Source organism: Microcebus murinus, chromosome X (genome assembly GCF_040939455.1).
Source record: "Microcebus murinus isolate Inina chromosome X, M.murinus_Inina_mat1.0, whole genome shotgun sequence".
NCBI classification, from domain to species: Eukaryota; Metazoa; Chordata; class Mammalia; order Primates; family Cheirogaleidae; genus Microcebus; species Microcebus murinus.
The window spans coordinates 14,525,114-14,669,292 of record NC_134136.1 but is presented as its reverse complement, the minus strand read 5'-3'; the positions used below and the strand labels follow the sequence as shown (position 1 = coordinate 14,669,292).

Genomic DNA, 144,179 nt, shown 5'->3' with positions numbered 1-144,179 from the left:
GCACAGAGTGTTGTTCTTTAGTTTTCTTTTCTTGGGCAAGTGGAAGGGGCAGAAAAACAGGCCTCCAAAAACCTAGAAACATATCGAATAGACTAAATTATTTTCCAACTCCTAATAAAATAAGATTGTAGAAATGAATATTTAATTATATGATTCTGCAGCAAAAATATTTATTATATCATTTTTCTAATATATTTACTAATAATGGTGATCCTGTTCCCAATTTTCATGAAATTTATGAAATCAATGTCGAAAACTAAGTTTAAAGTATTCTACCATATATTGTTAATGTATTTGTCCCATACAAAAATTAAGCAGATGCTCAGTTAATTTCTAAAATATATTTTAGCAGGTTATTGCTCTAATAAATAAGACATTAGGGTATAAAATTGGCTAACAAGTACGCAATATGATGGCTACTATCAATAAAACAAAAAAATATTAATAACAAGTATTAGCAAGGACCTGGAGAAATTGAAACCCTCATGGGCTATTAGTGGGAATGTAAAATGGTACAGCTACTATAGAAAAAAGTATAGAGGTTCCTCAAAAAATTAAAACTAGAATTACCATATGATCTAGCAATTCTACTTCTGGGTATATACTCAAAAAAATTGAAAGCAGGGTCTCTAAGAGATATTTGTACATCCATTGTCATTACATCATTATTTACAATAGCCAAAGGCGGAAGCAAACCAAGTGTCCATCAATGGATGAATGGATAAACAAAATGTGATATATACTTACAATGTATTAATAATATTATTCAGCCCCACAAAGGAAGAAAATTCTGACACATGCTACAACATAAATAAACTTCAAGGATGTTATGCTAAGTGAAATAAATCAAGCCAGTTACAAATAGACAAATATTATGTGATTCTACTTACATGAAGTACCTAGAATAGTTGCATTTATAGACACAGGAAACATAATGATGGTTGTCATGGGCTTGAAGGAGGGGGGATGAAGAATTGTTTAATGGGCATAAAGTTTTGGTTTTTCAAGATGAAAAGAGTTCTGGAGGATGATTGCACAACAATGTGAATGTACTTAACACTATTGAACTGTATACTTAAAAGTGGTTAAGATGTCATATTTTATGTGTATATATTTTACCAAAATTTAAAAAATTGGCTAACAACAGGCTATGGTGTAGTGCAGAAATAAGGGGTTTTGGATATATGTTGTCAGAATGGAGACTGCAATTCAAAGATCTCAAAATGATAATACTTGGTGTAAAATGTTAAGGTGCAATGTAAATTTTAAACATCATTATGATGGATAAGTATGAGTATAGAAGTTGAACATTTAGAGAATGATATGATATAGAACATATAGAAGAATGATTTAATATTATCAATAAGCTCTGGATTATTCTCAGGAAAGGTATTTTGTAAAAATGATAAAATCAAAATTAAGGTGTTTTGAAACCAACTGTTCATTTATTAAATAAAAATAAACTATTATCATTAAGGGTCCATAGTCATAGGAGCAAAAAATCTTAATTATGGGTCTTCAAGATGCATCAAGGTTGTTTTCCTCACATCTCTTTACTGTTAGACAGCATAGAGAAGGGACAGACATGATTCAAGGTGACTTTAAGAAGCATGTATTGCTTATTTGGAAGTGAACATGAAGTGAGTAATACAAAGAGCACTTTTTTGTCTTTGTTACACATATGTTTTTTATGTATTAATGAAAAGGAAAATATCAGTGAGATATATAAAAAGATTAATGTTCATTTTGTCAAAGAAGAGACATAGGTGGTAAACAAAAAGCACTTTTCTTACACCCACAACCTTTAATTTTAATTCTAAGATTTTAAAAATCATATTTAGCCTATTGGTTTATATTTTAAATATACAACAGCTAAAGATGAGTGAGGGCATCTAGCAAAATTTTGGTTCTATGTTTGGAAGTGCTCCCACCTGTGGATTGATCATATACTAATGCATGCTTTCTATTAATAATAATACACAAATTATATAATTCCAATCCAATTGTAAGTAATTAAAATATAAGTAGATTCAGAGAAAGTATAGTTAATTGACTAGTTTCATGTGACATAATATTATTTTCTCAATTAGACTATAAACTTCATGAAATCACATATGTAGTTGAAATAACACTGAGACTAGGAGTATCTATGATCTAGCTTGGTCACTAATTACCTATGTGACATTGAGTGAAGTGTTTGCTTGAGCCTCAGTTTCCTCATATTTGAAGCAGGCACATTAATACTATAGTATCATTGATCTTTCTAATTTAGAAGATGATGAAGTTAAGAAATGTTGAATTATACATAACTCATAACTATTCTTGATTAAGAAGTCAGGCTCTGGAATCAGATAAACCTAAGTACAAAGTATAGGACAAGTCATTTGAACTTTTTTAGCCCCATTGTCCTCATGGTAAAATAGGCAGAGTATATATCTCTTACAGTTAAAAGATAGTACATCTTCATGGTATTCAGCACAGACTTTAGAGCATGAAGTCACATCCTTAATCTATAATTTATTGTGTTACCTTGTTAATTACATAACTTCTTCGGGCCTCAATTTCTTCATTGGTAAAATAAAAATGGTTATAGAGGGGCTGTGAGGTTTTAATGTATTTGTACGTTTAAAACTAGTGAATTGGTATTAGTAATCTAATACTTATCAATTAGTACTAATGAATTAGTATAAGTAAAATGGTTGCAATGGTTCCTGGAAGTGACATATAAAGCTTAGCTATTATCTGTAAAAGGGGAATAACAAATTAGATGTAATAACACATTTGATTTTTGAAGCATAGTGCTTAACACAGTATAAAAACTCAATCAATATCAGCTGTTATTGTTATTTTTATATATTTTATTTTGAAAGGTGCTATAACATTTAAGGTATTATACATTTATGTATTTATTATTATATACACTGAGCACATAGTAGGCATTCAAATGACAAAATTTTACACAGAATATAAATAACAATTCTGTTGGGTCCCATGAGTTTTTCTAGCTTTAAGCATTAGTTATTCCATCTCACTGAATATTTATCAGATGGTGTTTGAAAATATTAAAAACTGAAGCTGGATACCCATTTGATCCAGCCATAGCACTATTGGGCATCTACCCCAAAGAGCAAAAGACATTCTATAATAAAGGCATCTTCACCCGATGTTTATGGCAGCATAATTCACTATTGCAAGGATGTGGAAGCAACCCAAGTGCCCATCAATTCATGAATGGATTATTAAAATTTGGTATATGTATACAATGGAATACTACTCAATTATAAGAAATGACAGTGAACTAGCACCTCTTATATTTTCCTGGATAGAGCTTGAGCCCATTATTCAAAATGAAGTATCACAAGATCGGAAGAATTGGCTCCACATGTACTCGCCACCAAATTAGCACTGACTGATCAACACTATTATGCTCACATGGTAGTAGTATTCTCCAGGGATTAGGGGGTTGGGGGGTAAACTCACAACTAATGGACATGGTGAGCATTGTAGACAGGAAGGGCAACCTCTAATCCTTGCTTGGGTGAAGCAAAGACATAAAATGTAACCAAAATATTTGTAACCTCATAATATCCTAAAATAAAAGAAAAAAAGGGAGAACTATGAAACACTGAGGAAGGAAATAGCAGAGGATGTAAACAGATGGAAATCCATACCATGCTCGTGGATCGGCAGACTCAATATCATCAAAATGTCTATACTACCCAAACTGATCTAGAGATTCAATGCAATACCTATTAAAATCCCATCAGCATTCTTCACAGATATAGAAAAAATAATTTTACGCTTCGTATGGAACCAAAGAAGACCCCGAATATCAAGAGCAATTCTAGGCAACAAAAACAAAATGGGAGGCATTAATATGCCAGATATCAAACTATACTACAAAGCTGTAGTAATTAAAACAATCTGGTATTGGCACAAAAATAGGAATATTGACCAGTGGAACAGATGTGAGAATCCTGATATAAAACCATCGTCATATAGCCATCTAATCTTTGACAAAGCAGACAAAAACATACGCTGGGGAAAAGAATCCCTCTTCAATAAATGGTGCTGAGAAAACTGGATAGCCACTTGTAGAAGGCTAAAACAGGACCCACACCTTTCACCTCTCACAAAAACCAACTCACGCTGGATAACAGACTTAAACCTAAGGTATGAAACCATTAGAACTCTAGAGGAAAAAGTTGGAAACACTCTCCTAGACATTGGCCTGGGCAAAGAGTTTATGAAGAAGTCCCCAAGGCAATCACAGCAGCAACAAGAATAAATAAATGGGACATGATCAAACTACAAAGCTTCTGCGAAGCCAAAGAAATAGTCATGAAAGTAAACAGACAACCTACAGAATGGGAGATAATTTTTGCATCCTATGCATCCGATAAGGGACTGATAACTAGAATATACTTAGAACTCACAAAAATTAGGAAGAAAAAATCAAATAACCCCAGTAAAAAGTGGGCAAAGGACTTGAACAGAAACTTTCCTAAAGAAGACAGAAGCATGGCCAACAAACATATGAAAAAATGCTCAACATCTCTAATCATCAGGGAAATGCAAATCAAAACCACAATGAGATATCACTTAACCCCAGTGAGAATGGCCTTTATAAAAAAATCTCCAAACAATAAATGCTGGCGTGGTTGCGGAGAGAGAGGGACACTCCTACACTGCTGGTGGGACTGCAAACTAGTTCAACCTCTGTGGAAAGCAATATGGAGATACCTTAAAGCGATACAAGTGAATCTACCATTTGATCCAGCAATCCCATTGCTGGGCATCTACCCAAATGATCCAATGACACTCTACAAAAAAGACACCTGCACTCGAATGTTTATAGCAGCACAATTCATAATTGCAAGGCTGTGGAAACAGCCCAAGTGCCCATCAATCCAAGAATGGATTAATAAAATGTGGTATATGTATACCATGGAGTACTATTCAGCTCTAAGAAACAACGGTGATATAGCACATCTTATATTTTCCTGGTTAGAGCTGGAACCCATACTACTGAGTGAAGTATCCCAAGAATGGAAAAACAAGCACCAGATATATTCTCCAGCAAACTGGTATTAACTGAGTAGCACCTAAGTGGACACATAGGTACTACAGTAATAGGGTATTGGGCAGGTGGGAGGCGGGAGGGGGACGGGTATATACATACTTAATGAGTGAGATGTGCACCATCTGGGGGATGGTCATGATGGAGACTCAGACTTTTGGGGGGAGGGGTGAAATGGGCATTTATTCAAACCTTAAAATCTGTACCCCCATAATATGCTGAAATAAAAAAAAAAGAAAAAAATTGAAGCTGGATGAAAAATTTAAATGATAATATCCTCTTGGTTGATTAGTGCAACTCTTAAGGGATTGCTAATATTACCTAGTTAGAACAGAATGATATTCGATTAAGGAAGAATTAATGTAGTGTTACTAAATTAAAATCCAATAAAAACATTGTTTTAAGATTCTTTTCCTTCCCCTTATAAAGGTAATGAAACTATATCACTATACCACCATGAAAGTGCTTCATGAGAGGAGCTTAGAAACTTAATTCTCACATTGCTTAATCCTTCCCAATAGAATAGAGTTTCTAACTAGAGGTTAGAGAGTTTTTCTCAGGTAATATACAAAATAGTATCATTATTTTCCGTTGACTGTTCAAGTAAAATATCTCAAAGTTATTCCAGATGAATTAATAGCTTAAGAAGAAATGTATCACTATGAGAACCAGTGCAACCTCTGGATAACACTTTGTATCAGTAAATGTCCCTAAATATATACTATACTTTGTATTGGCTTCAATAGTCCACCATACTTAAGATATATGGCTTCATGGATAAGTCAGTATTATTTAGAAAAAAATTCAATGATAATTATGTGGAAATAGCATATTAAAATAGGGAACATGGATCCTTATGTATTATTTTAATTACTCTATTTTTAAAGGACTTATGGGAGTTTACTGAGGCATAGAATTTATTGTTATAATTTCTTAGGAATGTCTAAGGGAAAAATGCCCATTACTGGGCATCTCCCCAAGGAACAAAAGACATTCTATAAAAAAGTCATCTACACTGGAATGTTTATAGCAGCACAATTCACAATTGCAAAGATGTGGAAACAACTCTAGTGTCCATTGATACATTAGTGGATTAATAAAATGTGGCATATGTGTACCATGGAGTTCTACTCAGTGACAAAAAACAATAGTGATCTAGCACCTCTGTATTATCCTGGATAGAGCTGGAATCCATTCTACTAAGTAAGTATCACAAAAACTGAAAAAGAAGCACCATATGTACTCACCATCAAATTGGTATTAACTGACTTACCTGACCAAAACTTAAGTGCATGTATAGTAGTAATATTCATAAGGTGTCGGGCAGGTGGGATGGGGGAGGGGATGGGTATATTCATACCTAATGGGTGCGGTGCACACCGTCTGGGGGATGGACATGCTTGAAGCTCTGACTTGGGTGGGGAACAGGCAATATATATAACCTAAACATTTGTACCCCTCTAATATGCTGAAATAAAAAAAAATTAAAAGATGACTAATATAAAGAAAAATACTATCTATGAGATTATAATAATTGCTTTATCATAATAATTGTTTTATGATAATAAGCATTCCTAAATAAAATGCCTTAGGAATTGGAGAATTATAATGATTGAGTGTGATAAAATAAACATGAGCAACAAGGTAAATGCCAGCTATTTATTGAAAATTATGGAGCTTGGATAGTAACTTTTTGAGAGAAGCAAGATAATTGGAATCTTTATATCATTAGACTTGGATATTTACCTCTTTCCATAGTAACTAATAATAAGAAAGGCTATTTACCCATTCCAGAATGGTGGGAGCTAAATTCAACATGGTGCTTCTTAGTGCAGAATAATCATTTTTTCTAAGAATGCTTTAATTTTATTCCTTTTAAGATAAGGAGATAAAAGTTACCTAAAGCAAGATGATATCTAATTTTTAAAAGTGAATTGGAAATTTGGGATTAAGATGCTTATTTTCTGAATTTCTGATAAGGGGACCTTGGGCCCAAATCTGTCAAAGCTACTACTATTTTGGAAGTATCATTATGTTATTAATTAAATTTGTAAAACAATCTGCTTTCAAAGGCCACACACATTTAAGCTTACCTTGAGGACGATTATCCTTTCTGCGAGCACCAAGCCGTAGTGCTTCATTTTCTGAGTCAAGGTTATGTCTTTCACTGTCAAATGCAATCCTGTGCTCTTTTTCAACGTCAGACTCCATGAGATGTCTTTTCTTCCCTTCATCCTTCTGAAGTCTCTCATTTTCAAGTTGTATCAGACACTGTCCCCTCTCTGTCCTCATCAGGTGTCTTTCACTTTCAAACTCATTTTGATGTCTTTCATTTCCAGAATTTGTTTGATGTTTTTTAGAATTAGTGTCCACTTGATGTCTTTCAAAGTTATCCCAATGTTTTTGAAGGTCATCCTGATATTTTCCAGACCTATTCTGAAGTCTTGCAGACCTATGCTGATATTTTTGAGAACTATCCCAGCATCTATTATGGTCAAAGTCCAACTGTTCTCTTTCAGAGACTACCCAGGATCTTTCAGATTCAGATCTGAGGCCTGTCCAGAATTTCTGCAAGTCAGAGGTCTTTTGGCAATACTCAGCCTTCATCATGTGTTTCACAGAATCAGAGTCTAAGTCCACTTTACGTCTTTCAGACCAAGAATCAATCCAGAGCCCTTCAGTGTCAGTGCTCAACTGGAATGTTTTACCATCCATGAGACATTTTACAGCTGTTGAGGTTAGTCCACATCTTTCAGAGTCTGAGTCCATCCCACATGGTTCAGAGTCAGAGTCGATCATATATCTTTCAGATTTAATCTTCTCCTGGTGTTTTTCTCCCACCATCAGATGTGCCCCAGATGCAGAAGCTGAGTCCATTACACCCCTTTCTGCGTCTGAGTCCATTATGTACCTCTCAGTAGCAGAGACCATCCAGAGTTTTTCGGTCTCCATAAAACTTTTTTCAGATTCCATCAGGCGTTTTACAGACTCTGAGGCCATTTGGTATTTTTCTGCTTTCAGCAAGTATTTCATGGATGCAGAGACCATGGGACACCTTTCTGAATCTGAGTCTATCTCCAGTCTTTCATTATCAGAGTCCATCAGACATTTTTCAGAGTCAGAATCTACCAAGCATTTTTCTGAACCTGAGTCCATCCAATATTTCAGAGAATCAGAGTCAACCTGGCAACGTTCGACTACCATAAGATCTTCCACAGAGCCTGTAGCCATCTGGTAGTTTTCTGCTTCTAGCAGGTGTTTTGTAGAGTCTGAGTCCCTGGGACATTTTTCTGAGTCTGAATTCATTCCCCATATTACTGAGTCAGAGTCTTTTGAGCGTTCTTCTAAGTCAGAGTCCAAACCAATGCCTCTATCAGAGTCAGAATCAATCATACATCTTTCAGAGCCAGAGTCCATAAGGGGGCTGTCATTTTCAATTATTCTTAGGAATTGGAGACTTTTATAGTTGAAATAACCAGCTACAGTTTCTGAAACCTTTTTATCAGAAACTTCTGTTTCAGATTTGTTTCCTTCATCATGTCGCATCATAACTGCTCCTTCATTACTTAAAGACAAACATGGATACTCATTTAAATATTTATAAAATGTTAGAAAACCAGTTATTTCCCTGTTGAAAACCCCCATTGAGGAAAATATTACAGAGTACGTATTTTTATTTGTTTGGCTGTTGAAAGCAAGAGAGAACACTAAGCTTCTTGCAAGCAAATAGAAGAATACTGGTGTAGGCAGATTTTATATTCTCTTGCATCCTCCCTTACATTAACCATTTTCTAACACACCTGAAAGTAATTGACTGGCTAGGCTACTTCCTTGAAATATACCATTTTCTTGTCCATATACAATCAATATATAATTTATATTGGGGATTAAATATCATGTTAAAATGTAGTGTAAAATAAAAGTAAACTACTTCTATATTTTACTCCAAATTAAGATTATCTTTATGTAGACTCAATTATCAGTGAGGCTTACCTTGGCGTGTTGAGCCTTTCTGGATAAGAATATTCAAATCTGTCAGGAACTCTTTCATTTGGAAGAGACACAGCTTGTAGGGGAAATATAGGTTCATTTGATGAACTAGTTGTAGTTATTGTCTGCAAAACAAAATAAACCATGAAGTTGCAATTTCTCAGTTGCATTTGACATTAAACACAGCACATGTGGCCATTAGACTGAGGATAGGGTGTCAATTTATTTGTTGCACCTGTGTTAATAGAATGTTATAGTGAAAATCTTTCCCAAAGTAAAACTTCATAATTAATATTTAAATATAAGATCAGTTATGGTAGACACATTGCGTGGTGTCTTCCCAGCCTATACTTCTCTATAAACAAATGACCACTCCTTCTCTATAAACGAATGACCACTCCCAAATGCCACATTGATGCTGTTACACATTCCATTAGTTGTAGGAAATTGGCATTCAATCCAAATGGGGGCAATCAATTTTTTTCCTTGGATATTTAGAGTTAGAATTCAGAAAAGTTGTTTTTTTTCTTTTTCTTTTCTTTTTTTTTTTTGTGCTCATTGTTTGAAATAAGGACAGGCAATCTCAGGCACTATGGAGATGCCTTTTCTGCCATATACCCAGAGAAGAAGAAGAAGAAAAAAAAAATCAATGTGTAGAGTTTGAGGAAAAACAGCCACATATATAGCAAGTAGAAACAAGAGATCATATGCCTCTAGAGAAACATTTTCTACCTGGGCTCCTGATGTCTTTCACATTCATGTTTCCAGCCTCTCGTAAGTATTAACTCTATTTTCTGCCTTTGAGTTCTCTAAGGTAATCACAAATCCCTGAAATAAGTTCCCACCATCTTCTCATTTTTTGCCTGAATAAGTATGAATGGGGTTCTGTTCCTTTCAATCAAAATGATCTTCATAAGAAAGCAGAATTACTGTCAATATTTTATTGTTAACTGTTAACTTCAAAGTGGAACATACATAACAAATGTTCCCTTTAGACACAAGGATGAATCCAAGCACAGGAGAAGAGAAAGTTGAAGAATGACTACAATTAATTTTATTTATATGAAGAGATTTCTTCCATCTTCAATGAAACCTGAGCAAGAAATAATAGACTTATTCTACAGTGTGTCATTTAAGTACAATATAAGGAAAAAACTCTATGACTTTTAACATACATTAGAACTGATTGCAATAAAAAGCTCTGAATCTCCTACCTCAGCAGATAACTGTGAGGCTCACATGAGATAATATTTAGAAGTAAACACTCATTTTGAAAACTGTTAAAGAATTATAAAATATAAATGATTAACAGATAATAAAGAGAAAGATAATATTGATTTATATGGAAAATAAACATGAGATATATTGAAATTTTCATATTCTAGCAGAGGTAGATAACAAATAACTTTCATTTGCTTCTAAACATTGATCAAAATAGTGTAAAGAACTTCTTTGACTCTTACTTTCAAATCATCAAAATGGCTGTTCAATCTTGCTCTGTCACTAGTTTTCATTATTTTAGAAGTCAAGACAAAAAATAAAGGATGAGAGAAAATACAAGAAAATATTATTCAGCTAGACATAACCTACATCTGCCTTCATAAATTACTCATTAATGTTCTTTTGCATGTTTTATTTGTCAGGATACTCAGCTTTGTAAGGAACCAAACAGATAATGTTTCTACTCTTTCCAGAAGAATCTACAGTAGCTATGCATTCTACTACTACATGGGGAGAAAATCTAACAGAAAATACAGTATATATGGAATTCACATTGGTTATTTAGGTTATCATACTGTCTGACACATTGAGGACTCTGACTATATCAAATCTTTATGCCTACCTTTGGAACACTAAACCAAATTATCTTCCTTAGAAGGAATACTTTCAAAGAAGATATAAAGTACTAGAAGATATATAAATACCAGAACATTCCTAGCAATACCACCACCACAGGTGGTATTGAAATAAACATAAACCTGTTTTTAGCTAAATATCCAACTTCAGTTAATATCAAAAGAGGAAAAGGGATATTTATAAATTCATTAATTAGAAGTCAATCTCTCTTTAGCTCTAGACCCCTTTCCTGAGAAATGTAATTGTATACAGTACTAACTTCTTATTTATTGAGGAAAAAAAACTGCTGTGAAAACCAAATTCAAATAGATTTTTAAATGAATATGCCTCTAACTAATGAATTTGTGTTAATGTTTGCCCTTTTTTATTTCAGCATATTATGGGAGTACAAATGCTAAGGTTATGTGTATTGCCCTTGCCACCCTCCCCTCTCAAGTCAGAGCTTCAAGCGTGACCATCCCCAAGATGGTGCACATCACACTTATTATGTATACATAAACCCATCCCCTCCTATCCCCTCTCATCTGCCTGACACCTGATAAATGTTATTCCTATATGTCCACTTAGGTGTTGATCCGTTAATACCAATTTTCTGGTGAGTACATGTGGTGCTTGGTTTTCCATTCTTGTGATACTTCACTTAGTAGAATGGGTTCCAGCTCTATCCAGGAAAATACAAGAGGTGCTATATCATCATTGTCTCTTATAGCTGAATAGTACTCCATGGTATGCATATACCACATTTTTCAATCCACTCATGTATTGATGGGCACTTGGACAGATGCTCGATTTTTTTCTGAATACTGATTTACAATTTTGCACATAACATTAGACTGATTTGCAGTTAAGCCTTCAAACCCTTGTCAAATGTTATTATCTTGATCTCTCATTTGTATCTGCTATTTTTGCTGCATATTATATAGAACTCTTAAATTGTCATCTTGGGGTGTGTGTGTGTGTGTGTGTGTGTGTGTGTGTATGTATGCATGAGCTTCATTCCATAATGTTAAAAAAATACTGTAGCTATCAAGATGAAATTCTTTACACAGAACACTTACTGATCTGATGATATCAGTGCCATACCCACATGCTTACAATATATAACTGCATCTTAACTGTTCATTGTTCTGAAAGAAATGGGAGCATGGTGCATCTAGGCCTCAAAATCTGACATAGTACAGGTGTATTCCAAATTTCATGGGGGACATGAAGACAAAAAAGGCTTTCAATAATGACCTCTATTATACTTTATTTTAAAGAAAATTTTTTCTCTCCGTAATTGTTTTTATTTTTTATTTTTTAGCAAAAATGTTGTTCTGTAACTAGTATTAATTTTTAGGTGACCACAGGGCTGGTGTAGGAGAAAAGACCCCCATCATCCCTAATCAAAGAGAGGCAAGAAACAACAACAACAAAAAAGATAGACAGGGAATCTTCCACCATACATAGCTCACCATACATAGCTCACCACTGCTGTAGCCTACAAACAACTAACAACTGAGAATACCACTAAGGATATTTATAACCAAGGCATCCATCCAAAACCTGGACCCCCAAAAGCACCCACAAGCAAAGCCATAGGTTCTTACCCAACATATGCTACAGACACTCCCTTATGAGTAAGGAGGGAAGAAAACAAAAGCCCCAATCTAAACAAAAGAAAATCCAAAAATAAGAAGGGACAGCTACCTCAAATGAGAAGGAATCAATGAAGAAACTCCAGAAGTATGAAAAATCAGAGCAAAAGGACACGCCCAAAAGGAAATATCAGCTCTGTAGCAATGAATACCAATGAAAATGAAAATATTATAATAATAGATAAAGAATTCCAAATATGGATTGTAAGGAAGCTCAATGAAACCCAAGAGAAAATGGAAAACCAACTCAAAGAAAGCAGGAAAACAACTCAAGAAATGAATGAAAAATTTACTAAAGAGATAGACATATTAAAAATAGAGCTTTTATAAATGAAAAACTCATTTAAGAAAATACAAAACACAGTGTGTAAAGTTTTGAGAATACACTAGACTAGACAGAAGAAAGAATATCGGAGCTTGATGACAACTGTCTCACATTAGTCAGACAAAAATAAAGAACAGAGAATTGAGAGGAAGGAACAAAGCCTACAAGAAATATGAGATTACGTAAAATGGCCAAATATAAGAATCATAGGCATCTATAGGGTGAAGAAGAAAATTAACAACAGCTGGAAAACCTTTGAGGGAATAATTGAGGAAAACTTCCCTGGTCTTGCTAGAGATTTAGATATGCAGGTACAAACTCAATGAACACCTGGGAAATGTCATTGCAAAGAGGCAACCACCAGGACACATAGTTATCAGACTGGTCAAAATCAATACAAAGAGGAACCCCTGCAAGCTATAAGGCCAAAACCTCAGGCAGCTTACAAAAGAAAACCCATGAGGCTAACAGCAGACTTCTTAACTGAGATCTTACAAGCCAGAAGGGATTGGGGCTCCATCTTCAATCTTCTTAAACTGAACAACTGTCAGCCTAGAATGTTGTATCCTACAAAACTAAGTTTCGTATGTGAAGGAAAAATAAAGACTTTTCCAGACAACAAAACAAAACAAAAAACAAAACAAAAAGAAATACACTGAGGGAATTTGTCAAGACCAGGCCTGTCATGCAGGAAATACAAAGAAACACATTATACATTGATCAGCACAATAGACACCCACCAGGATAAAACCACTCCAAAGCTAAAGCTCAAAGCTCATATAAAAAATAGTACAAGAGTTAAAAGAAAGCAAAAAGGTGCTACCTAACAGGATGAACAGAACAGCATCCCACATATCAATTCTATCAATCAATGTGAATGGTATGAATGCCCCACTCAAGTCATAGGCTGGCTGAATGGATTAAAAAATAAAACTCAAGTATCTGCTGTCCCTTGGAAACACATCTAACCCATAGACATAATAATCATAAATATTTATGCATCGAATACAGGAGTGCCCAGATTCATAAAGCAAACCCTACTAGATCTAAGCAAAGAGATAAACAGCAGCATCATAATTGCTGGTGCCCTCAACACCCCACCAACAGAACTGGGCAGATCATCCAAGCAGAAAATAAATAAGGAAACACTGGATTTGAATGGGACTCTAGAACAAATTGGCCTAACAGATGTTTACAGAACTTTAACACAACAACTACTGAATATGCATTATTCTCATCAGCACACAGAACATTATCCAAGATTGATCATATCTTAGGCCACAAAACATGACTCAACAAATTAAAAAAATATAAATCATACCATGTATCTTCTCAGACCGTACTCGAATAAAATGAGAAATGAACACTAAGAGAAACAATCAATTCTACATAAAGTCATGGTAATTAAACAACCTGCTTCTGAATTATTATTGGATTAATAATGAAATTAAGACGGGAATCAAAAGAATCCTCAAACTGAATGACAAAGGGGACATAAGCTACCAAAATGTATGGGACTAAGCATAAGCATCCCTAAGGGGAAAATTCATAGCCTTAAACGCCTACATCCAAAAGACAGATCAAAAATTAACAATCTAATGACATGTCTCATGAAACTAGAAAAGGAAGAGCAAAGCAAACTCAAAGCCAGCAGAAGAAAAGAAATAACTAAGGCCAAAGAAGAATTAAACACCCTAAGTGGACATACAGGAATAACATTTATCGGGTGTCAGGCAGGTGGGAGGGGGAAGGAGGGGATGAGTATATACAAACACAACGAGTAAGATGTGCAACGTTTGGGGGATGGACACGCTTGAAGCTCTTATTCTTGGGGGGAGAGGGGGCATGGGCAATATACGTAACTTTAACACTTGTACTCCCATAATATGCTAAAATAAAAAAGATTAAAAATAAAATAAAATAGCGTAAAAAAAAAGAAAAGAAAGTTTCAAATAAATAATCTAAGCTCTTACTTTAAAGACCTACCAAAAGAAGAGCAAATTATACACAAGGCAAGCAGAAGGAAATAAAGAATAAAGATACAAACAGAAATCAGTGAAATTGAAAAGATAAAAATAATAAAGAAAATCAGTGAAAAACAGTAGGTTCTTTGAAAAGATCAAAAAATTCACAAACCACTAGTAAAGCTGAAAAATAAAATGATGGAAATTACTAACATAAGTAATAAACAGGTGATATCATTACATAACCTACAGACATCAAAAGGATAATAATGGGATATTACAAACAACTATACTCACAAAAATTTGACATCTGAGATCCAATGGATGAATATCTCATAAATATACAAATGACCACAACTCACTCAAAATGAAATAGATAATTGAAATAGTACCATACATTTTTAAACAAAACTTATTTTATATTTTAAAGTTCCCAAAACTCCAGGTCTGAATGGTTTCACAGGGGAATTTTATCAAACTATTAAAGAAGAAATAATATTTTTTTTTTTTTTGAGACAGAGTCTCACTTTGTTGCCCAGGCTAGAGTGAGTGCCGTGGCGTCAGCCTGGCTCACAGCAACCTCAATCTCTGGGGCTCAGCGATCCTACTGCCTCAGCCTTCCAAGTAGCTGGGACTACAGGCATGCGCCACCATGCCCGGCTAATTTTTTGTATATATATGTCAATTAATTTATTTCTATTTTTGGTAGAGACGGGGTCTCGCTCAGGCTGGTTTCGAACTCCTGACCTTGAGCAATCCGCCTGCCTCGGCCTCCCAAAGTGCTAGGATTACAGGCGTGAGCCACCACGCCCGGCCTAGAAGAAATAATATTAATTCAATACATCTCTTTCAGAAAATAGAAGAGGAATAAATACTTTCCAATTCATTGCATGAAGCTAATATTACCCTGATAACGAAACCAGAAAAAGATAGCACAAGAATAATTTATAGAAAAAATATCTTTCATTAATATATACCCCCAAATTATTCAAAAATATTAACAAATAGGAGACGGATTTAAAATGGTGGACTGGGGTGACCTCCTGGCTCTCTGCTCCCAGAGTTTGAGGTGGAGAACATCGACAGCTATACTCAAGTGGATCATTATCCCACAGGATCAGCATTGAGAATCTTCAGAGAAGCAGCATGGGACAAGTAGCGCCAGAAAAAAAAAAAAGGTGAATTGGAGAATCAACCATAAAGTCTGGAGACTGCAAGATATACAATAGGAAATAGAGAATTGGACAGCTGTGCTTGTTAGCCAGCTGGGACAGTGTGATCAGACCCACAGGAGGACGACTCTTCCTCCACCTACCTCCACATACATGAAGGCAGGGAAGTGCCTGAAGTCAGTGTAAAGTTGTAGCATGGGCAGACAGGCTGTGTGGAGTAGAGACAAGAGCGGGAAACATTTTGAACTCTCCAGTGTGCTGTGCTGGGTCTACTTTGGGCGGGGGAGGGACTGGTCCTAGTGGACACTTCCTGGTTCCACGGGAGGGAGCTCAGAGGCAGTCTTCTCAATTCTGGAGGCAGCCAGGACCAGAGCAAGCGAGGTAAACACCAAAAAGGAGGCTCTGCTCTTGGAAACCACCAAAGATTCGGCTGGTGCAGGGTGGGACATAGTACAGATCCCTCCTACTGAACAGTCATGAGTTGGTGTGTTTGGGAACAGTGGGCTCAGTGGGCAACTCTTGGAGACAATGTGCCAGGCCCAGCATCCGCTGGCCAGCAAGTAGTCACCTCCAGCGCTGGCTCTCTGTGGGTGGGCAGCTGCCATTTGGGGTGTCCATAGCCTAAAAATGCTTTGGCGTGTTGTGTTGCCCAGACAATGGACTCAGGTATCGCCCCTGCCCCTGCCCTGGATAGCAGGTACAGCCCTTGGAGGAGAGAAGTAACAACAAAAGCCACTTTCTCTCCCAAACCAGCCAATTCCTCTCCCAAACCAGCCGCTGGCCTTTTCATGTCTGGAGGTCAAACCTCGCCTTTGAAGGGGTGGAATAACGAGAGAAAATGCTTTCCTGGCTGAGTCACCAGGCAGTCTCGGGCAGCCCCACACCCCCCTGTCCCATCCAGCCACCTGCAGTTTCACACCAAAGGGACAGACTAGCCCCTGGAGAATAGTGTAGGGAGCCACTTTTTGAGTGGTGAAAGAGGCCACTTTTTGAGCCAAGACCCGCAGCGAGATCAGCGCCACTTGGGAACTTTGCATCAAAAGGACAGACCGAGCCCCTGGAAGGACATAGTAGCGAAGGCTGCTTTTCAAAATGGTACCCATGGCAGGATCACTGCTGCCACCTCTTCGCTTTGTCTCGGCTGCTGGGCTGTTTTGCACCAAATGGACACACCCCACCCTTTGGTTGGGCATGGTGACGAGGTGGGCCGCTTTTTGAGCTGACACCTGTGGCCATCTCCTTGCTGCAACCCAGTTGCCAGTACCTCCCGCTAAAGGGTTTGACCCCACCCTTGGAAGGGTGGAGGAGTGGAGGAAGCCTCTTTATTAGCTGAGAGCCACCGCGGTGGCAGACGGCCCTTGGTTGCAACCAGGCCACTGGTATTTTGCATCAAAGGGACTGACCTCACCCCTGGAAGGGGTGGAGTAGCAAGGCAGGCCACTTTCTGTTCTGAAACCTTCAGTGGCTTGGGCAGGGATTCTTCAGCAGCCCTGAAGTGTGTACTTTGTACCAACTAGACAAATCCAGACCTTGGAGGGGCAGACTAATGAGTATAGCCACTTCCTGGGCTGAGATGCTTGGTGGCCCCAGAGTGGCCATCCCACAGTCTGGCGGCTTATCTTCCCTCTGCAACGAAGACCCCCACCCTTGGAAGAGAGGAAAAACAAAGAAGACATTTTCTGGGCTGGGACTGTGGCAGTCTCAGCAAACACCCCTCCTCCAGCCCATCAGGACAGACTCAGCCCTTGAAGGCAGGGAGAAAGGAGAAAAGTCACTTTCTCTGTGTGACTGGCTTGAATCTGTGGGTTGGAACTAAGCAAAAGGGGACAGAGTGCTGACTTGGTACAGTGGGTCAGTTTGGATCATCTGTTAAGATCATAACACAAGGACTTTCCCTTGGTGCCCAGGCTGTTGCCAGCTTAGGGACTTGTGGTCTGGAAAGGAAAATCTTGACTATAGTCATTAGCAATTTCACCAACTGACATGCCCCATCAAGAGCTGCTTCACAAGATTGGCAAAAAAGCCCTGACTAACATATTAGCAGCTCTCCCCTAGCTGAATATCAAGCAAACTCTGAGGTATACATTCTTAGGCTTGCTTGTACCTGCTGCTCGTCTAACCCCACCTAAAGTGGTAACAGGGCTCAAGTAACCCTCAGGAGTGGCGTGAAATTCCCCAAAGACTGAGGCATCTGTATATCCCATTTGGGGATTTAGAGCTCAATACAAAGGTATTGGAATACCTTGATAACCAACTTGTCTACTCAAACTACAAGCCACAAAAGAGAGGGTAACCTCATACTCCAACACAGTGTCTTCCACCTCAAACTAGTGGTCGGCAGAGGAGTCACATACACATGAGCAATCCAACTCCTGGGAGTCTAAGCAAGGGATCCAAATGCACTAATCTCCTTAAGCAAGAGGTGAAGACAACAGGTCAGAGATAACCCAACAGGCTAAAACACATCTAAGACAATACAGGACCAGAGTGCATCTCCCCAGCATTATCAAGGAACGTCCCTTCAGGGACCTAAAATTAAGTCAATAAACCAGTCCCAGGACCCCCAGTCCTTGACAAAGTATCTTGATGAGAAAGAATCAGAAAAGGAACACAGGAAACATGAAAGATCAGAAAGAAATTACCTCCAAAAGAAAACCTTCAATCTCCATCAGTAGATACCAACTTTCACGATGTGATTAAACTGACAGAGGAAGAATGCTGAATATGGATTGTAAGAAAATTCAATGGAATTAAAGAGAAAATAGAATCTAAACATGAAGGAATCACAAGATCAATTCAGGAAATGAATGAAAAATTCTCGAAAGAAATTGAAATACGGCCAGGTGCGGTGGCTCATGCCTGTACTCCTTGCACTCTGGGAGGCCAAGGCAGGTGGATCGTTTTAGCTCAGGAGTTAGATACCAGCCTGAGCAATAGTGAGACCCTGTCTCTATCAAAAATAGAAAAAAATTAGCCGGGCATGGTGGTGCATGCCTGTAGTCCCAGCTACTCAGGAGGCTGAAGCGGAAGCATCCCTTGAGCCCAGGAATTTGAGGTTGCTGTGAGCTAGGCTGATGCCACAGCACATCACTCTAGCTGGGGCAACAGAGTGAGACTCTGTCTCAACAACAACAAAAAAGAAATCGAAATACTATGGAAAAAAACCCAAAAATCTTGGCAATGAAGAAGGCATTCAAGGAACTTCAAAACACAGTGTAAAGCCTTAAAATAGAATGGGCCGCGCAGAGGAAAGAATCTCAGAGCTTGAAGACAATGACTATGTGCTAAAGAAATTGTATGAAGAAAATGAACACAGAAACAAGAGACAAGACAGAAACATACAAGAAATGTGGGTTTATGTAAAGAAGCCAAATATAAGAACCACTGGAATCTCAGAGGGAGAAAAAATACACAAGGGCAATAAAACTTATTTCATGGAATACTGGAGGAAAATTTGCCTGGTCTGGCCAGAAATATTCAGATACAAGAAGAACACAGAACTCCTGGGAGACTCAATGTGAAAAGGCAGTCACCATGTCATGTAATTATTAGGCTGACCAAAACAAACAGGAAAGAAGAAAGTCTCCAAGCAGTGAGGTGAAAGAAACAATAAACTACAAAGGAAAACTTATCAGACTGACTGCCGATTTCTCATCTGAAATTTACAAGACAGAAATGATTGGGTGCCTGTCCTTAATCTTCTAAAACAGACTAATACTTGAATACTTTTTATTTTATTTCAGCAAATTATAGGGGTACAAATGTTTAGTTTATGTATGTTGCCCTTGCCCCCACCTTGAGTCAGAGCTTCAATCATGTCCATCCCCCAGATGGTGTGCATCACACTCATTATGTACATATATATCCACCCCCTCCTCCCCCCTCTCATCTGCCTGATGACCGATAAATGTTATTCCTATATGTCCATTTACCAACCTAGAATTCTTTATCTGGAAAAAGTAAGCTTCATCTATGAAGGAGAAATAAAATCCTTCCCAGATAAGCAATCACTGATAGAATTTGCAAAGACTAGACCAGCCCTACAAGAAGTAATCACACCTGCATCACACACCAGACAGTACCATAGTTACTCTTCAAAGTAAAATCATTCAAGAGTTAAAAGCTAGACCTTGGACTTCATGATGGCTCAAGGAGTAAAACAAAACAACAGGATTTCACCCAAAAATATGAATGGAAATCTACCTCAAATTTCAATCCTCTCAATAAATGTGAATGGCTTGGTAAACGCAAAACTAATTGACGTGGTGATCATTGTAGAGGGGAAGGGCATACCTCTAATCCTTGCTTGGGTGAGGCAAAGACATAAAATGTAACCAAATTATTTTTATCCACATAATATCCTGAAATAGAAATAAAAATATTAACAAATAAAATTCAGCAACATATAATAAGAATTATTCCTCAAGAAAAAGTGAGGCTTATCCCAGGGATTCCAGACCAGTTCAGCATTTGAAAATCAATTAATGTAAACCATCCAATCAATAGGTTACAGAAGAAAAATCATATGGTCCTATCAATAGATACATTAAAAATTTGACAAAATCTAATACTCATTCATGATAAAAAGTCTAAGTATACTAGGAATATAAACTTCCTCAACTTGATAAAGAACATCTGCAGAAAAAAAAGAAACATACAGCTAATATCATAATTAATGTTAAATAACTAGATGCCTTCCTGCTAAGATCAGGAACAAGCAAAGTATGTCCCCTTTCACCACTCCTATTTGACATTGTTCTGGAAGTCCTAGCTAATTCAATAAGATAAGAATATCCTTTAATTTCTAATAAAAGTTATATAGATTGGGAAGAAAGAAATAAACTGTCTTTGTTCACAGATGGCATGATTTCCTAAGTAGATAATCCCAAAGAATCAACAAAAACAAAATGAAATGCTTCTGGAACTAATATAAGACTAATATAAGCAATCATAGTAAAGCTGAAGAATACAAACTCAATATAGAAAAGGTAATTGCTTTCTTATGTATGAGCATTATACGATAGGAATTTGAAATTGAAAACATAATACCATTTACATTAGCATCAAAATGAAATATTTAAATATAAATCTATTAAAATATGTGCAAGATATATCTTAGGAAAACTACAAAACTTGGATGAGAGAAATCAATGAAGATCTAGATAAATGGAGAGACATCCCATGTACATGGATAGGAAGAATCAATATTTTAAGATGTCATTTATTCCCAACTTGATCTATAGATTCAATCTAGTCTGAGTCAAAATTCCAGCAAGTTATTTTGTGGAAATCAACAAAACTGATTCTAAAGATAATATGGAGAGGTAAAACACCCCAGATAGCCAGTACAATATTTAAGGAAAAGAACGAAGTTGGAGGATTGGCACTACCTGACTTCAAAGACTTACTATAAAGCTACAGTAATCGAGATAGTGTGGTATTAATGAAAGAATAGACAATAAGGTCCATGAAACAAAATTGAAAACTTGTAATACACCCACACAAAATCAGTCAACTTCACTTTGATGATAAAGCAAATGTAATTCGATGGAGAAGTTATAGTCTTTTCAACAAACAATGCTGGAACTACTGGACATCCATATGCAAAAAGTAAAATAAATCTAGATAATAACCTTATATCTTTCATAAAAATTAACTTAGAATTGATTACACACTTAAATGTAAAATACAGAACTCTAAAACTACCAGTAGATAACAGGATAAAATTGAGATCACCTTGGGTTTGGCTCTGAATTCTTAGACACAACATCAAAAACAAGAACCACACGTACTCACCATCAAATTGGTATTAACTGATCAACACTTAAGTACATATATGGCAATAACACCCACTGGGTGTTGGGCAGATGGGAAGAGGGAGGAGGAGATGGGTATATACACACATAATTGGTGCAGTGTGCACCATCTGGGGAATGGACACACTTAAAGCTCTGACTCGAGTGGGGAAAAGGCAACATATATAATCTAAACATTTGTACCCCTGTAATATTCTTAAATTAAAAAAATAAGAAAAAAACATGATTTATGAAAGAAAACAATTGATAATTTGGACTACATTAAAATTACAAACTTCTGGTTATGAAAGACACTTTTAAGAGAATGGAATAACAAGTCACAGGCTGGGAGAAAGTCTTTGCAAAACATGAAAAGTATTGGTACCCTCAATATACAAAGAACTCTTAAAACTCAACAATAAGAAAATGAACAACTCAAACAAAAATGGGCAAAATATCAGGACACCTCACCAAAAGGGATATACCAGATGGCAAAAAGCATATGAAAAGGTGCTCAGCATCATATTTCATTAGATAATTACAAATTAAAACAGTAAGATACCACTACACACTTATTAGAATGACTAAAATCCAAAACACTGCTAACACCAAATGCTCACAAGGATGGGAGCAACAAAACCTCTCTTTCATTGCTGTTGAGAATGCAAAATGGTACAGCCATGTTAGAGGACAGTTTGTAGGTTTCTATATTAAGCATATTCATACTATATTATCCAGCAATCATACTCCTTTGCATTTACCTAAATGAGTTGAAAACTTAAGTCTACCAAAAACCTGTACATGAATGTTTATAGCAGCTTTATCACAATTGCCTAAACATGAGAGATTCCCTTTATGTAGACGTACTCATACAGAAGTAGTTTGGAGATTGCCATACATTCTTTATTAATCATCAGTCTACAAAGTATTTTATCATCACACTTGACATTTTAAAAATATCCTTCCTTAGAGAGTAAGATAAATCTGTATTAGATTTTTTATATGGTGTATACAGTGAAAGTGGGTAGCAAGGTTCTCATAAGATATTCCACTAAGGTTAACACTTCCCTATGTATTTCTTCTTTCAGAATACACAGTATATACCATGTTGTAGTTGGGTTCTAAAAAAAAAAAAAAGAATACAGACTTCAGTGATTTAAGTGTCAGCAAAACAACTACTATAAGTTGCTATCAAAATTTTTATTTCACTTGTTTATATTCTGACAAAACCTCTTGTTACTTGTAGTGATGTGTAAAATAACAATTAATTTTAGTCTGTTCAATACAAATAAGGTAATTGTTTATTAACTATAACATCTCTTAAAAGAGTGATGATGTTGATGCTAATTGTTGATAATAAAAAAGACTAATGAACTAAGAAATTAAAGAGTCTTAAATTAAAAAAGAGTAATTTGTCCTCTGTGTATGTTGAATTATCATTTTTAATAATCTTGATTCTAAATTAACTTAGCATTTTACTCAATGATGAAAGCTAAGAGTTGGAGAATAATTATAAAATACATTATAAGTGTTAGAGTAAGTATTGTTAATTTCTTTCTTGGAAATATATGGCAACTGTAAAGCAAGCTCTTCAAAGTCTTAATTAAAGATAAAATATTGTATGGATCACCACTAACTCATAGAGAGGAAAATAATTTTAGGAGTTATTATAAAACATAACTGGAATCATAGAAGACAACAGCACAAAGTCCCTAAAAGGGCTTTTTGGCTTATCTATTTGAATAGTGTCCTCAAATTTCTATAACAAGGGTTACTTAAAATTTAAATATTTCACCCTTTTCAAGCAATAATTTTAAGCAGGAAACCAAACTGTTTCTACAAAATGTTTAAAAATCACATATATCCATGTTCTTTAGATATTAACCTATATGAAAGAAAAAAATTATTCTTACAGAGAAAATTTTAGAATTCAGGCAGTTTTCTCATTTTACATAATGCTGTTAAAAGGAAATTACAAATAATTTAAAGGATGATGAATCATTCTAAAGTAGATATGTTAATGAAACTGCAAAATTGAAGACTATAATATTCAGAACAAACTGCAAAGTTGAATACTATGAAAGAAAAAAATTTTAAAATGTTCTTAGTGAGGAGGATATTTATTATGAATTATTGCACTAAAACATCTTTTGGAAAAAAGAATTATCATAATCTTAAAATCTTATCTGATTATTGGTCCATCATGCAGAAGCTAACGTATTAAACTTTAACAATTATATGTAGCTTATAACTACTGTAGATCATGCTTTTCAAGACTTTTATTCTGTTTGATTTTTCTAAAGTATACATTCAGTGATTAGGTTGCATAGTAAAGACTAAGGTACTTCTCCCTGTAATGAGAGTAACATTAAAATCACCCTAAATGAGAAAAGATTAGTATAGAAAACTTGAATGTCTGCCTATATAAATGAGCCTCAAGCAAAATAGAATCTCCATAGCATGCAAGTGTTAGAAAAAATAGAGTGCTAACTTCAAAATGTACAGAGATGTTTCTGATTCACCATTAGTATAATATGAGCTTTGAACTTTTTTCAAAAGTGGAGATTAGTTTACCCTGAGTTATTTGTATTCTTAACTGCTGCTTTCAGAAGCCAATTAAAAATACTTGGATGATGTTTGATGTATTGTCTTTTTTTTTTATTATTGAGACAGAGTCTCACTCTGTTGCCCGGGCTAGAGTGCCATGGCATCAGCCTAGCTCACAACAACCTCAAACTCCTGGTCTTAAGCAATCTTTCTGCCTTAGCCTCCTGAGGAGCTGGGACTACAGGCATGCGCCACCATGCCCAGCTATTTTTTTCTATATATTTTTAGTTGTCCAGCTAATTTCTTTCTATTTTTAGTAGAGACAGAGTCTCGCTCTTGTTGAGGCTGGTCTTGAACTCCTGAGCTCAAGAGATCCACCCACCTCGGCCTCCCAGAGTGTTAGGATTATAGACGTGAGCCGATCTATTGTCTTAATATACAGTAAAAGTAACTGGCCCAACAAAGAAAGGATGTGGAAATTTTCACTGTATCAGATTATTTTTCTTTGTTCAATTCCAAGTTGAAATAATTTGGGAAATACTAAAACCTCGCTCTCTGGCTAATTAGAATAGGCAGGCTTTCTCTTCTTGATGCAGCTGAGCATGCCAAGCTGAGACACAACAAATGAAAACTGAGACAGGAAGCACTGATTTCCAAACAATTTAAATGAAAGATCATTTAGAGTCACATTATCATTGAAATCATTAATGCTACAACAAATTATTACTATTTTACATTTTTGTTTGTTTGTTTGGGTGGGTATACAAGGTTGGGAAGGGAAGGTGGTGTGAATAGGCACATCTTTGAATGCATTTGTCAACTGAAATAGCTGCTTGCTAATCTTACGTAACCACAAGAGGTACCTAGCTCCAAACTTTAACACCTTTCTGTTCCTCATAAACTTATCACAGGATTAGACTTTTTCACTTCCTTCCAGTAGTACAGTCACTAAGGGTCCTTTAAGTCCTTTCCTTTCCTGGACACCCATCATCCCAAAGCCTCCCAAGATATGTGGTGTGGATTTCCATCAGTGGTATGATAATAAATGTTTAACAGCTAGCTCATTGGGTTCAAAAGGAGCACTGATATTTAATGGTTGCTGGTTTTAGTGGTGCATATGCTTCCACTGTGGAATATGAATACGAATATGAATTAGCTCCAGTCTTCCAGGGTGTTTATAGACCAGGTATTGAAAACTATAATACGTCCTAACCTAAAGGCACTTATTCTAATTACTTTCTAAGCTAAGCCAATAATTACTGTGTGCTACAAAGAACATATTTTTATTGAGATATAATTCAACTCCCACATGATTCACCCATTTAAAATGTATACTTCACTGATTTTACATAGTCATAAAGTTTTGCAACTATCATTACTATCTAATTCCAGAACATTTTCATATTCCCAAAAAGAAAACCAGAACCCATTAGTAGTCATTCCCCATTTGTCCCCTGGCCCTTGGCAACTATCTGTTCTGGACATTTTGTATAAATGGAATCATATAATATTTGGGCTTTTGTGACTAGCTTCTTTCTTAAAAGAGCACAGTGTTTTCAAGGTTCATCCATGTTTGTAGCACATATCAATACTTCATTCCTTTTTATGATCAAATAATATTCCATTGCATGAATATAGCACATTTTGTTTATTTATTCATTAGGTGATAGACATTTGATTTTTTCCCATTTTTGGTTATAAGTGATAATGCTGCTATAAACACAGGTGTACAAACTTTTGTGTAGACATATGCTTTTAATTCTCATGAATACATGAATGGAATTACTAAATCATCTGATAATTCATTGTTTTACTTTTTGAGGAGTTGCCAAACTGTTTTCCACAGAAGTTGCACCATTTTATATTATCTCCAGTAACGTATGAGGGTCCCAATTTCTCTACATCAGTGCCAAAACTTGTTATTTTGTGGGCTTTTTTTTTTTTTTTGGTTTTATTTTTGTAAAAAAATAATAGTCTTCCTGGTAGGTGTGAAGCATATTTCATTGTAGTAGCGATTTGCATTTCCCTAATGACTAATGATATTGAACATTTTGTCATGTACCTTTTGGACATTTGTATATCTTCGTTGGTGAAATGTCTATGTAAGTCTTTTATTTATTAATTGAACTATTTGTATTTTTGTGTCTGAAGTGTAAGAATTCTTTATATATTTTGCATACTACACACTCATCAGATATATGATTTGCTAACTACTTTCTCCCATTCTGTATTTTGTCTTTTCACTTTACTGACAGTGTCCTTTGAAACAAAAATGTTAATTTTACTGAAGTCCAATTTATCTATTTTACTTTTATTGCCTTTTGACATATAAAAAACAATTGACAAGTTTATAAAGATTTACATGTGTTTTCTTCTAAGAGCTTTATAGTTTTAGGTCTTTGAGTTATTTTAATGTATGGTGTAAGGTAGGGGTCTAACTTCATTCTTTTGTATATGGGTATTTAGTTTTCCTATCCAGGAAATTCATTTAAATGGCTATCTCCTTTAGTCTTTCTGTCCTTCAAAATCTAGATTGATTGAACTTAGTGTTGTAATATCTTTCTGATATTAGTGTAATTTGTCAATTAAATATTTTTTTCTATTTTCACTTTTAGTGTAAATATGTGATTCCCAGATTTAATATATATAACATATATATTAGTTATATATTTTACATACATTAAGTATATATAATATATGTAATATATTATACATATATATATATGTGTGTGTGTGTGTGTGTGTGTGTGTGTCCCCTAAGAATTAGTGAGTGATTTTGGGGAGATTCAACTTTAACAAGAAAAAATACAAAGAGAAATATTAACTTAGAAGAAAATAACTGAATATATTGTGCTAAGGTATTGCACCCTCTCCCCCTAAAAGATTTTATTTTATAATGTTTGTTTTGTCATCATTGGTATAAGTTAGTCATATGTTATTTTAAAAATTGATGTGAAATTTTAGCACTTGTTGGCATCACATTATTTATGTGGACTTTTGAGAGACTGACAAACAATGGGTTAATTAGATTTGCTATGATTTGTTATGATATAAATGTATTGAATACCAGTAATTGCTGAGTCATAACTATCAATTATGAAGTATAGCTTTAATATGTCAAATTATTTTAGTTTCATTAAAAGGAAATAACAAGAGGATCCTATCAAGGTAAAAAGCAAGATATGCATGGACAGAAAGGCAAAAGACACAATTCTGTTTCAGACCTAAGGAAAATAAATTAATAAAGGCTTATAAAAAAGTATATTATATTTAATCTCAGAGTTTCAATAAGAGTATACTAAGTATTGAAAAATATATTCTCAATTATTTAAAAAATATGATAAAATAATTCAGATAAACCAAAATGTATTAAATCTCATATCAGAAAAATTAATGTACTCACAATTCAATAAAATGTGCCAGGACAGATAAAGCACCCTGTATATTCCTTCCTTCCTGAGAACTTCCACTTCCCTTTCATTTCGGAGGTAAACCCCCTCTTTCCATGTAAAAAAGTATGCTTAAAAATGCACCACCATCCATAAACAACTAGTCTTTTCATTCATTTCAGATATTTCACAAAAAAATGCAGGTACAGGTATTCTATATATTAATATTATGATCACAGGGCAGTGCATCAATTGTTAGAGTAAAGATGAATAAAGATTTGGACATCACTGCATACTAAAAGACAGAGAAATAGATATAAATGGAAGATTGAGTAGTTTACAATCTGTCTATGCATAATACATACTTATGAATAATATTCTTATTTCATATATAATAAAGGCTTCTATTGGAATGCTATTCAGCTTTTGGTAGTTATCTATTATATATCTCTCATTATAAGCAACAACCTTCTAAATGTCCAGAAATGTGCTAGATTCTGTGGGCACACAAACAGACATACAGTGATTCACTATTAGTCTGGAGGTTGGACTGGCAAATTATCCACACACCAGTGGTTATTTTAGTCATTATAGTATCATATGTTTCTGTCTTATCTTGGTTCTGCAATCAACTAGCTCTGTAGTTCAATTTAGTTAACTAATATTTTTATTAAATAGTATCTTAGGTAATTTCCAGCTCTAGAGTTCTCTAAGTATGCAAAAACATATCTCTAAGCAGAGAAAACAAATCCTGTTATAAGACTTATTCTATTGGTATCGAGTCACCTTCAGGTCCTGCACTCAAATCCTACTGTATTATGTGTAAAATAGGGTTATTGATTTTAAAAACTTGTTATCTCTAGGTGTCACTGTATCACATGGAAGTACCATAACTGATGTTCAAAGTTGTGAATATGACTTCATCAAGAAAAGATTAAATTATGTTTGATAAACTGTTCAAGAGTTAGGGAGCTGTGAAAAATATATTTTAGATTGGTTTCCAATAGACATGATTAAAAGAAAAAATGTTTAGCTACTGAAGAGTGTAAATTGAAGTTCCCAGGAATATTTACATAAATGGAACACTTCATTTCTTGATAACATTGGAGAGATAAGACATTATTGATTAAGAAATAATATCTGGCTTTGAGGGACCAAAAATTTAGTTGCATAGATAAAATAATGTGGAAAAATTAGAAACCTATATATCTAGCACTTTATGTTTAAGAGTAATATACTTTAAATTTTTGTGTCTAAAAACTAAAAATTTTATAATAGAGAAGTGACCTCAGAAAAGGAGTGCTCTCTAGGTAAAAGCAGAAGTAACAGAATCATTGAGGCATGGTCTTGAGAGATGTGTAGAATTGGAGAGATGGAAAAGAACAAGAAGGTATGTATTATAGACTAGGAAAACAACAAAAATGACATTTTGGGGGAAGTGTAAGGAGTTATTTATTATACTCACTTTTTTCTTCTCTCATTCCTGAAATCCACTAACATAAGTATTAGATCTTTTGTTATAGTCTCATAGGTCCCTGCGGGTCTGTTCATTATGTTTTTCACTTTATGTTCCTTCTGTTGTTCAGATTGGATACATCCCTTTCATTCCACTATTGAGCCCAACCCATAGTTTTTTATTTCAGTTATTGCATTTTCCTATCTTAAAATTTCCATCGGTTTTTATTTATTTATTTACTGTGAAAATTTCTTTGCCTTCATTTGCTCCAGCAATTTTTTGAGTATCCCTAACCCTAAAATTTACAATCCAAAATGCTCCAAAATCTGAAACTTTTTGAGAACCAATATAACACTGAAAGAAAATACTCACTGAAGCACTTAGGATTTCATGTTTTTGAATTAGGAATTCTCAACCAGTAAGTATAATGCAAATATTCCAAAATCCAAAAAATTCTGAACTCTAAAACACTTCTGGACCCAAGCATTTAGGATAAGACATATTCAACCTGTAGCTTGCTGAAGTGTTTTTATAATGGCTCCTTTAAAATCTTTGTCAGATGATTTTAAAATCTGAGTCATCTTGGTATTAACGTATTTGATTGTTATTTATCATTTGAGTGAGATTTACCTGCTTCTTGGTATGAGTCATTTTTTTAATTTAAGCATATTATGGGGGTACAAATGTTTAGGTTATGTATGTTGCCCTTATCCCCCCTCGAGTCATAGCTTCAAGCGTGACCATCCCCCAGATGGTGTGCATCACACTCATTATGGAAGTATATACCCATTCCCTTCTCCCCCTTCAGTATGAGTGATTTTTTATTTAAACCTGGACATTTTGGGTATGATATTATGAGATTTTGTATCTTATTTAAACCTGTTTTAGCTGGCTTTTACTGTACTGCTCTGGCATAAGAAGGGGCAATGCTGCCTCCATACTACTATTTGTGGGTAGAAATTCAGGTTCCCCACTAAGACACCCACTGACACATGAGATAAGAGGAATTCTTTATTAGTGCTGGGCAGAGGTGGGAGTTCTGGGTCTCCACTAGACCTTCGCTGATAACTTCCTGGGTTATCAGTGCCTTATTACTGCTCCCAATATAGCCTCCACTGACAACATGGAGGAGAAGTGGTGGCCTCATCACTACTGAGCAGTGGCGAAAGACCTAACTCTCCACGAGATCTCCTCCAACGTCACCCCAGTGGGGAGGAATAGTGGTCCCTGGTTAATATTGGATGAGGCTGAAGTCCAGGCTCCCCATGTGGTCTCCACTAACACTGTGGAGAGGGAGGCCTCATTGATGAAATTCCAAGATCCCTATTTAGCTTCTTATACTATCCAGCTAGGTGGTTGTGGCATTTCACTACAGCCTGATGAAGGTGGAATTCTAGGTTTCCCACTTGGCTTCTCCTGCTCTGGGTGGTGATGGAGCTACAATTTTTTCTGTGGTGTTTGGTTGGAGTAGAGAGATTTTTGTCTACATTTTTCTGTCTTGGTAGGTTGCATTTTCCTTGTTCCTTTTGGTTAGAGAGCAGGGCTCTGTTGGGGATTTTGTGGTCTTCTTTTGCTGGCATTTCTGGGTTTCTGGCATTTTATGCTCTAAGTCTAGAATATATGAGTAAAAGAGGAAACCCAGAGAACTCACCAACTTGTCATTCCTTGGATGCTTTCTTCTCTCCATCCTTTAGAGTCTTCTTATGTGTTTTATATGTAATATTATAATGTTCAGTGTACATCTAGTTCCCAGAAATGAAAGACTCTCAACATATTTTTACATATTGTTAGGTGATATTAAAACAACATCCTTAAATATAATGTGTGTGTGTGTGAGGGGGAAGAGGCAGAGAGAGAAAGTCTGCTATATTATCTGGGTGCTTTCTGAGGTACTCCTAAATTTGAAGATCCTAAACTGGCAGTTTAGATTTCTTGATTTTTAAATTTGGAGCTTAATGCTCAAGGTATCTTTATATAGCAAACTTAAGTGAATGTCATTGATTGGGTCAAGAAGAAATGGCATAAAACTATATGCAGCTTGGAAAAATAAATGAAAATGAAAACTTGCAGCTTGATTTTGTAAAACTACAGAATGGCAATATTGTTTGTAGAGGGCTTGAAGGTAAGAATATTTTGTCTTACCAAATGTTGTGAGATAACATTTCCATTCCCATCATGAAAAAATTCAGCCAGGATCTTATACTAAAATGTTAGGTAAGATCTAGCTCCCACTTTATCATAAAATTTGGTACTAGAGTCAAGGCTTTGAGGTATGTCAAACAGTGTTTAGTCTACCAACAGTTTCAACCTATCTACCAACTTGTATTTCCAATTCGATCCTGGAAATCTGATCTTATTTATTTGTGCTCTTGACCTATGGTTTGCAGATCTTAGTTTTGGGTTATACCTTAATTATAAAGAATTCAGCCATATCAAGTCAGCAGGAAGACTTAGAGACTCCTTACAAGAAAATTAGGTTAGTGCTGGTGGTAGAGGAGCCATGGAGCACTCCCCCTTGTTTGCTTTCAACTCTCACATATCATATATCAGCTCAAGGGTTGGACAAAGAGAAGGTACATTTTCATACAAAAATGCAGCAGGGGATAGTTATATTCACACATAATGGGTACTAGGCATACTGTTTGGTTAATGGACACACTTGAAGCTCTGACCCGGGTGGGGCAAGGGCAATATACATAACCTAAACATTTGTATCCCCATAATATGCTGAAATAAAAAAAAAATTAAAAATCTTAAAAAATGCAGTATTCTATATTTCTGGTGTGGGAATCAAATTCTTTTTTTTTTTAATTCTGAAAAGCAAAATATATACTTCTAAGAGTAGGAAACATATCTAAATTTAACCCCCAATGAAAGTATACTGGCAAATGGAAGTACCTTTGTGTTTGGATCTAGAAAGAGGGGTTACCTGATCTTTTCCAGAAGAAAAATTCAGCTCTCACAGGAAGAAATTGTGCTAAGATTCTTCAATTCATAGAAACACTTACAATTAACTTAAAATCATATTTATAGGTAACATGAAATACTCATTCCCATATCATTAAATAAAATTTAATGAGTTGCTTTCCCCCAAATTTTTCAGGGATCCAGAATTCAGAAATACAACCTTAAGCAGAATTTTGGGATATTCTAAAATCTTGTATATGAAAATGAACTTTTATCCTTGGTTATCTTCAATTTTAGAATATGAACAAATACAGCTCAATATTATACTTTTTATTATCATTTTTGAAAATTTTCATATATTTACTTCCCTTTCTATTCATAGGATCCTATGTTATGCATGCATATTTATAAGTGTCCAATAGTTCCCTCAGGTCCCAAGGTAGCACATTGACATATTGACATCCAACATTTAAATACTCACGATTTTCACAGGAAACCTGTGTAAATAATTTATCAAATTATCAAAGGAGAAAATGCTTCAATATATTCGATCCTAATTTTAAAGACTGAACGGCTAAAAAATGGCTGAAGCAAATTTCGACTAAATTTAGGTAGCTAATAATTTGACACAAAATAGTTTATGTCACAATGGGATTAAGAATTTAGGGGTCACTAGCCCGGGGAACAGAGTGAGACTGTCCAAAAAAATAGTTTAGGGGGTCAAATATGCTTTCTCTGACACCAGTTTAGTTCTGTCTCTTATCGAGGCAAAGACCTCGAGGAAGTGATATTTAAGACATCTGAACGATAACTATGAGTTCTCCAGGCAAAGACTGCTTTGACATGGGTTTGGGTCAGGCAGAGGGGATGTGAGTGGAAAGAAGTGAGATTAAAGGAGTAGGTTGGAAAGAGCCAAATTATCAAAAGCCTCAGGTTTCATGTTCTAAGGGGTTTGATCTTTATATTAAAGGGAATGGGATGCCATCAAAAGATTCTAATCAGGAAACTGCCAGATTTGCACTTTAAAAACGTCATTTGGGTTACAATTGTTGTCTTATTTTAAGAAATTTCCACATCCGTCCCAACCTTCAGCGACCACCATCCTGATCAGTCAATAGCTATCAACATGGATGAAAGATTTTTCACCAGCAAAATTATTATTACTAATGGAAGGCTCAGATAATCATTAATATTCTTTAGCAATAAGAGACATTTAAATTAAGCTATGTACATTGTTTTATAAACATAACACTATTGTACACTTAATAGATGACAGTATAATGTAAACATAACTTTTATATGAACTGGGAAACCAAAATATTTATGTAACTTGCCTTATTGTGATATTCACTTTATCATAGTGGTCTGGAACTGAACCCACAATATCTCTGTGGTATGTTTAGTATACACAAGTTACTCTCTTAAGTTGGTGAAAAATAAACCAAGTTCTTTCAGAGATTAAATATGGTTAACAAAGCAGAATCTCCACATAAAAGAGACATAACAATTCAAAGTGGTATATAAAGACAGTTTATGACATTTTATAAGAAGTGGAATGGTCAGAGAAGACCTCGTGGAGAAAGTAGAGATCAGCTTTGGAGAGACAGCAGCATGTAGACAACCAGAAAGAAGATAGTTTGGCATTTTCAGGGAGATGGAATTGTTTGAGCAAAGGCAGACAGCTAGGAATACATAATAGTACATTCTGAGGAGAGTAGGAAACCCATACTGGCAGTAATGAAAAAATAAACAAGCAAAATTAAAAACACTATAAGGACATTGAGAAAAACAGTGACGCTATTTTAGTGCGTGGTTTTGATTTACAAACAAATATATTTGAAATAAATCTGTAGGTAATAAAGAGTCATAAAAGATTTGAGTAGATGAAATTGTATCAGAAATAAATGTTTATAGAGAATAATTTCTTTGCAATGTCTAGAATGGATCATCAATATGGAAGTTATACTTCCTGAAAATGAGTAATGATCAATATTGATCAAGAGAAAAATAGTATAAAAATCTTTGGGCAATGGCTTCAGGGCTTTACATTTATAAGGCACTCCATGGCCTTTTCAGAGTACCTATTTTTCCCAATAATCTACAAAAGTAATTGAGTAAGTTCAAGTTCAATGTGTAATAGATCAACAATAACAATAACAAAACTTGGTTTGCTAACAAAGGATGATTCACATTGAAAAGTACTCCCTTTGAAAACTCAAATAATCTGTAATTGATTATGCAATCCCTTCATATGGGCAGGAGAAACATATTAATATCAAAGTATGTGTGATGTTTTAAATAAGAAGAAAATACTTCAGAATGCACTGATTGAATCTGACAGACACCTTTTAACATCTTGCAGGCTGTTTCTCTTCACTGGTAATATGTTGTTGTTTGCCATTTTTCTATTTAATTGTATAGTTATGCATATTAAAAGGAAAAATCAGGTAACAGACTTTTCAGTTAACATTACAAGGACCAATAAGAATACAACCTAATGAAAAATGATGAAAATTCTGTTTTCATCAGGAAGGAGCACAAAATGTAAAAATAGAATTTTAAAGGTTTCCACAGGGCTTTTACTAATTTGCAGTCCCACTAGCAGTGTAAGGGTGTTTCAATGTCTTCCCATCAATGCCAACAAAAATCCCAAGTATTCAACCAAGAGACTCCTGGAATTTATGAATGAATTCAGTAAAGTCTCAGGATACAAAATTAATGCACACAAATCAGTGGCATTCATATATACCAATAACAGTCAAGCTGAGAATCAAATCAAAGATGTAACACCTTTCACAATAGCATCAAAGAAAATTAAATACCTAGGAATATAATTAATGAAGGAGGTGAGAGACATATATCAGGAGAAGTATGAAACACTGAGAAAAGAAATTGTAGAAGATGTAAACACATGGAAAAACCTACCGTGCTCATGGATTGGCAAAATCAATATTGTTACAATGTCCTTACTACCTAAAGTGATCTATAGGATTAATGCAATCCCTATCAAAATACCATCATCATTCTTTACATATCTAGAAGAAATAATCCTATGCTTCAAATGAAACCAGAAAAGACCCCATATAGCCAAAGCAATCTTAAGGAAAAAGAAAAATATTGGGAGTCATCAGTCTACCAGACTTCAAGCTTTCTTACAAAGCTACAGTAACTAAAACAGCATTTAACTGGCACAGGAGCATAGATACAGACCTATGGAACAGGACTGAGAACCCAGATATAAAACAATTCTCATATTGTCATCTAATCTTTGACAAAGCAGACAAAAATATACATTTGGAAAAAGAATCTATATTCAGTAAATGGTGCTGGGAAAACTGGATAACTCCATGCAGAAGATTGAAACCAGATCCACATCTCTCACCTTTCACAGAAATCAACTTACGGTGGATAACAGACTTAAACCTAAGACGTGAAACATTAAGAATTCTAGAAGAAAGTGTTGGGAAAAGTCTTACAGGCATTGGCCTAGGTAAAGAATTCATGAAGAAGACCCCTAAAGCAATCACAGCAGCAACAAAAATAAATAAGTGGGACCTGATCAAATTAAAAAGCTTCTGCACAGCCAAGGAAATTATGATGAGAGCAAATATACAACAGGTGGCTATTTTGCACTGTATATCCACCATTTAGGAAGAAGAGCTTAGATATTTTTTACCTTTTAAATATTTTATAACATTGACAAGATGTGGTTCCTATGTAAATTTAATCAACTGTATTTTTATCTTACAAATTAATATTATAAATTATAAGATGATAAAATTGCTAATATGTGTTTATATCGCTCTTAATTGAAGATTGAGCTGGTTAGATAGAATGATTTATTATTCCTTAATATGATATATTTCTGTTTATGTTAGCTTATGTGGGAATGGAAGTGAGAAGTTTCTGTATATAGTCTTTGAAGTTGCTTTTATTACAGTAGCTAAACAATTTCATTTTCCTGTACTTATGTATTATTTGGTAAACATGCTTCAAAAATTGTTAAATAAAAGTATGTTGGTAAGTGAATATGTATGTTAATGTAGGAAATTCACTTTGTGAATGTGGTATTGGAGGTAATTACTTTATGATCTGGTCAGAGGAATCAGGAACATTCTAAGATGTATTCTCTGAGCATTTGTATCCTAGAAAAGTAAATGATCCCATCTTGTTAGGACTAGATTCTGAGGTCTCCTTTCCTTATGCAAAAAGGATGGAGATAACTAAATATAAACACCAGAATGAACTGTGCCTGAAATTCTGTTGTCTTATTCTCTGAACATTATGAGCAAAATAGTATTTTTAGTTTACTCACACTGGTTCATGTTTTTCTGACCTGGCCTCCCTCTGGGACATTGGCTATCCATCGATCCATACATCCATTTATCCATCCATCCATCCATCCATCCATCCAACAAACATTAAATTCCTGTGTCCCCATGTTCAAGGTACTATGCTATTTGCTTGAATTACAAAAATCAGTAAGAAAAAATAGTTGTGAGTTCACCCACCCCCAGCCCCCTCACCTGACTGGTACCCAGTGAATATTACTACCATGTGAGCACCTTAGTCTTGATCAGTTAGTACCAATTTGATGGTGAGTACATGTGGTTATTCACCATTTAGGTAACTAGAATGAAGTGTGATGAGTTGACAGTATTATTTACCAAGTGCCTATGACCACAAAGAAGAAGAAACTGATTAATTCTACCTGAGGGTGTCCAGCAAGATTTCACAGGAGAGGTGACATTTGAGGTCAATGTTGAAGAATGAGTAAGAATTACCCAGGCTGAGAAAGAAGAGGGGTGAGAAAAATCTAAGCACAGAAGAGTATCAAAAGACACAAAGAGTGAGAGCATATAGAGAATTTGCAAGTCTAGGAGTAGTCATAATGTGGCTAGTAAACTCTAGGACAGAGAATTGCAAAGAGATGAGGTTGAAAATTTGGTTGAGATCAATTTTTTAAAGGCTGTGAATATTACTCGAAGGAATGAGAGCTAGTAAAAGCTACTAAGAAGCAGAGAAGTTGGAAAAATAAGATAGTCACAGAAAAATTAAGTGTTACAGAAAGTTTCAAGGATGGAATAGTCAACAGAATCAAATGTTGAAAACTGGCCAATGTTTACTTGGGAAGAATACAAAGAGTTCATGTAGTTACTGATAGCACTTAAACTACTCGATAAATTACTGACAGAATAAATTAACCTTGAATTGTTCTTCCAAGATTCCTGAAATGAAATATTAACTACAGTTTATGGTAGTATGATTCTATATTTATTTAAATGGTATTGTAAGGAAACAAATTCTATTTAGTTTCTCAAATTCAAAACCACATTTGGAACATTTCTGAAGTGGAAAAGCTTTATGTGTATTTTCCCCAATAGTGAACTTCTCAATGCTCACAATGGAGTAATTCAATTTACTCACCATTGACAAATGTTGATTTGGAGGCACAGAGTCAGGTCCAGGTTCCATTGAGGAACTTGTTACTTCAGGTTCAATGGTAATTGGCTAAAAGCAAAAGTGAAAATCTCATTACATATTGAGCCTAATGTGTTATAAAAAGGAAACCATGATGATATACAAAAGGCTCAGGCATCCCAATTAGCTTTTTAATATTTCATTAAAAATGACAGATCATAAATTGTATACATGCACAATAGAGATTATATAAACAGTTAAGATTTATTGAGTGTTTCCTGTTAGGCATTAATCTAATAGTTTTATATATGTAATATTCTTTAATGTTCACAACAACTTATGAGATAGGTACTATTATTATATACATGAGGAAACCAAGGCCCAGAGATGTAAATTAACTTGGCAAAGGTCATATGGCTAATAAGTAATGGAATTGGTATTTCAACTCAACAAGTCTAGTGCTGGAGCCTTTTAATCGCTAAACCAATCTAATAAATGCAGAAGCCTAAATTTAACTGAATTATGAAGATATGAATGGGTTTACTGAATAATCCTTACACAGTACATACTATATGCCAGATTTTATTTTAAGTGCTTAATAAATATTAACTCACTTAAAATGGCTTAGTGTCATATTAGTATTAACTCACATTATATGAACATTTAAAGAAATATGCTATGTAAAAATCCATTGGATCATCTTAAGTTCCTTTCTATTCCTGGGAAATGGCAAGATTAGTACACTTCAAAAAGTGGAAAGAAGATTTGTAAAACATGGGGCATTTGTATATGTGTGTGTGTACCTGTGTAAAATCAACTGGAGGGTATAGAGTTAGATTGGATTATTTCTATTATTACTTGAAAGCTGAATCTACGAAAAGCATTAACCTTAATACAGTCTGACTAAATCACTTCATATCAGAATTGCATTAGGATCAGTCAATGACAATATTATAAAGTAAATCATTTATGTCTCAGATGTGTTCTGAGTACTTTTTCTACTCACTTTCTCTAATATTAAGTTCATATTTCCCTTAGCTTTCTTTGATGCTGGTTCTACAATGGCTGTGATTTCTTTCATGTCACAAAATGTGATTGGATGCATTTATCATCGTGCTATGTTTTCTAAAACCATTTTTACATTTATTTATTTATTTTTAGTTAACATATACAAATCATATATATATTTGTTGGGTAAAACATATTTTTTGATATATGTATACATTGTAGAGTGATAAGCTAAAACTAATTAACATATCCTCACCTCATATACTTACTCTTTTATGGTGAGAATGTTTAAAGTCTATTCTATAAGCATGTTTCAAACATGCAATACATTATTTATAGCTAGTCACTATGCTGTATAATAAATCTCCAGGACATCTTAAAAGAAGGATTTTAATATGGAATAGGGTATTGATACCACGAATGAATACACCCTTAGTTGGGAAGATACATTAGTTGGGGAGCCTACTTCACTTATAAATGAAGTCAATCTTAGAGAGCAATAGTTGTTTTGTGTTGCATCATGATCCATTACTTTACTATCTTAGCAACAGTTATATATATGATTAACAGCATAGCAATTGAAGCCAATGGTTTTGCATCCTGGCTGTGACGTGTACAAGCTGTGTACCTTTAGATAAGTGAAACTCTTGGTAAGTCTCAGTTTCCAAATTTGTATAACAAAAATGCTATTAATACCTTCTTCTTGTGGCTATTGTGCAGACTGAATGAGATAATGAAAATAAAGTGTGTTGCATGTTGGCACCACAAACTAATAATTATCTGTACTTGTCTTCAGCATATGAAAAAATCATTAAATTAAGTAATTTACATATAAATTGTGAAAGATATTCATTCTTAAGAAAACGCCTTAAACATTGTGACAAATGCTAGGCCATAAAGAATGCTGTGTCCTTGCTGTGAACAATGAGGGGTAAAATTCAAACATGTTTCTGAGAATTCAAGTTCATTGTCCTTGATGGGTGAATATCCATGACATTTAATTATAGCATTTCAATTAAGACCAACATAGCCTTAACATATGCATAAAAATAATTTTCACAAATTTGTTGATTCTTTCCTATCATGGACATTAGTGTTGTGCTGTCTTTCAGCCCAGTTACTAAAACTATCATTAACCATGATGACGATTAAATTTGTTAATATTTGACTTTGATAGTTGAAGTGATCTGATACCACCTTTTACATTCTTAGTAGAACTTCTAAAGAGAAAGTCCAAGTGTTGGTAAGAGATATTGGGTTAAGTAAAACTATTCTGTAATCATCTGAAATTAAATTGATGGGTTACATAGCTGTGAAAAAGAAATCTCAAAAGGAGGTGGGTATTTCAACAATTATTTTGTCACTTTTTATAAAGGTGAAGCCATGTACTAATCATTTCACTAAAATGTTGTGGAAAAATTGAAAATAGCAATTCATCGTCTTTACTACCTTCAAGGTTAAGTACTAAAAACAGTATAGGTGAGACTAACCTTTGAGATGCAGATGGATGCAAGAAAGGAATGGTACATTTTAATGTCAGAGTGGGGTACATTTTATCTTTATCTCTGTACAACAGTCTTTCTGCCCATTCACTCTTTTTCTAACTTATCCCATGTTGAAATAAATAGTATGTTTTGAAGTTAAATGTAGGTCTTTGTATGATTTGAAAAAATCAAGAAAGATATATACTTAATAGTTAACAGTGATTACCTCTGGGGGAGAAGTGACTTTTACTATTTACTTAACATAATTAAAATTGTGGTAAAGCAAATCAATCAATAAATCATTTGAAAATTTCTTATTTTATTTCTTGACATTTTTGCATAATTTCAAGGATATAGATAATGCTTAAATAGTTATGGTTTTTATTTGGTTAGCTGACAAATTTTTGCTTTGTAAAATATATAAACTTTTTTAAAAGACGTTTTATTCTCTTTGGTTTAAATCTACAATGTTAAGTAATAAATATACTAGACAATCAAAACAGTGAACAGAATTCAGTGATTTTTTTTCTTAATAGCTTTTACAAGGTTAGTTTTTGAATATTTATAGACATGTGTAATTAGCTACAAAATACTTAAAAAGACATTTTGCAAGTTTATTTGTATCTGATGATCTGATATTTATCATAAATGGAGAAATACAGAAGACATTTTTAAAAGAACAAGTCTTTTTTTTAGACTAAGCTCTCTAACCAATGTTTCACAAATCAACCACTAATTAGATTGCCAGCACCTCAAGGGAAGAATCCATGTTGTATTTATCCTTGTTTCTTATTTGTAGAACATATAGTGGTTACACAAATGTTTTGAACTAAACTGAATAATGAAGCCAAAAATTGAAGAATTTTTATTTATATTTATATAAAATAAATGCATCATAAGATTAAAGAATAGTATATGAAATCTGTTAATAACAGAAATATAAAAAGAAATAATCTTGCAGTGAAATTTGGAACAGGACACTACTGCCATATGGGCCCACATGCTATATGCCCACAGAAAGTGCCAAGTGTTGATATATATGAATATGAGTATGAGATCCTAACCAAATTTAGGATTTGAAAGACACTGGATATGGCAACCTAAATATTTCTCTTTGCAGATCAAAGATCGTTTAGATATGGGGATAGTAAACAAATCGCTCAAGGTCACACACCAAAAGATATTACAGAGATCAAAACTTTGGTTACTACATTTTCTGAACCAAATATGACACATAGTTTGAAAAAAAATAAATGAATTCGACATAAAAGACAGGATGTTGTAAGTACTAAAGGAGGTACTGATATGGCATTAGTAGGAATAAACCAAAATCAAGATTAGTCCTTTTCAAAGAAGTAATATAGTGTAGTATCTAAGAAAAAGGACACTAAAACCATGCCACCCAGGCCCAAATCCCACTTAGCTACTTATTTGCTATGTAATCTTGAGCAAGTTATTCAGTGTCTGTGTATTGTTTTAAATTTATAAAATGGGGTTAATAATAACATATAATCATATGAATTAAATTAGTTAATATGAACACAGAATTTAAAACAGTTTTTGGTCTATGCTAAATATTATACCCTATTCTACTATTAGGCACATTTCTTGTTGGTTTTGCATATTTTTTTGTCTTTTTTTGTTTGTTTCTTGTTTCTAGGGATAGAGACAGGGTCTCACTGTGCTCAGGCTGGTGTCGAACCCCTGAGCTGTAGCTATCCTCCCGCCCTGGCCTCCCAGAAAGCTAAGATTACAGGCATGAGTCACTGCACCCATCTGGTACATTTCTTTACTACAAATTAGCTCATATGCATTTGGTAAGAGGAGAATGATGTCAGCATAAATTTTAAGTTGCATTAACACAATTTTCCCTAGTATGCTAATGTTTTCAAGTCATCAGGAGTAAGTTTATCATATTTTAAGAGAATGTTTAAAGCAGTATATGAAGACATTAAGAAGTACTAAAAATCCAACAGAAGTATCCTTGTTTAGTGCCAGTAACAGCTTCAAAGTCCAATACACTTTCATATATGTCTAGAGATCTGGGGAACTGGACGTGACACTTTCCCTTGTGTTAACAGCAACAACAAATCCTTTATAACAGGTTCTTCTTGAATGATACTTTTAATGTAGATGAAAGCAGTACCTATTAAAAGCAAACATCTTCCAGGATCAATATCTTGAAGTAGGAAATATAAGTACCAATACAATAAGATATGCATTTTTGGTGACCTCTGGTTTCAGAATTTAAACTTACTACTATTGTTTGAGTTTTTCTTTTAAACTAGAACACTCCAAGATTCTTTTCTTATACCTGTTGGTAGATAGTTAAAGGCTGTTAAAGATGGGCTGCCTGATTCTAGAATACATATGCTAATATAGAGTAATCTTTACTAATATTTTTAGTAGTACTTTTGCTGTTATTGTTGAGGTTAGATTACAAAGTTCTGAAGATTTGAATGGTCTTCCCTAACTTTATTTTTTTCTATAACTCCATTATTTCTTTGTGAACAAGAAGTGTTTCTTTAAAGTAACACATATATGGTAGTATAGTAAAATGCAGTTATAAAATAAATATTGATTATTTTTGATAAGATATGACTAATAAAGGCTTCATGAATGATAGTATCAACTAGGCTTATAGTATGATAAGAAATTAAAGAAGTAAAAATTGCTGAGAATGGTTTCAGGAGGAGGAAACAGCATGAACAATAGCATAGGATGGAAAAGGCAGTAGAGAGGGAGAAGCCAAGATGGCTGACTAGAGACAAAGTTTGTCTGACCATTGCTGCTTAAGACTTGAGGATTGGACTGAGGAGAGTGGAGAGCGATTGCTTATGAGAAGTGGACCTCAGGAACAGACACCAGTGAAGTCCAGGAACACCACCAGGAGGAATTGAGCAACTGAAAGAGAGGCGGAGAGAAGGGAGCAACCAGTGTGAACTAACTCCAGGGAGGTTCAGAGCCCAAGGAATGTGCAAGGGGTTTCTTCTTCCTTTCCTCACTTGGGTACCTCAGACCTGCAACAAGATGAAGGGCTCTCAATCCACGGGGGAGTGCCATGAGTACCAAAGAGTTAGCATCCCTGCATATGAATGTCCCCTTAACACAGCTCTTCCACTCCTGACATCCCAGGAAGTAATTTTGGCTCAAGTCATTCTAGGCATGTAGCTGTGCCCACCCTGCATAAATTACCAAAGTGCCTCATGCTGAGTAAAGTACTTCCTGCAAAGAGAGTGCATCCCAGCCAAGCCTGCCTCAGTCAGGAAAGTTGCTACAGCAGGAGCAGAGAGGAGAGTGGTCACTCTGTCACAACTAGGGCTTGGTGAGGAGGACAGATGGGTGCCACTCCAAAATCTAGCATGATGCAGGAAGTCTGCAGCCCCTCTCCCATGCTATAGCAGCCAGTAGAGTTTTCTGTGCCAAGTGACCTGCTTTCATTGCCGGGGATGGTCTCTATCCCCATCCTCCTGCCCACAGGCATTTGGAACATTTACCTCTGACAGCACAGATGGCAGTTAGGTGGCAAGTGAGAGCCTGTGATCATTGGAAGGGTGTGGAGGAGCTCAAGAGAGCAGGGCTCTGTTGGTGAGTGCCATTCCCCATCCCCTAGTTGGAGCATCCCTCTGGCGGAGACTTTTGAAGACAGAGAGGCCCACCCACCTCACCTTAGAGTCCAGTGGGGGGGAAAGGGTGCACAATTGGATATTCCCCTATCAGCCACTGACAGGTCAAGACACATGCCCGTGGGCCAGAGGGAGATATGGAAGCTTGAGAACCCATCGTAGATGGAGAGGAACCACAAGTGGAATGATTGGAGGGGAAAGTGCCTGGATTTGTGGAAACAGAAGGAAAAACCTGGCCAGAGACCTCACCAATTGTATAAGTTGATCCCTCTCATCAGGAGCATCCCTCCAAACTTGCAGAGATGGCCCTGAAATCTATATTAGTGGCTTCCCACTAATAGCAGCAGGATAAGCAACCATAAGCTCACACACCCAGGCTTTTTCACTCCAGCTGTGATCTATCTTGCTCTACACACACCTTAGGGGTGGAGTAGCGTCCAAGCAACCCCTGGAAGCCACACATCCCCAAATCTTGGGGCATTCATGTAACTCACCTTAGGGACCAGAGCCTACCATGGGGACAAAAGATTACTTCTTTAACTGGGTCCTCCACACAAACTACAATCAATGACAAAGGGTACTATCCCACAGCTAAACATATTTCCTTCCATCTCAAGCTATTAGGGAGCAGTGAATTCATACACACAAGTATAATCCACCAGCTTGGAGCTGAAGTTGGGAAACCAAACTCACTACACTCCACTGGGAAGAGGTGAAGACATAAGATCAGAGGTAACCCAAGAGGTTCATCAAACTTGCTAAAACACCCCTCAGGTAATATAGCACCAGCACTCCTCTCCCCAGAACTGTCAAGGAACTACCCTGGGGGACTTGAAGATAGGGCCATAAAACAATCATAGCACTGCCATTTCTCGACCAAGAAGCCAGTTGAGAAAGAATCAGCAAAAGAACTCTGGAAACATGAAAAATCAGAGCATAAAGTCACCCCCAAAAGAAATCATTAGTTCCTCAGCAATGGATACCAACTTAAATGAAATGATTAAAATGACAGAGGAAGAATTTTGAATATGGATTGTAAGAAAGCTCAATGGAATTCAAAAGAAAAGAGAAACCTAATACAAAGAAGCCACAAGAGAAATGCAGGAAATGGATAAAACAAATTATCTAAAGAAATTGAAGTATTATGAAAAAATCAAATAGAAATACTGGAAATGAAAGAGGCATTCAAGGGACTACAAAACACAGTGGAAAGCCTTAAGAATAGGCTGGATCCCACAAAGGAAAGAATCTCAGAGCTTGAAGATAACACCTATGTGCTAAACAAATCAGATGAAGAAAACAGAAGCAAGAGACATGAACAAAGCATACAAGAAATGTGGGATTATATAAAGAAACCAAACATAAAAATTATAGTCATCCATGAGTATGAAAAAGAAAAGACACAAGGGTTGGGAAATCTATCTCTAGGAATAATGGAAAAAAATGTTCCTAGCCTAGCCAGAAATGTAGATATCCAGGTACTAGAAGCACACAAGACTCCCGGGGGACTCAGTGTGAAAAAACAATCACCACATGAATAGTTATTAGGCTGGGCAAGGTAAATACAAAAGAGGCACTCCTTCTAGGAGTAAGGCAAAAACAGCAGGTAACTCAGAAATGGGTATATGTCATTCTAACAGCAGATTTCTCAACTGAAACTTTACAAGCCAGAAGGAACTGGGGACCCATTCTCAGTCTTGTAAAACAAAATAATGGTCAACCTAGAATTCTTTATCCTGCAAAACTAAGCTACTTATATGAGTGAGAAATAAAGACTTTCCCACAGAAGCAATCACTGATGGAATTTGTGAAGATCAGACCTTCCTTGCAGGAAGTACTTAGACGTGCATTATGCATAAACACTGACCAGCACAATAGATACCTACCAGTATAAAATCACCCAAAAGATAAAGACCAAAACCCTGATTCCACAATGGCTTGAGAGTTAAAACTAAATAATAAGAGTCTATCCAACAATATGAACAGAAATCTACCCCAGATATCAATTCTCTCTATAAATGTGAATGGCTTGAATTCCACCCTAAAGAGCCATAGGCTGGCTGAATGGGTTAGAAAACACAAGCCAAGCACCTGCTATCTCCAAGAAATTCATCTTACCCAAAAGTATGCATTCAGACTCAAGGTGAAGGGATGGAAAATAATTTACCAGGCAAATGGAAACCAAAAGAAAGCTGGGGTAGCCATTCTTAAATCAGATAACATCAACTGTAAAGCAACAAAAATAAAGAAGTCAAAGATGGTCACTATATAGTGGTGGAGGGAAAAATCCAACAAGAAGACTTAACAGTCCTAAATATTTATGCACCCAACACAAGAGAGCCCAGATACATAAAGCAATTGCTGATTGATCTAAACAACATAATAAACAGCAATACCATAATAGCTGGGGATCTCAACACCTCACAGACAGAACAGGACATATCCTCCAAGCAGAAAATAAGCAAAGAAACAATGGACTTAAACAGAACTCTAGAACAAATGGGCCTAATAGACAGCTACAGAACATTCTACCCAAACAACTCTGAATATACTTTTTTCCCCATCAGCTCATGGAACCTTCTCTAAAATTGATCACATCCTAAGCCACAAAATAGATCTCAAGGAATTAAAAAAAATAGAAATTATACTATGTATCTTCTCAGACCCCAGTGGAATAAAATTATATATCAATTCCAACAGAAACACTCACCTCTACACAAATATATGGAAATTAAACAATCTATTGCTGAATGACTACTGGGGCAAGAAGGAGATCCAGATGAAAATCAAAAGATTCTTTGAACTAAATAATGGGGACGCAAGTTATCAAAATCTGTGCAATACAGCAAAAGCATTCCTGAGAGGAAAACTAATAGCATTAAATAGCCATACCCAAAAGATAGAAAGATTACAAATCAACAAACTAATTAACTGTCTCAAGAAACTGGAAAAGGAAGATCAAACCAATCCTAAACCCAGCAGAAGAAAAAAGATAACCAAGATGAGAAAATAACTAAATGAAATCAATAACAAAATAACTATACAGAAGGTTAATAAAACAAAAAGTTGGTTCTATGAAAATATAAACAGTATTGACAGTCCTCTTGCTAGATGGACCAGAAGTAGAATGGAAAGGAGTCTAATAAGCCAAATTAGAAATGAAAAAGGGGAGGTCACAACAGATATCATGGAAATACAAAACATCATGAAAATCACTATGCCCCAAAACTTAAATACATGGAGGAAATGGATAGATTCTTGGAAACCCACAACCTTCCTAGTCTCAGTCAGGAAGAAATAGAGCTCATTAACAGTTCAATATCAAGTACCAAAATTGAAGCAGCAATAAAAAATCTTCCAATAAAAAAAGTCCTGGACCAGACAGGTTCACACCTGAATTTTACCAAATCAACAAAGATGAAATGGTATCTATAGTGCAGAAATTATTCCACAACATTGAGCAGGATGGAATCCTCCTCAATTTGTTTTACAAAGCCAATATCACCTTGATACTAAACCCAGCAAAGGACACAACAATAAAGAAAATTATAGACCAATATACCTTATGAATATACATGCAAAAATTCTTACTAAAATCTTAGCAAACTGAATTGAACTACATATAAGAAAATTATTCATTATAACCAGGTGGACTTCATCTCAGAGATGCAAGGATGGTTCAACATACACAAATCTATAATTCACCATATAAATAAAAGCAAGAACAAAGACTATATGATCTTCCTAATAGACACAGAAAAAAGCATTTGACACAATTAAGCACACCTTTATTATAAAAAACTCCTTAAAAATAGGCATAGATAAGTCACACATCAAAATTACCAAAGCCATATATACTAAACCAACAGCTAACATCATACTTAACAGGGGAAAATTGAAAGCATTCTTGCTTAGAACTGGAACCAGTCAGGTTGCTCTATCTCCACTTCTATTCAACATAGTGCTTGACGTCCTTGTGAGAGCAATCAAACAAGAGTATACAAATGGCGGAAGAATAGGTCAAACTTTCATTCTTTGCTGACACTATAATATTATATCTTGAAAATGACAAAGATTCAACCAAGAGACTCGTGGAATTGATAAATGAATTCAGCAAAGTCTCAGATGCAAAATCAATGCACGCAAATTAGTAGCTTTCATATATGCCAATCACAGTCAAGGCAAGAATCAAATAAAAGATGCAATACCTTTCACAATAGCATCAAAGAAAATTAAATATTTAGGAATATATTTAATGAAGGAGGTAACAGGCATATATAAGGAGAACTATGAAACACTGAGAAAAGAAATTGTAGACGATATAAACAGATGGAAAACCCTACCATGCTCATAGATAAGCAGAATCAATATTGTTAAAATGTCTATACTACCTCAATTGTTCTACAGAATCAATGCATTCCCTAACAAATTACCAACATAAATTTTCACAGATCTAGAAAAAATAATTCTACATTTTGTGTGGAACCAGACAAGACGCTGTATAGCCAAAGCAATCTTAAGCAAAAAGAACAAATTAAGAGGCATCAATCTACCAGACTTCAAGCTATACTACAAGGCCATAGTAACCAAAACAGTATGTATTGGCACAAGAACAGAGACATAGACCTTCAGAAAAGGACTGAGAACCCAGATATAAAACCATTCTCATATTGTCATCTCATCATTGACAAAGCAGAGAAAAATATAATACATTAGGGAAAAAATCCCTATTCAATAAATGGTGCTGGGAAAATTGGATAGCCACATGTAGAAGATTGAAACTAGATCTGCATCTCTCACCTCTCACAAAAATCAACACATGATGTATAATGGTCTTAAACTTATGACATGAAACCACAAGAATTCTAGAAGAAAATGTTGGGAAAACTCTTTTGGACATCGGCCTAGGTAAACAGTTTATGAAGAAGACTCCCAAAGCAATCACAGCAGCAACAAAAATAAATAAGTGGGACCTGATAAAATTTAAACGCTCTGCACAGCCAAGTAAACAACCATTAGAGCGAGTAGACAGCCTACACAATGGGAGAATATTTGCATGCTACACATATGATGAAGGGATGATAACTAGAATCTACATAGAGCCTAATAAAATCAACAAGAAAAAATCAAACAACCCGATTACAAAGTAGGTAAAGAACGCACACAAAAACTTTGCAAAAGAAGACAGAATAATGGCCAGCAAACATATAAAAAATTGCTCAACATCTCTAATCATCAGAGAAATGCAAAGCAAAACTACAGTGAGATATCTCTTAATCCCAGTGAGAATGGTTTTTATCAAAAATTCCCATAACAACAAATGCTGGCATAGATGCAGAGAGGTTGCAACACTTTTACACTGCTGTTGTGACTGCCAATTAGTATAACCTCTATGAAAAGTAATGTGGAGATACCTCAAAGGACTAAAAATAGAACTACCATTTGATTCACCAATGACATGGGTAGTAGGCATCTACCCAAAGGAAGAAAAATCATTCTATAATCAAGACATCTACACGCAAATGTTTATAGCAGCACAATTCACAATTTGAAAGATACGGAAACATCCCAATTGTCCATCAATACACGAGTGGATTAATAAAATGTGCTATATGTATAGCATGGAGTACTACTCAAAGATAAAAATAATGGTGAATTAGCACCTCTTGTATTATCCTGGATTGAGCTAGAGCCCATTCTTAAAAGTGAAGTATCCCAAGAATGAAAAAGCAAGCACTAAACGTACTCACCATCAAATTGGCATTTACTGATCAACACTTAGTTGCAAAAATAGTAGTAACATTCATCAGGTGTTGGGCAGGTGTGTGTGAGGGGGAGAGGATGGGCATATTCACACCTAAGGGGTGCAGTGCACACCATCTTGGAGATGGACACACTTGAAGCTCTGACTCAGGTGGGACAAAGGCAATACATGTATAACCTAAACATTTCTACCCCATAATATGCTGAAATAAAAATATATAAAATAAATAAATAAATATAAAATAAGAAACAAAAATTTTGACTTCATACTGATTTAAAATGGACTTTACTATTGAACACTTTAAGGAATAATTTCAAAATGATCAGGATGAGAAATAATAATTATTTTAAAAATCTACTCTAGGAAAACTAAGCGAGTCATTTTATTTTTCTATATAAAACGAGAGTTGGAAGAGATGATTCCTTTTATTGTTAATATTTTATGATTTTATATAGGAGGATTTTTACAATTAGATCATAGGTGTTCTTTCAGAGTTCTTTTCTATCTTTTGCCAACTTTATAGCATGAGGCAAAATGTGTAACCATTTGCCATGTCCCATGGCTGCTGTAGTTACTTGGTACAGCTGTAAGGAGAAAATATTAAAAAACAAAAAAAAACAAAAAAACCCCAAACAAACAAACAACAACAAAAAAAACAACTTAGAATGGATCTATAGTAGTTAGTAGTTCTTCTACCTCCATATCAGGATGTTTTGTGATTCCTTGGAAGTGTACTACTAAGTTCACTATTATATATAATAGGAGATTCAGAAGAGAAATTTGAAACCCCTAGATTCTGTCATGGAATTTTATTCTTTGCCTACCTACCCCTAGGTTATAGCTTGCCAAGGCTGGTATTGTTACCGGTTGTGGGGAGGGAGAAGAGACAGAGACAATCTGTATAATGCCCATCTTGGCGTCAATAAAAGAAATGTAAAGATTCAGCTTTCCTTTGTGTCCAGGGGGACACTAAGAAGAACATTTTATTCTTTAATAATTATTACACGAATAAGTAAAATTGAATAATGAAATTAAGAGTGATCTTATTTCAATAATCTAGGGTTATATGAAAATAAAATACTTATAATAGCCACTATTTTTTAGAGTTCCTACTCTTTGTCAGGCATTGTATTTTAGAGTATTCCATAAAGTACAACAAACAAAGTTGCAGATGATCTCAGAGGAATTAACTGATTTGGAAGAAACAAGATTGAAACTCAGGTTTGAGTAGTTCTAAAGCCAGTACTCTTGCTATTGACTATACCAGTAATTCTCAAAGTATGATCCTCAGATTGGAAGCATCAGTATCACTTGGGGAGTTCTTATTAAAATAAATTCTTGGGCCACACCCCATGCTTACTGAAATAAGAAACTATGGGGATGGAATCCAGTAGTCTGTATTTTAACAAGTTCATGAGATAATTCTGCTACACACTTACATTTGAGAGTTACTCTCAACCAAAATGATATGCCTCATTCAAAAAAAAAAGTAAAACAAATTTTAAAAAGTATTTCTCACAGCATGTAACTGTTACTAAGCATTAGGTGAATATAGAAAAATTCTAAAATGCATATGAATAATGTGAAGGGAGAGATTATAGATACAGTACAGGTAGTTCAGTCATGAGTCAACTGTTTTTCTTTTACTATGAATACAATTTTATTATTTTTTTAAATCTAATTTTTGTGTATATTTGAAGTGTACAATGTGATGTTTTAATGTAGATATGCATGGTAAAATGATTATTACTGTAATTTACCTATCCATCAACTTCCATAGTTACCTTATGTGTGTGTATATGTGTGCGTAAGAACACTTAAAATCTACCCTTTTAGCAAATTTTCAGTATATAATATTATTAACTATAGCTTCATGCTGTACATTAGATCTCTAGACTTATTCATCCTCTGTAACTACAAATTTGTATTATACCCTTTGACTTACTTCTCCCTATTTTCCCTTATTTCCTGTGCCTGTAGCCAGCATTCTATTCTCTATTTCTATTTATTTGACTTTTTTCGGAATCCACATATTAGTGAGATCATACTGTAGTTTTCTTTCTGTGTCTGGCTTATTTCACTTAGCATAATGTCCTCCAGGTTCATCCATATTGTCACAAATGGTAGTATCTCCCTTTTTTAACACTGAATAATAATAGTATTCCATTGTGTATGCATATATATATATATATATATATATGCCACAATTTTTTCATTATGAGTCAATCCTTTTTTAATGGAAGGAATTTAGGCTAGCTTATGAATTTCCCATGGTAATCTTCAGTATCATTCTGCCTTCATTGTGAGCACTACCTCTCCATGTTAATATTTATATTGCTTTTAAACAGTCTTATATTTAATTGAACTCACTATGTTTTAGTTCATTGAGTTTATTTATTGATTTTCTATTTTCTATTTTTAAATTATTTTTATAGATTTAGTGGGCACAAGTGCAGTTTTGTTAGAAAGATATATTGCATAGTGGTGACATTTGGGCTTTTTGTTTAACTATCACTCGATTAGTATATATAGTACCCATTAGGTAATTTCTTTCCCACACCCTCCCTCCACCCTTCTTCTTTTCTGAGTCACCAATGTCTATTATTCCACTCTCTCTGTGGATGTGGACACACACAATACTCTTATGAAAGAGATTCTTCATTACATTTCATCTTGTTAAAATATGTGGAGTGTTTGAAATTAGAGCTAGTTCAATAATTCTAATGATGTTGATTTCTGGTCTCCTGTTAACCAAATTAAAAGAAAGTTAAGCAAATAAGTTCCTTTTGTAATATGTTATAAGGAATGATCATCTCATCTGCATTTCCTAGTGGAGCTAATTTTTAACATGCCAGGATCATTTTTAAATAGTCATAGCAACCATTAATATAATATTCCATGTAGATATTCATATATTGTGTAGTATTTGTAGGTCATCAAAACTTTCTGATGGAAGCTGATACTCGGGTGATATACATCAAAATAGGATTCAAAATAGAATTCAGTAGCAGAAAAATACTAAAGGAACGCTTGAGGTATTGAGCTGACTGTACTCATCAGCTATCTATTCTAACAGATTGTATTCAAACACTCAAAAATTCAAACTAGCCCTTCAGTATGGAAGCCAAAATTCTCATGATGTCAGAATGACTGAAGGACTCAGTAAAAGTAGTTACATTCCTGGTAAATCTCATCTAGCTCTGTGGTAAGATGGTTTCCTCCCTATTTGGCTCAGATAAGATTTTCCAAGAATGGAGGAGAAAACCATACACACTCAAGAATTACTATGTATTTTTGCTGACCCCTAGGATTAGAACTTAAATTTACTATTATTCTCTGAGTTTTATTTAAACCAGAAAACTTCCAGACTGTACTGTAGTACCTGTTGTTGGTAGTGGTATGCCTGGGGGTTCCTTCCTCTTGGGGAGTCAATTTTATTCTATGTAAGTGAAAATATTAATTTTAAATTAAACTATGCTTGGACATATAATTGGCAAGAATTAAAAATAATGCTATATTAAAGAACATTTTGATCTGATTCCTGGAAACTTTTCCTGATACTCCAAGACTTGAGCTGGAGGAGACATATTTACTCCTATCTCTGTAAGGGCATGTTAGAGGAAAACTGTGAGAAACACTGAGTCATGACAAGTTCCCTCAGCCTTTGTAAATAAGCAAAAACACTATGCTTAATTTGTTTGATCTTCCAATGTAGAACAAAATTCTTCAAAAATATCATAACAATAAAACTTTTATTTTTAAGTAGTATTCAAGGTAGCATTATGCAGTAGGAATATGATAATCTATGTTAGAAGTCAAGAAAACTTTGACTTTTATCATAGCTTTGTCATGTAACTAGCTAAGGGTAAGCTTTGTAATCAGTTTGACTTTTAGGGACAGTGGAATATAGTATTGAAAAACATAGACTCTCGGGTCAGACTGAGTCGAATTCTTGACTGTGCAACTTACTAGCTTTGTGACTTTGGGTAGGTTCCTTAAACTCTCTTGTGGGCTGAACAGTGTCCACCAAAAGGATATGTTAATGTTCTAAGCCATGGTATGTATAAATGTGACCTTATTTAGAAATAAGGTGTTTGCTGATGTTATCAAGTTAAGATGAAGTCATACTGGATTAAGGTGGGCTCAAATCCAATGATTGCTATCTTTATAAGGGAGGGAAACATTTGGAGATAGAAAGACATACAAACAGAATAAAAACATGTGACAACAGAGGCAGAGAATGGAATGAAGTAGCTACAGCTATGGAACACCAATGGTTGCTAGCAACCACTAGAAATTGAGGGAGGCAAAGAAGGATTCTTCCCTAGAGCCCTCAGAAGGAACATGGCCTTGCTGGCATCTTGCTTTCAGACTTCTAGCCTCCAGAACTGTAAGAAAATAAATCTCTGTTGCTTTATGCCACCCAATTTGTGACAAACTTGTTATGGCAGTCCTAGGAAACAAATACAACCTCTATAAGGTTCACTTTCCTTATGTATAATGGCACTTATATTTCACTCAGTCATTGTGAGGATTAAATAACATAATGTGTATGATATGTGTATACTGTTCATCAAACATTAGCTCTAATTATTGCTGATTGGCACATTTGTAAATGGAATACTACTTCTTACTCAGATTATTTCACCATGTTTTGGTGAGGATCAAATGAGAGACTAGATGGAAAAGTACACTTAGAGTGGTAATGCACAAAGAGATTTCTAATTTTACATAATTCTCTATATCTACACTGGTTATGGAATTAGACTTCAATCCTTGAAAAAAATTATAAGTCAATTCTACCAACCCCAAAAAGAACTATTGTCTTTGCTTTGTTATAAAATACTTGGAAAAAATTTCTCAGTATCTACCAAAGAGCATGCAAATATCAAATAGCTTTATCTTCCTCTAACTCAGATCTCAGGATAGGAATATAAATTAACTAAACTAAGTTTCAAACATTAGTAAAATAAATTAGCTGCCAAAGGAAGGAGTGGGTAGAATTTGAGGTTCAATATTTCTTCTAAACTCCTCTGACATAAAACACCAAGTAAATAAGTGAATTTAATTAAAGTCCTAAATGATAGATTAATTTGTGCTTTCAAAATGTACTTGAAACCTGTATATTTTAAGTTAAAGGTCGTGTATAATTAGGGCAATGTGAATAATTTTAAATCACCCTTTCTTTCTTAATTTTGTCATCTTTTATTATGAAGCTTACTTTTGCCACTTTCTATTATGAAGCTGTTTCATTTGCTCTGTTTCACTAGGGACGTAATCAAGGAAATATTTTTTAATCATTACTATTAAAAAGTCAATAAAAACTGTGAACTATACTCTTTTAGAAGTGGGAGATCTGAATCCACTAAGTAGGAAAATGTATTTAGTTATTATATTTAATTTCTTAGTAATTTTAATCTTTAAGTATAATTATTTTTAAATTTAGTTAAGATGACAAATACAAAAACATGTCTAAAGAGAAATGGCTTTATTAAGTAAAAAGCACATCAATTTCCATAACAAGAAATCAAACATATAATAACTAAATATATTTAACCAAGTATCCCATCAATGGATCAACTATTTCCAAAAAATTATTGATTGTATAACATTTGGAAAGATCCATAATTTTTTGTAATATATTTGTTTTGCCAAAGTTGCCTTTGTAATTCTTTATATAATAAATGTTCAGTATAACAGTATATGAAGTGCTATTGATATGTGACTTCTACAAACTGTCTATTCAGATCACTGACTTTTTTTCAATTTGAACTTTATGGTGTTCTAAATTAATATGAATTAGTATATTGCTTTATCATAAGAGAGACTTTATTACAAAGTCAATGATAAATATTTTAAATAAATATTTTAAATAAAAATATATTCAGAGAAGAACTCCTGAATTTTCAGTCTTATTCTTATTATGAAGCTATTTTTTGTTGTTTTCTTTTACTAGGAGCCAAACCAAACCAAACTTTTCTAATAGTCACTGTGGAAAAGTCTAAAAAGTTGTTTGAATAAGACATTAATACTGAAAAAGTTAGCTAGGTCTCTATTACTAGTTGTGGGTGTACTCAGTTCTTTTTTTTTTTTTTTTGTCCTTTATTTTGAATAAGACATTAATACTGAAAAAGTTAGCTAGGTCTCTATTATTAGTTGTGGGTGTACTCAGTTCTTTTTTTTTTTTTTTTGTCCTTTATTTTCTGTTCACTACAAAATGAAGATAAACAATAGAGTACTAAGTCCAAGAAAAAATCAAAAACAGTTCCAGAGTAAAGTACGTACATGCAGTCTAAACTCTAAAATGATGCTTTTAGAGTTTTGCAAACAAACTTTTCCTCATTTTACTAACTATGTACAGTACGTGATAGTTTTATGCTTAAATTCCAAAAGGTCAAATTAGCTACTTAGCAAATACATTACATTAATGAGTTATATTATAGTAACAGTTTCAGATTTTTTAGTATTAAGATTTTCTCTAAATGTAGATGAAAAGGCTGAAAAGATTTAGCACTCATCTAATGCTTGCTTAAAATCCATTTTGTCTTGGTTTCCAAAAATTTATATGAAATAGTCCCAAAGCCAGATAATTTTCTTATTTTTTGTATTATAACATGTTTTTGTGCATTCATTTCAAAGGCTCAATACAAACAGAATGCATATTGGTCTCAAATAACAAAATCCATTCTGTCTAACTAAAGGATTACTCCCATTAGCACTTCAATATGCCATTTACACCTACATTTGGGCTTTCAAATTGAGCATCTTATCATCAAAGGTAATTTCATGGATGAATTAACAATCCTTCCATCCCATGACAATGACTATGTTTATGTCAAAACTACATATAGGTATAGACTCTAGGACTATTTCATTTACCTGAAAATTATAAATAATGAACACATACAAGCTAGTGAATGATTAGGCATATTTCTAGATATAATAGGCCTTTATGTTTCCAGCCTAGTACAATATCTAGAAGACTGAATAAAATCATCAAAGTGCTTCCAATACTGCAAAGAACATAAAGGAGCTAGTGCCATTGTACTGCCAATGAATTTACTTCCAGTATCCTAAGAAACTCTGGTTCAGAACTTTTGACCATTTGTTTGCCCAACAATGTGCAAAATAATGTCACCCCCAAAATGAAATTATTTGCTTAGACTCCTCCAGGCTGCAGATGGTGTGGGGCTTGGGTAGCTGTAGAGTCTATCTAAAGTACAGTATCCTTTTACATCAACTATTCTAGAATGACTTTGAAACAAGGCAGTCTTGAAAGTAATAATGTTATTTTTCCACCTTTAGTTGAGACTGCCAAGTCTAATTCCGGATTGACAGCTGTTCATAGAAGCAAGGAGTAACCTTTATTACCCACTCTTCTAAACCTCAAGCCTAGCCTTAAATATTATTACTAAGTCTTATTGATTTAGTCTTTGTAGTTGTAGGGGAGAAAAAGTAGTCTTTTCCTTAACCATTGCTAGGTTCACGGCTGAGACCCCATAACAAAACACAGATTGACAAGAAAAAAGCATAACAAATTTATTTAATATAAGTATTATGTGACACCAGAGTCTTCAGAAATGAAGACCCTAAGATCCAAGGACAACTGTACAATTTTATGAACAGTCATGCAGAAGTATGATTGGAAGACAAAAGGGTATGATGTAATGGTAATAAACATGGGGAGATTTAGCAAGGACTGTGTATTCAGATTCTTCTTGGTCTCAGGGTATAGGGCAGGACTCTTTTGGAATGAGGGTCTTATGATCTACTTTCAGGGGAGGTAGGTCAGAGAATTATTTTACTACATTGCTTTAGGGGAGAAAGACAAGAGAAGGTAAGAGTGACCTTCTTGCCTCCGTAGTTTTCCAACTTCCTTCAGCTTAAAATATTCAGTATGCCAAGATGCCATAATTTGTGGTTTCATATTCTGAGGCCTGATATAATGTCTCTTGCATTAATTCCTCCCTCTACTCCTCCATTGCTATCTGTAAGTATGGCACACCTGGAATGCAATCTTATATCAGGCACCTGGCTAGCAGGGTAAATTTTGACAAACCAGTTAACTCTCCTAATCACATTCTCATTTGGGATATGGCATTTCTATGGAAATTCAAAGAGATTCAATGAGATAATAAATTAAAGCAGCACAGTCCCTGGTACATAGTAGACATTTTATTTATTTTTTATTTTTATTTTTGGGGGGTTCCTATTTTTTTATTTCAGCATATTATGGGGGTACAAATTTTAAGGTTTCAAATAATGCCCTTACCCCCTCCCCCCACAAGTCTGAGTTTGCAGCGTGACCATCCCCCAGACGGTACACATCGCACTGGTTATGTATGTATATACCCACCCCCATCCCCCCTCCCACCTGCCCTATACCCAATTCCTATAGTTCCTATGTGTTCACTTAGGTGCTGCTCAGTTAATACCAGTTTGATGGTGAGTATATGTGGTGCTTGTTTTTCCATTCTCGGGATACTTCACTTAGTAGTATGGGTTCCAGCTCTAACCAGGAAAATACAAGATGTGCTATATCACCATTGTTTCTTAGATCTGAATAGTACTCCATGGTATACATATACCACATTTTATTAATCCACTCTTGGATTGATGGGCACTTGGGTTGTTTCCACAGCTTTGCAATTATGAATTGTGCTGCTATAAACATTCGAGTGCAGGTGTCTTTTTTGTAGAGTGTCATTGGATCTTTTGGGTAGATGCCCAGTAATGGGATTGCTGGATAAAATAAATGGTAGATCCACTTGTATCACTTTAAGGTATCTCCATATTGCTTTCCAAATAGGTTGAACTAGTTTGCAGTCCCACCAGCAGTGTAGGAGTGTTCCTATCTCTCCACATCCACGCTAGCATTTAATGTTAGCTCTCTCCTTCCCTCGTACTTTGATTCAATAAAATGCCACCTATTTGGTTTCCCTGTCCTCAGCATTTTTATTCTCCAGTCCATCTGGTTACATCTTCCTTACTTTTATCATGTTATTTTACTGCTCAAAAACCTGAAATGATCTTATTGTCTAAAGATACAGATGTATTTTTTATAGTAAATTCCTTAGCCTCATAATATTCCACATTTCCAGCTGTATTTCTAAATATTTTCAACACAAATTCCTTTCTCTAATCAGGCTGATAAAACAAAACACAATGTCATTGCAAAAGTTCAGTGTGTTTGCTTATACTGATTTCTTGGCTGTGAATAATCTCTTTTCACCCTGTTTGTCCAAATTGTACCTGGTATTCAAAGACTAAATCCTAAATCACCTCCTTTATAAAAATGATGATAAAGAAAAGGAGATACTGTGACTTAAACCCCTAATTTTGGTCTGTTTTCAAGTCTACTCTTTGATATAGATAGGTTAACACCGGATACTTAATTATGAATTAGTTTCCTTAATAGCCAGGGGACATGATCAGTTATTGGGTATTGTAACTCATGAATAAACACTGCTTTGATGTGCAGTTATTAGGAGAACCAAAATATTCAGTTTTTAAAATCTCCTAGCTATAATAAATGTTTTTATTTTTGAGAAGTACAAGTTGTGTTATGAAGAGAAATACTGAATTTTGATACCTTAAAGCTGGCATCTTAGAAGCCATGCCTACAAGCCTCTTTGTGGTTTTCAGAACATTTTCCTATTAAAACAACCTTTTTACCTGTAGTGATTTTGACTCTGGGGACATCTGCCATGTTTTGAGACATTTTGGGTTGTCACAACAGGGGAGGTGTTACAAGCATGTAGTGGGTAGAGGGCAGGTATGCTGTTAAAAGTCCTATAATCACAGGCAAGACCCCTCCCCTGCACCAAAACATACCCCAAACAAATCATTATCCAGTCACAAATGCCAGTTTTACTGAGCTTGAGAAACTCTGCTCTAGCATAGTAAAATATATTTAATAGTTTATTATATCAGAAGATAGAGGATGACTATATAATCTCCTTTTTACTGGTTGAGTTGCTTTGGGCAAACCTGAGCCACAGCTGTTCATCTACAAAATGGGAACAAAATAACCACTTCTACCATTCTTACAGAGTTGGCATAAAAATTAATAACATAAACTAATAACTTTCAAAATACTGTGAATATAAAAGTCTTAAATGTATGAGGGATGATGATGGTGGTAATGGACATATTGGCCTGATTTATAAACCCTGAACATATTTCTAATGCTGTCTCTTGGGAACTATGTTAGAAAAGATCAAGATTCAATTCAATTCTTTGATTAAATAATAAAAGTGATTAAAATATTAAGTTTAATATTATTTTACCTTTAATGACAAGATATGTATATGCACTGGCTTTATATTCAGATTAGAAAACATTGATTTTGAGAAATAATATTTACTTGAAAACCAACTGTTGAAAACATTTAAAAATTTATTCATTCTTTTGGCTTTCTCTTGTCCTTAGACAACTTAAACAAACATAATACAGTAAATTTAAGGGAAAGTTAAAGTGGGGGAAAGCAGAATGCCTACATTAAATCTCCATAGGCAGAGTATATGCAATGTAGTGAAACAGTTGCATATAAAAACATATCCTAGAAAGACTCCTAAGCTGTGAATGATTGTAGGCAGCTTGCCATATGTTAATTTGATATACATCCATTAAGAAAGAGCAAAAGAATTACTTTGTATACATGAGTGGTTAATTCTACACAAACAAGCTACTTTCAATATTGTGATATATAAATAAATCCAATATGTTTGTACAATGGCATTGTAATGACCCTTACTTTGGCATTTTAACAGATTGTAAGGATTAATGATTGACCATAAAGTGCCAAGTTAAATGAAATAAAATTAAGCAAAACTTAGTCAAAGCCAATAAAAAGCATGCTCCTCTTTAATGTGTTTTTGTGAATACCTTCATAAAAACACAAATTCTATTGTAGAGATTTCTTAAGAATGAAGTGATATTGAAAATGTTTTATGCAGTTTTTCATTAGAATTAACTAATTAATTTGATTTTCTGTGGACTGTGAAAAGCACTAAAATTGGGACAAGGAAAGCTGCACTTGGAAGCAAGGGTACTCTTTTCCAAAAATCTAGTGGCGCATATTTAAACATTAACTAGTTGTGTTCAATCTATAAGGAACACAACAACAGAACCTCTGAACCTTCTTAATTGTAATTCTTTTGCAATGATCATTCCTTTGTACAGGAAAGTTTGGAGGATAAATATCATGTCATAGCTTGGATGGAAGGTTCATGCTAAATAGTAAAATGTAACAGCATTATTTTATCCTAAAAGTCCTTTTTAAATTTGATGCCAAATTTCTGTTTGGAGTGTTATTTAAACACTCCAGTTTTTTCATCAATAAAATTAGGTTAATGATAGTCCTATTTCATAAGGTTACTGTATATATTTAAAAGTGTTTATATATATATATACACACACAACACTTAGAATGGTGGTATTATGAGGAATACCCAAGTGTTAGAGAATTTATTTATTATTTCAATTTCTTGTTGGAATTAAGATACTTTCAAAACTGAATGCAAAAAGCTGAAATGAAGCTTTGTGAACTTATTAATTCCAAAAGAAGCTTCAGAAAGTGATTTTTACCATTTTAAGATTTCTCTTGTTATTACTTCTGCTTCTTTAGGATAACAAAACAACTCCAAAACCCTTCATAAAATACAAATATTTAGCCAAACTTTTAGTGCTGATTATTATATTACCTCTGAATAGGAACCAGGCAAGATGACTTTTGATTAAGGAGAGTATTTGGAAAGATATGAAGTACAGGTTTTTGCTCAAAAGATCAAACATACTGTATCTGTTCACATGCTCTACCATTAAATAACATTTTTCTTGGGCTAGGGCCACCCATACATTTGAATTCCATAAGATGTCTGCTGAAATGTTCTGATTGAGCTATTGATCCTAATAATACCAAAACAACCTATCAATTTGACCCAAACTCTACCAAAATAGTTATTTTGTGCCACATAAACACTACTTAAATGTTTAATGCTATTCTCCACATTCATGTTTTACCATTCAATAATGGACAATGTATATGCAAGTCCTATTGATTACAGATTTCCACCATAAGAAGATTAATTTGGATATTACTAAGTTATTAAATAAAACATTCTAAGAATATTTTATTTATTGATAGTAAATTTCCTATATACATTACATAAATGAGTGCTACTTAATAACAATCACTAGAAAAATTCTGGTCATTAGAGAACTGAATTATAGCACCTCGAATGACAAATGGAAAGTTACATTGAGAACTACAAAAACCTTGGCATATAACTCTATCCATACCCCACACTAAGAGACTTGAAAAGATTCTAGCATAACTTCTAACAGCTTAATGTCCTGTTTCTAAGATAATGTCAGCCCCCCTTACAATGCCTGCCTGAAAAAGCTCAAACTGCCAAGAGAATTTACTGTTTGTTCCAGCTAAAACCTTATGGTAGGACAATAGGCCCTTGAGCCCACTATTAGAGCAGTTACTTTAAAAAGGTCGCAATTATAAATCCTTTCTCTGCCTATTAAGATATAAATTATCCACCACCCAGAACTATCTTCTCAAGGACCTTAGGTGCCATCTCTTTTAAATGCAAACATTTAAGAAGATAGCTCTCAACTCCTAGTCCCTGTGGGAGGGTAAGGGCCTAACTTTGGTGGGTGCCTTACTTCAACTTGTACCTCCTATCATAAGGACAGGAGAAGCTTGTCTCTCCTTGGGTTAAGTGCCAATTGATTAACCCAGATGGCCTAGTCACGAAAAACCAACCCCTCCCCTCCTTAATGGCCTTTAGTGAATTTTCTTTAGCATGTCTCCAGCATTTAACAACTCCCTTGCCTTTCCTTTGGTAGAGTTGAGCTCAGGTTACACAGAGGTTTCTTGCCTATTGCAATAGATTTTACTGAATAAAATCTATCTCTAACACTTTTAACAAGTAACTGGCTTTGTTCATCTTTAAAAAAGTCCTTATAAAAAAATATTAATGAAGGCAAAAAGAAAATTACATTTACCCAAGTGTGTGCTTTGTTTGTTTTCCTAAACTCTAGAAGTGATTGGGAAGTCAATCATTTAAAATAAATAAAAGTAGTCATTGTTAGTTCTGAGACAACAATATGATTTCTCCTAATTCACTACTGACCAGATTATGTAAAACCACTTTGTTTTGCACCAGAAAGAGAGCTCCATTCTATTCCACTTGTCCACAGTCCAAATTTAAAATGGTCAGGATTATTAGGATATCTGTTAATTTTATTTAACATCAAATTATCAGGCAAAACAAAATAACTATTTTGGAATTAACTACATAAGTGTTTCTAATTAGAAACATTTATGAAAAGTTATCTTGGGGAAAGAAATATATATTCATTATTGAGCTTCACAGAAATTTCTTGGTAAACATTTATTTATGGTGGACAAACAGTGGTGGTACCACAGCATCATATAATAAATCAGAAGAATTATCATAATCACACAGAATGTTGTTGCCTACAAAATATTGTTAATTGTCTGCTTTTGAGATCAATTATTGGGTTCTCATTTGGGGTCATCTGCCCTCAAAATAATACTTTGATTGCCTGTTATGATTTTTACCATCCACAAGAGACCTATAATGGATTCATTTAGAATGACTCCATGATCAAGGAATTAAAGACTGATTTATTTCCAGATTAAAATAACTCTTTTACTTAGCAGTCCTTTGTTAGACTGTGACCTTGAGAAATGGAGCACATCCTCATTACCTATCACATAGTAAGTGCTCAAAACAGTATTATGGATTCAGGGGTTGGGGGTTAGACCGGTATCTTAGGGAGGTGGTGAGCATTGTAGTGGGGAAGGGCATACCTGTAACCCTTCCTAGGGAGAGGCAAAGATATAAAAGGTAATCGAAATGTTATAAAAAACCCAAAACATTTATCGGGTGTCGGGCAGGTGGGAGGAGGGAGGAGGGGAGGAGGGGATAGGTATATACACACATAATGAGTGTGATGTGCACTACCTGGGGGATAGACACGCTTGAAGCTCTGACTCAAGGGGGGAGGGGGGAGGAGGAGGAAGGGCAATATATGTAACCTTAACAACATTTGTACCCCCATAACATGCTGAAATAAAAAGTCAATCAATCTATCAATTAATCAAACAATGAATGAAAAGGTTGCTCTATTCCTTCTCTGGAGCATATCAATTTGAGGCAAAATATTTTTTTTGTAATCCCTACAACTTTTTTTACTTTTATAAAAGTTCATCATGCTTATTTATCAAAATTAAGCATTTGTAGATTTACAGTACATTTATTTCAAAAACACTCAAATTACACTTAACTCTTTACATTTTTATTCAGAAAGAATATTCCCCCAGAACATATGCACTTTTTTATTCAATTTTAAAAATTGTCACTTGTCTAATTTCATTTATATTTCTACTTTTTGATGGGAAAATAAAAATATAAATAATTTATTGGAATGTTCTATAAACAAAACTCTGTTAAGAGGTGAAGCATTAGAATGTTCACTAAGATCTTTAAACAACTAATAGTGATATATCTTTCACTCTCTCATTTTTATTGAGTACTTCCTGTATGCTAAGCCAATTTTAATTTATCCTCACAATAACCTTATTGAGTAAGTGTCATTAACTCCATGATATATCTGAGAAAACTAAGAGCAGTTAAATAACTTGTCCAATGTTTTATGGCTTAAAGTATTTTTATGCTAACTATTTCAGTTTTATAAATGAGGATTTGAAGTTGTGTGAAGTTCAGTGAATTGACAAAGGTCACACAACTATTAATTAATAGAACCAATACTACAACCTCAATTTTGTATCTCCTAGTGTAGTACTCTTTGTGGTTTGAATTACTATGCTTTACATTATTTATATACTTTAAAACTTTATGGACTTTAGCCAAACACCTCTCTGCCTTCTTTCTCTAGAAGACAATTTTAATCATAATTGAGTTTTGATTTAAGGGAGAAGTCTAGGTGGAGATATAAATTGGAAGTTGTCAGCATAGGAATAATAGTTAAAACCACAGGAGTTTCCTTAAGGTGAAATTACCTAGGGAAGTGCTGTGCTTCTTAAACCCTGGTTTGCATCAGAATCACTGAGAATTCTGTAAAAATTGCACATTCCTGAGCCCTACCCCTCAAGGAGTCTGCATTTAAAACCAGTGCCTCTAAATGATTCTGGTGTGCATAATCAAAAGACCATACCTTGAAAAACATTGATGCAGAGGAAGCAGAGAGAAAAAAATCACCTTAGGATAAAATATGGGAGAAAACTAACATTTATGGAAAAAACAAACTGGATCCAATAAAAGACATGGAGAAAAATGGCCATATAATTGGGAGAAGAATTCAGAGTATAGTGTCTCAAAGCCTATGGAAGAAAGAGTTTCAAAGAAGTGATCAATTGTGTTGCAGATAAATGAAATAAGTTGAGGACTGATGCTTCAGTAGAGAAATTGGAACAGATGCTTGATTTCTGTGGGTTGAGTAGCAGATGAAAAGTGAGGGATTCAGACATAGATTGTCCTTTTAGGAACCTTAGCTTAGAAGTGAAGGAGAAAGGTAATGAAATAGTTAGACAAAGATGCAGAATCAAAGGCTTTTATTGTGGAAGATGGGAGAGACTTGGGGGTCTGTATATTGAGTGAAAGAAGCAGGTGAGTGGGAAGAAAAGTCAAGAGGTAAGCAAAAATGAAAAGAAGCTTCTGGAGGACATGAGAGGATAAGAAGATTATACTTAGAAAGGAGGAGAAAAGTCTTCCTCTATACCTGAAGAAAAGAAAATAAAGTTGCCTGTGGATCAGAATTTTGTAAGTGGGAGAGCAGGAAGCTAAAGTGGTTCACATCATTACCTATATTTGTGAGGCTATTTTATAATTATATGCATATAAATTTAACTTTTTACCTTTCTGGTGAAAATAATATTTTATCTTATGAAAAAATCCATCTTTATTTCTAGCAATGTTTTTTGTCTTAAAATCTTCATCTGCAATTCCAGCTATCTTTTAGTAATTGTTTGTATGGTATATCTTTTTCTATCATTTTTAAGCATTGCATATTTTTTTGTATTTTAGGTGTATCTCTTTTGAGGAGCCTCTAATTGTTTTTTTCTACTTAGTATGGCATTCTTTTTATTTTAATTAGAACATTCAGTCCATTTACATTTAATGTTTTTACTGATATATTTGGGTTTAAATCTACCACCTTACTTACTACTTTATTTCCACTTTTCCTGTCTATTTTTTCCCCTTTGCGTCTCTTTTCTTGCTTTCTTTTGGAATATTAGTTCCCATTTCCTCTTTTATTGATTATAGTTATATATTATTTTGGTGGTTACCACAAGCATCCATGGCTTTTCAAAGTACTTTTTTAATTCTTGGATAATGCAAGAACCTTAGAACTTTTTAACTCCATTTACTCTCCTCTCTCTATATTTGCTACTGCTATAATGAGTTTAAATTCTATATATTTTAAATCCCAATGTATTATTATTGTTATTATTTTACACAGTCAATAACCATTTAGATTTACATACATATTTACCATTTTTGTTGCTCTTCATTCCTTTCTGCATTGTCCAGTTTCCATCTGGGATCATTTTTCTTCTTTTGAAGAACAATCTTTAGTTGGTTGTGCTGGTAACAAATTCTCAGGAATTTTTTTGTCCAAAAAGTCTTTATTTCACTTTCATTTTTGAAGTATATTTTTTATAGGAAATAGAACTCTAAATTAGCAGTTATTTTCTTTCAGCACTTTCAGTTCACTTTTTGAAAAATAGCATTTTATTGTCTTCTGCCTTGCATTGCTTTACAGTCTAGGTTTCCTTCTTCCAGATCATGATACCATATTTTTCATTAGTTGTTAGCTCTCCAATGCCTTTAGAGATTTTTTAAATTTGTCAAACTTTTCTGGTTGTTTTCAGGTGGAAGGCTGCCACAGAATTCCAAGTCTGCCATTATTGGAGTTCATAACTGGCCCAATATTTTTGCTGAAGAGGAAGGTAAGGCCATAATCCAAGATTAAAAGGGATCTAGAGTTGGGTAGAGTGCAATTTTTGGAGAGTGGTGACATTTTGGATTAACTTCCGAGAAAAGACAGCTGACCACAGATGATTAAATTGATAAATAAGTGATATTGATGATCCACATGAACTTGATAGATACCAGTGACAAGCAGGGATAGAGAGGTGTATAATGTATTTAGGCCTCGATTCCTTAATTTTTAAAATGGATATGATAATAATTCCTATTTTTTCTATCACTGAGTCATTTTGATGACCAAATGAGATGATGGTATGCATTTCAAAAGAAATTATGGATGTGAAAGTAAACTATGAGGTCATATAAATACTGGCTAGTTACACACATGTAGATTTTTAAAAATTCAGACATACCAAATTTGAAGTGATCTTCTTTTATTCCAAAGAAAAAAGTGTCTGGAATTGTGTCTTCCAGGGTTTACTTTTTAGGATCATAGACATTCTTTACATTTTCATTCATAGAATTGGCATTCACTGCCACGTTCCCATAGCACTGAGGTAAACATTCATGGGAAAAAGGCTGTGAGTAGGCAAGTAACTGATCATACCACACTTGGAGCAAATGGAGAGAGAATGGAGGGAAAGAAGGGAGATAGAGTGGGAGGGAAGAAAGGAAAGAAGACTAGGGAAGGTACTCTGTGAGTTCCAGATACAGAATTCCTTCTTTAAATCTGAGCTATTATAAAGCATCTTCCTAATTAAGATAATTTAGCACAGCTATCTCACCCAGACTAGGTACCACTGGGAGCATATTAGAGTTTTTGGTCAAAGAGTTACTTTAATAAAGGTCTATTGAGAACATAGCAAGCCTAGTGTCCAATTCTGGGCTCCTGGTTCATCACCTGGGTCCTGCCACTTGAATGGAAAAAAGATATAAGCTAAGTGGCTCTAGGCTTCTCCTGAGCAGCAATGGACCATGTATACTTAAATATTTTGTAACATAGATCATTATTTGTCATTGTCACATGGGAATATAATCTGAAATCCGGTTTCTAAGAGTAGAAGGACACATTTTAGGAACAAAATGACAGGTTTTCATAATGTACTGTAGTAACACATTTTGAGGACAAAAAGTACAGCTTTTTGCACAGTATGCATCTTTTTTGCAGCATTAAGAAGTATCAAGCAAAAGTAAATGCATCTTTATAGTGAAAATACCTTATAGCCATGCAGTATTTCAGCAAACAAACACATATGTTGTAATTCTTTTCTAACTTTCCTTACAATTGAAAATGATTCCACTATGGATTTATTTTTAAAACAGACAAGTAAAAAAATATTGGATAAACTTTACATTGCTTAGATAAATACAGTTACCTCTGAATTTTTCTGTTTTTTGGGCACTAAGGCTGATTTTTCCTGTCATCTCTAGTCATTTCTTGGCAGCTTTCTTCTGTTAGTCAGTTTTCTCAACAAGGCATATTAACTTATACCCATATTTATTGACTAGAATTCCATATACTATATCCCAAAGGTACAATTACATTTCATGTCTTTAATTTTTCTTTTGAATTTCCTAGATAATAACCAAGAATTGTCATGGATGTCACAATTTCTTGGAATATGATTGATTTCCTAATTGACTATAGAATCATTGACTACTCATAGTATTTCAATGTTACAAACATTGTATTTTTGACCATTGCAAAAAACAAAGGAAACTTTTATTTAAAAACTATAGCATAAAATATAAATATCAGATTGTACAAGAATTTATGGAATATGACAATGAAAACATGTGAGGTCTTTTTTTTTTTTTTTTTTTTTTTTTTTTTTTTTGAGACAGAGTCTTGCTTTGTTGCCCAGGCTAGAGTGAGTGCCGTGGCGTCAGCCTAGCTCACAGCAACCTCAAACTCCTGGACTCAAGCAATCCTGCTGCCTCAGCCTCCCGAGTAGCTGGGACTACAAGCATGCGCCACCATGCCCGGCTAATTTTTTCTCTATATATATTAGTTGGCCAATTAATTTCTTTCTATTTATAGTAGAGACAGGGTCTCACTCTTGCTCAGGCTGGTTTCGAACTCCTGACCTCGAGCAATCCGCCCGCCTTGGCTTCCCAGAGTGCTAGGTTTACAGGCGTGAGCCACTGCGCCCGGCCATGAGATCTTTACAATTCTTGATCAAATCAATGGTTATAATTATTCACACATCAAGTGGACAAAAAAAGCACATGGAGCCAGGCATCTTAGATGAAAGATAAGTGTGACAAGATGTTGCTAGAGATGATGCCAGTCTTTCAGTACATTTCCCCAGACATGAATAATGGTCCCAGGTAGGAAACTTACTAGTTATTCTGAGGTTGGAATAGGCTGCATTTGTGGGTAGGTTTCTTTAGTCATCTAAATGAAAGCATTCTCTAATCTTTATACCCAGGCGAAAGTGGTTGTATCTTTATGGTCAGTGTTTAATGAGATATAGCAATAATAATTCAGGAAGTTGATACAGAATGAAGCATATTGGCTTGGTCCATTCCTTGCTGACACAAAAGTCATATCTATATAGCATTTACTGTTTGACCTCCAATGCTGTTTTCTTCTTTTACATCACTGTGTCCATGGAGTTAGAATAACTGTTAAAGATAAGCAGTGGAGCCAGAGAGAAGTACACAGAGGAAAAAATATACCTAATACCAATGATGGATTTACTACAAAGCCAATGAAATTAAGTTTTAGGGCCCCTCAACTTGTACAGGTCCCTTCCAATGGCCTGAGAGTATTTTACTTTTAGTATTGTCAGTTTTTCATAATTTGTAATTTGTTGTGATTATTCTCATTCTAAATATTTAATTTGTATATAATTTTGTATTCATAATTTTGTATTTTTTAAAAAAAGGGACAAACTGTATAAGGGTCAGGCTTCTCAAAATATGGATCTTCTCATTTTATGTGTGCATCACCAATAATTAGTAGAATTTGCTTTAATATCCTCCAAATTCCTACCATCCTCTCCCTCATCCTAATACAACAGAAACTATAGCTAAAAAGCAAACATTTTGATGAACATCAATAATACTCAATCCATGTACATGTTAGCAATTAATTAACCACTAGGAGAATTTATGCACTAATGATTTTTTGAGATGACACTATAAAAAGAAATAAGAATGTGGGCCTGCTGTGCTATAATAGGTTTACAGATCTATAAGTGACCTAAATTGTCATTAACTGAACTCCTGAATTTTACGTATGAGAAAACTGAGGATTAGAGAGGAAATATTATTTGCTAAAGTTCACATCTAGGTAATTAGTGGTTAAGTTGGGATTTCAAGAAACTACTTCATACTTACAGTAATTTCTACTATTGTTCCAATTTTTTTTGCTTCTACATTTATAAAGTTTAATCTTTATTTTTATTTATTTATTTTTTGACAGTGTCTTACTCTGTTGCCTGGGCTAAAGTGCCATGGCGTCAGCCTAGTTCACAGCAACCTCAAACTCCTAGGCTCCAGCAATCCTTCTGTCTCAGCCTCCTGAGTAGCTGGGACTATAGGCATGCACCACCATGCCCGGCTAATTTTTCTATATATTTTTAGTTGTCCAATTAGTTTCTTTCTATTTTTAGTAGAGACAGGGTCTTGCTCTTGCTCAGGCTGGTTTTGAACTCCTGACCTTGAGCAACCGCCAGTCTTGGCTTCCCAGAATGCTAGGATTACAGGTGTGAGCCACTGTACCCGGCCTGAAGTTTATTTCTTAACATGTTTTGGATTTATATATTTTGCATGATAAGGTTAAAATCCTATTTGACTCTCTATGACTGACAGCAAACTTATTAGATATTTTAAATCTTTACTTTGTATACTTCACAATCAGCCTATAAAGTCATATTCTTTTTGCATGCAGTTTACAATTTAAGGGTATCCTTGATCTAATTGAACAATAATATAACAGCTTCTATTTAAAATGTCTATCCATTTTTTTAGTTCATTAACTGATTATTTCAACTCAAGAAATTCTATATTAAGACTGTCTTCTATTTCATTAAATCATTATGTTAAAATTAGATTTTCCATGCAACTGTAATAATAGTTTTGTTATGCTAACATAGCTAACAATAAAGAAAATTTAGCAATAGATGAAAACAATTCTGAAAATACTAGCATGACATTTGAAGAGTTACTTCTAATTGTAGCTTGAAAAAATTCACATTAAATCATTATGTTTGTTGGAGGAAATCTGAAGGTTATTTTGCCCTTTGGCAAAAGTAATGACATTCCTTTAAAAAAGTACTAGAAATGTACATAAATACAAAGACAGATACAATCATATTATAATTGAAGTAATATATGGCCCTTAAAAAAATACAAGCTGACTTCACTGGGAATTAATCCTTAGATTTCTTATTTCTGACCTTAAAAATTACCTATTTCAGTGTATTGTAAAAATATTTATAATAAATTTGGTACATATATATACATATAAAATATAATGATGCACATAAATTACCATTAAGATCCCAACAGTTAAATGGACAAGGGTTATGAACTGGTAATCAAGAGAGAAGGAAATAAAAACAACTGATAAATATGAGGGAAAACATTTACTGTCATTAATCACAAGATAAACACAAAATATAACTAGGATTATAATTATGACTATTTTCACTTCAGTAATTCTATTTGTTTAAATAGTAAAAGCATCATGAGTTGGTTATACATGTATGCCACTGATAGAGTATAAATTAATACAAGCCTTTAGGAAAGAAATTTTTCAATATATATTAAAAAACTTAAAAATGTTCATAACTCTTGGACCAATAATTACATGCCTAAGCAACATTCTGAAAAAAAGCCTTATGTTTGAAGATACATAATTATGTGCATCACCACAGTATTCATAATAATAAATAGCATTAATTTGAAAAATTTGAATATCAACAATGAAGAAAATATCAAGTAAATGACAGTATGACCACATGATCATATAATTTGATCATATATATCACATATATATGTGTTTGTTTCAAAATTATATAAGTAAAATATTAATAGTAAAAATACTGGAAGAAAATATATAAATATCATTAATAGTTAATTCAAATGGTTTTCTATATTTTCTGTATTTTATATAATGAAGAGTTAATATTTTCAAATTAAAAATAATTTTAATAATAAAGTTAAAGAAAGGTAGAAAATAGTAGAAACATATGTAGCATATAAGAAAAATGTCCAAGCAATTAAATGTGTACTAAAACAAAACTGAGGTTTCATTTGAAAATTCTAGTAAAAATATGGAAAAGAGATAAAACCCAACACAGATAAGAATATAGAGTTTATTTTGGCAGAATTCTTCTGGTAGATAATTTAATAATACAAATAATCCTAAAACAATTGTACACTCTCTCACCATAATCAGAATATTAGAAACATATTCAAGGAAATTGTTCAAATGGTTAAAAATATAAGACACCTAACAAAGATATTAGATCAGCTTTATATTTAATACCTGGAAATCTGTAACAACCTAAATGACCCAACAATAATTGAATGATTAAATAAATTATGGTTTATAAATTCAATAGTTTATAATGCATTTACTTAAAAATTAATGACTAGATGGGAAAGAGAGACATGATTATATAATCTTACATACTATATCCATTGAGAAACATTGGAAGGAAACAAAAATAAACCCATAAATGATTGCTCTGTTAGGAAGGATTTGAGAGACATTGACAAATCTTTTATAAATGCTTTATATTAATGATAAATCTTATTCTAAAATTGCTTACCACTTGCATCCTATGTGGCCTCTTTTCAGGGGTAATAAATTCTGGAATATGTGTTTCTGATTCTGGGAGATAAGGTGGCAGAGCAATTATGTAATGACATATTTTAGTTACACCTTTGCACTAGAAAAGAAGAAAACAAAGAGAAAGATGCATGAAATTCATATCTAAGTCATTAACTCTGTGTTACCACATAATTGTTATAATTTTCATCTTTCAAAATATGAATATCATTCAAGGAAAGATACTGCAAGACTTACAAACAGGGTGAAAAATATATTTGTTTTGCCAACAAGAAAGGTTTCTAGAGTGAGTTAAGTATATAGTATCAAAACATAAAACTGGATTTAATTCCTTAGGTCTTCTCAATTACACTGTAGACAATATGCAGATGAGTGAGAAGAGATGAAAATACATTTTAAATGTTCATTTATTATTAAATACATTATTTTTCATGGAAATTTTAGAAAAAACAGAAGAACCTAAGTAGAAAGTAATCATCACCCAAAATCCCACCCACAGGAAATAGGATAAGATTAAATTCATTTATCATAACATCTATAAATATCTATTTACTGCAGCTTTATTTCAAAATATACTTTTGAGGAAATTTTTTTTATATCCCTATATATGTGCCTTCAAGAACCATATTGTCATTTCCTTAAAATATGGCAAACTCCCTAGAGAAAATTTGAATTGTGTGAATTTTAATGTTGTGAGACAATACATAGAATTTTATTTTAAAATGTCAGTAAGGGTTAGGAAAGGAATTAATAACTTTAAGTAAAAAGAACGAGTTACAAATAATGATCCAATAAACCACCTGATTATTTATCAGTAAATCTCAGGGTGGGAATTATAGCTTATAAATTACTGTTTGAATCCTCATCATTTAGCAAAATTCCTAACACATAGTAGAGCTACATGAATATTTACTATTGATGAATATTATGACATAAAAGCAATTCTCAAACTTTTTCCAGGGATATATAGAAGGACTTGCACTGCTCTTCTGGGTGATTAAATGATATACAAAGATTAAATATAACATTGGCTTTAGGTAGAGAGGTTGCTGAACACAGTGATTTAAATCATTAAAGATCAGAATACCTTACACTCTTAATGACCCAGAAAAAGCTATAACTAAAAATCCACATTCATGCTGGTACCAAATATATACTTCACTCTACATAATTATTTGATTTTGATAGGTACATTTAAAGTGTAAAGTTGCAAATATAGCATAAGTTATATATATGCATAGGTTGACTTTTTTATTTCAAAGTATTATGGGGGTGAAAATATTTTCGGTTACAAGGATTGCTTTTGTAATGCTTGAGTCAGGGTTATAAATGTGACCGTCACCCAGATAGTGTTCATTGTACCCATGTAGGCAGGTTTTTATGCATTCCTTACCCTACCTCCCCCAATTGATTTCCATTCAGTTATACTTCCCTCTATGCACATGCATGCCCATCAGTCAGTTCCAATTTAATAGTGATTATACATGTTTGTTTTTTCATTCTTTAGATACTTTACTTAGGATAATGGTCTCCAATTCCATCCATATTGCTGCAAAAGACATTAAGTCATCCTTGATCACTGAGTAGTATTCTATGGTATGTATACACCACATTTTGTTAATCCACTCATGAATTGATAAGCACTTAGGTTGATTCCACATCATTGCAATTGAAAATTGTGCTTCAATAAAACATTTGAGTGCAAGAATCTTTTTGATGAAATGATTCTCTTTCTTTGGGTGAATACCCAGTAGTGGATTGAAACAGGATACATCTCTCTCTCTCACCACTCACAAAAATTAATTCAATATGTGGTTTCATTTTACATTGCTCTGATAATTAAAGATGTCGAGTATTTTTTCACATTTATTGGCCATTTATTTATCTTCCTTTGAAAATATTATGTTCATATCTTTTGCCCACTTTGTAATGGGGTTGTCTTATTTTCTCTTGCTGATTTGCTTGAGTTCGTTATGAATTCTGGTTATTAGTCCTTTATTGGATATGTAATTTGTGAATATTTTCTCCCATTCTGTAAGTTGTATATTTGCTCTGTTGATAATTTCCTTGGCTGTGCAAAAGATTTTTAATTTGATTATGTCTCATTTATTTATTTTTATTGTTTCTATGATTGTCATTGAGGTTTTCTTCACAAATTCTTTGCCTAGGCCAATACCTGGAAGAGTTTTTCCAACATTTTTTTCTAGAGTTCTTATGGTTTCATGCCTTACATTTAACTCTCTCATCAATCGTGAATTAATTTTTGTGAGTGGTAAGAGATATAGATCCTGTTTCATACTTCTGCATATGGCTATCTTGTTGTTCCAGCAACATTTATTGAATAGGGCTTATTTTCCCCAATGTATATTGTTGTCTCATTTGTCAAAGATCAGTTGGCTGTTTGTAGATGGTTTTACTTCTGGGTTTCCTATTCTGTTTGAATGGTTTATGTCTCTATTTGTGCGCCAATACAATGGTGTTTTGGTTACTATAGCCTTGTAACATAGTTTGAAGTCTAGTAATATGATGCCTCCAGATTTGTTCATTTGGTTAAGATTGTTTTGGCTATTTGAGCTCTTTTGTGGTTCAAAATAAAGCATAATTTTATTTTTTCCAGATCTGTGATATATGACATTGGTATTTTAGTGGGGATTGCATTGAATCTGTAAATCATTGTGGGAAGTATAGGCATTTTAACAATGTTGATTCTATCAATCTATGAGCATGGTATGTTTTCCCATTTATTTGTATCATTAGCAATTTCTCTCCTCTATGTTGCATAGTTCTCTTTGTAGAGGTTTTCCACCTTCTTAATTAAGTTTATTCCTAAGTATTTTATTTTCATTGTATGTAGCTATTGTGAAAGGTATTGAGACTTTGATTTAACTCTCAGCTTGACTGTTATTGGTGTATAGGAATGCTACTGATTTGTGCACATTCATTTTCTAACCTGAGACATTGCTGAATTTATTTATCAATTCCAGGAGTCTCTTGGTGGAATATTTGGAGATTGTCTAGATAGAAGATCATATCATCAGCAAAAAGAGATAATTTGACCTCCTCTTTCCCAATTTGAATATCCTTAATTACTTTCTATTCCCTGATTGTTCTGGTTAAGATTTCCAGGACTATGTTGAATAGAAGTGGTTACAGTAGGCATCCTTGTCTTCTTCCAGTTCTTAGGGGGAATGCTTTCAATTGTTTTCTATTCAGTATGATGCTGGCTGTGGGTTTGTCATATATAGCTTTTATAATTTTGATATATGTTACTTCTATGGCAATTTTGTTGAGGGTTTTTATCATGAAAGTATGCTGCATTTTCTCAAATGATTTTTCTATATTTATTGAGATGGTCATATTATCTTTTTTTTCACTCTGTTCATGTGGTGAATCATATTTCTTGATTTATGTATGCAGAACCATCCTTGCATCCCTGGGAAGAAGCATCCTCCCTCATCAAAGACACAGTGAATCTCCACACTCACATAGCTCTATGGCTACAGCCTGCAAACAACTAGCAACTGAGAAACCAAACACACTAAACATATCTACACGCAAGACATCCATCCAGAATCTAGAGCACAATCAAAGCACCCACAAACAAAGGCAAAGGCTCTTATCTAACATATGTTACAGAACACCCATATGGGTGAAGGGAGAGGAAAAAACACCACATAAACAAAAGAAAATGCAAGAATAAGAAGTGACAGCTGCTCCAGATAAAAAGGAATCATTAAAAGAACTCCAGAAGTATGAAAAATCGGACCAAAAGGACATCCTCAAAAGGGAACACTAGCTCTCTAGCAATGTATACCAACCAAAAAAAAAATACTGAAATGACAAAGTATTCCAAATATGTATCATGAGGAAGCTCAACAAAATCCAAGAAAAAATGGAAAACCAATGGAAAGAAACCAGAAAAATAATTCAGGAAATTAATAAAAAATTCACTAAGGAGGTTGACATATTAAAAAACGTGGAACTTCTGGAAATAAAAATATCATTTAAGAAAATAAAAAACACAGTAGAAAGCTTTAAGAATAGACTAGACTAAGTAGAAAAAAAAAATCCCAGAGCCTAAAAGAAATATGGGATTATGTAAAATGGCCAAATATAAGAATCATAGACATCGCTGAGAATGAATGAAAATGCACAAGGGCTGGAAAACCTGTTTGAGGAAATAAACCAAGAAAACATCCCTGGTATGGCTAGAGATTTAGACATCCAGGTACAAGAATCTGAATTGATACCTGGGAGATTCATTGCAATCTCCAAGAAACATAGTCATCAGACGGGCCAAAGTCAACATGAAGGAGGAACTCCTATGAGCTGTAAAGTGAAAATGTCAAGTAACTTACAAAAGAAAACCCATCAGGCTTACTGCAGACTTCTCAACTGAGACTTTATCAGAGAGAAAGGATTGGGACTCCATCTTCATTTTTCTTAAACAGAACAAATGCAGCCTGAAATTTTATATTCTGCAACAATAAGTTTGATACATGAAGGAGAAGATAAGTCTTTTTCAGACAAGCAAACACTGAGGGAATTTGTCAAGACCAGACCTACCCTGTAGGAAACACTCAGATTTGAATTGTTATTGAACAGCACAAGAATCAGCCATCAGTGTAAAACTACCCAAAAGCTAAAGCTCATAGCTCATATAAAACAATATTATAAAAGGTAAAATACAGCAATAAAGTATTACCCAACAGGATGAACAGAAGTTCATCCCGCATATCAATTATATCAATCAACATGAATGGTTTGAATGCCTCACTCAAGAGACATAGGCTGGCTGAATGGATGATGAAATACAACTCTATCTGCTGTTACAGGAAACACATGTAACACACAAATATTCATACTAACTCAAGATGAAGGGATGGAAAAATATATTCCATGAAAATGAAAATCAAAAGGAGGCAGGTGTGGCCATTCTAATAGCAGATAAAATTGAATATAAGTCAAAAGTAGTACATAAAGACAAACGTGATCATTATATAGCAGTGAAAGGAGAAATTCAACAAGAAGGCATAACCAACCTAAATATTTATACATCTAACACAGGAGCACTCAGATTCATAAAGCAAACCCTACTGATATAAGCAAAGAGATAAACGGCAGCTTCATAATTGCTGGGGACTTCAAAATCCCACTGACAGATCTGGATAGATCATCCAAGCATAAAATAAATAAATAAACACTGGACTTAAATGGAACTCTAGAACAAATGGGCCTAACAGACATTTATAGATTTTTTGACTGAAAACTACTTAATAAATATTCTATCATCATGTGGAACATTCTCCAAGATTGATCATATTTTAGGCCACAAAACATGGTTCAATAAATTTAAAAAATATCAAAATCATACTATATATCTTGTCAGACCACAGTGGAATAAAACAAGAAATAAACACCAAGAGAAATACTTAATTCTATGCAAAGTCATGGAAATTAAACAACCTACTGCTAAATTATTATTGAATCAACAATGAAATTAAGATGAAAATCAAAATATTCCTCAAATTGAATTACATAGGGACACAAGCTATCAAAACCTATGGAATTCAGGAAACATTATCCTAAGGAAAAAATTCATAGCCTTAAATGGCTACATCAAAACTATAGAAAGATCACAAATTAACAATCTAATGACACATGAGATGTCATTGAACTAGAAACGAAGAGCAAAGCAAACCCAAATCCAGCAGAAGAAAAGATATAACTAAGATTAGAGCAGAGCTAATGAAATCAAAAACAAGAAAATAATACAGAAGATGGACAAAATAAAAAAGTTGGTTCTTTAAATATATAAACAACATTGATAGACTTCTTGGTAGTTCAACCTGGAACAGAAGAGAAAGGACCCATATAAGGTCAATCAGAAATAAAAAAGGAGATATTACAACTGATACCACAGAAATACAAAATATCTGTGAATCCTATGAACATATCTATGCACATAAACTCAAAATGTAGAGGAAATGGATAAGTTCCTGGAAATACACCTCTAAAGACTTTCAACCAAGAAGAAATAGAACTCCTGGATGGACTAGTAATGAGCCAGATTGAAGCAACAATAAAAAAAAAAATCTTCCAACAACAACAACAACAAAAAAACCCTGGGCCAGATGGATTCATAGCAAAATTTTATCAGACCTGCAAAGAAGAATTTGTACCACCACTGCAGAATTTATTCCATAATATCGAGAATTAGGGAACCCTCCCCAACTCATTCTACAAAACCAGTATCACCTTGATACCAAAACCAGCAAAGGACACAACAAAAAAAGAAAACTACAGACCAATAGCCCCTATGAATATAGATGCAAAAATCCTCAATAAAATACTAGCAAACAAAATTCAACAGCACATGAAAAAATAATCCATTATGACCAGGTTGACTTTTTAAAAGTGGAATCAGAGAATATTTAGGTTGGATATTATCTTAAATAACATCTCTAGTTTCATCCCTTCATTTTGAGGTGGGACAACTGAGGCTGTTGCAACATGAGAATTAGATCATGAACCATATCTTTATCATCTTTGAATCTCTATCATTTAAACCCAGAGACTGGAATATAGTGGATGTTCATTAAATGTTTACTTAATGAATGAAATTTATTCCTAAGAGGAACCTTGTGCTCTAACCAGCCAGTTTCTTAATTGTTCCATCAATCTTCAATGCTCATTTTCACCTCCATATTGTTCTTTTTGGTTCAAGTGTCCCTAAATTTCACCTTTCTCTAGCTAAGTTGTTTCCAGGCTTCAGAACCCAATTGAGTTCCAAATTTATTCGTGTAACTTTACAGGCAATTTTAGCCTTCTCTGCATACTTTGACTATCTTTCAACTTAAATTCTATTGAATAACAATCTACCATCTAAAATCTCAGCTTGGATCACAGAGGTGAGGGGAAATGGTTGGCAGTAGGTGGGAGGAAAAGAATAAGGCAGAGTTTTCATGATGGTATTAGAATTAGGACAAGGAGTGGTTATAAGATAGTACAGAGTTGCTTCATCATTCGACAAACCTTTAGTTGGACAGTGTTGGTAGATAGCATACAACATAGCATTATCTTATCCTTTCATTTCCTTGGATACCTTATTTTTCCTGTTAAACATTATTTTCCAAACTTAGGCTATAAACTCTTTAAGAGAAAAAAAACACATTTTACAATCTGTAAATTCCCCTAATACCGTGTGTACAGAATAACTTTAACAAACAACAAGCAGGCCCGGAACACATAAAAACAACTGACAATGGTACTAAATAAATTAAAACTTTCCTCGCACTTTTTTCTTCCCAGCCCTAGCCTCTCGCTCTACTACCATTTTGACTCTGAAAGAATCACAACCAGCAAGCAAGCTGAGAGATAAAGAAGAAACTAATCTCCCTTACCAAACTGCAAATTCTGTGACAGCTAGGGGAGATTAGCTGCAACTGTGAATAAAGTTGAAGCAATGATTTCTACATAGAATTGGACATTCTGAGTGACTTTATGGATTTCCATCACCAAAAATTGAGCAGAAAAGTCTTGGAACTGCCCACTCTGAGCACAAAGCATTATTTCTTTTAAAAATGTGTGCCAATACCTTGAGGACTTCTTATTCTACACAGAACAGTGTAAGCCTCAGGAGTAACTGTGAAACAGAAACTGTTACCCTAAACTATTCCACTCTTTATATGCATCAAAGAACAGGAATTTCGTAAGGTATCCACAATATCAGCTCCTATGGGCCTGTGGACTTTCACTTTGGGGCATATAAATTCATTATAATATTTAGGAAAATGTATCAGGCATACTAAGGGTTCAGCAATGATATTTATTGCAGCTAAGCACTATTAAATCAGTCATACCTTATTTCTCATATGCTATATTTACTAACATTTTACAGGAAGAGCCCCCCAAATAATTTAATACATAAATCACACTTCTTCTTGGTACAACTAAGATATACTACTATTTTGATTACATAAAGTGCTAAAGTTTAGGCATAATGAAAAATATAACCGTCAAGACCTGATGCAGCAAATATAAGGAAAATGACAGAATAGCAGAAGACACAAGGGTAGGAATTGGCAGAGAGGAATGTGTGTCAAGAGGCACACAAGGGGAGAGGATCAAGATGGCGGACGAGAAACACCGCCAGACAGAGTGTCTCTGCAGAAAAGACAGATTCTAGCAGAAATTAGAAAAAAGAAGCAAGAAGATGAGCATACAGTGGACGAGGGGTGGAAGGAGGGGTACCTGAGACCCCGGGAGACTCCAGGAGGAGGCTGCGGAGGAGAACTGGAGGCTGAAACCACCGGAGCAGCCTGGAGACCAGCGGCAAGGGTAGGTGGATTTGCTGTTTCCCCTCCCCTGCATTTGGGACTGCTGGTGGGCTCCCCAGTGGGTGGAGAAACCTGCGGACACCAGCCCAGAGAGAGCCGCCGCCAGCCAGCGGTGAGCCTGTAGCGGACATGGCACCAGGCTCCCAACGCCCTGCCGGCACCTCCGTGTGCACAGACCCGAGCATCCCGGCAGGTGCCATATTGCCTCCTCTTCCCCTCCGCTGACCCTACCCGAGGCAGCCCAGAGAGACAATACAGCTACCAGCCAGAGGCACCTCCAGGGAACAGAACCTTCCCTTTTGGGACCCTACAGCTGACTCAGGAGAACTCATACTGTGAGCTCCCTACCCATCAGCCCTCCCAGATGTTGCTGGCACGGTGATCCCAGGAGAATGGTGCCGACTCAGAGGCTGAGAGACACAGACCCAGCTTGGGCTCCCTGTGGGTAAATTGGGACTGGAACTCCTCTCCCTGGTGGGGATACAGTTTGAACTCTGGGACCCAGAGGTTGGACCTGCAGAAGAGATCCCGTGCACCGAGGTCTAGCATTGCCTGGGCACAGAACGGTTATACATGAACAGCCTACTGAGGTGTGTGTGCCTCCAGGGGCAGATCAGCATCCTAGAGGGCAACCCTCCTCCCAACAGGAGGCCATACGCCTAGCCCAGGTGGCTTTCCTGCACAGGGAACCTCCCTGCCAGCATCACAGTCTGGGGAGGCCTGGTGGCGTGTGGTCTGGCCTGCTGGCAGAGACCCAGGAGTAGCTGCAGAGTTGGGGAGGGTGGAAAGAAGCGAGGCCTGCTCCAGACAGCGGGTCTCAGACAGCCCCACCCCTACACCCAGACTTTCTGGTTGAGCGGGACCATTCCAGCCCCGCCCTGATAGCTTTTCCTGGAAGCAGAGAACAGAACGTTGACCCCTGCTAACAACATTGGTGGTGCCTGAGGGCAGGCTTACCCAACCCAACTACGCCCAGAACAAGAGCTGATAATAGGACACAAAATCAACACCATAGCCTGTTCCTCCAAGCAAGTGCCACCTACTGACAAGGACGACATCCTGCACAGCCTTTTCATGGCACCCACTGACTCAATATACAGGGAGTGGTCGAATCTCACCCACAGACACCACCTAACAGCTCAGAAATTAAACAAGGTGTGTGAATACCCAAACAAAAACCTAAAGGAAAGAAACAACAACTGATCCACATGGGAAGAAATCAGCGAAAGAACTCAGGAAATATGAAGAATCAAACGTAAAACACACCCCCAAAGAGGAGCACCAGCCCCCTAGAAATGGACACCAACCAACATCAGGCAACCAATATGACAGAAGAGGAATTTCGTATGTGGATCATAAGAACACTCACCAACCTGCAACAACAACTCAATAACCAATACAAAGAAACCACAAAAAGCCTCCAGGACCTAGAAGAAAAGTTCACTAAAGAAATAGACACAATGAAGAAAAGATTAACCGAACTCCTGGAAAAGAAGAATCATATCAGGGAACTACAAAATGCAGCAGAAAGCCTCAAGAACAGGGTAGATCAAACAGAAAAAACAATCTCAGAGATTGAAGATAACATCCTCCAACTAAATAAAACCATCACAAAGATAGAGCAGAGAAACAAGAAAAAAGAGCAAAGCCTATAAGAGATGTGGGATTATGTGAAGAAATCTAATGTGAGGGTCATAGGGTTACCAGAAGGGAAAGAAGACAACACCCAAAGGTTGGACAAACTATTTGAAGATATAATAGAGGAAAATTTCCCAGGCCTTGCTCAAAATCTCTATATACAAGTTCAAGAAGCTCAGAGAACCCCTGGGAGATTCAATGCAAACAGGAAGACGTCACGACATGCAGTCATCAGACTGACCAAAATATCAACTAAAAAGGCCCTTCTCAGAGCTTTAAGAAGAAAGAAGCAAGTGACATACAAGGGAAAGCCAATTCGCATAACACCAGACTTCTCTAATGAGACTTTACAAGCAAGGAGAGACTGGGGCCCCATTCTCACTCTTCTGAAACAAAACAATGCCCAGCCTAGAATCTTATTCCCTGCAAAACTAAGCTTCATATATGAAGGAGAAATAAAGACATTCTCAGACAAGCAAAGTCTCAGAGAATTCACCAAGACAAGACCAGCCCTACAAGAACTACTGAAAACAGTGTTACGCACAGAGCACCATAATAAAAACTCACAAATATAAAAACAACCAAAACCCAAAGATTAAAGGCCAGATAATACAATGGCTCAAGAGAGAAATCAAACCAACAACATCCAACCCAAGAAAATGAACAGTAATCTCCCTTACCTATCAGTTCTCTCAATAAATGTGAATGGCTTAAACTCTCCACTCAAGAGACATAGGCTGGCTGAATGGATAAGAAAATACAGGCCAAGTATATACTGTCTTCAGGAAACACATCTAACCTGCAAGGATGCATATAGACTAAAAGTAAAAGGGTGGAGATCAGTATTCCAGGCAAGTGGAAGCCAAAAGAAGGCTGGCGTGGCAGTTCTAATTTCAGATGATTTAGTTTTTGAACCGACAAAAGTAGTGAAAGACAAAGAGGGTCATTATATAATGGTGAAGGGCACACTTCAACAAGAAGAGATAACAATTTTAAATATATATGCACCCAACTTAGGTGCACCCAGTTTCATAAAGCAAACCTTACTGGATCTAAGCAAATGGATTAATAGCAACTCCATAATCACTGGAGATTTCAACACCTCACTGATGGCACAAGACAGATCCTCCAAACAGAAAATTAATAAAGAAATAAGGAACTTAAACAAAACCCTGGAACAATTGGGTCTGACTGACATCTATAGGACATTCTACCAAAAATCCACTGAATATACCTTCTTCTCATCAGCTCACGGGACATTCTCTAAGATTGACCATATCCTAGGACACAAAGAAAATCTCAAGAAATTTAAAAAAATAGATATCATACCATGTACCTTCTCAGATCACAGTGGAATAAAACTAGAAATCAACCCTAACAGAAACTCACATTTCTACACAAAAACGTGGAAACTAAACAACCTCCTAGTAAATGATTACTTCATAAATGAAGAAATCAAGATGGAAATAAAAAAAAATTCTATGAAGAAAACGACAATGGAGAGACAAGTTATCAACTCCTCTGGGACACAGCTAAAGCAGTTCTGAGTGGAAAGTTTATCTTCACAATAGCAACAAAGAAAATAAAATATCTAGCAATATATTTAACTAAGGAGGTAAAAGACCACTACAAGGAAAACTACAAAACACTGAGGAAGAGAATAGCAGAGGATGTAAACAGGTGGAAAACCATACCATGCTGATGGATTGGAAGACTCAATATTGTTAAAATGTCCTTACTACCCAAAGTGATCTACAGATCCAAGACAAACCTTATTAAAATACCCAACATCGTTTTTTGCAGATCTAGAAAAAATAATTCTACACTTCGTATGGAATCAGAGAAGACCCCATACGGCAAAGGCAGTCTTAAGCAAATAGATCAAACTGAAAGTCATCAATTTACCAGACTTCAAGCTACACTGCAAGGGTACAGTAACTAAAACAGCATAGTAATAGCACAAGAACAGAGACATACACCTTTGTGAAAGGACTGAGAACCCAGATATAAAACCATTCTGATATAGACATTAAATCTTTGACAAAGCAGACAAAAACATACTCTGGGGGAAAATAATCCTTATTCAATAAATGGTGCTTGGAAAATTGGACAGTCACATGTAAAAGATTGAAAGAGGATCTGCACCTATTACCTCTCACAAAAATAAACTCATGGTGGATAATATACTTAAACCTAAGGCATGAAACTATCAGAATTGCAGAAGAAAATGTTGGAAATTCTCTTATAGACATTGGCACAGGGAAAGAATTTATGAAGAAGACCCCAAAGGCAATCACAACAACTACAAAAATAAATAAATCGAACCTAATCAAATGAAAAGGCTTCTACACAAACAAGGAACATGAGCAAACAGACATTCAACAGAATGGGAGAAAATATTTGCATGTTACACATCTGATAAGGGGCTGATAACTAGAATCTATATAGAACTCAAGAAAATCAGCAAGAAAAAATCAAACAACCCTATCAAAAAGTGGCTAAAGGACATGAACAGAGACTTTTCAAAAGAAGATAGAGTAATGGCCAACAAACATATAAAAAATCCTCAACTTCTCTAATTATTAGGGAAATGCAAATCAAAACCACAGGGAGATATCACTTATCTCTGGTGAGAATGGCCTTTATCAAACAGTCCCAAAACAGTAAGTGTTGGCATGGATGCGGAGAGATCGGAACACTACTACAATGCTGGTGGGACTGCTAACTAGTACCACCTCTGTGGAAAGTAATATGGAGATACTTCAAAGAGCTACAAGTAGAACTACCATCTGATGCAGCAATCCCAATTACTGGGCATATACCCAAAAGAACAAAAGACATTCTATAAAAAAGACATCTGCACTCGAATGTTTATAGCAGCACAATTCACAATTGCAAAGATATGGAATCAACCCAAGTGCCCATCAATATATGAGTAGATTAATAAAATGTGGTATATGTATACCATGGAGTTCTATTCAGCCACAAAAAACAATGATATAGCACACCTCTTGTATTATCCTGGATAGAGCTAGAACCCATCCTACTAAGTGAAGTATCCCAAGAATGGAAAAATAAGTACCACATGTACTCACCATCAAATCGGTTTTAACTGATCAACACTTAAGTACACATACAGCAATTACATTTTCAGGTGTCAGTCAGATGGGAGGGGGGCAAAGGGAGTATATAGACACATAACAAGTACGGCGCACACCGTCTGGGGGATGGACATGCTTGGAGCTCTGACTTGGGTGGGGCAAGAACAACAACATAGGTAACCTAAATATTTGTATCCCCATAATATGCTGAAATAAGAAAAATAATAAATAATAAAAATACAAAAATAAATAAATAAAAATTTAAAAAGTCAAGTCCATAGAAGCAGAAAGTAGAATGGTGGTTACCAAAGGCTAGGAGTAGAGGTTAGGAAGATTGGAGAGATATTTATCAAAGGACAACAGAATTTCATTTACACAGGATCAGTAAGTTCAAGAATAGAGACATAGACCTTTGGCAAAGGACTAAGAATCCAGAGATGAAATTATCTACATATGGTAATCTAATCTTTGACCAAGCAGACAAAAATATACAATGAAGAACAGAATCCCTCTTCAATAAATGGTACTGGGAAACCTGGATAGCTACATGCAGAAGATTGAAACTGGATTCCCACCTCTCACTTACAAAAATCAATTCCAGATGCATAACAGACTTAAACCTGGAGCATGAAACCTTAAGAATTCTAAAAGAAAATATAGGGAAGACTTTCAGATATCAGCCTATGCAAAGAATTTATGAAGAAAACACCCAAAGTAATCACAGCAGCAACAAAAATAAATAAATGGGAACTGATAAAATTAAAAACCTTTTGTAAAGCCAAGAAAACTATCATTAGAGCAAACAGAAAGTCTACAGAATGAGAGAAAATATTTGCTCTCTACACACCTGATGAAGGGTTGATATCAAGAATCTATCTAGAACTCAAAAAATCAACAAGAAAAAATCAAACAACCCTATCAATAAATGGGCAAAGGACATGAACAGAAACTTTTCAAAAAAAGACAGAATAATGGCCAGCAAACATAAAAAATGATCAACATCTCTAACCATTAGGGAAATGCAAATCAAAACCACAATGAGATATCACCTAACCACAGTGAGATTGGCTTTTATCAAAAAATCCCAAAGCAACAAATGCTGGCAAGGATGTGGAGAGATAGGAACGCTCTTACGCTGGTGGTGGGACTACAAATTAGTGCAACCTCTGTGGAAGATAATTTGGAGATACCTCAAAGAGCTACAAGTAGAACTACCATTTCATCCAGCAATATCACTATTAGACATCTGCCCAAGGAAACAAAAGTCATTCTATAATAAAGACATCTGCATTAGAATGTTTATGGCAACACAATTCACCATAGCAAGGATATGGAAACAACCCATGTGTCTGTCAATCCATGAGTGGATTAATAAAATATGGTATATGTGTACAACGGAATACTACTCAATTATAAAAAACAACATTGATCTGGCACCTCTTATATTTTCCTGGATAGAGCTTGAGTCCATCCTCTTAAGTGAGGTATCACACGAATGGAAGAATAGGCACCACATGAACTCGCCGTCAAACTGACACTGACTGTTCAACACTAATGTACTCAACACAGTAATAATATTCTTTGGGGTTAGTGGGGATTTGGGGTGGTTAAACTCACAACTAGTGAATGTGGTGAATGTTACAGAGGAGGAAAGGACATGTCTCAAATCATGGTTGGGAATGGCAAAGTCATAACATGTAACCAAAATGTTTGTACCTCCATAATTTCCTGAAGTTAAAAAAAATAAGAAAAGGCAAAACATCATCTGAATCAATTTTTGTTCATATTGATATTCTTTTCTCTGTTTACCCTTCGCATGCCAGAGTTCTTAAAGTTGAAAATACCATTCACCATAGGCCTATGAACATATCCGCTATTTTATGAAGTGTGTATAAGAAGATCTCCCAAGTGTTGACCATGGGACGTGAGAGATCTGTTTCAGTTTAAAATTTCAATGCAATTATCACCTTAGAACTACATAGTTGGAAGCACCAAACAATCTCTAAGCCAAAATGGTTATCTTCTGTCATAACATAAAAGAAAAGATTTGATTACACTGAAGAATGTTCATTAGAAAACTCTTAATGGGCCACTCAGGATCTAACTGAGCCATGCATGTTGGCCCTAAAAAGAGCACTAAAGACATTTGTAAATAAAAAGAATCATAAAAATCCAAAGATCGTCTTACTATTTATTATATGAAACACTATATAAACAGATGGAAACATTTGCAATCTAGCAGCAACATAGAAATTAAACTTATTATATTACTAGGTCATTAAATATGAAATGTCCAATTTTGAATCAAACCTTTAGTTTATTATATCTCAAACAAGAAGCAGTACAATTAATCAAAGCATGAGCCTAAACTATCAACATAGTTTTGCCATCTTAATCGTAGCTTGTTTATGCCAGCAGGAAAGAAGCCTACAGAGAGACTGGTGATGAAATTGCAAAGGCATTTTCCACAGATTGTTGTGAATTGAATATTTTTCCTTGAAAGAAGTGGTCCAAAGTCTGAAAGAAGTGGTAGCCAGTTGGTGCAAGTTCTGGTGAGTACAGTGGATGACACAGTGTTTGCAAGTACAGCCTCTATGGTTTGAGCAGTTGTTTGTGTGACATGTGATTCAGCGCTGTCTTGCAAGAGGATTGGCATGTCTTTATTGACCAATCTCGGCTGTTTAATCACAAGCATCCTCATCATTTTCATCTAATTCATTGCAGTAGACATGTAATTGACTGACCAGGTTTCATGAACCTGTAGTGAATAATACCAGCTCTGGACCACCAAACAGACACCATTAGCTTTTTTTGATGCATGTTAGGTTTTGGACTGTTTCAGCACTTCCTCTTTATCCAACATTGTTCTGAACACTTGTAATTGCCAAAAAGAATCCATTCTTCATCACTTGTAACAATACTGTGTAGAAATGGTTCACTTTTATGTCATGAAAGCAAAGAAAGGAAAGCCTGGAGACAATTCAAGTGGTACCCATCTATGCAGCTTCTTTACCTTGCTAATTTGTTTCAAATGGTCCAATACTATTGGAATACTAACATCAAACCATGCGGCTAAGTCGCACATAGGTAGAGATGGATTTGCTTCCACTATAATTTTTAGCTCATCATTATCCACATTGGTCTCAGGTTGCCCATGTGGCTCATTTTTAAGATTAAACTCACCAGAATGGAACTTCTCAAACCATCGATGTACTGTGACTTCATTAGCTACATCCTTCCCAAACACTTTGTAGATATTTTGAGCTGTTTGCACAGCATTGGTTCTCCAATGGAACTCATATTTAAAAATAACACAAATTTTTACTTATCCATGGTTTCACAGAAATTGCTCTAAAAACAAATTTGAAATATAATCATAAGCCAAGCCATGTGTTTGAAAAAATGAGGATGTACCTTCATGATAAAAATAAAACAAGAAGTGTCAAAGTCAAATATCAGAGATATCAACCATCAAACTTAGTATTTAAGGAAATCAGACATTTCATATTTAATAACCTAAATATCATAGGCAAATAATCTTTTTCACACTTGGCTTTAACATCTGCAAATAAGAAAGACAATAGTTATGCTCTCTAGTCACAGACTATTCATTGTGTGTCTATTCATGTTAGGCAGAGTGTGAGTGCACAGGTGTGAGTATGTGTGTGTGTAGGCATGTTCTAATTTAAATTAACAAAAACTTATGAGTTAGATATTATTAGTTCCAACTACCAGAAGAGGAAATCAAGTGATGTTAAATGATTTACTGAAATTGTGTATATGGTAATAGGTAGTGGTAGGATTTGACCCTGTATCTGCTGGACTTCAAAGATTATGCCTTGACCATTATATAATATTGTCTCTATCAAAATACAAAACAGTGCCTTTAAAACTACAATAACCTACAAACATATAAGTTAATATCATCATTATTGTAGTTAGACCTCAGATAACTAAATATGCAGTTGATCTAACCAGTAGAGAGGATGGAGCAGGAATCCTGGGCTAGATGACAACTCACGATTTTTCTCAAGCTCCAAAACTCTTTAGTTGGATGTGTACAATGATCTGTTTATCTACATGGTTTATTATAAGGGAGAAAGAATGATTTCCTTAAGCCATTTATCTCCTGGGTTTTGATGGGGATCCTAAGACGTCCTGTTGGAGATTTGCTAAGACTCATAGGCTTAGCATATAGTTGTAGTAATGGCTACGATTTATTATATGATATAGCAAGAATACACATAAGGATGATAAGAGAAAAATGACACTTGCAGAGTCTGAAGGAATGTATGGCAGGCTTTATTATGCTCTCTTCTTCCTATTGAGGGGTTACACAGTGTACACTTCGCTTAGCAGTGAAAATGAAGCAGCATGTATGGGATGTTTCTGCCCAAGGTGCCCATTAGAGGCTTAGCAGCCAAGGTTTTATTTTGGGGGTGGGGTTGGGTTGGGTGGAGGACTGGTCAAGTAGGCACCTAGTGTCTAGTACCTACTAAAATTTCAGACTCCCAGAAATAAGTGGGCTGTTTAGTACAAACCACATTGAACAAAATCTATAGGTACAGTGAACCACCGTTACTGAGTTAACAGAGAAAAGCCAAGTTTCCAAACTCCAGCCAAGGCCTAACTCTCACAATCAGACTTTTATAAGAATGGTAGTCTCAGTTCTGCTATGTTAGCTTTTTTTCACACCACCACTGCCTAAATGGCCTCCTTTCCAAGCATTAAGCAAAATAAATTTTAAATGCATCTTCAATACTATCAAAGAAATAAGTATCTTCCCTGTGGCAACTGAATAGATAATGAGAGATGTGGAGTAGGTGGCAGCACTTAAGACAGGAATCAAATTTCTATGCTGGAGAAAAAAAATTATTTTCAGTTAACAATATTTGAAGAATTTAAGCCTACATTACTTAATCCTGTTAAAGTGGTCTATTAGGCTCAGGCATTGCAAGCTGTCTACTTTCTTAAGTTGTTTCTTTTTCCTTTTTCTTTTTTTTATTTCAAAATATTAAGGGGTACAGATGTTTTTGATACATGACTTGAGTCATGGCTATAAATGTGCTCAGCATCCAAGCAGAGTTCATTGTACCCATTAGGTGGATTTTTGTCCTTCACCTCCTGCCCCGCCCCTGCTTGTTTGTCAATGACTTTTACTTTCCTCTGTGTATATGTGTGCCCCATCAGTTAGTTCTAATTTATTAGAGAATATATGTGGTGTTTGTTTTCCCATTCTTGAGATACGTCACTTAGGATAATGGTCTCCAGTTCCTTCCAAACTGCTACAAAAGGAATTAATTTATACTTTCTTATGGCTGAGTAATACTCCATGGTATATCAACCTAAGTACCCATCAGTTCATGAGTGCTTTCTTAAGTCTTGAACTAAATCCTGTCTGGGAACCATATTTGAACTACTAATGATAAACCACAAAGCTCAATTTGATAGTGAATTAGGAGGATACTCTCTTTTGGAAAAAATGGTTTTAGAATAGTAGGCTAGAAGAATATACCACATTAATAAAATAAGCCACTACCAGAAATTTTACATATTCTTCCTACCAATGTCTCTTTAACTTTCATACAAAGATGATAAGAAACCCTTATTAAAAATATAGATTCCAAGTCCACTTCATTTGAAAATTCTGGAGAAATAGTATAACAATACAGCTTTATGGTTAAAGGTACCGATTTTTGAACTAAACTTACTGGATTCACAACTTATCTCTACCACTTAAAAGCTGTAAATTAATTATTCTCTGTGTGCCTCAGTTACTTCTTGTATAAAATGGGATAGTGATAGAACATTACCTCATAGGATTGTTGTGTGGATTAAAAGAGTTAATATATGCAAAGCAGAGCCTGGTGTGTATGTGAAAATACATATACATATTTGCATATATAAATGCATATATAGATTATACACTTGCAATATATGTAAAAGTGACTCATATAAAAACATAAGATAATTATTCATTATTATTAATATTATTCAATAGGTGTAGGGTAGGGCCCAAGAATCTATATATGTACTTAACAAGTGCTCCAAGTGATAGATATGAGCAAGCAAGTATGAGAAATTCCACATTAGAATGTGAAAGTGGAGCTGTCCTATGGGATAAGGATATAAAGAGTTAGTAATTAAGACAGTGTGGCATTGGTATAGGAATAAACAAATTAACCAATGGAACAACCTAGAGTAACCAGAAACTGATACATGTATATACAAAACTTTGATACAAGTAGTGTTGCAAAAGAATTGAGAAATAGCAACTATTCAATAACTGGTATTTAAAAAATTGGTTATTCATTCTGGGAAAAATAAAATTATATATCTATCCTATCTTATGTAAAAATTTAGCTATATTAATAACATAAATGTAAAATGCAAAAATTTTAAAAATAAATACTGGAAAATGACTTTCTGATCTTGGGATAGTAAAGAATCTCTTAAGTAATACACAAAAAGCACTAGACAATTTTTTTTACAAGATGGCTGACTAGAGGCTTTTCCAGAACGCCTCATCCACTTAGAAGAACCAAAATAAAAAGCGAACACGAGACTTCAACAGCAAAGTGACAGGAAACTCCAGAATCTAGGAAGGAGAATGAGGATAGGCAGTAAAAGTGGCTGGAACCAGTTAACAACAGGGAGTGAATACACAATATGGGAGAGGGTAAGTGAGTATCTCTCTGTGGTTCACTTTCTGACTGGGGAATCACGTAATCCAGGCCATGAGAGAGCACCTTGACCCTTCCAATCCCTATATCTAACTTCAAGAGGGGCTGGGAGGATCTGAGGAGGAACAGCTCTGGGAAGTGTCCCACACACTCCCAGACCTGAGTGGCTATAGTAGGATGCCATTTTGGATTCTGGCCCTTAGCAAGCTGTTCAGGTTCCTGGGACCTAGCAGTGGCAGCAGTCTTTGGCATTACATAGACTCAGGTTGAGGCTTGGTGAACTACTGCTTGAGCAGAGGATGGGTTCCCACAGCCAGAATTGAAAAAGGAGTGTAGCACGTGCTCCAATAGGTAACTCTGAAATGGCTCCCCCACCTGGGACTAGAGCAGGAGGAGAGTTGGAAAAGAGATATGGTATTGAGCCAGGTGTGACTCCTACAGTCTGGGGCTTTGTTGTAGACTAGAAGTAAATTACAGTGCCTAAGTAAATAGCCACATAGGCTGACACAGGACAGGGGAGTCAGTCTCACAGGGACTGGGACATCAGAGGGAAATATGTTTCACTCCCAATAACCAAGGTTGTCACACTGGGACAGTTCTTATTTTCTCATGCTGAGACGGTCTAACAGTGGTTGCCCTGAACCCAGATATTTCTCCAAGGCTGTTGCATTCACTGGCCATTAGGGGCCCTGAATGCAAGCTTCCTTTGTTCAGCTTCACTGCCCCCCACCTCAGATGAAGTGAGAGATCCAGCCCAGTCCACCACTAGGAACACCCGAGCACTTCTCCTGGGAAACAGAGAGAGAGGTTGTGCATAAATCCTAGTGCCATCACCACAGCTGGCTCTTACCTGCAAGGGCTACCTACTGACCTGGAGGCCAACCCACACAGCCATTGCAACAATTCCTAATATAAGAGCACAGGATGTGGGAATTAGAAGAGATTCTTATAAGCTCTGCTATCCCCAGTGTCATACCATCCAAGCTTCCCAGGAGATCATGAGCCTGCTCACCTTCCCTATACACCACTACTACAAGTGGCATTCTGGAAAGATGCCGCTGTAAGGCTATTTATAACCAAAGAAATCACACAGAGTCATTGGCACTACACACATACAGAAGCGAAGCCAAATGGTTTTACCCAACGTACATCATAATCATATCTTTAAAGAAAAAAAATGTCCTACCCAATAAAAGTAAACTCAAAAATGAGAAGCAACTGTTCCTCCAGTTGCTTGTAAATCAAAATAAAGATACAAAAAGCAAGAAAAAGAAAGGTATTATTATATCCTCAAAGTAAAACAATAATTCTCCAGCAATAGATCCTCAGAAAGAAATAATCAAAATGTCAGATAAAAATTGAAGGACAAGTTTGCAATCTATTTTATTAGACAACTAATATTCTCAAGTTAATTCAAAGAAAAAATGTGTACCATAATAAGCTTATCTAATTAAATATTGCTATTTATGTTATTTATTATTAACTAATATAATAATGGAGAAATTTTAAAACAATATTACTAACAAGCTCTTATGTTTATTATGATAAAAATAACTGGGTTTTAAAATTCATTTAAAAAATGTAGTTAATATTTAAATTCACCAAGTGGGAAAAAGTAAACAACCACACAAATCAATATATGAACTGTAAAACACATGAATTGTAAAATATACAAAACTAAAGAGTGTCTTTGCCACTATCTTATAATACTCTTATTCCTCCTTTTTGTTCATTAATTATTCAGGAATAATATATTTTTAAAAAACATGAACGTTAACCCTTCAGTCTTAGGTACTCAGGTTTGAGTATGCACATTTTCTAAGTTTTCCAGACTCAAGCATTGAGTACTGAGGATTGAAATGTTAACTTTCATATACTTATGAGTTAGTTTCTTCATGGAGTATCCAGAATGACATAACATAGGTAAAAATTCCATAGAAATGCAAGGTGCAAAAATGTGGAATAGTTCACAGTTCTCTCAGAAGAACCTAGAAAAGAGTCACACAAGGTGGGAGAAGTAGTATATTTAGCTTTGAAAACAGACAAATATATACAGAATAATAAAAAAAAACTTTTCCATAAATTATAATTTTGTTTTCTATTACTTAAAATGATGTTGCTTTTGAATAGCCTTATGACAATAAAAAATAAATAAAACTTTCCACAACTGTCAGTCATGTACTAACTTCTGGATTTAATTCTACATGCACAAGTCCTTCATAAGTGTGTGTTTGTGTGTGTATGTGTATGGCATGGAGCCAGTCTTGAGCTAGTCAAAAAATGCTTGCATAATAAGATCTTATTTTTATACTAGGGAATATAGTGCAACAAAAGTTACTAATTATAAAGCCTAAAATGATGCATAGATTAATTATCAGTGATAAATAGCTTAATTGTAGATAGCATACATTTCTCTTCATTAGTGATATAAGGTCTATCAGTGGTCATAAAGTCAGTACCCAGTATGTGGTAATGCTCATCAGTCAATCCTCATTAAATTCAGTTAACAGAACTAAAAGAATGGACTACCTCATTAAGATTCTGAGGAAAGGGCCAGAAATATATTAGTACAACATGTAAGAAAGATGATAGAATCCTGCACAATATTCTTAGAAGACAGAAGATAATTATTGTGATGAACATTTACATTTATCACCTGGGGACACATAACAGTCACACACAGATAAAATTGAACATAAGAAACATGTTCAAACTAAATCCTCTCTTAATTATAATACATCCCTCTCCCATGCCCAAACAAGGATTTACACTAGGCCTACTGAGGTTCAGTTGGTATGAGGACTAATTTGGCACACACTTCAATGATAGTCACCTATCATGTGTATTTATCATGTATGCCACCACCATTACACATATACACACACATGCATACTCTTGCTATTATGTGGACTAGATGTCTACAAAGAGCTCTGCATTGTCTTAAACAGAAAAAGCTTTTATTATGTATACACACACATTTAGCAAAAGGGCAGAAGAGCAGAGTTAAGCCGAGGTCACTATTAATAGAAATGAAACCTAAGGTGTTTTTCCTTTGCTTTTCCTGGGACCTTTTTCACACACTAGGGAAAAGCAGTAAATTTAATAGAAATACTATGACTCTATTTTTATGACTGAGTAGTACTCCATGGTGTGCATATACCACATTTTATTAATCCACTCATATATTGATGGGCACTTGGAGTGTTTCCACATCTTTTCAATGGTGAATTGTGCTGCTATAAACATTTGAGTTCAAGTGTCTTTTTTATAAAATGTATTTTTGTCCTTTGGGTAAATATCCAGTAGCAGGATTGCTGGATTGAATGGTAGGTCTACTTTTAGTTCTTTGAGGAATCTCCATACTGTTTTCCACAGACTTTGCACTAGTTTGTTGCTCCACCAATAGTGTATAAGTATTCCTTTCTCTCCACATCCATGCCAGAATCTATTGTTTTGGGACTTTTTAATTAAAGCCATTGTCACTGGAGTTATGTAATATCTCATTGTGGTTTTGATTTGCATTTGCCTGATGATTAGTGATGTTGAACATTTTTCCATATGTTTAGTGGGCATTAGTCTATCTTCTTTTGAAAAGCTTCTGTTCATATTTTTGCCCACTTTTTAATGGGGTTGTTTGCTTTAATCTTGCTTATTTTCTTGAGTTATTTGTAGATTCTGGTTATTAGCCCTTTATCAGATATATACCTTATAAATATTTTCTCCCATTATGTAGGTTATCTATTTGGTATATTGATTATTAGCTGTCCAGATGCTGTTTAACTTAATCAAGTCCCATTTTTTAAAATTTTGTTGTTGCTATAATTACCATTGGGGTTTTCTTCATAAATTCTTTGCACAGGCCAGTATCTAGAAAAGTTTTTCCAACATTTTTTAATAGAATTATTATGGTTTCATGCCTTACTTTTAAGTTTTTTATCCATCTTGAATTAATTTTTGTGAGTGGTGAGACATATAGATCCTGTTTCAATCCCACTCTGGGTATTTATCAAAAGGAAAATAAGTCATTTTATTAAAAATATGCCTGCATGTGAATGAATGTTTTTTTTTGTAGCACAATTCACAATTGCAATGATGTGGAATCAACCCATATTCCCATCAATTCATGAGTAGATTAACAGAATATGTCATATACAGAATACTACTCAGCCATGAAGAAGGATGAATTAAGGCATTTTGCAACAATTTGGATGGAACTGGAGACCATTACCCTAAGTGAAGTACTTCAAAAATGGAAAAACAAACACAACATGTACTCACTATTAAATTGTAACTAACCAATGAGCATACATGGGCACAGAGGGAAATAAAACACAGTGGAAATCTAGCAGGGGGAAGGGGGAAGGAAAGGATGGGTGAAAACCTACCTAATGGATACAATGAACACTATTTGGGTGATGGACACACTTATAACCCTGACTGAAGCATAACAAAAGCGATCCATGGAACCAAAAATATTTGTACTCCCATAATATTTCAAAATGATTAAAAGAAAACTGATGTCAAAAATTGATATAAAAACATGCTGAGTGTAAAAGGCCTTATGCAAAACAGCATATAATGTAAAATTCCATTTTCAAAACTAAAGTGAGGTGGAAGAAAAAAGTCAGAACTGTGGTTGCCTCCTGGTGAGGGGTTGGAAGTTGGGGAGAAAGCATCAGGGATGATTCAGCATGAGCAAGGGGGAACTTTCTGAATTAAGAGTAATGTTCTTTATCTTCATAGAGGTTTGGCTTAAACAGGTGTGTCTATTTGTCAAAACAAAGAATGATATACTTAAGATTTGTGCATTTCATTTTTGTCAATTTTATTTAAAATATCAAACTGAAACCAGTATTGAAGTTCCTTTAATGATATGCTCGTCGACATGTTTGTGGTGATGTGTATTGATTTCTGCAACTTACTTTGAAGTATATCATAAAAATTAGATGAATTGGTGGATGGATAGAGTAATGGGTAGATGGATGGATATGTTATAAAGCAAATACAGTAAAATGTTATCGGTAGATTCCAGGTAGTATTTATATGGATGTTTACTTTAATTCTTCCAACTTTTCTGTATGTTCAAATTTACAAGTCAAATATTGAAGGAAAGAAACTTAAGTCTTTATAATGGTTCATTGCTTATAGAATCTGCCTCCCCCTCCACTATTTTCTCTTAGGCCTCAACTTCCATTATTCTTCCCCCTCTCCCCTCCTATATCATGCTTCAGCTGCATTGGCCTTCTTGTTATTCTTGAAACATCAGGCATGCACCTCACTTATACCCTTTGACTTTTATGTCCTCCACTTAGAACACATTTCTCCCAGATTTCAACATGGTTTACGGCCTGATCATCACTCACCTTCTTCATGTCTTTGCTCAATTTACCCTTTCATTGAGGTCTTCTCTAACATTTAAGCCTGCATGCCAGCATTTGACCATAATTTTTCATTTTAGTTTTCTTTGTAGCACTTATTACTATCTGACATACTGTATTTTTCACTTTATTTATTTGTAGATTCAAATTTAACAAAGGCAAAGATTTGCGTCTATTTTCTCCCCAGCATGTTGAACAATACCTGGCACATAACATGTGTTCAGTAAAAATTTGTTGAATGAATTAATTAGACTTGTAAAAGAGCTGAATAAGTGGTAATGGTGAAATTTAATAGGGCCAGTTGTATAACTTTTATATAACATACTAAAGTACAAGAAGGGGGAAAATGACAGTGGCTGTGGAAAAATTATGAATGAATTTTAGTCAAATTAAATGAGTTAACATATCAATGTCTGAACATGGTAAATGCTATGCAAGTATGTGTGATTATTCTTTATTGTTTGGGCAAGGTTTGCAATCTCGCATCAGCAGCGTTATAGGAGATTTCTAAAAGAAAACAACAAATTAATTCTATCTCACACCACATTAATAAGAATAGCATTTAGAATAAGAGAATAGAAAGACTATGCTGGCCATCAAAGCTCTGAGCACCAATATGTTCTGAATAACTCATAAAAAGGGAGCATAGATATCTTGTACCATATTTGTATTGGAGCAACTATAATGGTAAGGATAATTGAAGGTGTTTATTTGAGGAAGAGAATATTTTTGTATTGAAATATCTGAAGAAGGGTCATTTGGAAGAATTGTTCCCTTAGTTTTGTCAACCCTTGGGAGCTGAAATAAGAACAGTGGGTGAACACTGTGGAATAATAGATTTTATAACAGTATAAGAGAAGATTTTCCAATATTAGCTATCTAAACATATGATCACCTTCCCAGATAGATAGGATTCTCTGAACTGCAGATATATGAACATAGGCTGTGCAAAGGTGTGATATATATATATATATATATATATATATATATATATATATATATATATATATAACATGGGATATGGTGCTACAGTAACCTGAATCCAAATTGCTATGTACAACTTATTAGTTGTGTGACCTTGAGCAAGTGACTTAAACTCTATAAGCCTCAGTTTCCTCATCTGTAAAATGTACTTCAACATTGTAGGGGTTATGGGAATAAAATGAAATTAAATGAATGTTAAGAATCAAACACTACATTTGGCACATATTAGGCCCTCTTTAATATCTGAGAGGTGATTAAAATACTAGAGTGTATGGATAGACTAAAACCAAAGTGCTTTTGAAGTCTAAGAATTTTCGATTCCTTGATATTATGCATTTAACTTGAGGTATACCAAAAATTGGATCCCTGAGCTGACATCTAAGTCAATATATAAACAATTTGTATTTTTCTAAGGAGAGCCAAATATTAGTGTTAGATAATAGGCACTTAGCAAGTTAGAACTTTACCCTATGTTTTAAAAACAAGCAGAATTTTCCCTTTCTTCTGCATGTCTATCCATCACTTAATATAAATAAAATTTCTGAAGAAGCATATCATGGAGAGAAGACATAACTATAATAGTAAAGCCTGAGTAGTGTTGCGAGAGACACATACAAGTCCCTTTAGAATTTAGGTGTTTTTATTAGTTTCGAAAGGCTGACATGTTTTAATAGCATATACATTCTCCAAGTCAATGAAAATTTCCTGTATTTCACATCAATACTTTACTTTCAGGTCCCATATAGAATAGTGAGAGAGAAAAACAGCAATAAAAAGTAGAAATAATTAGGAAGAGAAAATATGAAGGATAAAGAAAAATAAAATGGGAAAAGAAGGCACGGCGTGCTTAGATAAAACAGGATGGAAAATAAAGAATAGATAGTGTATGCTTATTAAATAAACACCATTAAGGAAACACATTTTAAAATCTACTTCTCCATATTTAAGAATTAACATCTACAAGAAATCTCAACATTTGTTTCATTTATATAACATGTAGTCATTACAACTTTCCAGTCTATAAAAGTCCCTCTTGTATTATCATGGGTGGAACTGGAGACCATTCTCCTAAGCGAAGTATCACAATAATGAAAAATCAAGCATCAAATGTACTTACCATCAAATTGGTATTAACTAATCAACACTTAAGTGCTCATAAAGTAGTAACATTCGTTGGGGGTCAGACAGATGCTGGTGGGAGGGGACAGGTATATTCACAACTAATGGGTGCAGAGAACACCATGTGGGGGATGGACATGCTTGAAGTTTTGACTTGGGTGGGGCAAAGGCAATATATGTAACCTAAACATTTGTACCCCTGTAATACATGGAAATAAAAAAATTAAGAATAAATAAATAGGTGTTTTTTATGATTTTTAAGATAGGATAATCTCAAACACAAGACATCCTCTGAGTTGATAATAAAAAAGATGCAATGATGATTTATGGCAAATACATAATGTGGAGTCACCTTCATTTTCAACTACATCTTTGGTGGCTCCCAGTTTCTTATTAAAGTCAAATTCATCCTATACTTAACTAAAACAAATGCTTCAAGAGCTAAGTTGCTTGTTCCTGGTAACAACTGTCAAGTAGCCTATTTTCCACATCTTTCTTTTTCTTCTACAGTCTCCCCTTTAAGAACTCAATGTCCCTGTGCTTTATTTCAACTTGTCTTTAAAAAAATCTGTCTTTCAGAAAGGACCCAAAAAACTATCTTGTACTTAAAAGGAAAACATGAGTTACTTAATGTCTATTTTATAGGAAATTTTCATTTTGAAAAGGAACAAGTCTTAAAGCCAAAGAAATTACTTTTAAATATCAGCAAACTGGCAAAGGGAGTACATTTCTAAGGAAGAAATGTCATCTCTTCCATATGATATTATGTTAAAAACAAAATTGGTATGAGGTGCTTTCTTTCGGCATGAACAACTGCCAAGCAATGGATTCAAAAATGAACAAACAAGCAAACAACAAAAAAGAAAAAATGAAAATATGCTCTTAAGTCATTTACAATGATGATGGCAATGTTTGAGCCTCTTAAGCTTCCTTCAAATGAATACTAGCTTGATCCAGAAAGGAATAAATATAACAAATTAATAAAAATATTCTAATTAATTTATAACAAAAATAAATTTTTCTAATGTTTCAGCCACATCTAAAATATCTCAGGCAATCTGTAAGTCTAGAGAGTACTATCAGAATTTTCCTTTCTAAACAAAGAACAAACATAGGTACCCAGGGCAATAGGTATAGACTCAAGGTTTGTATTGGAGGGACTTATTGAAGAAAAGTACTTTCCCAACAGTGGTATTTTCATGAAAATAAATTTCTCCATGCCAATTATTGACATAAGTAATTTCAATGAATTATTTTTTATTTCATAATATTATGGGGGTACAAACACTTTGGTTATATATATTGCCTTTACACCACCTGAATTAGAGATATAAATGTGCCCATCTGCCAGAAAGTGCGTGCCACACCCATTAGGTTTGAATTAACCCATCCTCTCCTCCCTCTTCAATGAATTTTCAAAGAATTTTTATAAAATGTATTAAGGCCTGTTCTCTCAGGCAATTCAAAACCCCAAAGAACAGTTATAGATTGTACCAAAAGAAAACTTCACACAAGAAAATTATTTCATAAAGGAAGATTGTTCCAAATCATAAATGTAAATAAAAAAAATAGTTTTTGTTTTTATTTCAGAATATACTGAAAAGATACTGCTCACAATTGTTCATTATATTGTACTTTCTTCACTGAGTTCATGGTTTGTTTTTCTCTCATATTATAGAATATTTTCTTCTATAAGAAAATATTTAGTATTTTCCTTGGTTTGTCTAATTTAAATGTATGTTACCTAATAACCCAAAATTTGTTTTAAGCATTCACTATATATGTATGCCTCTTAATTTTTATGTGGAGTAATAAAGGATATATAATTATTTAGTACCCTAGTATCAAGAATAATTTAATGCCTTTGAAATATTTTATTTTACAAAACAAAATCTAAGAAAGCCACTTACCACATCTATCATATCAGATTCCATTTCATGGCTGAGATCAGGCTATAAGAAAAAGAAAAAGAAGTTAGTGTCTAATTGTTAATATGAAATCTCTTTGCTATTTAAGTGTACAGAATAAATATTAACTATAAATACAAATGTGTTTAAAATAATCTATTCATTTCTAAGTTACAGAAGGTCATTCTTTTATCCATTTACATTTATTGTGATTATGATACATTTGGACTTATTCTACCATCTTAGCTTATGTCTTCTATGTACCAAGTTTTATTCTTGGCCCACTTTCCTCCTCTTCCCTACATTTTATTAATATTAAATTTTCTTCATTCCCTTTGTTTCCTATTTTGCTGGAAGGACATTCCACATTCTATTTATATACCTTTAACCTAAGAGTTTTAACATGAATAGCAGATTTATTCTGATTAGTCAACACATATATCCTTCTCTGATCAGTATGATGCCCTTAAAACCCTCATACTTCTGTTTCTTTTCTTTTATCTCTTGTGCTATCATTGTCCAATATTTTAGTTCCATCTTCTTCAACTGCCAAAATTAGTCTTCTTTAACTGCCAAAGCTTATAAAGATAAACGTTTTAATGATTTTCCTGTTCACCATAGCTTCTTTTTAAATACTCCATTTATTTCATAATTAATAACATACAAGTTCATTAATCATAATTATACAACTTTATGATATTTTTACATATGTATGTAACTGCATGATCACAACAGAAGTAAGAATATAGAACTTTTCCAGCACCCCATAAAGTTTCCTGCATGCTCCTTCCCAGTCTTTACTCCAAGTGGTAACCAACATTCTTAATTATCTCATAATTATATTTTTTTCCATTTTGACCTTCATATATATGGTAAATATTTCTTTCCCTCTGGTTTCTTTCACTCACCATACTATCTGGAATAGTCATCTGGGTTGTTGAACACCACCTATTTTTGGTTTTACATGATATTAAATATATTTTTCTATTCTTTCAGTTTCAATACTTCTGTATCCATATATTTAGAGTTTAAGTTTTATAAAAATCATTTATATCAATTTTAATACAGAATTAGAATGTTCATCTTTTAAATGGAGTGTTAATCTATTTAAATTTCCTATAACACCTAAGTGGACATATAGGAATAACATCTATGGGGCGTCAGGCAGATGCGGGGGAGGGGATGGGTATATTCATATGTAATGAGTGTGATGCACACCAACTGGGGGATGGACACCCTTAAAGCTCTGACTCGAGGGGGGCGGGGAGGCAAGGACAATATATGTAACCTTAACATTTGTACCCCCATAATATGTTGAAAAAAATAAATTTAAAAAAAAAGCTATTTAAATTTAGGGTAATTGTTGATACAGATACATTTATATGTGTCATTTTTACAATATTTGCTTTTTTCCATTTGTTATCTGATTCTTTATTCCTCTTCCTTGTATGATTTTTGATTAAATATTTGTATTCTATTTCTTCTCATTTATTAGGTTTTGATTTATGCCATTTTTTACCATTATTTCCATGGATACTATACAGCAGGTTTTTAAAATATGTTTTGCAATACTCTATGCATTCCCAAGATCTTTTCAGGGGGTTCATGAGTTAAAAATTATTTTTATAATAATACTAAGAGAGTATTTGCCTTTTTCACTCTCATTTTTAATTAATATAAAGTGTACTATTACAGAGGGCTATGACATATGATATTACAAAATGTTAAATGCAAAGCAAATATGACTATCCAGCCATCTTCTATTAAACCAGAAATAAAAACATTTGAAAAATATAAAATGATACAACTCTTCTGCTTAATTTTTGTTTGATTTTTAAAAGTAGTTATTTAAAAAAAAATATGCTACTTATGTTATCATGTAATAGGCTTATTATTAAAATCTAAATGAATTAACAAATGTTTTTAAACTCAGTCTGATTTTTAATATGGAAGCTATTGATAGATTTAATCCACATAAACAAAGGGTCTTTGAAGTCCAAAATATTTTTAAGAGTATAAATAACTCCTGAGATGAAAAAGTTTGATAACTATTGCACTACAGCTTACAATATGAGTCTAATCTATTTCAGTCCACATTTAATGGGTAATCCTACCACTTCCAGCCACTGCCTAGAATTTTACAAAAAAGAAAAATTACAAAAATAGCTGTGCCACTGTTATATGTTTGACTTTTATAAATGTTATGCATATGATATTAATATTGTTTTGTTTTAAACAAGCATTAATCTTTTCTCTTTTACCAACATATTTACCTTTTCTAGGGCCCTTCATTCCTTTCTGTAGTTTTTTACTTCCACCTGAGATGATATTCCTCTAGGCAGAAGAACTCTCTAATCATCAGGAAAATGCAAATCAAAACCACAATGAGATATCACTTCTCTCTCATGAGAATGGCCTTTATCAAAAAGGCCCAAAACAATAAATGTTGACAAAGTTGGCATGGATTTGGAGAGATAGGAACACTCATACACTGCTGGTGGGACTGCAAACTAGTACAAACTTTGTAGAAAGCAATATAGAGATACCTTAAAGAGATACAAGTAGATTTACCATTTGATCCAGCAATCCCATTACTGGGCATCTACCCAAAAGAACAAAACACATTCTATAAAAAAGACATCTGCACTTGAATGTTTATAGCAGCACAATTCACAATTACAAAGATATAGAAACAATCCAAGTTTCCATCAATACATGAGTGGATTTATAAAACGTGGTATGTATGTACACCATGCGGTTCTACTCAGCCACAAAAATCAATGGTGATCTAGCACCTCTTGTATTAATTATCCTGGATAGAGCTGGAACCCATACTACTAAGTGAAGTATCCCAAGAATGGAAAAGCAAGCATCACATGTACTCATCATCAAATTGGTATTAACTAATCAACACTTAAGTGCACATATAGTAGTGACATTCATAGGGTGCTGGGCAGATGGGAGAGGGGAGGAGGGGATGGGTATATGTGACTCCATAGAACTATTACTTTATTGAAATGCACCCTATGATATTAGAGACAGAAATTTTCTCAGGAGTTCTGCAAGGTTTTGCCCTAAAGGAATATGTGAACGTCTTAGTTTGCATATCAAAGGCTGCCTCATGGGAGGGTCTCTCAGAGGTCTGTAGAACCTGCTTACCAAGATGATACTGCAGCCTCAAACCTGTGGTTTTCACCTGCTTTGAAGACAAAGCAGGTCTTCCTGGAGCCACAGGATGAGAGCTGATCAAAGAGTGCCCACCCACCTGAGAGACAGACATCTCTGGCTAAAAGCAATTAGCTCAAGGGACAGTTCCTGCTTGACTTCTGACTGCCTGTCTCAATCTACAATAACTAGATAAAGAAATATGGAGTCTCTATATCTCTGTGTAACCCTTCTGTTAAGTGATAGCTATACCTTACAACTTAGAAGTTTGACTTTGAAAGATTTTGTAACCATTTGTTCACGTAGATAGAGTTAAGTAAGGAATATATAGAAGCCTTTTGAAAGAATTTTAATCTAAAATGAAATATCTGTTATTATGTGAATATGTTAACCCTGGCAACCAATCACTGTACCTATAAATACCCATGTGAAACTTCACTCCAGGCCTCACAACTGACGGGGATATTATGGGGACTCCTGAGTACCCCCACTTTTGCTTTTCTTTATAAATCTATAAAACTTTACCTTCGTCTCTGTGTATTCTTTTATTTCCATTATTTTCTTATCCTTTGCGAAGACCCCTGCCTAAGAGACCTGATGTTTTTGCTGGGAGCATTGCTAACTCCCTGCAGGTATATTCACACCTAATGAGTGTGGTGTGCACTATCTGGGGGATGGGCATGCTTGAAGCTCTGACTCAGGTGGGGAAAGGACAATATACATAACCTAAACTTGTGTACTTCTATAATATACTGAAATACAAAAAAATTTAAAAAAATAATAAAAGAAAATAAAAGAACTCCATTTACTATAGTTCAGGTCTCCAACATTTACTATAGTTCATTCATCCTTTCATGATTTATTTTTGTTCAAACATCTTAATTTTGCCTTCAGTTTTAAAGGGCACTTACATATACTCAATTGTGTCCTCAGTTGTGAAGAACAGAATACAAGTTGGCAAGGTTTTTTTTTTTTTTCTTTCACCACTGTAAAGATATCACAAAATTGTCTTCCAGCCAGAGTGACCAACTATAGTGGTTTTCCAAGGGCTGTTCAAGTTTGAACATCAAAAAGCATACTTCTTAGAAATCCCTCAGTACAAGGAAAATTAGAATGGTTTATTATTCTACTTCTGGCTTCTACTGCTTCTGCTGAAAAGATAGCTGCCAGTATTAGTGTGGCTCTTTTGAAGAATGTCTTTTTCTGTGGCTGATTTTAAAATTATTTCCCATCCTCGATGTTTCAATAATTTGAATAATTTGGCAATAATGTGTGTAAGTGGGGTTTTGTTTGTTTATAACCTGCTGGAGGTTTGCTGAACTATAATCTATGGGTTGCTGTCTGACATGCATGTTAGACCTTTTGGGCATGCCATACATGTTTTGTATGTAAAAAAATGCCATACATTTTTTTTCTCTCATTGCTTTAATTTGATTATTTTCAATTGATTTAACTTCAAGTTTACAAATACCATCTGCTATTGAACCCATCCATCAAAATAGTTCTTTTTTATGTTTATAATAATTTATTTTTATTTTTCTGTGGATTTTCTGTTCTTTTATATTTTTATTTATTTTTATTTATTTATTTTTTCTATTTTTTAATTTCAGCTTATGGGGGTACAAATGTTAAGGTTGCATACATTGCTATTGCCTTCCCTCCCCCTGGAGTCAGAGTTTCAAGCGTGTCCATGCCCCTGACAATGCACAATGCACTTATAATGTGTATACATATTAACCCATCCCCACCCCCCACCTACCTGACACACGATAAATGTTTTTTGGTGTTTTTTTTAATAACATTTTGGTTAGATTTTATAACTTTGCTTTACTTAGCAAAGGTTAGAGGTATGTCCTTCCCCTCCACACTGTTTGCCGCATCCCTCAGATGTGAGTCTATTTCCCCACTCCCCGAATCTCTGGTGAACACCACCACCCTTTGCGCACCATAGTGTTAATCAGTCAGTACCAATTTGATGGCGAGTGCATGTGGAGCCCATTATTCTGATCTTGTGTCACCTCACTTTGAATAATAGGCTTAACCTCACTCCAGGATAATATAAGTGGTGTTAGCTCACTGTCATTTTTTAGAATTGAGTAATATTCCATTGTAAACATATACCAAATTTTAATTATCCACTCATGAATTGATGGGCACTTGGGTTGTTTCCACATCCTTGCAATAGTGAATTGTGCTGCCATAAACATTTGGGTGCAGATGTCTTTATAATAGAATGTCTTATGCTCTTTTGGGTAGATGCCTAATAATGCTATTGCTGGGTCAAATGGTATTTCTATTTTTAGCTCTTTGAGGTATCTCCAAATTCTTTTCCACAAAGGTTGTACTAATTTGCAGTCTCACCAGCAGTGTAAAAGTGTTCCTGTCTCTCCACATCCTTGCCAGCATTTGTTGCTTTGGGATTTCTTGATACGGGCCAATCTCACTGGGGTTAGATGATATCTCATTGTGGTTTTGATTTGTGTTTCTCTAATGATTAGAGATGTTGAGCATTTTTTTATATGTTTACTGGCCATTATTCTGTCTTCTTTGGAAAATTTTCTGTTCATTTCTGTTGCCCATTTCTAGATGGGGTTGTTTGATTTTTTCTTGTTAAATCTTTTGAGTTCTAGATATATTCTTGTTATTAGCCCTTTATGGGAAGCGTAGAGAGCAAATATTTTCTCCCATTCTGTAGGTTGTCTATTCACTCTAATGATAGTTTCTTCGGCTGAGCAGAAGCTTTTTAGTTGATCAGATCCCATTTGTTTATTTTTGTTGCTGCTGCAGTGATTGCTTTGGGGGTTCTTCAAAAATTATTTGCCTAGACCAATGTCAGAAAGGGTTTTCCCAACATCTTCTTCTAGGATTCTTAGAGTTTCATGCTTTAAGTTTAAGACTGTTATCCATTTTGAGTGGATTTTTGTGAGAGGTGAGAGGTAGGGATCTTGATTCATTTTTCTGCATGTAGCTATCCAGTTTTTCCAGCACCATTTATTGAAGATAGATTCTTTTCCCCAATGTATATTTTTGTCTGCTTTATCAAAGATTAGGTTACCATATGCAGATGGTTTCATGTCTGGAATCTCAGATCAGTTCCAAACATCAATGCTTCTGTTCTTATGCCAGTACCAGGATCATTTAATTATTATTGCTTTATAGTACAGATTGAAGTCAGGAAGACTGATGCCTCCCAGTTTGTTGTTTTTACTTAAGACTGGTTTGGTTATACACATTTTTTTCTGGTTCCATACAAAGCAAAGAATTATTTTTTCTAGATCTGTGAAGAATGATGGTGGTATTTTGAGGGGAATTGCATTAATTCTGTAAATGACTTTAGGTAATACTGACATTTTAATGGTATTGATTCTACCAATCCATGAAGAAGGTATATTTTTCCATCTGTTTACATCTTATACATTTTCTTTTTTTAGCATTTTGTAGTTTTCCTTGTATAAGTGTTTGAAGGAATTTGCAAAGACCAGACCAGCCCTACAGGAAATTCTCAGACCTGCCTTCCACACCGAACAGGATAATAGACACTCCTCAAAGTAAAATCCTCAAAGAATTTAAGACCAGACTTTGAACTTCATGATGGCTCAAGGAGTAAGACAAATCAACAGGACTTCACCCAGCAACATGAATAGAAATCTTCCTCCAATTTCAATCCTCTAAATAAATGTAAATGGTTTAAACTGTCCTCTGAAGATGCATAGACTGGCAGAGTGGATAAAATTCCATAAACCTAGTATCTGCTGTCTACAAGAAATAGATCTAACCCACAAAGATGCCTCCCAGCTGAAGGTCAAAGAATGGAAAACTCTCATCCAGGTAAATGGAAGTCAAAAGAAAGGAGAGGTAGCTATACTATTCGCAGACAACATAAGCTTTAAAATAGCAAAAGTGGTGGGGGGAGGATCAAGATGGTGGACGACAAACACTGCCAGACAGAGTGTCTCTGCAGAAAAGAAAGATTATAGCAGAAATTAGAAAAAAGAAGCAAGAAGATGAGCATACGGTGGACGAGGGCCGGAAGGAGGGGTACCTGAGACCCCGGGAGACTCCACGGGAGGAGGCCGCGGAGGAGAACTGGAAGCTGAGACCGCCAGAGCAGCCCGGAGACCAGCGGGAAGAGTAGGTGGATAAGTCACCTTTCCCCTCCCCTGCATTTGGGACTGCTGGTGGGCTCCCCAGCGGGTGGAGAGACCTGAGGACATGAGCCCAGAGATGGTCACTGCCAGCTAGCGGTGAGCCTGTAGCGGACGTGGCACCAGGCTCCCAACTCCCTCCGGGTACCTCCATGTGCACAGACCCGAGCTGCACGGCAGGCGCCATATTGACTCCTTCTCCCCTACGCTGAACCTACCCGCAGCTGCCCAGAGAGACAATACAGCCACCAGCCAGAGGCACCTCCAGGGAATGGGACCTTCCCTTTTGGGACCCTACAGCTGACTAAGGGGAAAGCAGACTGTGAGCTCCCTACCGCCATCCCTCCCAGGTGCTGCTGGCACGGTGATCCCAGGAGAATGGTGCCGACTCAGAGGCTGAGAGACACAGACCCAGCTTGGGCTCCCTGTGGGTGAATTGGGACTGGAACTCCTCTCCTAGGTGGGGATACAGTTTGAACTCTGGGACCCAGAGGTCAGACCTGCAGACCATATCCCGTGCACCGAGGTCTAGCATTGCCCGTGGCACAGAAGGGATGCATGTGAACAGCCAACTGAGGTGTGTGTGCCTTTAGGGGCAGATCAGCATCCTAGAGGGCAACTCTCCTACCAAAAAGAGGCCATACGCCCAACCCAGGTAGTGTTTTGGCGCAGGGAACCTACCCACCGGCAACACAATCCGGGGAGGACTGGTGGCATGTGGTTTGGCCTGCTGGCAGAGGCCCAGGAGTAGCTGCAGAGTTGGGGACAATGGAAAGAAGCAAGGCACGCACCCCCACAAGCAGACATTCTGGCTGAGCAGGGCCATTCCAGCACCGCCTTGAAAGCTTTTCCTGGAAGCAGAGAACAGAAATTTGACCCCTGCTAACAGCATTGGTGGTGCCTGAGGGCAGGCTTACCCAACCCAGCTCTGCCCAGAACAAGAGCTGATAGCAGGACATAAAAACAACAGCATAGCCTGTTTCTCCAAGCAAGCGCCACCTACTGACAGGGAAGGCATCCTGCACAACCTTTTCATGGCACCCACTGACTCATTATACAGGGAGTGGTCAAATCTCACCCACAGACACAACCTAACGGCTCAGAAACTAAACAAGGCATGTGAATACCCAAACAAAAACCTAAATGAAAGAAACAACAATTGATTGACATGGGAAGAAATCAGCGAAAGAACTCAGGAAATATGAAGAACCAAACGTAAAACACACCCCCAAAGAGGAGCAACAGCCCCCTAGAAAAGGACAACAACCAAAATCAGGCAATCAATATGACAGAAGAGGAATTTTGTATGTGGATCATAAGAACACTCACCGACCTGCAACAACAACTCAATAACCAACACAAAGAAACCACAAAAAGCCTCCAGGACCTAGAAGAAAAGTTCACTAAAGAAATAGACACAATGAAGAAAAGTTTAACCAAACTCCTGGAAATGAAGAATCAATTCAGGGAACTACAAAATACAGTGGAAAGTCTCAAGAACAGGGTAGATCAAACAGAAGAAAGAATCTCAGAGCTTGAAGATAACACCCTTCAACTAAAAAAACCGCAACACAGATAGAGCAGGGAAACAAGAGAAAAGAGCAAAGCCTACAAGAGATGTGGCATTATGTGAAGAAACCTATATGTGAGGGTCATAGGGTTACCAGAAGGGGAGGAAGACAACACTCAAGGGGTGGACAAGCTATTTGAAGATATAATAGAGGAAAATTTCCCAGGCCTTGCTCAAAATTTCGATAAACAAGTTCAAGAAGTTCAGAGGACTCCTGGGAGATTCAATGCAAACAGGAAGATGTCACGACATGCAGTCATCAGACTGAACAAAGTATCAACAAAAGAGGCCCTTCTAAGAGCTGTAAGATGAAAGAAGCAAGTAACTTACAGGGGAAAGCCAATTTGAATAACACCAGACTTCTCTAATGAGATTTTACAAGCAAGGAGAGACTGGGACCCCATTCTCACTCTTCTGAAACAAAACAATGCCCAGCCTAGAATCTTATTCCCTGCAAAACTAAGCTTCATATATGAAGGAGAAATAAAGACATTCTCAGACAAGCAAAGTCTCAGAGAATTCACCAAGACAAGACCAGCCCTAAAGAAGTACTCAAAACAGTGTTACGCATGGAACACCATAATAAAATTCACGAATATAAAAACCCAAAGATTAAAGGTCAGATAATACAATGGCTCTAGAGATAAATCAAAGCAACAACATCCAACCCAAGAAAATGAACAGTAATCTACCTTACCTATCAGTTCTCTCAATAAATGTGAATGGCTTAAACTCTCCACTCAAGAGACATAGGCTGGCTGAATGGATAAGAAAATACAGGCCAAGTATATACTGTCTTCAGGAAACACATCTAACCTGCAAGGATGCATATAGACTAAAAGTAAAAGGGTGGAGATCAGTATTCCAGGCAGGTGGAAGCCAAAAGAAGGCTGGCGTGGCAGTTCTAATTTCAGATGATTTAATTTTTAAACCGACAAAAGTAGTGAAAGACAAAGAAGGTCATTATATAATGGTGAAGGGCACACTTCAACAAGAAGAGATAACAATTTTAAATATATATGCACCCAACTTAGGTGCACCCAGTTTCATAAAGCAAACCTTACTGGATCTAAGCAAATGGATTAATAGCAACTCCATAATCACTGGAGATTTCACACCCCACTGATGGCACAAGACAGATCCTCCAAACAGAAAATTAATAAAGAAATAATGAACTTAAACAAAACCAGGGAACACTTGGGTCTGACTGATATCTACAAGACATTCTACCCAAAATCCACTGAATATACGTTCTTCTCATCAGCTCACGGGACATTCTCTAAGATTGACCATATCCTAGGACACAAAGTAAATCTCAAGAAATTTAAAACAATAGAAATCATAGTGTGTACCTTCTCAGATCACAGTGGAATAAAAGTACAAATCAACCGTAATAGAAACTCACATTTCTACACAAAAATGTGGAAATTAAACAACCACCTACTAAATAATTACTTCATAAATGAAGAAATCAAGAGGGAAATAAAAAAAATTCTATGAAGAAAACGACAATGGAGAGACAAGTTATCAACTCCTCTGGGACACAGCTAAAGCAGTTCTGAGTGGAAAGTTTATCTCCATAAATGGCTACAGACAAAAGGAAAAAAAAATCACAAATAGACAATCTAATGTAACAACTCAAAGAGCTGGAAAAAGAAGAACACAGCAACCCCAAAACCAACAGAAGAAGTGAAATCAACAAGATCAAATCAGAACTAAACGAAATTGAAAACAGGGAAGCTATTCTGGAGATTAATAAAACAAAAAGTTGGTTCTTTGAAAAAATAAACAAAATTGACACACCATTGGCTAAGCTAATGAAAAGCAGAAAAGAGAAATCTCTAATAAGCTCAATCAGGAACAAAAAAGGAGATATCACAACTGATCGCAAGGAGATACAAGATATAATTTATGAATACTACAAAAATCTTTATGCACACAAACTGGAAAATGTGGAGGAAATGGACAAATTTCTAGAAACACACAGTCTCCCTAGGCTCAACCAGGAAGAAATAGATTCCCTGAGCAGACCAATATCAACAACTGAAATAGAAACAGCAATTAAAAAGCTCCCTAAAAAGAAAAGTCCCGGTCTAGATGGCTTCACACCCTAATTTTACCACACTTACAAAGAAGAACTAGTACCTATCTTGCAGAAACTGTTCCACAACATCGAGAAGAACGGAAACCTCCCCGAAACCTTTTATAAAGCGAATATTACTCTGATACCAAAACCAGGAAAGGATGCAACAAAAAAAGTAAACTACAGACCAGTATCCCTAATGAATATAGATGCAAATATTTTCAACAAAATCTTAGCTAACCGAATTCAGATGTTTATCAAAAAAATAATCCATCACGACCAAGTGGGCTTCATCCCAGGGATGCAGGGATGGTTCAACATACGTAAATCTATAAATGGAATTCACCACATAAACAGAAGCAAAAACAAAGACCACATGATTCTTTCAATAGATGCAGAAAAAGCTTTTGATAAAATTCAACACCCTTTCATGATACAAACACTTAAGAAAATAGGCATAGAAGGGACATACCTAAAAATGATACAAGCCATATATAACAGACCCATACCCAACATCATACTGAATGGAGAAAAATTGAAGTCATTCCCACTTAGAACTGGAACCATACAAAGCTGTCCACTATCTCCACTTCTGTTCAATATAGTGCTGGAAGTCTTGGCTACAGCAATCAGACAGGAAAATGGAATTAAACGTATCCAAATAGGGGCAGAAGAGATGAAACTTTCACTGTTTGCTGATGATATGATATTATATCTAGAAAACCCCAAAGAGTCAACCAAGAAACTCCTGGAACTGATAAATGAATTTAGTAAAGTCTCAGGATACAAAATCAATACACAGAAATCAGAGGCATTCATATACGCCAACAACAATCTAATTGAGAACCAAATCAAAGACTCAATTTCCTTCACAATAGCAACAAAGAAATGAAAATACCTAGGAATATACTTAACCAAGGAGGTAAAAGACCTCTTCAGGGAGAACTATGAAACACTGAGGAAGGAAATAGCAGAGGATGTAAACAGATGGAAATCCATACCATGCTGGTGGATCGGCAGACTCAACATCATCAAAATGTCTATACTATCCAAACTGATATACAGATTCAATGCAATAACTATTAAAATCCCATTGGCATTCTTCACAGATATAGAAAAAATAATTTTACGCTTCATATGGAACCAAAGAATACCCTGAATATCAACAGCTATTCTAGGCAACAAAATCAAAATGGGAGACATTAATATGCCAGATATCAAACTATACTACAAAGCTGTAGTAATTAAATCAATATTGTATTGCCACAAAAATAGCAATATTGACCAGTGGAACAGATGTGAGAATCCTGATATAAAACCATCCTCATATAGCCATCTAATCTTTGACAAAGCAGACAAAAACATACGCTGGGGAAAAGAATCCCTTTTCAATAAATAGTGCTCGGAAAACTGGATAGCCACCTGTAGAAGGCTAAAACAGGACCCACACCTTTCACCTCTCAGAAATTTCAACTCACGCTGCATAACAGACTTAAACCTAAGGTATGAAACTATTAGAATTCTAGAGGAAAAAGTTGGAAACACTCTCCTAGACATCGGCCTAGGCAAAGAGTTTATGAAGAAGTCTCCAAAGGCAATCACAGCAGCAAAAATAAATAAATAAATGGGACATGATCAAACTACAAAGCTCTGCACAGCCAAAGAAATAGTCATGAAAGTAAACAGACAACCTACAGAATGGGAGAAAATTTTTGCATCTGATAAGGGACTGATAACTAGAATATACTTAGAACTCACGAAAATCAGGCAGAAAAAAATCAAATAACCCTATTAAAAAGTGGACAAAGGACTGGAACAGAAACTTTTCTAAAGAAGACAGAAGAATGGCCAACAAACATATGAAAAAATGCTCAACATCTCTAATCATCAGGGAAATGCAAATCAAAACCACAATGAGGTATCACTCAACTCCAGTGAGAATGGCCTTTATCAAAATTTCTCCGAACAATAAATGCTGGCGTGGATGTGGAGAGAGAGGAATGCTCCTACACTGTTGGTGGGACTGCAAACTAGTTCAACCTCTGTGGAAAGCAATATGGAGATATCTTAAAGCAATACAAGTGAATCTACCATTTGATCCAGCAATCCCATTCCTGGGCATCTACCCAAAAGATCCAATGACACTCTACAAAAAAGACACCTGCACTCGAATGTTTATAGCAGCACAATTCATAATTGCAAGGCTGTGGAAACAGCCCAAGTGCCCATCAATCCAAGAATGGATTAATAAAGTGTGGTATATGTATACCATGGAGTATTATTCAGCTCTAAGAAACAATCGTGATATAGCACATTTTATATTTTCCTGGTTAGAGCTGGAACCCATACTATTAAGTGAAGTTTCCCAAGAATGGAAAAACAAGCACCACATATACCCCCAAATTGGTATTAACTGAACAGCACCTAAGTGGTCACATAGGTACTACAGTAATAGGGTATTGGCAAGTGAGAGGGGGGAGGGGGGCAGGTATATACATACATAATGAGTGAGATGTGCACCATCTGGGGGATGGTCATGCTGGAGACTCAGACTTTTCCGGGGAGTGGGGAAAATGGGAATTTATTGAAACCTTAAAATCTGTACCCCCATAATATGCTGAAAGAAAAAATAAATAAATAAAATAAAATAGCAAAAGTAAAAAAGGATAAAGACGGCCATTTTATAATGGTGAAATGGAAGATCCAAGAAGAAGATTTAACAATTCTTAATATTTATGCACCCAACGCAGGATCACCCACTTACATAAAGCAAACCTTGTCTGAGCTAAATACCACATTAAACAATACTGCCATATTAGCAGGGGCCTTCAACATGCCACTGAATGAACTGGATAGATCCTGCAAAAATAAATTAAGTAAAGAGATAAGGAGCTTAAACAGAGCTCTTGACCAAAAAGTCCTGACAGATCTCTACAGAACATTCCACCCATATAAAGTTGAATTTACATTCTTCTCAGCATCCCATGGATCCTTCTCCAAAATTGATCACATACCAGGTCACAAAGCAGATCTCAAAAAATTCAAGAAAATAAAAATAATACCATATGTCTTCTCTGACCATAGTGGTATAAACTTACAGTTCAATTCTAACAGAAATATGCACCACTTCACAAAGTAATGGAAACTAAACAATCTACTGTTACTATTGAGTCAAGGAGAAAATTCAGGGGGAAATCAAGAGTTTCTTCGAACAAAATGATAATGGAACCACATGTTACCAAAACCTGTGGGATACAGCAAAAGCACATCTGAGAGGAAAACCAACTAGCAATAAATGCTCACATCTAAAAACAGAAAGATTAGATACCGGCAACCTAATGAATAGACTCAAGGAATTGGAAAAAGATGAGCAAACAAATTCTAATCCTAGCAGAAGAAAAGGAATAACTAAGATCAAAGCAGAACTAAATAAAATGGAAAACAAGAGAATCATAAGGAAGATCAACAAAACCAGAAGCTGTTTTATTGAAAAGTTAAACAAAATTGATAGCCCTCGGGCTAGACTGACAAGAACTCAAAGGGAAAGGACTCTAATAAACTCAATAAGAAATGAAAAAGGATAGGTCACAACAGACACCACAGGAATACAAAACATTATGATTGACTATAGAAATCTATATGCCCAAAAACTACATAATGAGGAAGAAATGGACAAATTCCTGGATTCATACAAACTCCCTAAGTTCACCCAGGAGGTAACAGAATTCCTGAATAGACCAATCTCAAGTGCAGAAATTGGAGCAGTAATTAACAACCTCCCCAAATGGAAAAGTCCTGCGCCAGATGGCTACACTTCAGAGTTCTACCTAACATACAAAGATGAACTCATACCTATACTACAGAAATTATTCCACAACATTGAGAAGGATGGTAGCCTTCCTAACTCATTCTATGAAGCCAATATTACCTTGATACCAAAACCAGGAAAGGATGCAACAAAAAAAGAAAATTAGAGACCAATATCCCTTATGAATATAGATGCAAAAATCCTCAACAAAATTCTATCAAACAGAATTTAGCAGTACATCAAAAAAATAATTCACCATGACCAGGTGGGCTTTATTCCAGGGATGCAAGGGTGGTTCAACATATGCAAGTCTATACATGCAATTTACCTTATAAATAAAAAACAAGAACAAAGATCATATGATTCTGTCAATAGATGCAGAAAAAGCATTTGCCAAATTCCAACACACTTTATGATAAAAACTCTGAACAAAATAGGCATAGGCGATTCTTATGTTAAAATTATCAAATCCATTTATGACAAACTCACGGCCAATATCATACTGAATGGGGAAGAATTGAAACCATTCCCACTTCGAACCTGAACTAGACAAGGATGCCTACTATTTCCTCTTCTATTCAGCATAGTACTTGAAGTCCTAGCTATAGCAATCAGGCAAGAGAGGGATATTAAGTGCATCCAAGTGGATGTAGATTAGCTCAAACTATCGCTTTTTGCAGATGATATGATATTATACCTAGAAAACCCCATGGATTCCTCCCAGAGACTCCTAGATTTGATAAATGGATTTGGTGAAGTCTCAGGTTACAAAACCAATAAACACAAATCAGAGGCATTCATATATGCCAAGAACCATCAAGCTGAAGCTCAAATCAAAAATGCAATTCCTTTTACTATAGCACCAAAGAAAGTTAAATATCTAGGAATATATCTAATGAAAGATATGGAAGACTTATACAAGGAGAAGTACAAAATGCTCAAAATAGTTTTTAATTTCAGACATGATATTTTGTAGTTCTATTATATACAATTGAATATTTTATACATTTTAATTACCTTTTGGAAATATTCATCTTTTCATCTCCTTTATCCACATTTTTTCTATTTTATTTAATATAATCACAATTACTTTGAAGCCCTTCTCTGCTAACCCAAATATCTCTGGTATAATCTGTGGTATACTGCTATTCACTATTATTTCTCTTGCTTATTATTCATTTTTCCTGTGTTTTTTCATATCTAGTAGTTTTTCCTACATTCCAAACATTGCACTTGATACATTGCAGCGATTTTGAGTTATGTACTTTGCTCTACCATATGTTGAATACTATTGTGGCAGAAAGTTCAATTACCAGTGGATCACCTTAACCTTGTTGAAATTTGGTGAGATTTGGTTTTAAACTTTATTAGGACGATTCTGCAAGAGTATGGTCCTTAACCATGGGTTACCTTTCTGAGGTCTCCTCACCATGGTTTTGTCCAAACTTAAACTTCCATCTCTCAAGAATGGTGCAGCCTTTGAAATATCTACCTAGCATTCCAGGTTCCTAACTGCTAATTTCTGAAAATATTCCCAGAGTTGTATAATATAAAAATGCATAGCTTAGAAATAGGTTAAATAACCAAGAGAAATTTTATTCATATTTTTTGCAACTATTTCTTTGTGGCCTCTCTGGGGATCACCACCCCTTCCCAATGCCCAATTGACATGGTGGCCCTGAAATTATCTTCCCAGGGAGGATGTTTTTCTCTGCTTGTGCTTTATTACTCTGCACTGTGATTGTGAAAATACTCACGGGGAAAAATGCAGGGTATATTTGGGGCTCACCTCACATACTTTCCTTCTCTCAGGGGCTGTAGCCCTACTTGTTTTTCAATGGTTGCAAATAGTTATTTTAGACATATTACTCAGCCTTTTATACCTGTTTATGGTAGAAGGATAATTCTGATACTAGCTATCACTCACCATATCTTCTTCCTTCACCAAAGCTTCTTATATCCCATTCCTTCCTTCAATATTCTTTTTTTTAAATTTTTTTTTTATTTTGGCATATTATGGGGGTACAGATTTTAAGGTTTCAATAAATGCCCATTTCCCCCCCTCCCCCCACAAGTCTGAGTCTCCATCATGACCATCCCCCAGATGGTGCACATCTCACTCATTATGTATGTATATACACACCCCCTGCCCCCCTCCCACTTGCCCAATACCCTATTACTGTAGGACCTATGTGACCACTTAAGTGTTGTTCAGTTAATACCAATTTGCTGGTGAGTATATGTGGTGCTTGTTTTTCCATTCTTGGGAAACTTCACTTAATAGTATGGGTTTCAGCTCTAACAAGGAAAATATAAGATGTGCTATGTCACCATTGTTTCTTAGAGCTGAATAGTACTCCATGGTATACATATACCACATTTTATTAATCCATTCTTGGATTGATGGGCACTTGGGCTGTTTCCACAGCCTTGCAATTATGAATTGTGCTGCTATAAACATTCGAGTGCAGGTGTCTTTTTTGTAGAGTGTCATTGGATTTTTTGGGTAGATGCCCAGCAATGGGATTGCTGGATCAAATGGTAGAATCACTTGTATCACTTTAAGTTATCTCCATATTGCTTTCCACAGAGGTTGAACTAGTTTGCAGTCCCACCAACAGTGTAGGAGTGTTCCTCTCTCTCCGCAACCACGCCAGCATTTATTGTTTGGAGAGTTTTTGATAAAGGCCATTCTCACTGGGGTTAAGTAATATCTCATTGTGGTTTTGATTTGCATTTCCCTGATGATTAGAGGTGTTGAGCATTTTTTCATATGTTTGTTGGCCATTCTTCTGTCTTCTTTAGAAAATTCTAAGATTGACCATATCCTAGGACACAAAGTAAATCTCAAGAAATTTAAAAAAATAGAAATCATACCATGTACCTTCTCAGATCACAGTGGAATAAAAGTACAAATCAACCCTAACTGAAACTCACATTTCTACACAAAAACGTGGAAATTAAACAACCTCCTACTAAATGATTACTTCATAAATGAAGAAATCAAGACGGAAATAAAAAAATTCTATGAAGAAAACGACAATGGAGAGACAAGTTATCAACTCCTCTGGGACACAGCTAAAGCAGTTCTGAGAGGAAAGTTTATCTCCATAAATGCCTATAACCAAAAGACAAGAAGATCACAAATAGACAATCTAATGAAACGACTCATAGAGCTGGAGAAAGAAGAACAGACCAATCCCAAACCTAGCAGAAGAAGTGAAATCAACAAGATCAAATCAGAACTAAACGAAATTGAAAACAGGGAAGCTATTCAGGAGATTAATAAAACAAAAAGTTGGTTCTTTGAAAAAATAAACAAAATAGACACACCATTGGCTAAGCTAACGAAAAGCAGAAAAGAGAAATCTCTAATAAGCTCCATCAGGAACAAAAAAGGAGATATCACAACTGATCGCAAGGAGATACAAGATACAATTTATGAATACTACAAAATCAATATTCTTTTAATAGTTCTTTCAATGAGGACATGGAATAGTAATAATCTTCTGCAGTTTACTGCTATTCTGCAGTAAATAGCTTCATTTTTTTTCTCTCTCTCTCAAGTTAAATATATCTAACTGAAAAGTTATTTTTATTCAGAATTGAAAATATTTGATTATCTTCTGGTATACATTTTTGCTAATGAGAAAACTGTTATTACTCTAATTGTCATTTTTTATGGTTGATCTATCATTTCCCTGAGGAGTATATTATTTTCTTTCTCTTTGATGGTATACAATTTCACTTTTATGTATATAGGTGTATGTGTATTTTTTTTTCTTTTTCTTTATTCAGTTTGGGATAGGTTGAATACTCTGAATCTAAGGATCATGTATTTCATCAGTTCTGGGTAATTTTTAGCAATATATCTTGAAATATTGCTTCTTTTTACAATATCTCCATTGGGCAGTCTTAACTAAATGTATGTTGAAGCTTTTTATTAAATTCTACATGTTTCAACCTCTTTTCCACATTCTTCATCTCTTTCTATATAATAAATTCTGGATTAATTCCTCTTTAGATGTTTTAAAGATGCATTAAATCATCCTGGGAATGTTTAAATGTCAATTACTAAAGCTTTATTTTCTCAAAATAATATTTGGTTCTTTTCCAAACCTCCTTGTACTTTTTTATATTTTAAAAATTATATTTTAAAATAACTTTTCTTCTCTTTAACCATTGCAAGTGTCCTCCATTTATCATGAATTTCATGTCCTTTTACTATTTTCAATTTCAGGATGCCAACTCTTAGGAGACAATTCTTCATGGTTTTTTTTTTTTTTTTTTTGCAGAAATGTACTTCTTAAAAATTTTTACTTATTTTTTTTAAATTTATTCAGTATGTTATGGGGGTACAAACATTTTGGTTACATATAATGTGTTTGCCCCACCCAAACAGGGTGGCAAGCATGTCCTTCCTCAGTACAGTGCATTCTGGTTCTGTTACTTGTGTGTTTACCCCTCCATCTGACTGGCACCCAAAAAGCCCCAGGACAGATGGGCTCACAACTGAATTTTACCAAAAATACAAAAATGAACTCATACCTATACTGTAGAAATTATTTCAAAACATTGAGAAGGATGGTATCCTCCCCAACTCATTTTATGAAGCCATGCCAACATTTATTGTTTTGGGACATTCTGATAAAGGTCATTCTCACTGGAGATAAATGATATCTCATTGTGCTTTTGATTTGCATTTCTCTGATGATTAGAGGTGTTGAGGACTTTTTCATATGTTTCTTGGCCATTCTTCTATCTTCTTTTGAAAAGTTTCTGTTCATGTCCTGTGCCCCCTTTTTGATAGGATTATTTTATTTTTTCTTGCTGATTTTCCTGAGTATAGATAGATTCTATTTATCAGCCCTTTATGAAGTGTGTAGCATGCATCTATTTTCTCCCTTTCTGTGGGTTGTCTGTATGCTCTTGTGATGGTTTCCTTGGTTATGAAGAAGCTTTTAATTTGATTAGGTCCCTAATTTTAGAAATTTAATATAGACAGTCTCTGACTTTATGATGGTTTGAATTACCTTTTTTTTTTTTTTACTTTAAGATGGTGTGAAAGCAATATGCATTCAGTAGAAACCATACTTCAAGTACCTATACAACCATTCTGTTTTTTCACTTTTAGTACAGTATTTAGTAAATTACATGAGATATTCAACAATACTTCATTATAAAATAAGCTTTGTGTTAGATGATTTTGCCCAACTATTGGCTAATGTGAGTGTTCTCAGCAAGTTTAAGGTAGACCAAGCTAAGCTATGATGCTCAACAGCCTAAGTGTATTAAATGCATTTTTGATTTACAATATTTTCAATTTATAATGGATTTATCAAGAACTAACCCTATTTTAAGTCAAGGAGCATCTTTACTCTCTATTGAATAAAATCTTTAGAGTGACAATTTTTGTATGCCAACCAATTCATGAATAATGGATACATCACAGACATAATCCAGTCATGCCAATCTCTGGGAAGGGTAAGAAATCTTAAATACATATATCAATCCATTCTTGTTCCAGACACTTAGAATTTCATCTTTAGGCTCTATAAATATTGTGCTTATCTAAATAGTCAGAAACTTGGTTCTGCTGATATTTTTGAAATAGATATCACTGAACCCCATTGACATAGCTCTTCCTTTTGCTTTGATAAATTTTTCTCTACACTTTTTTCTACCTGGCATATTCCAGAACTGTTTAGAACTTAATTGTTGTTTCCCCTATGTGCTAGCTTTTTTAGAGTGAGTTTTTATTCTAATATCTGCATGGATCACAATAACAGGTCAATTTATACCTAGAAAAAAAGTAGTCTCTGGCTACTTCCAGATTTGATTAAAATTTTTAAGTTGGAGTAGAAGTGAAAAAAAAAAAGATAATGGTTATGGAAAGCAGAAATTTTAAATAGAATGGGAGAATATGGTGTCAACACTTTCCAGTATGGAGTTTAAAATCCTTGTCAGGAACAGGTTTCAATAAGTTATTTTCTAAAATTTATATAGGTTGACAATAATATAAAACAACAAGACTTTATAATTTTCTCCTCTTCTAAACTCTCCTTATTTACATCATTTTAAATCCTAAATGAGCAGTATTTCAAGACATCATACTAATAAAGTCCTATCCAAATATAAGTGAAGTTATGTGATCTTTAAGTAATTTACCAGATATTCTTATTTTAGGGCTGCTATGAGTTGTATTTGTGATGACTGAATGGGGAATCTAAGAATCAAATTAACTTCTGTAAATGCTTTCAGAACTTGTCCTAATAGTAGGGGATGTTTAAAAAAATGAGAGAAGGAAGAGAGAAGGAGCAAGACTTCAGAGAAGGTAAGAAAAAAATAGATAAACAGCACAGCAAGAGCAGCTTTTTCTTATTTTCTTTTTTTAGACTTTTGCCTCGGTAGAAATAAAACCTTTGTAATTTAGTTTTTTCTCACCTTTTTTTAAAAAGTTAACCTTGGAAGTGAATAAAGAAAACAGAAGGCAAAGAACATTTGAGTTTTACCATGTCTGAAATGGTGACAGGGTGAAATGAAGGTGTCGAATCAGAATAGTCTGCTATTCATGATAAAGTTGGAGCTACAGCTAAGTAACCTTATGAATTTCAAGGGGTGGAGAGATTAAAATTATTCCTAGATATTCATGGGGATTATTTTACTCTCAAATAAACCAAACTGAACAGATTGAATGGGGGCTATGCTAAGCTTTTTCTAAATCAAGTTATTCATTCTCTAAAAGGGACTAAGAAGATGAAAAACAGTGGTTAACAATGGATCTAAATAATACCTTAACTATTCATAGAAATATATATTAATTAATTTAGCAATTTTTTTGAGTAAATAGCTATTGAGGTAAAGGATTTTCAAAATACTATCTAAAGGCAATAATGGTAGAGAGTTCAAACTCTAGTGCAGTGATTCTCAATCAGAGGCAATTTTCTTCCACAGGGAAAATTTGACAATGTTTGGAGAGATTTTGAATATTGTACAATGCAAAGATAGTCCCTTCACAAGAAAAAATTGCTAGGTACAAAATGTCAATAATGCTGAGGTTAAGAAACCCTGCCCTAGGTCAAGAGGGTTCAAAATCTTGGTCTCAGTACTTAATGTCTGTATCACTTCACGAAAATTACTTAATTCCTCATGGCTTAGTTTCTCCATTTATAAAATGGGGATAATATATCTATGTCATGGAATGGAACTGATGTGGAGATTAAATAAATTAACATATACACAGTCATTTATATGTAGTAAGTGCAATATGAAGTGTTTATGTGACAGCTAGTTGAATAGAGAATTGCGCTATGACCACTACCGGTTGATTAGCTCATATGTAGAAGAGATTTTAGGGAAACTTCAAGAAACTTTCATGATTTATGTGCATCTCTACATAACCAGTATCTTTGGAGAGGGATTAGGGGAAACAAGGACCTAGGATATAATTCCATGAGATGACCTTGTAAGTAGTGTGTATGTAATCTCAGTAAGAATGCCAATGGGCTGATGAGTGTACCACTTGTGAAATGAAGTTGAAAGTTATTGTTGCCATCTGAAAAATCACACTATAATGTATATGTATTGGTCTGATAGTTAGGTGCCCTATACTTTCTCAATGACTATCATGGAGTAGTAACCCTGGGAAAGTAACTTCCCCTCTCTGACCTTTTGTTTCCCAATGTGTTAAGTGAGGCAAATAGACTAGATGCTCTTTAGGAATATTTTCAGGTCTGACTTCAATAGGATTGAATATATAAAGGTTGTCTTTAATATTCCCATGTTGATACTTTTAAAGATCCTCTCCCCGAAATTGATGTTTTCATGCTGCAGAATATCCCTAACACTATTTTAGGGTACAGAATGTTTTATCATAGCATGCATTTGAAGTTGGGTAATGCATTTGATGTGGGGTAATGTGATACTTCCAGTTTTTGTTGTTGTTGTTGTTGTTGTTGTTGTTGTTGTTGTTGTTCTTCTTCTTCTTCTTCTTCTTCTTCTTCTTCTTCTTTTTCTTTTCTGTTCTTAGCCTGGATTTATTTATTTATTTATTTATTTATTTATTTTCATTTCAGAGTATTAAATGGGTACAAACACTTTGGTTACATAAATTGCCTTTACATCACCTGACAAGCATGCCCATCCCCCAGACAGTGTTTATCACATCTGCTAGGTGTCGAAGGGATGGGTAAATCCAGTTTTGTTATTTTGCTTAGGATTTCATTGGGTATTTGTGTCCTTTTTTGGTTCCATATGAATTTTAGAACTTATTTTTTTCAAATTCTGTGAAAAATGGTATTGTTATTTTTATAAGAATTGTTGTGAATCCATATATTTCTCTGGATAGTATTGTCATTTTAACAATATTGATTCTTTGATCCCCGAGCATGTCATATTTTTCCATTTGTTTGTGTTGTCTATGATTTCTTTCATCAGTGATTTTTAGTTCTCCATATAGAAATATTTCACCTCCTGGGTATTTTATTTTATTTAAGCTATTATAAATGTGATAAAGTTCTAGATTTGGTTCTGAGCTTGATCATTGTTGGTATATGAAAATGATGGGAGGGGGAGGAAGGGATGGGTATATACATACATACTGAGTGCGATGTGCACCATCTGGTGGATGGACATGCTTGAAATTCTGACTCCGGGAGGGAAGGGTTCAGGGAAAGGCCCCACATGTAACCTAAACATTCGTACCCCCATAATATGCTGAAATTAAAAATAAAAGAAAGAAAATATGATGTTGATTTCTGTGCATTGATTTTATGACATGAGACATTGCTGAATTCATTTATCAAATCTATGATTCGTTTGGAGGAGTCCTTAGGATTTTTTATGTATAAGATCCTATCATCAGCAAACAGAGATCATTTGACTTCCTCCTTTCCAATTTGGATGCCCCTTATTTCTATCTTGCCTTATTGCTCTGTTTAGAACTTCTGGTACTATATTGAATAGAAGTGGTGAAAGTGGGCATCCTTGTCTTGTTCCAATTCTTAGAAAGGATGCTTTCAACTTGTCCATGTTCAATATGATGTTGGTTGTAGGTTTGTCACATATGGCTTTTCTTATTTTTTAGGTATGTTCCTTTTATGCTGAGTTTTTGAGGAGTTTTATAATGACAGGGTACTGGATTTTACCAAATGCTTTCCCTAAATCTATTGAGATGAACATGTTGTTTTTATTTTTAATTTTGTTTATGTGGTAAATCACATATTGACTTACACATGTTGAACCACCATTGTATCCCTGGGATGAAACCCAGTTCATCATGGGTGCATTATCCCTGTGATGTGCTGTTTGATTTAGTTTGCTAGTATTTTGTTGAAGATGTTTGCAACTATATTCAATAGAAATATTGGTCTGTAGTTTTATTTTTTTGTTGCATCACTTCCTAGCATTAGTGTTAGGGTAATATTTGCTTCATAGGATGAGTTAAGGAGGATTCCATGCTTCCAGGTATTTTGGAATAGTTTCAGAAGGATAGGCACTAGTTCTTTTTATTTATGGTAGAATTTGGCTGTGAATCCATCTGGTGCTGAGCTTCTTAATTTTTTTCCCCTTGGGAGATTTTTTATTACTGATTCAACCTCAATGCTAATTATTAGTCTGCTCAAGAGGTCTATTGTTTCCTGGTTCAATCTCAGGAGGTTGATGTTTTCAGGATTTCATCCAATCCTCTAGGTTTTCTAGTTTGTGAGCATAGTTATTCATAATAGTCTCTGATGATCTTTTGTATTTCTGTGACATCAGTTATAATGTCACCTTTTCTATTTCTGATTGTGTTTCTTTGGATTGTTTCTATTTTTTTCTTGGTTAGTCTAGTTAGTATTTTATCATTTTTGTTTATTTCTTCAAAGAACCAACTTTTTATTTTGTTTAATTGAAGAATAAGATGTAAAAATTAATTGCGGACTATAATGTAGTTCAATAATGATGGTAAAAGTTTTGCAACACTGAGAGTAAAATGATGATACCTACAAAAGTTATTTAATGAACATATTCTTGTCCATATCTCTTTCATCCCTACACTCATAAGGTGACATGAAATCACAATAAATCACAGGGCACAAGAGTAACAAAAGTCAGGTGTACTAAACATTTTTATAACAGAAAGTATAATATATAGAATAATATTCCCTATGACATTCTTTAAAGAACAAATAAACAAAGTTGTTTGAAAAACTATCACCACCTCAGTTAGCTATTTAATGCTATTAATCTGTATACAAAAGTATAAAATTAAATTCAGAAGTTTTGGAGAAAAAATTATCAGTACTTTGTGGACATGACATATCCTTGAAAAACTTGGACTCTAATCTATGAAAAAATTATGTCTTCTAGTATATCTGCTAGTTGGCAGATTACTCCAAATAATATTTTATAAAATAACACAAAAATGAGAAAGCTTTAGAGAACATAGTCAAATATTTTCAGGAATATGTAAGGAAAAATTTCTATCCAAAATCAAGACCCCCAAACAATGTTGAAATAACTTTTCTCATTTGTATACCTTGCAATTCAGTCAAAGTAAAGGAACCAGAGTTCTAAATAACATGTACTTACTTATGAGATACCCAGGAGATAATACCTTAACCTGGAATATGAACATTAATATTGGTATTTCATGTATTTTGGCAAGTTAGCATAGAACAAAATTCTTTAACAGGTTGTCATTCATAGAAATAATATAAGGAGCAGTTACATCTAAATGGAGCCATGGAATATTTTGAGGAACCCACACATACATAAATTAAGAGTTTCATCTAAATACAGGCTACATGCAGAACAGTGCACAATCCTGATTATATTCCAAATAAATTATTACAAAGTGAACACACTTATTACTACCACCCATATCAAGAAATACAAAATGATTTATACTGTAGAAAATCTCTTGTACCCTTCCCCTTCACTAATACAATGCATTTATATTGCCTGTCTACTTCTTTCACTAGAGTCCTTAGTATATTAATCATAGTTATTTTAAATCCTCAGTCTGATAATTCCATCATCTCTGACATATCTGATTCTGGTTTTGATGCTTGCTCTATCTTTTCAAAGTCAATCTGAGGAGAATGAACATCTTTGAAATATTGAATCTTTTAATCCATGAATGTGACACTATTTCTCCAATCATTTAGGCCTTCTCTAATTTATATCAAATATTTTATATTTTTCTGTATGGAGATCATACACATATTTCATGTAATTTTTTTCCTAGGCATTTGTTATTTTATATGCTGCTGAAAATGATATATTATTTTTAGATTTTGTCAGAAGACATTCCATCTAATTTATTCATACCCTCTGAGGTTAGAAAAATTCTTAATATTCATATGAAAAAATTCTGGGTCCACAAACACAGAGAACACATAACTTTGATTTAACAATTTAGTCCACCATAGAAAAGAAAAATACGGAAAGATAATTCCATCAGATCCAAAAGAACTCTTCCCCTTTGCAGTGGAAAAAAAACTTCACTGGACTTAAGATCACATTAGAAAAGAAAAACTCAAAGCCTAACACACTAAATTCTCTGCCACTCCAACCCATAAGATAGTAGATTTCTACAAATTTATCCAGTAGAGATCACCTGATGATCAGATCCTTAGGTCAAATTCCAAATCACTTGTATCCTAGATATTACAGCATGTGACATGTGACTTTGATTTCCAAAAAAAAAAAAAAAAAAAAAAATAGCAAGGATGTGGAAATATTTCAACTCTATGTATCCCCTTCTTACTTTCATAGCACTTTGTCTTTTATTTTACTTTCATATGGATTTGAAGTCACAACATATTATTGTTTCATAGAGTCAATCTTCATTTAGATTTTACCCACATATTCATCCCCTCCATTCCAGGTTGTTCTTTCTTGCATCACTGTGCTTCCTCCATTAGGGATCCATATCCTTCTACATGCAGAACTCAATTTAGTATTTTCTTTTCTTTTTTTTTTTTTTTTTTGATCTTCCAGTGAATCTTCTTAGTTTTTGATTTATCAACAATGGTTTTATATCACCTTAATTTATGAAAGATACCTTATGCTGAGTATAGATTTTAAGGCAGGTGATTATTTTCTTTCAGAACTTTGATGATATTATTTTTCTTCTGTGTTTCAATGTTTCTGTTAGTCATTTGTCAGTCTTAATTTTGTTCTTATAATATTTTGTTTTCTCTCTGACATATTTTAAGATGTTTTCTATTCCATTTAGGAGTTTTACTCTGATATGCAATGGTATAGTTTTCCATACAAGTTCGTAGTGCTTCTTGAGTATGTGACATTTCAAGTCTGTGTCATTTGTTTTTAAAAATTATTTGTTGTTCCATCTTACGATGTTGCTTCTATTCCATTTATTATACCTATTCTCCTAGAGCTCCAATTATATGTATGTTAAACCTTTTACAATGTTGCATATGCACCTTATTCTCTTTCATATAGTTTATAATCCTTCTGTTTCTCAGTGGTTCAGTCTCTATCTTTACTTCTGACCTATCTTCCACTTTCTTATTTCCCATTTCAGTTGTGTCTTGTTTGCTCTTAAAGCTATTTATTGATTTGCTAATTTTAGTTACTACAATTTACAGTTATAGTATGTCCATTTTATTGTTTTTTACTCTACTAAAGATGTCCACCTTCTCATTAAATTTATTAATCATATTAGATTACTAAAAATGATAACATAGATCTTTGTAAATCTGTTTCTATTGATTGTATCTGTCTCTTGGTTTCTCAATTAATTGATTTGGTTTTTGAAATATTTTTTATTGCAACTATATATATATTGCTTATAACATTTGCCATTTTAGTGATTTTAAGTGTACAATTCAGTGTCATTACTTATATTCACAGTATTATATAGTCATGGCCACTATCTCTTTCCAAAACTTTTTCATCACCCCAAATACAAACTTGGTACCCATTAAACAGGATGACCCATTTCTCCCTACCCTCAGCCACTGGAAACCTCTAATATAGTTTCTATGTTTATTAATTTGCCTAGTCTGCATAATTCATATAAGTGGAATCATACAATGTTTGTCCCTTTCTGTTTGGCTTATTTTAATTAGCATATTTTTCAAGGTTCATGCATGTTGTAGCATGTATCAGAACTTCATTCCTTTTTATTGCTAAACAATCTACTGTGTGTATATGTATTCATTTCTTTTTTTTTTCCTTTTTTAAAATTCAAGATATTATGGGGGTACAAACATTTTGGATACATGAAACACATTTCATGTATTTATTTATTGATGGTCACTTTGGTTGTTTCCACTTATTATCTATTACAAAAAACACTGCAACAAACATTTGCAGACAAATATCTATTTGAATCACTGTTTTCTATTCCTTTGGGTTTATACTTAGTGGAAATGCTGGATTATACTGAAATGGTGTTTAGCCTTTTGAGGAACTACCAAGGTGTTTTCCACTAGTGGCACACTAATGTGTGATGGGTACAATTTCTCCAAATCCTCAGCAACAATTCTTCATTACAAAAAAATTATAGCCAATGTAGTATGTGTGAAGTGGCATCTAATTGTGGTTTTGATTTGCACTTCCCTAATTACTAATGATGTTAGGCATTCTTTTATGTGTTTATTAGTCACTTGCATATCGTATTTGAAGAAATGACTGTTCAAGTCCTTTCTATATTTTATTTTTTATTTTCAAAAGATTAGGAGGCACAAGTGTTTTTTTTGTTATGTGGTAAATTGTATCATGCTAAAATCAGGGCACTCAGTGTACATATCACCAGAATAGTGTACATTGTACATGACAGGTAGATTTTTCTCGCTTACCCCACGATCCTTCCCCTTCTTAGATTCCAATGTCCATTATTGCACTTTATGATTATATATCCTTTGCTTAACTCCCACATGTAAATTAGAACATGTGGTATATGTTTTTCCATTCCTGAGATTCTTAACTTAGAATAATAGTCTCCAGTTTAATCCAAGGTGTTGCAAAAGACATTATTTCATTACTTTTTATAGCTGAGTAGTCCTCCATGGTATGTATGTACACATTTTCTTTATCCATTCATCGGGTGATGCAAACTTATGTATATTCCACATCTTTGCTATTGTGAATTATGCCAAGATAAACATTTGGGTACAGGTGTCATTTTTATCAAATGTCTTCTTTTCCCTTGGGTAGATAACCAGTAGTGGGATTGTTGGATTGAATGGTACATATACTTTTAGTTCTTCAAGGAAACTCCATACTGCTATACATAAAAGTTGTACAAGTTTACATCTCCACCAATAGTGTATAAATGTTCTTTTCACTGCAACCACACCAATATCTATTGTTTTTGACTTTTTAATAATGACAATTCTGACAAGAGTAAGGTGGTTTTCTATTGTGGTTTTAATTTACATTTCCCTGGCGATAGGTGATACCGAACATTTTTTCACATTTGTTGGGCATTTGTATATCTTCTTTTGAGAAGAATCTGTTCGTGTATTTTGCCTTCTTTTTCATGAGGTTATTTGTTTTTTCTTGATAATTTGAGTTTCTTGTAGATGCTGGATAGTAACCCTTTGTCAGATATGTAAAATGAAATACAATCTTAAGCCCTTCACCCCCAGCTGACTGACTGGACCTTTTCTTGGCCAAGGGATCCCAGAAATACCCCAAATCTGAGTTGCTGGCCATGAGAAGGGGAGTCAGACACACCTCATCATGGCTCACTCCTTTCTTGTAGATATACTTTGTCACTCATTAAAAGTCTTAAGGCTATGCAAGACAAGCCTATAGGTCCGCAATTTACATAACAAATCACTTCAGTTTGGATATATAGGCTGTGGCTTGTCTCTGATTAACAGACTTCCTTATTTTAACTTAAAACATTCCAAGCCTTTAGGCAAAGCTTCATTTTCTTTAACCAATTACAAATCAAATAATCTTTAAACCTATCTATAACCTATAAGCCCCCACTTCGAGATGCCTCACTTTTTCTGGCCAAACCAACATATTATGCCTTCCATGTCTTGATTTAAGACTTATCCTGTATTTCCTGTCTCCCTGAAATGTATAAAACCACAATGTAATCCAATCACAGTGAGTCCACTTGGTCAAGGCTTCTTGGGCATAGTTTTGGGCCATGTTCCTCAAATTTGGCTCAGAAAAAAACCTCTTTAAGTTATTTTACAGAGCTTGACTCATTTTTGGTGAAAGATGTATAATTAGTGAATATTTTCTCCCATTCTGTAAATTGTGTATTTACTCTGTTGATTATTTTCTTTGCTGTGCAGAAACCTTTTACTTTAACCACTTTGGTACTGTGCTCACCAGCTGCGAAACCTTCCCCACAGCTGGCACTCATAGTCCACGCGATAGTTTGTGCTGTGCATTGACGACGAATCCGTTTTGCTCTTCTGTGTTGAGGAAAGCTTTAAAGCACTGAAAGCTTGTTTTACTTTACAGGCAGCTTTACTTGTAATGTAAATCAGAATAGGTAACATATACATACATGTTTTCATTACATTATTTTTAAATGTTCATAATTTTATTTTGATAAATGAAAAATCAGAAAAGTCATATCACGGCTGTCGGCTAAATTCGATGCTCGGTTGTGCGCTTTCAAATCACAGCTGTCAGCTAAAGTCGCCATGCGCGTTCATCTGTGGCTATTGACTAAAGTCCATGCTGGTACCGAAGTGGTTAATTAAGTCTGATTATTTATTTTTCTATCTTGTCTAGACTTTCTGGTTTTTCTTGGTGAAATGGTTGGTTTAATAAGAATCTTGAGTGACTTTGCCTGAAGTAGCAGCCTAACTCTCAGGATTGTCATGAGACATAAAATTTTCTATGAGCCCTTTTTTTTTTTTGCCACAGTAAAACAAGAAATGGCAGGGGCCAAGTTGAGAGGAGGGTCCCTAGAGCCAAGAACTTTGCATATTAATGCAGAAAATATTTGGAGTTCAGTTACCCACATTATTGCTGGTCTTGTTATATTCACTCTCACCTAAAGTAGAAGTTTCAACCAGTTAACAGGCTTAAAGTGAGGATTTGAGGATTAAATTAGTTATTATATACAGCCCTTACAATAGTGCCTGGCAAGTAGTAACCATATATAAGTATTAGCTATTATTACTGATATTCCCACATATAACCAGGTTATGAACTAATTTCTGGTAAGCAAATACAATTCACAGGACACAATACCTGTGGTAATGAATACTGTTTCAAGATTTCTCAGTATGTTTAAACATCATCAAATATTTATTAAATCACTTCTGTACAAACACTATCTTGAACAATCTTAATAGAAAATTATATAAGATACCACTTCTCTCAAGATGCTTAAAATCTACATGATATATACATTAAAATTTAAATATTACTTATTTAAATATCTCATTATTCTATAAAATTTTAAGGGAAAGAATTCTCTCTTATTAATGTATCTTCCCTGAAGCCTAGTACATGTATCTGCACAAATGATTATGGGATTTAAACAATCTTACAAAGCATCATATGCTAAATTCTATGAAACAGAAACTACAAAAGAAGGAGGATTCACCTTGTTTGATTGATGGATGAATGAATATATAAATGGTAGCATTAATGAATGAAATAACTAGTCCTTAAAAGAAGTATCCTATTTAGATAAGGGGAAAAGTCAGAGTAGTAAATTCTAGGTGGAAGAGATAGCATGATGAAAAGCATAAACGTTGAAATATACACAAAACATTTAAGGATGAATAAAACAGCTCAATGGTAGTATAGGGGTCACATACAATCAAAGGATAATAATAAATTATTTGGGACTAAGGAGGGCCTTGAAAACCAATTAATAAAGTTTAGACAATGTTCAATAGATAACAGCAACTATTTTGAAGCTTTGCAATCAGCTCAATAGTTATTTTAAAACAATGCAGCAGTAATAGTAAATTCTGATTCAACAGAAAAGAGATTTCAGGTGACAACAGTATTTGTTGCCTATAAACTTATTTTATATGGTCCTGAATTTCAGTGTTTGCAATGGAAATGGTAAAAAGAGAAAGGTTGTATAGGCATTACTGATAATAAACTTATAGGACTTGATAACTAAATGCATATAAGGAAGTATGGAGAACAGCACAACAAAAGAATGTCTTACCTGTTCAGAGAAATGTTTCAGTAATGTTATATGTTTAATGAGGTGGTTTTTCAGACTGGAAAATTCTGACATGCAATCAAATGGAGGCCTGCCAGAGAAGGATGACAAGAGATTCCATCAATCTGAATTTCATTGAATTAACATATCTTTATACCTCAGAAAATTGAAAATTATAATCTACAATATAGAGAGCTTTAGATTAAAGGTACCAATAGATAGCTAACTTTAAAACATTATAATATCATATCAAAAAGTAACATAACTATTATATGAAAGATGATAAATGTAATATTTCTATGGTCTCAATAAACTGGCAGGTGGTAGGAACACAATTTGCAGTAGTTACTCCTGTTTTCAAATTAATATAAAATGGTGGATGGCACAGTAGATCTCTTTTTATTTTTTCTTAAGTTCCTTACTGTACAAATAATTACATGAAAAAGAATAAAAGGAGGCAAAAAGAGAGTCAAATATTAATTAACTATATAATCAATGAGTGGATTATCTTATTTCTTGAAAAATAAAGATTGGCAGTTATCTGGTAATTCATTTTGTTTGCCACAAATAAAAAAAAGTATTTTATTATGACACTATAACTAATTTAAAGTTTGGGCTTTATTAATTTTATCTAGCATGATTTTTAGTCTTCTGTGGTTTCAGGGACCTGTAATCACAAGTAGATATTTGAATGAGGTGATAAAACCTACATTGTCTTGTGGGAACATGATCACCTACTTCATCTGCACTATTAAGGATATTTTAAAAAATGGGGAGCCACTTTTTATAACATCATTTGTAAAATAAATTAGAAGCACCAGAGTGCTGAACCCATATTTACTTTCACAAGGTAAATAAAATTTTATTTTTAGGAATTAGCAAGAATAAGTCATTTGTAAGCCCCTTCCTCCAAAATTCCCAGGAGATTACAACATCTCGTGTTTGCATGAAAGTGTCACTCTCTGGATGTCTACTTTTAAAGAACATAATATGGGCAATGATTCAAATTACTTCTCATAATTAAGCTTATAAACTTGTGTGGTAAAATTGGCTGCCAGCATCCACAGGAAATGTGTAACTCTGTCCATGGTATGAAAAATGCGAGGAAAATTCTTTGGAAAGTTTTTCCCTTCTCATCTATGTCTAGACCAAAAAGTTATGAGCAAATAGCCAAGGAAACATTGACCTACTTTTTAAAAGTGGAGCCTACCCCTATCATCCTACCCTATCTCTTAATTTTTGACATGAAAAATGCTCAATTTATATTTCCTTACAAGTATAATCTTAGTTAGTTATACTTAGTTATGTGATCTTGAGTTACTATATCACCTCCACTGAATTTTGTCATAAATTCTCTTTACCTCAAATCAGTAAGCCATTTCAAATTTTAATGACTAATAGAAATAAAACATTGAGGAAAATCGTTGTCAACTGACTCTAAATTTCCATCTAATACCATGGTTAAGATCCTCTAAAAGCCCATAACCTCTATAGTAAACCTTAAAATGTACCTCTGTTACTAATAAAGCAGCATTTATATAAAGCTCTATTGTGTATATAGAAGCTTATAGTACTTGTAAAGTCACTCTTTTGTACACTGTAGTTCAGTCGAGAAAGTTCTAGTAACTCATTATAAAGGCTATATATATTAGTAATATACAAAAAGGGAACAGGAAACTCCTCCTAGGAAGAGAACAGAAATAAGTTTTTCCCTTTTATTGATGAGACATTTTGAATTAAACTCCTGAAACAATTTCAATTCTCAAAAATAATTATTATATCTATTAACAAGATGATTTACCAGATTTATATATTCCTTTTTAATAAAGCTGAAATAATTTTTAGGCCTGAAATAAGAAACTTGATTAAACAAGGCTGAACCAGGTCAAATGATAGCTTGAATCACAATTTGAAAAAAAAAAAAATCTAACAATGGAAAATCTACATTTAACAGCATCTTTCCCATGTTTTGTTTTAGAAACATAGAGATGAGGCCAATTTTAGGATAAATCACAGAAATAACTTTCCCCTGAAGCATAATGATTCAATTTCAGAGAGAAAAGAAGGGGAAATTCCTCTAGTTGATACTCAAACTAGATAATTTTTTTAGGGAAAATTTTATTATTGTATAGGAAATTCAATTTGGCTGAGCCCTAAACATTCTAAAATTCATGTTGATATCTTCTCAGAAACAAATCTGATGAGTCTCTGATACAAATCTCAAAGCATACAAAGTTTCATAGGAGGTCTTTGTAGAATCAGAAGTAGTTAAAGCAAAGGAATTGAAAAGTTTATTAAAAAACATGCCCAGTACAAAACATGCTATTGTGATTTTTGATGTGTTTCATTCATAATGTTTTGGTATTTAAAGATCATATTTAAAGTGATCAATGAGTTTTCAACTTAGTTAAAAGGTTATTCAATATGAATACCCTTATTTGGTGGCATTAGTTGTTAAGCAAGGACTATGAGAATCTATAGTGTTTTAAATTAAAGTTTAAAATCTTCAAACAGAAAAGATTCTAAGACAATTCATAAATTTGTCATATTTGAAAGCTGCTATATGAGATAATTTTGTATACATTATCTCATTTCTGAAAGATGAATCTGATGTATTGCCTTAATGACTACTTACTATAAAATACAGCAGGATAAATATTAATTTTACTTGGTTCCACTGATGAGAGCAAAGAAGCCCTCAAATTGAGGAATTTAGTGAAATTGTGCCACCAAAGAGTACTTCTTAATACTGATACCATGATGGGAATTTTTTAATGAGATTAATTTGATAAAATGAGAAAATCTAATACTGTAAATTATCAAATATCAGTGAAGCAGATATTCATTTCAGGGGTGTCCTCTTTGTTGCCACTAAATTTTGTGGCTGTCTTTGTTGTATGCCTCTGATATCTCTTTCCTTATTTTTCTCCTTAAGTTGAGCTTATTCAAAGGATCCAATTTGCTTGCTTTTTTATTGTGGTTTCCAGACTTTCCTTGTTTCAGCTTGTTATCAGATAGATATTAGCAAGGAGCTCAGAGAAAACGGGAGTAGAGGAAATGAGGAATTTACTAAATTTCCTTTAATATTCAATTTGAAATTTCTTTGAACAAATGGGTAAGTCACTTGATCCCTTTTTATGTGAACAAATGAATTTGCCAATCAAGTATTAGTTCTAATAAAAAAGAGATAATAATGGATCATTAAGAGAGCAGGTAACAAGGAAATATAAAGAAAAGTATCGTGGCTTCCCCCCTCACAATGACTTTTCTCATTGAGTATAAAAGCATGCTTCCCTCTGTCACTGTCTAACATCTCTTATCTTTGGGATGCAATACTTAGCAGAAGCAAAAGTCCTAGGAATTAAGTATTCATATAATGCCTCATTTGCATGTAGAATTAAGAGTTGATCATAGTCTTTGATCAAAACAATTAGGAGATAGAAATATTATTATGTTACTTAAAAGTTATTATCAAAGCAAGATTAGAAATTATTTGTCTTTGATTTTCACAGCCTTCTCTTAGTAACACAGGGTTTTAAAAACAAGACTAATTCTTAACTAAAAACCTCTAATTTAATTAATATACAAAGAAAATAAAACTATTTTGTGGTAAAGAATACAGATGTGGTAATTTAGAACATTAGGGTAAGTTTTGTGCACTCCTAAAAGACTGTAGAGAAACAAGTGTTTTTTTTCAAATCTTAATACAACAGTGGAGTTTATTTTATAAAGGAAAATAAAAAGGAATCCTTTGTAAAAGAAATATTATTTTGTAAAATATTTTTTTTCTATAAGAGGCAAATCAAATATTGATTTATTTAAAGGGAACTCTATTATTATGCTGTATATCTAGGGAGATATTCACAGCATCAATAAAATATCTATGAACATATTTGAAAGAAACTGTGGAAATAAAATCCAGTCCACACATAAAGTTTCTGAAGAAAAAGAAAGAGGGAAATATGCTATTATCTCAGGGATTTAAAGATTAAATATTAAGAATTACCTTTCCAGAATGCTTAGTATCATCTTGACCATATTAATCAATTCTAGTGCAGCTGTAAGAATATTATGAGGAGGTTGTTCATTAATGCCATGTAGACTGCGCACCCTTCTTCTTTCCGATATCATGACAAGAACACGGTCAATAGCATGCTCAAGATGTTCACTTTGTTTTACGAATCTGGTAGGCATCCTTTTATCATTCTGAAATTAAAGTAGGAGTTTTGAGGCAATAAATGAGGCAGCACTTATCTAACAAACTATAAATACAGAACAGGTTCAACACCAACATCATTAGGCAAAGTAATATAAGAGGGATGCAAAATTACCATCAAGCACTTTTCATTCTTTACATATTTTTTTGGTAATACTTATGTCACTTGTGGTAGTTATTACATAAATTGCGTGAAAAGAATAAGGTTTAGCCATGGGAATACTGATATGTATAATTTTAGAATATGGCAAAAACTACTTGCTTAAAATTAGGACGTGTTAATTGTGATACTACCTTATTAATACATCCACCTTGTTTCCTTTCTAAAGTATAATCTTTTCAATAAAGAACTCATAATACTTTGTATTTTGAATAGAATTGGGTATAGATCTAAGACAGGAAAGGACATCCTTACTTTTCATTTATTTCAGAGCACTGGAAACTGTGTATTTTCCTTTCCGAGAGTTGGTAATTTAAACATACATGGGCTGTAAGATTCTTGATTGGGTACTGGCATTTAAATAGACTTCTCTCATTTATCTGCTTCCTCTTTGCATTACCATGTATAAACATACTCTTATTCATCATGCTTTTATCTAGGGCCTCATCAAACATCTGACAGAAATAACCACAGATTTGTAATAATGCCTCCATGTGGCCTCCTCTTTAGACTAAATTACTCTAATTACCTGTATAATGGCCACAAAAATAATCTGTGGTTTACTAAATAGTGAAGGAACCTGTTAAAAAGGATCTGTCCTTTTAGTGTCTGAAAGGTTGAGGTGCAGGGGTATTTAATTTGTGTAATATATAAGTTTATAATTATTTTTGGCCTGGATCCAATAAAAAATTATCTGAAAAATCATATTAATATAATTGCTGTGAAACTAGAGAACCAATTGCATATCTCTTCAATTATCACTTCTTCCAAATATAAAATCTATTATGTGATGTTTTCAAATGTTCTGTTTCAGTAATTCACTTTAAATATTCTAAATCAACCTAAATATTACAAATCAACCATCATTTTCCATATTTCTGATATATTGGTAGTGTCTACCTGATATGGATGAGTTTGCTTTGCTTTGCTGATTGGCAAAGTAAGATGTGTTTTGGGGTGTATTTTTCCTTTTTTCAAAGGATTTAGAATATAAAAAAGTAGTAGAAAATTAAGGATTCTGATTTTTCTTATTTGTAGATGTCAGAATGTAATTATGTACCAATGCCAACACTTAAGATGGAAGCACTAGCATGCATTTCCTTCCATATTCTGCTTGTGAACATTCTCCAGCTTTTAGATATAATCTAGAATTCTAGATAAAAATTAATATCATTAATATTAAAATAAATTAATAGTATTTAGATATACACTTTCTCTTTTAAAAGCTTATCAAAACTGTTTAAGTTTATAACCATATCGACAAACTTTACGCTCATAAAATCTGTTTTACTAGTTTTATTGCTTATTGCCAGTTCTTTTATACTATAATTTCCCTGTTCTTGAGTTCTTTACTTTTATTCATCTCTTGGCCACCTGAAATATATCTCTCAATAATTTTAAGGAATGCAAGAGAATATATTTCCTTATTTTGAAGTCTTAAGAATATCTTAAATTGCAAACTCAAATGAATGGTTTCCCAAAGTTATACAGCTAAATATTAGCAAAGCTTATTCTGAAAAGAGAAGCCTATTGATTACCAGTGCTCTTTCTGTTACATTAATGCATTTGGCTTTATAGTAAATAGGAAAGATGGGAATTTTCTGACACATGCCATACTATTGTCAGTGTGGTAAAATGCAAAGACATCTAGGTCTGGTGTGAGATCTGAGTTTGATCAAATCACTTAACTGTCTCAGAGCTTTAGATATTTTTTTTGTCTGTAAAACGTGGATGCTAATGATTACTTTTCCATGAGTAGTATTTTTAAAGATATCAAATGTTATACAAATATGAGCTATATGTAATTAATACATGTTAAACAGAATCACAACATTTTAGGAATTCTTAGTCACCAGATTATAAATGGTGGTCAGTCTCTTTCAGTACAAAGGAAACTTCAAAGACATTAAATGGTTAGCCCCTCTGATATACTAAGCAGATTTGGATTGACTTTTCTAATGTAGTTTTTAAAAAATCAGTCAAAATTAAACATTGAATATTGTGATTTTTGTTAATATCTCACAAGACCTTTGGTGAGTGCAAAATCTGATAAATGACTTCTCTTTTTCTTGTTTTTAAAATCATTTTGCAGAGAGCAAACCTTTTCCCCAATAACTCCAAAACATATAGGTTAAGTAACTTGTAATTTGGTAATGTTTGCAATTTGGAAATGAAAGCCCAGGAGTGCCAAATGATAATTACTTTAACATGGATGGCTATCAGTAAATTGTGAAAAATGCATGTCTTCTGTCCAAAGTAAAATCACTCGAGAGTTAAAGTCTAGAACCTGATCTCCAAGATGGCTCAAGGAATAAAACAAAACAATAGGAATTTACCGAACAAAATGAAAAAAAAATCTACCTCAAATATCAATCCTCTCAATTAATGTGAATGGCTTGAATTGTCCTCTGAAGAGACATACACTGGCAGAGTGGATAAAGATTCACGAACATTCCTTCTGCTGCCTACAGGAAACATATCTAACCCACAAAGATGCTTTCAGGCTCAAAGTCAGGGGATGCAAAACAGTCCACCAGGCAAATGGAAATCAAAAGAAAGCAGGGGTAGCTTTACTTATTTCAGATAACATAGGTTTTAAAATAGCAAAAGTAAGAAAGGACAAAGATGACCACTATATAATGATGAAAGGGAAGATCCAACAAGAAGACTTAATAATTCTTAATATTTATGCACCCAACAGAGAAGCCCCCAGATACATAAAGCAAACCCTGTCTGATCTAAATAACATGATAAACAATAACATCATAATAGCCAGGGACTTCAACACCTCACTGAATGAACTGGACAGATCTTCTAAACAGAAAATAAGCACAAAACTAATAGACTTAAAAGAGCTCTAGAACAAAAGTGTCTGACAGACCTCTGAAGAGCATTACACCCAAATAAAGTCGAATATGCATTCTTCTCATCAGCTCATGGAACTTTTTCCTAAATTGATCATATACTATGCTACAAATCATACCTCAACAAATTTAAAAAAATATAAATAATGCCACATATCTTCTCAGATCATAGTGGTATAAAATTAGAGTTCAATTCCAACAGAAATACATACCACTTCACAAAATCTTGGAAATTAAACAATTTATTGTTGAATAACTATTGGGTAAAGGAGGAAATACAGAGAGAAATCAAAACATTATTCCAACTTAGTGATAACAAAGACACAAATTATCAAAATCTGTGGGACTCAGCAAAAGCATTCCTGAGAGGAAAATTAATATCATTAAATGTTCACATCCAAAAAGCAGAAAGCTCAAATATCAACAATCTAAATAATAGTCTGAAAGAATTGGAAAAGGAAGAGCAAATAAACTCCAAACCTAGCAGAAGAAAAGAAACAACTATCTAAGTAGAACTAAATGAAATTGAGAACAAAAGAACTACATGGAAGATCAACAAAACCAAAAGCTAGTTTTTCGAAAAGATAAACAAAATTGACAGCCCTTTTGCCAGATTGACAAGTACTCAAAGGGAATGGATTCTAATAAACGCAAGTAGAAATGAAAAAGGAGAGGTCACAACACACGCCATGGAAATACAAAATATTATCTTTGAATATTATAAAAAAACTGTATGCTACAAAACTACATAAAGTAGAGGAAATGGACAAATTCCTGGAAACATACAACCTCCTTAAGTTCACCCAGGAGGAATTACAATTTCTGAACATACCAATATCAAGCACAGAAATTGGAGCAGTAATTTTAAAACTTCCAAAAATGAAAAGCCATGGACCAGATGGCTACACTTCTGAGTTCTACCAAACATTCAAAGAAGAACTCATACCTATACTACAGAAATTATTCAACAACATTAAGAAAGATAGTATCCTCCCTAACTCATTCTGCAAAGCCAACATCACCTTGATACCAAAACCAGGAAAGGACACAACAAAAAAATAAGACTACAGACCAATATACCCCATGAATATTGATGCAAAAATCCTGAACAAAATTTTAGTGAATTGAATCCAACAGCACATCAAAAAAATAATTCACCATGACTAGGCGGGCTTTATATCAGAGATGCAAGGCTAGTTCAACATATGAAAATCGATAACTGCAATTTACTTCATAAATAAAAGCAAGAACAAAGACCATATGATTCTCTCAATTGATGCAGAAAAAGCACCTAACAAAGTCCAGCACACATTTATGATAAAAACTCTTAGCAAAGTAGGCATAGGCAGGACATAGGTTAAAATGTTCAAAGCCATATACAATAAACCCACAGCCAATATAATTCTGAATGAGGAAAAATATAAGCCATTCTCACTTAGATCTGTAACTAGACAAGGATTCCCACTATCCCTACTTTTATTCAATATAGTGCTGGAAGTCCTTGCTAGAACAATTAGACAAGATAGGGGAATTAAGGGTATCCAAATGGGGGCAGAAGGGATCGAATTCTCACTCATTGCTGATGAAATTATGTTCTATGTAGAAAACCCCAAGAATACAACCAAGAGACTCCTGAAATTGATATATGAATTCAGCAAAGTCTCAGAATACAAAATTAATACACACAAATGGGAAGCATTCTTATACTCCAACAGCAGTCAAGCGAAAACTCAAGTAAAAAATGCAATACATTTTACAATAGCCTCAAAAAAATCAAATATCTAGGTATATATTTAACAGAAGAGGTGAGATACATATACAGGGAAAACTATGAAACACTAAGAAAAGAAAATGTAGAAGATGTAAACATATGGACAAATCTACCTTGCTCATAAATTTTCTCAATCAAATGTCCATACTACCTAAAGTGATCTACGGATTTAATGCAATCCCTATCAAAGTACCAGTGTCATTCTTTACAGATTCCAAAAAAATAATTCTACACTTTGTATGGAACCAGAGAAGACCTCATATAGCCAAAGCAATCTTAAGCAAAAAGAACAAACTGGGAGGTATCAATCTACCAGATTTCAAGCTGTACTACAAGGCTATAGTTACTAAAACAGCATGGGATTGGCACAATCATAGGAACAGAAACCTTTGGAACATGACTGAATCCAGATGTGAAACCATCCGCACATTGTCATCTAATTTTTGAGAAAGCAGACAAAAATATACACTGGAAAAAAGAATCCCTTTTCAATAAATGGTGCTGTGAAAACTGGATAGCTACATGCAGAAGATTGAAAATGGATACTCACCTCTCACCTCTTACAAAATTCAATTTCAGATGGATAACAGACTAAAATCTAAGGCATGAAACCTTAATAATCCTAAAAGAAAATGTAGGGAAGACGCTTTCAGACATTGGCCTAGGCAAATAATTTATGAAGAAGACCCCCAAAGCAGTCACAGCAGCAACAAAAATAAACAAATGGGACCTCGTCAAATTCAAAAGCTTTTGTACAGCCAAGGAAATTATCATTAAAGCAAACAGAAAGCTTACGGAATGGCAGAAAATATTTGCTCTCTACATATCTGATAAAGGGCTGATAAGAAGAATCTATCTAGAACTCAAAAAAATCAAGAAGAAAAAAAATCAAACAACCACATCAATAAATGGGTAAAGGACATGAACAGAAACTTTTCAAAAGAAGACAGAATAATGGCCAGCAAACACATCTCTAATCCACATCTCTAATCATTAGGGAAATGCAAATAACATCCACAATGAGTTATCACCTAACTCCAGTAAGATTAGACTTTATCAAAAAATTCCAAAGGAATAAATGCTGGTGAGGATGTGAAGAAACAGGAACACTTTTACACTGCTGGTGGGACTGCAAGTTAGTGTAACCTATGTGGAAAAGAACTTGGAGATACCTCAAAGAGCTACAAGTAGAACTACCATTTCATCCAGCAATAGCACTGTTAGACATCTACCAAAAAGAACAAAAATCATTCTATAATAAAGACATCTGCACTCGAATGTTTACGGCAGCACAATTCACAATATCAAGGATATGGAAACAACCCAAGTGCCTGTCAATTCATGAGTGGATTAATAAAGTATGGTATATGCATACAGTGAATTACTACTCAATTATAAAAAAATGATGGTTATCTAGCACCTCTTATATTTTCAGGGATAGAGCTTGAGCCCATCCTCCGACATGAGGTATCACAAGAATGGAAAAATAGGCACCACATATACTTGCTATCAAAGTGGCACTGATCAACACTAAGGTGCTCCCACAGTAGTAATATTCTTTGGGGGTAGGGGTGTTGGGCTGGGTAAACTCACAACTAACGTACGCGGTGAGTGTTGTAGGGGGAAGGGTCAAATCTCACATCATGGTTGGGATGTGGCAAAGTCATAACATGTAACCCAAATGTTTATACCCCCATAATTTCCTGATATAAACAAAAAGAAAAAAGAAAGATATGTGGCTGTTGAAATTTTTAAATGTCATATATATTAGCATACTAATGTGAAATTGTCATTGTTAATTACACATTGTAATAAACTCATGAAGGTGTCCAACAAAAGTGCTTTTAAAATGTTATCTTGTGCTACAATATTTAATTTTCTCTGAAATTATGAAGGTCATAGTGTAACAA

General features: G+C 34.5%; 1 protein-coding gene and 1 long non-coding RNA gene across 2 annotated transcripts; both read right to left on the bottom strand.

Annotated features, from left to right (window-relative positions):
- Positions 1-22,701: 22,701 nt before the first annotated feature.
- LOC142865913 (uncharacterized) lies at positions 22,702-37,631 on the bottom strand. The gene is made up of 2 exons (XR_012916002.1): positions 37,547-37,631; positions 22,702-22,941 (listed from the first exon to the last, which is right to left on the bottom strand). It is a non-coding gene; the product is annotated as an uncharacterized LOC142865913 (long non-coding RNA).
- A 12,279-nt stretch (positions 37,632-49,910) lies between these two features.
- LOC105885282 (uncharacterized) lies at positions 49,911-137,459 on the bottom strand. The gene is made up of 6 exons (XM_075999534.1): positions 137,265-137,459; positions 133,262-133,349; positions 101,375-101,416; positions 72,203-72,322; positions 50,251-50,391; positions 49,911-50,006 (listed from the first exon to the last, which is right to left on the bottom strand). Exons 1-6 carry the CDS (start codon positions 137,450-137,452, stop codon positions 49,911-49,913), a joined length of 675 nt encoding a protein of 224 aa, XP_075855649.1. The 5' UTR covers positions 137,453-137,459.
- Positions 137,460-144,179: the final 6,720 nt, after the last annotated feature.

What these genes read in the sequence shown, in the direction of transcription:
- LOC105885282 (XM_075999534.1), bottom strand. Translation starts at nt 137,452, where the DNA reads ATGCCTACCAGATTCGTAAAACAAAGTGAACATCTTGAGCATGCTATT. An exon ending in ATACTAAGCATTCTGGAAAG is followed by an intron (nt 133,350 to 137,264) that starts GTAATTCTTAAT and finishes CTTCTCTGGCAG; the next exon opens with GCCTCCATTTGATTGCATGT. An exon ending in TGAAACATTTCTCTGAACAG is followed by an intron (nt 101,417 to 133,261) that starts GTAAGACATTCT and finishes TTTTTCTTATAG; the next exon opens with CCTGATCTCAGCCATGAAAT.